Below are 144,179 nucleotides of genomic sequence, written 5' to 3'. Positions count from 1 at the left end.
TAGTTAGGAAAAATACAGGAGATCAATGGATTGATTCAGATTGTTCTTTGAAGCGACTTTAGGTAAAAAGGATGGATTAGTTCTCAAAGATACTCTGTCTTTGTGAAAAATCAAATAGGGGTCGAACCGAAGAGCATGAAGTTCAGACACCCTCCTGGCAGATGTAATAGCCACTAGGAATAAAGTTTTCCAAGAAAGATATTTCAGGGAACAAGAAACAGCTGGCTCGAAGGGGAAGAATCAAGGATGTCAGCACTAAATTTAGATCCCACTGAGGAGGAGGATTCCTGATTGGAGGCTTTAGTAGGAAAATTCCTTTCAAGAAGGCCCTGCAGAGCATATGGGACATAATATTATGATCTGCTATCCCGACATGAAAATTAGAAATAGCAGCCAATTGAACTCTGACTGTGGAAGAAGAGGAGCCTGCATGAAAAATCTCTGCTAAGAAGTCCAGAACTGCCTGAATAGGGGCAGTAAAAGGATCAATATTTTGGGCCTTAGCCCAATAAGAGAAACGTTTCCATTTGCTTGTGTAAATCCTCCTGGTAGAGGATTTTAGTGAAGCTACTATGATGTCTCTAACAGGGTTAGAGATCAAAGGACGCCTGGCTAAGGAAGGAAGTGGAGCAACCATGCTGTGAGGTTGAGAGAGGGGATTGACCGGTGCAGCTGACCGGATTGGTGAATCAGTAGATCTGGCACTGGGTCCAGATGCCACGGCTGCACCAAAAGGTGATGATGGAGGAACGGGAACCAAACTTGTCGAGGCCAGTAAGGGGCAATGAGAATCAATTTGGCTCTCAAAACGGTAGCTTTCTGGATCACCTGAGGGATCAGAGGAAATGGAGGGAAGGCATAAAGAAGTCCCTGGGGCCAATCCTGGGTCAGAGCGTCTCTGGGGGGATGGCCTGATAGAGGGAAGAGGCTGAAGAAGTCTGGACATTTGCTGTTTTGGGGAGTAGCAAAAAGATCGCAACATGGACGACCCCAATCCAGAAAAATCTCTTCCGCTATAGATTGCTTGAGAGACCACTCGTGAGGCATGAGGATAGCTCTGCTCAATCTGTCCGCTATAATAAGAAGTTATGTACCTACCATAACGTTCCATGTTAGTTGTCTTCTCTCGCCTTCTTTCTTGCTTGATGGGTTCGGAGCCGATCCCTCGGCTCCGACTCGGCACTTGCTTTAGCTCGAGAACTCCTTTTACCAGCTCGAGGCAGCCCCATATCCCATGATGCAAGGCAGGAAGTACCCAGATCTCGTTTGTTGACAAAAGGGCAATAACACCAAGCATAAAATACTTCCCAAAGGAAGAAGAAACTTACAGATGGAAAAAGGACCAGGTTTGAATGGTCTTTAGCATAATAGTTTCTTATACAAGGTCTGTCCAGGCCAGGGGAAGGAGGGAGGGTCGCAAGAAAGAAGGCGAGAAGACAACTAACATGGAACGCGTTATGGTAGGTACATAACTTCTTAATGTTAAGTTGTCAATCTCGCCTTCATTCTTGCTTGATGGGACCGCCCCTAGCACCTCTATCCTGGGTGGCTCAATGGAACAAACTCTTGAGGACTGTAGAGCCAAAACTGGCTCTGTCCCTGGAGGCCAAGTCCAATTTGTAATGGGAAACAAAAGTGTGAGGAGTGGCCCAAGTGGCGCTGCACAAATAGTGTCCAAAGGCAGTCTAGCTTGAAAAGCTGTAGAAGTAGCTAAACTCCTAGTTGAATGTGCTTTAGGTTTTGAGCACAGCTGTTTTCCCCTGAACGTATAAATTTCAGTGATGACCAAGAAAGCCATCTGGACAAAGTCACTTTAGAAACAGGTAGGCCTTTTTATTATCCGCATAGGAAACAAAAAGTTGATCAGATTTTCTAAATTTTTTGTTCTGTCCAAATAATATCTGAGCTGACGGTGGACGCCAAGATAATGTAGCTTTGTTCAGCTCTATCTGAATAGTTAGGAAAAATACGGGGAGATCAATGGATTGATTCAGATTGTTTTTTGAAGCGACCTTAGGTAAAAAGGATGGATTAGTTCTCAAGGATACTCTGTCTTTGTGAAAAATCAAATAGGGGGGTCGAACTGAAAGAGCATGAAGTTCAGACACCCTCCTGGCAGATGTAATAGCCACTAGGAATAAAGTTTTCCAAGAAAGATATTTCAGGGAACAAGAAACAGCTGGCTCGAAGGGGGGAAGAATCAAGGATGTCAGCACTAAATTTAGATCCCACTGAGGAGGAGGATTCCTGATTGGAGGCTTTAGTAGGAAAATTCCTTTCAAGAAGGCCCTGCAGAGCCTATGGGACATAATATTATGATCTGCTATCCCGACATGAAAATTAGAAATAGCAGCCAACTGAACTCTGACTGTTGAAGAAGAGGAGCCTGCATGAAAAATCTCTGCTAAGAAGTCCAGAACTGCCTGAACAGGGGCAGTAAAAGGATCAATATTTTGGGCCTTAGCCCAATAAGAGAAACGTTTCCATTTGCTTGTGTAAATCCTCCTGGTAGAGGATTTTAGTGAAGATACTATGATATCTCTAACTGGGTTAGAGATCAAAGGAAGCCTGGCTAAGGAAGGAAGTGGAGCAACCATGCTGTGAGGTTGAGAGAATGGATTGACCGGTGCAGCTGACCGGATTGGTGAATCAGTAGATCTGGCACTGGGTCCAGATGCCACGGCTGCACCAAAAGGTGATGATGGAGGAACGGAACCAAACTTGTCGAGGCCAGTAAGGGCCAATGAGAATCAATTTGGCTCTCAAACGGTAGCTTTCTGGATCACCTGAGGGATCAGAGCAAATGGAGGGAAGGCATAAAGAAGTCCCTGGGGCCAATCCTGGGTCAGGGCGTCTCTGGGGATGGCCTGATAGAGGGAAGAGGCTGAAGAAGTCTGGACATTTGCTGTTTTGGGGAGTAGCAAAAGATCGCAACATGGACGACCCCATTCCAGAAAAATCTCTTCCGCTATGGATTGCTTGAGAGACCACTCGTGAGGCATGAGAATAGCTCTGCTCAATCTGTCCGCTATAATGTTGGTTTTCCCAGGGATATGCGTTGCTACCAGAAACCGATGAGAGGAGATCGCCCATTGCCATAGTCTGAGCGCTTCTCGACACAAGGGGTAGGACTTGGTTCCGCCCTGTTTGTTGATATACCAAACTACAGACATGTTGTCTGTGAGGACTGCAATTGTCCCTACGGGAAGAAAATCGTTGAGGGCTTGCAACGTTAAAAGCACTGCTCTCATCTCCAGGACATTTATGTGCAGATGGTACTCGAACGGTTGCCACGTCCCATGAACCATCCTGCCCTGATAATGACCCCCCCACCCGATCAGGGAGGCATCCGTGGTGACAGTGGCTATCGGGGATGGAGGTACAAAGCACCTGCCTTGGTGAACCTGAGAGGATGTGATCCACCAAGCAAGATGTTCTTTGCATGTTTGTGTCACCAGAATCTGGTGACGCATTGGGAGTTGCTGGTATGACCACTGTGTGAACAGCATCCACTGAAGGAGGCGCATGTAGAATCGAGCCAGGGGAAGAAGAGTGATGGCCGCAGCCATGAGACCTAATACCTTTAGAACCATTCTGGCCTGTACCTTCTTGCTGGCCAGAATGATCCTGACATGAGTCTGAATGTCTGAAACTCTTTGTTCTGTAAGGGTAGCTGACATCCGAACAGTGTTTAAGTTTGCGCCTATGAAGGTAATAGACTGGCAGGGCGATAAGGATGACTTTTCGAAGTTGACTGAGATGCCCAAATGAGAACAAAGGTCTATTGTGTAATCCCTGGCTTGTATAAGCTGATGCCTGGTGGTGGCTGACAGGAGCCAGTCGTCGAGATACGGAAACACCTGGAATCCTTGACGTCTCAGGTGAGCCGTGACCACTGCCATGCATTTGGTGAACACTCTGGGGGCTGTAGTGAGACCAAAGGGCAGGGCTCTGAACTGGAAATGACTGGACCCCAGCCGAAAGCGGAGAAATTTCCTGGAGCATCTGTGAATTTTGATGTGATAGTACGCATCCTGAAGATCTATTGAGCACATCCAGTTGTCCTTCTGTAAGAAGGGCAGAATTGACTGAAGAGTGACCATTCGAATCTTGTCTTCCTGACAGACTTGTTGAGTCTGCTGAGTTACTATATTGTTCTCCAGTCTCCCGTCTTTTGGGGACCAAAAGAACCTTGAGTAGATTCCGGCTCTGAATGGTCTATTGTAACTGGCTGAATGGCTCTTTTTTGCAGTAGTTTTGCGATTTCTAACTCTGCAATGTCCCTTAGACCGGGTGGTACATCTGGAAGGGAACTTGAGGGGAAGGGACTTTCCTCGAAAGGAATTATGTAACCCTTGGATATGATCGACTGTACCCATCTGTCTTGAGTGAGGGAATGCCAGGCTTCTGGGTACAGTGATAATCTTCCCCCGACTGCCTCCAAGGAGGGACAGCCGGGCAACACCTCAGGGATGCTGAAAGGGCTTCTCAGGAAGAGACTCCCTGTTGCCCTGGTTCTTCGGACCCCCTCTGCCTCTAGAGCGGCATCTGTTGTTGTTACCCCCTCTGCCTCTAGGGGTAAACTGACCACGTGAATCCGGCGTGACTCCTTGGGATTTACGGAACCACATCTTCCCACCCTTCTGTCCTTTGGGATAAGGCCTAGAAGGGGTGGAAAAACGGACTCCAACAGCAGAAAGAGTCTTGCCGTCCTGCTCACACCTGGTCAAGGTCTCCTTCACCTGAGGGCCAAACAAAGCTGACCCATCAAAGGGAGAATTTGTGAAGGACGCCTTAAAGGGATCCGCAAAATCACATAGCCGCATCCAGGCTTGGCGCCTAAGAGCCACACCTGTGCCTGCGGCTCTACTCGCTCCATCCGCAGCATAAGATATCAGCCGCATGGAGGAGTTAGCAATGGAATTGAGGGTTCCTAGCTGTGAAGCAATCTTTTCTTGGGCCCCTGCAGCTGTAGGATCCTGAACTACTTCTCCCAGCTCCTTCAGGATATCTCTCTGGAGTCTGGTGAAGTGACAAAGATAATTCAGCGAACGCATAGCAAAGGTCGCTGAGGAAAACATCCGCTTGCGTACCTATCCATGGTCCTAGAGTCCTTATTAGGAGGATGGACGGGCACGGAAGGATCTGCAAGTTCCTTTTTGGTGGCCGCAGCCACCACCATGGCATCAGCGCGGACACCCTTGGTAAGGAATTGTTTGTCACTAGGGGCAGTGATAAATTTAGAAGGCCTCCTAGGGACTGGCTCTACAGAGTCAGGAGCTGTCCACGCCTTTTGTGCAATAACCTGCATAAGGGGGTCGAAAGGCGGAGACACCCAGGAGGTGGAGGGCCGAGATCCAAACACCTCTAGGTATACTGACTCATCCTCAGAGGGATTGTTGGTGGGCCAGTTTCCCCTCTGTTTCAGAAGTTCTAGGATGTCTGAGAAGGAGACATCCTCAGAGGGGGATCTAGGGGATCCCTCTGACTCATCAAAGTCAGTATCCGAAGTGACAGAATCAGGGGAGTCTACATGCTTCCTCTTACAAGTCCTCTTCCTAGGAGGATCTCCCGAAACATCAGGAGAATCCTCGGAAGAGGGGAAATTCCCAATGGGGAAACCTGAGGCGGAGGATCTCTGGGTCCTGTAGCAAGAGAAGTGGCAGAGATGTCAACAGGTACAATAGAGGGAGGAGCTACGGAAAGAGACTGCTGACTGATACCAGTGGCCAGTACACTCTTCATCACCTCGAATGCTCCCCTCCCAGGCAGGTCCGAGAGAACCCGCCCAAGAGCTAGGAACTCCAGGGGCCACCGAAGGGAAGCCTCCGAGGCAGATGTCGGAGCCGAGCTCACCAAGGCCGAGGCTCCAAGGGGAAGAGCGGGCTCGGACAAGGGTCCGATGCCACTCACCCCCTCGGAGGAGACCATGGAAGCCCGACCAGCGAATCCCTCTAAGGAAGAGGAGATAAGAGTAGGGGCTGAAGGGACAGAAGGAGGTATCCGTCCTCCAGCCGTAGCAGTAACCATGCCCGAAGACTCCAACTCCAAACTCTGGGGTAGAGTCGAAGGAGGAACTGTAACGGGGTGTGGACCAACAGTCGCCTGCTGAGACGGACTGTGTAGCATTTGGGCCAGTACCTGTGACTTGAGTAATCTACTGACCACTCTCTCTAGGTCATGATCTGACAACCTGGATGACCTTGAAGATCGGCTCCGATGGCTCCGTTGCGATAGAAGAGGCGGCCGAGCCAAGTATCGGCTCCAAGGAAGGAGACCTCGACCTCTTCCTAGAATGGGCCATCGGAGCCGATACTACTGATCCTGTCGGCACCGATTTCGGAGCCGGCAGAACGTCTCGATGTATCGGCTCCAGCCGGAGCCGATACAGCTACCAAGGTAACGGTGTCGGAGCCGATCGGAGCCGACACTGATGCCTGTGCCACATGGGTGTCGGAGCCGATCGGAGCCGACACCGATGCCCGTGCCACGTGGGTGTCGGAGCCGATCGGAGCCGACACCACAGTGGTCAAAGCAGATTCGGCACCGATAGCCATCGGCGCCGAAAGCTTTGTGGATCCAGAATCGGCTCCAGCCGGAGCCGATCTCGACTCTATACGAGTCGGAGCCGAGGCCGCAGGCTTAGAAACAGAAGCCTGGGCCTTGGCAGTTTTGGTTGATTTTTGTGGAGCCGACTTAGCCGGAGAGCCCTCCGGCTTAAGAAGACCCCTGAGAATCAACTTATTGTGTCTCTCCTGCAGGACTCTCTGGCTGAAGGAGTGACAAATAGCACAGGAGTCCTGCAGGTGAAGAGGGCCCAAACAGTACAGGCAAGAAGTGTGACCGTCTGTCAGAGACATCTTCTGACAGCACGAGTCACACTTCTTAAAACCTGAAACCCTCTCCTTAGACATGGTGCCTAAACACAACACACACACACACCAGTCAAAATAAATTAAACTAATACCAAGAGGTATTTAGTAAAAAACACCAACACACACACCCTAACAGGGGGGGGATGGGATAGGGAAAATTGACTGACTAAAAAAAATTAAAAGAGACAGGGATTTCTGTCAGAAAAAGGTTAAAATTAAAATTAAACTATCAAAAAATTAGTTTTAACTAAAAGAAGGGGCTTAAATATCACAAATGTGAACTACTTACCAGGAGCTGGTAAAGAGAAGACCTCCCAAGCGAAGCGGCAAACGAGATCTGGGTACTTCCTGCCTTGCATCATGGGATATGGGGCTGCCTCGAGCTGGTAAAAGGAGTTCTCGAGCTAAAGCAAGTGCCGAGTCGGAGCCGAGGGATCGGCTCCGAACCCATCAAGCAAGAATGAAGGCGAGATTGACAACTTAACATTGTTGGTTTTCCCAGGGATATGCGTTGCTACCAGAAACCGATGAGAGGAGATCGCCCATTGCCAAAGTCTGAGCGCTTCTCGACACAAGAGGTAGGACTTGGTTCCGCCCTGTTTGTTGATATACCAAACTACAGACATGTTGTTTGTGTGGACTGCAATTGTCCCTACGGGAAGAAAGTCGTTGAGGGCTTGCAACGTTAAAAGCACTGCTCTCATCTCCAGGACATTTATGTGCAGATGGTACTCGAACGGTTGCCACGTCCCATGAACCATCCTGCCCTGATAATGACCCCCCCACCCGATCAGGGAGGCATCCGTGGTGACAGTGGCTATCGGGGACGGAGGTACAAAGCACCTGCCTTGGTGAACCTGAGACGATGTGATCCACCAAGCAAGATGTTCTTTGCATGTTTGTGTCACCAGAATCTGGTGACGCATTGGAAGTTGCTGGTATGACCACTGTGTGAACAGCATCCACTGAAGAAGGCGCATGTAGAATCGAGCCAGGGGAAGAAGTGTAATGGACGCAGCCATGAGACCTAATACCTTCAGAACCATTCTGGCCTGTATTTTCTTGCTGGCCAGAATGATCCTGACATGAGTCTGAATGTCTGAAACTCTTTGTTCTGTAAGGGTAGCTGACATCCGAACAGTGTTTAAGTTTGCGCCTATGAAGGTAATAGACTGGCAGGGTGATAAGGATGACTTTTCGAAGTTGATTGAGATGCCCAAATGAGAACAAAGGCCTATTGTGTAATCCCTGGCTTGTATAAGCTGATGCCTGGTGGTGGCTGACAGGAGCCAGTCGTCGAGATACGGAAACACCTGGAATCCTTGACGTCTCAGGTGAGCCGTAACCACTGCCATGCATTTGGTGAACACTCTGGGGGCTGTAGTGAGACCAAAGGGCAGGGCTCTGAACTGGAAGTGACTGGACCCCAGCCGGAAGCGGAGAAATCTCCTGGAGCGTCTGTGAATTTTGATGTGATAGTACGTATCCTGAAGATCTATTGAGCACATCCAGTTGTCCTTCTGTAAGAAGGGCAGAATTGACTGAAGAGTGACCATTCGAATCTTGTCTTCTTGACAGACTTGTTGAGTCTGCTGAGATCCAATATTGGTCTCCAGTCTCCGTCTTTTGGGGACCAAAAGAACCTTGAGTAGATTCCGGGCTCTGAATGGCCTATTGTAACTGGCTGAATGGCTCTTTTTTGCAGTAGTTTTGCGATTTCTAACTCTGCAATGTCCCTTAGACCGGGTGGTACATCTGGAAGGGAATTTGAGGGGAAAGGACTTTCCTCGAAAGGAATTATGTAACCCCTGGATATGATCGACTGTACCCATCTGTCTTGAGTGAGGGAATGCCAGGCTTCTGGGTACAGTGATAATCTTCCCCCGACTGCCTCCAAGGAGGGACAGCCGGGCAACACCTCAGGGATGCTGAAAGGGCTTATCAGAGAGAGGCTCCCTGTTTCCCTGGTTCTTCGGACCCCCTCTGCCTCTAGAGCGGCGTCTGTTATTGTTACCCCCTCTGCCTCTAGGGGTAAACTGACCACGTGAATCGGCGTGACTCCTTGGGATTTACGGAACCACATCTTCCCGCCCTTCTGTCCTTTGGGATAAGGCCTAGAAGGGGTGGAAAAACGGACTCCAACAGCAGAAAGAGTCTTGCCGTCCTGCTCGCACCTGGTCAAGGTTTCCTTCACCTGAGGGCCAAACAAAGCTGACCCATCAAAGGGAGAATTTGTGAAGGACGCCTTAAAGGGATCCGCAAAATCACATAGCCGCATCCAGGCTTGGCGTCTAAGAGCCACACCTGTGCCTGCGGCTCTACTCGCTCCTTCCGCAGCATAAGATATTAGCCGCATGGAGGAGTTAACAATGGAATTGAGGGTTCCTAGCTGCGAAGCAATCTTATCTTGAGCTCCTGCAGCTGTAGGATCCTGAACTACTTCTCCCAGCTCCTTCAGGATATCCCTCTGGAGTCTGGTGAAGTGACATAGGTAATTCAGCGAACGCATAGCAAAGGTCGCTGAGGAAAACATCCGCTTACCGTACCTATCCATGGTCCTAGAGTCCTTATTAGGAGGATGGACGGGCACGGAAGGATCTGCAAGTTCCTTTTTGGTGGCCGCAGCCACCACCATGGCATCAGCGGGGACACCCTTGGTAAGGAATTGTTTGTCACTCGGGGCAGTGATAAATTTAGAAGGCCTCCTAGGGACTGGCTCTACAGAGTCAGGAGCTGCCCACGCCTTCGTGCAATAACCTGCATAAGGGGGTCGAAAGGCGGAGACACCCAGGAGGTGGAGGGCCGAGATCCAAACGCCTCTAGGTATACTGACTCATCCTCAGAGGGATTGTTGGTGGGCCAGTTTCACTCTGTTTCAGAAGTTCTAGGATGTCTGAGAAGGAGACATCCTCAGAGGGGGATCTAGGGGATCCCTCTGACTCATCAAAGTCAGTATCCGAAGTGACAGACTCGGGAGTCTACATGCTTCCTCTTACAAGTCCTCTTCCTAGGAGGATCTCCAAACATCAGGAGAATCCTCGGAAGAGGGGAAATTCCCAATGGGGAAACCTGAGGTGGAGGATCTCTGGGTCCTGTAGCAAGAGAAGTGGCAGAGATGTCAACAGGTACCATAGAGGGAGGAGCTACGGGGAACAGACTGCTGACTGATACCAGTGGCCAGTACACTCTTCATCACCTCGAATGCTCCTCCCAGGCAGGTCCGAGAGAACCCACTCAAGAGCTAGGAACTCCAGGGACCACTGAAAGGGAAGTCTCCGAGGCAGATGTCGGAGCCGAGCTCACCAAGGCCGAGGCTCCAAGGGGAAGAGCGGCTCGGACAAGGGTCCGATGCCACTCACCCCTCGGAGGAGACCATGGAAGCCCGACCACCGAATCCCTCTAAGGAAGGTCTCAAGAGGAGATAAGAGTAGAGGCTGAAGGAACAGAAGGGGGTATCCGTCCTCCAGCCGTAGCAGTAACCATGCCCGAAGACTCCAACTCCAAGCTCTGGGATAGAGTTGAAGGAGGAACTGTAACGGGGTGTGGACCAACAGTCGTCTGCTGAGACGGACTGTGTAACATTTGGGCCAGTACCTGTGACTTGAGTAATCTACTGACCACTCTCTCTAGGTCATGATCTGACAACCTGGATGACCTTGAAGATCGGCTCCGATGGCTCCGTTCCGATAGAAGAGGTGAAGCCGGAGCCGAAAGTATCGGCTCCAAGGAAGGAGACCTCGACCTCTTCCTGGAATGAGCCATCGGAGCCGATACTATAGATCTTGTCGGAGCCGATTTCTCGGAGCCGACAGGAAGCCTCGATGTATCGGCTCCAGCCGGAGCCGATACAGCCACCAAAGTAACGGTGTCGGAGCCGATCAGAGCCGACACCGATGCCTGTGCCACATGGGTGTCGGAACCGATCGGAGCCGACATCGAAGTGGACAATACAGATTCGGCACCGATAGCCATCGGTGCCGAAAGCTTTGTCAAGCCAGAATCGGCTCCAGCCGGAGCCGATCTCGACTCAGTACGAGTCGGAGCCGAGGCCGCAGGCTTAGATACAGAAGCCTGGGCCTTGGCAGGTTTTGTTGATTTTGGTGGAGCCGACTTAGCCGGAGAGCCCTCCGGCTTAAGAAGGCCCCTAAGAATCAACTTATTACATCTCTCCTGCAGGACTCTCTGGCTGAAGGAGTGACAAATAGCACAGGAGTCCTGCAGGTGAAGAGGGCCCAGACAATACAGGCAAGAAGTGTGACCGTCTGTCAGAGACATCTGCTGACAGCACGAGTCACACTTCTTAAAACCTGAGACCCTCTCCTTTGACATGGTGCCGAAAAACACAACACACACACACACCAGTCAAAATTAACTTAAACAAAATACCAAGAGGTATTCTATAAAAAACCAACACACACACCCTAACAGGGGGGGGATGGGATAGGGAAAAATTGACTAACAAAAAATTAAAGGAGACAGGGAATTTCTGTCAGAAAGGGTAGAAAAATAAACTTAAACTATCAATAAATGAGTTTTAGACTAAAAAGGGGCTTAAATATCACAAATGTGAACAACTTACCAGGAGCTGGTAAAAAGAAGACCTCCTAAGCGAAGCGGCAAACGAGATCTGGGTACTTACCGCCTTGCATCATGGGATATGGGGCTGCCTCGAGCTGGTAAAAGGAGTTCTCGAGCTAAAGCAGTGCCGGAGCCGAGGATCGGCTCCGAACCCATCAAGCAAGAATGAAGGCGAGATTGACAACTTAACATACAGTATTTTTATACCCCAGGCAGACTCCAAAGAACTTTTCCTTTCGTAGATTGCAAATGCTGGAGGTGTGATAGGGAAGAAAGAGGTAACTGGAACACACTTTTGGGAGTGTAATGAGTGGGCAGACTTTTAAAATTAACCAAATACAATGGGGTGAGGGCAATCCAAAAGAAACACACAAAAAAACAAAACAAAGAAATGATATGCCTTGGAGTTGCCACACACATAGTACATGAAACAAGTCCAAAGTTCGCAATCCAAGCCAATACCATGCACAAGGTGAGCCAATATACAAAACAATACGCCCTCAGATATTCAAGTATAAACAGTAAAAAACAGTAAAGTACAGTTACAGTTAACTGTAACTGTATTTTACTATTTTATCTTGATTAAAATCAAAAATAGATCCTTTGTGGTTTATTTTTATTGTTTTTTTTTTTTTTTTATGCTAGTGTGTTTATCCATCTGAGGATATATTTTTCTTTATATTGACTCACCTCATGCATGGTATTGGCTTGGATTGTGAACTTCGGACCTGTTTCATGCACTGTGTGTTTGACAACTCCTAGGCATACCAAGTCTTCATTTTTTTCTGAGACTTTTAAAATTCCCTGCAGACTATCTGTCACAAATACTGGGTGAGCAAATTCGTATAACTAAGGAAATGATTTTTTTAAGCCGTGGTACAGGATCTGAACTGCCTAGACATTGTAAGGCCTTGACATATTTAATTCTGGTAGCTGCCAAAAATCAGTTACTAGGAAATGGAAATCAAAATCTAAACCAACCACATTAGAAGTAGTTAATAAAGCAACACAAATAAAAAGAACTGGATGTAGGATCTTTAGAAAATGGTAGGAGCGAATTAGATAGAAAAAATGTGGACTGTGGGAACAATATATGCAGAATAATGTTTTGGAGAAGGAATGAGGTTTAAGGGAAGGCAGGAATTCAATAAGATGCGTAATATTCAATTGACAGTGACTGTATTATAGAAGATCATATGTGATGTATAATGTTTGCAAATGAAAATATGACAATATGGTTTGTTTTCATTTATATAAATGTATGACTGTCTATGTCATAAATGACATTTCAATAAAGATGTTTTTTTTTGTTTGTTTAAAAAATGTTTATAACACCATAAAATAGATGCAAACTGCAGAGATGATAGGAGAGACAGCAGAAATGAGTGGGGTCAACCATAAACTCTCTGAAAAGTAATGGAAAACTGGAACAACTTTTAGGTTGTATGATATAGTCAGAAGATAAACAACTACTGCACCTAATGAAAATCCCAAATTTTTTCACATAAAAATTGTTAAGTAGACAGAGTAGTCTGGAACCATTTTAGAAAAAGAGCTCATATTTTCAGCACTACAGTGCATATTTAGAGAGAGTACTAGTTCATACAGCATTGTGGGTAAGGGGGCAAGTATCCTAGGAAGGTTTTAGATGCTGAGCTTTCGTAAGTCTTGTCAGCCTTAGTCCTGTTGAGTAATGAAGATGGAACTCTGCATAATAGACTGAACGTTACATACTTACCGTAACAAAATATCTGGGTTAGGAGGTTCATCCTCAGTAACAATAAGATTAAAATCCCAAACTTTTTCACATAACTAATATTTTCAGCACTGCAATGCTGATTTAATGCCACCTAGTGTAAGGATCACCTGGCACCTGACATTTTCTCAGGACTATAAGTCCCTCCCTTATCCCGTAAGGCAACACAAAGGACCTTCTTCTACATATCTCAAGTATGCAATGCAAAGCAGACAAGAAAACTAGACATAAACCTCTAGATTAAGCCAGCAAAGAGATGGAGAAAGAGGGAAGGTACAATTCAGAGGAAGGACCTGCTCATTCAGACGTATCATCAGGGTAAGTGCATAATACTCATTTCTGGCATGAAGAGATCTAGCCTTCATAAAAGCAAGACAGACTTACAAGCTGATCATTTGATGGGAATATACCCAGACCATTGTGGTCCCAAAGGAAGACTTAGACCTGGATATTGTATCCTGCTTATACTGCTTATGAAGGCAAGCACTGATGATCAATTAATTGCTGCATAAATACAACCTAAAGACGCATTACAAAAGAAAGTTTCTTAAGCAGAAACTGCTTCAACACAATGTGTACTAGAAGTACAGGGTAAAGATTCATTGTGTTTATCATAAGAATATTTGATAAATCTGCCAACCATGTAAACACGTGAGAAATTTTTACAGCCAATTTTCTTATCAGAATGATAAATGAAGAGATGATGTATATAAAATCTAGAAAATGGATGAACTGGCTGATATGTCTTAGTAATGCTCTTAGTCATAACTCATGCACAGCAATACCCTGTTCTTATGAATAATTAGATACATTCACAAATCTTGGAACTCAGAAGGTATTTCAGCTGATGTGATGACTACAAGGAAAAAGAAGTTATGTACCTACCATAACGTTCCATGTTAGTTGTCTTCATCTCGACTTCCTTCTTGCTGGTTGAGATCAGAGCCGATCCTTGGCTCCAACTCGGCCATCTTCTATATCTTGAGAGCTGTTTACTGGCTTGAGGCTACCCCTTATCCCATGATGCCTAGCGCTAGCTACCCAGATCTCGTTTGCAATAGCTAACCCCAGACTTAGCCAGAGAACCAACCTGCCCAAGAAACAGGGTGAGCTTACCTATCATGCTCTCTAAATCAGTAGAGGAAACAAACCAGAGAACACTCAGCCAATGAAACCAAAACTCCTCTCGATCCAATAGGACAGGGGGACGGAGGGTGGGATGCAAGAAGGAAGGCGAGATGAAGACAACTAACATGGAACGTTATGGTAGGTACATAACTTCTTTATGTTAAGTTGTCTATCTCGCCTTCATTCTTGCTGGTTGGGACAGCATCCCTAGCACCTACAATCCTGGGTGGCTCATTGGAACAGACTCTTCAGAACAGTGGAACCAAAGTAAGCTCTGCTCCTGGAGACCATATCTAGCTTGTAATGAGAAATAAAAGTATGAGGATTTGCCCATGTGGCAGCTGCACAAATAGAATCCATGGGCAACCTAGATTGAAAGGCTACAGAGGTGGCCAAAGCCCCAGTAGAATGACCTTTCGGTTTGATAGGCAACTCTGTTTCTCAATTGATAAATGAAGGTAATAATGTGAGACAACCACCTGGATAAGGTCACTTTGGAAACTGGGAGTCCTTGTTTGCCTCGTGCATAGGAAAGGAATAGTTGGTCCGACTTCCTTGTATCCTTAGTCCTATGCAAGTAAAAATGCTATTGTCTGTGAACGTCCAATTGGTGTAATTTGTATTCTGCCTTGTTGGTGTGGTTAGGGAAAAACACAGGAAGGTCTATAGATTGGTTTAAATTATTTTCTGAGCAGACTTTCAGAAGGAAGGATGAATTAGTCCTCAGAGCAACCCTGTCCTTATGAAAAACCAAGTATGGAGGACGAACACATAGTGCCTGAAGTTCAGAGACGCGTCTGGCTGATGTAATAGCTACCAGAAAGAGTGTTTTCCAAGACAGAAATTTAATTGAGCAGGACACTGCCGGTTCAAAGGGGGGCATAATTAGGGAGGTTAGTACCAAATTAAGGTCCCAAGGAGGAGGGTGATTTCTCACTGGAGGTCTAAGGAAAGTAGTCCCTTTTAGAAAGGCTTTACAGAGCTTATGAGTCATAATGTTCGAATTAGACAACCCAACATGAAAGTTAGAAATGGCCGCCAAATGAACCCTGATTGTAGCAGAAGTGGACCCAGAATGAAAGAGTTGTGCTAGGAACTCCAAAATTTCGTGGATTGGGGCTGAAAAGGGATCTATGTTCCTAGCCTCTGCCCAACAAGAAAAATGTTTCCATTTACTAGCATAAGTTTTTCTAGTCGTGGACTTGTGAGAGGACACAATAATCTCATGCACGGCCGGGGAAATTATGGGAAGCCTGGCTAGGGTTGGAAGTGGAGCAACCAAGCTGTAAGCTGGAGTGTTTGGAGGGATTGATGCAACCCACCTGATTGATGAATCAGTAGGTCTGGAATTGGATCCAGAGTCCAGGGCTGCTCGAGAAGGTAATGATGCAGGAACGGAAACCATATCTGTCGAGGCCAGTAGGGGGCAATGAGGATCATTTTGCAACCCAATGATATAGCTTTCTGTATGAGCTTCGGTATCAGGGGAAATGGAGGGAAGGCATAAAGAAGTCCCTGAGGCCAATCATGGACTAGAGCTTCTCTGGCAGAGTGACTTGGAAGCAGAAGAAGGGAGAAGTAGTTGCTGCATTTGCTGTTGAAGGGGGTGGTAAAAAGATTGCAGCAAGGCTGTCCCCATTTGCAGAAGATCAGATCTGCAACTACCTGATTCAGAGACTACTCGTGAGGCATGAGAATCGCTCTGCTGAGCCTGTCCGCTATGACGCTGGACCTCCCAGGGATGTGTGTCTCAATCAGAAATCATTGGGAGGAAATTACCCACTGCCAGAGTCTGAGTCCTTCTCGCCATAGGGGATAGGACCTGGTTCCACCCTGCTTGTTGATGTACCATACCACTGACATGTTGTCCATTTGAATTGCAATGGTCCCAAAGGGAGAAAGTCCTGAAGAGCTTGCAACGCTAGGCACACGGCTCTCATTTCTAAGACGTTTATATGCAGATGGTACTCGTGAGGGTGCCAAGTGCCTTAGACTGCCCTGCCCTGATAATGCCCCCACCACCCTATCAGGGAGGCATCTGTGGTCACTCTGGCTACTGGAGGGGGCTGAATGAAGGGTCTGCCCTGAGTCACTAGTGGGGAGACCATCCACCAGGAAAGGTGGCTTTTGCATGCTTCTGTAATCATGATCGCGTGAGACATGGGCAGCTGTTGGAAAGACCACTGTGGGAACAGAAGCCACTGAAGGATTCTCATGTGAAAGCGGGCCAGAGGGATTAGAAAAATTGCCACTGCCATGGAACCCAGAGTTTGAAGAACAAACCTGACTTGGATCCTTTTGCTCTGCATTAGAATTTGTACTTGCTGTCAAACTGTAGACAACCTGTCTGTCGGTAGCCTTGCGGACATGTTCCTTGTGTCTAAGTCTGCTCCTATATAAGTGATAGATTGACAGGGCAACAAGGCAGATTTTTCAAAGTTTATTGTGATGCCTAACTGGGAGCAGATTGTGATTGTGTAGTCCCTGGCTTGCAGAAGTTGATGCCTGGTAGTAGCAGTGAGGAGACAGTCGTCTAGATATGGAAACACCTGGAATCCTCAACGTCTCAGGTGAGCTGTGACCACTACCATACATTTGGTGAACACCCTGGGGTCTGTGGTGAGACCAAAGGGCAGAGCTCTGAACTGGTAATGACTGGCTCTCAGCAGGAAGCGAAGGAATCTCCTGGAGTGCCTGTCCATTTTGATGTGATAGTACACATCCTGAAGATCTATAGAGCACATCCAATTGTCCTGACCCAGAAAGGGTAGAATGGACTGTAGCGTGACCATCTGAAACTTTGTTCTTTGAACAGACTTGTTTAGTCTGCTGAGATCCAGAATTGGTCTCTAGTCCCCTGTCTTTTTTGGTACCAAAAAGAACCTTGAGTAAGTTTCGAATCCGTGTTGGTCTGCCGGGAATTCCTGGATGACTCTTTTTTTCTAGCAGTTTTGAAACTTCTATGACTGCTTGATCCCTTAGATTGGGTGGAACATCTGGAAGGGATTTGCTTGAAGGTAAGGGGGGTTGAAAGAAGGGAATTTTGTAACCTCCGGATATAATTGACCATACCCATCTGTCTTGCGTTAATTTTTGCCAGGCTTTTGGGTACAGAGATAGTCTTCCCCTGACTGCCTCCAGAGGCGGGCAGCTGGGCAACCCTTCAGGGATGTTGAAAGGGCTTCTCAGAGAAAGATGCTCTGTTGCCCTGGTTCTGTGGACCCCCTCTGCGATGAGGGTGGCGTCTGTTCTTGTTGTTTCCCCCTCTGACCCTGGAGGAAAAATCACTACGTGTGTCAGGTGAGGCTCCCTGGGATTTTCGGAACCACATTTTACCACGGTTCTGTCCCTTGGGGTATGGTCTGGAAGGAGTGGAAAAATGGACTTGCCCAGCAGAGAGAGTCTTGTCTTCTTGCTCACACCTAGTCAAAGTGTCTTTCACCTGTGGTCCAAAAAGAAAGGAACCATCAAAGGGGGTGTTGGTGAATGACGCTCTAAAGGGTTCCGCAAAATTACACAGCCGCATCCAGGCGTGTCTCCTAAGGGCCACACCTGCACCTGCAGCTCTACTCACACCATCGGCTGCATAGGAAATGAGCCTCATGGAGGAGTTGACTAATGAATTAAGAGTCGCCAACTGGGAAGCCACTTTAGCTTGAGCCCCCTCAGCTGATGGATCTTGAAGGGTATCTCCGAGCTCTTTAAGGAGATCCCTCTGAAGCCGGATAAAATAGCATAAGTAGTTCAGTGACCTCATAGAAAAGGTCACTGAAGCAAACATTCGCTTCCCATATCTGTCCATAGTCCTAGACTCCTTGTTAGGAGAATGGACAGGCGAAGAAGTTTCCGATAACTCCTTTTTTGTGGCTGCTACTACCACCATGGCATCCACAGGAACACCTTTGGTAAGGAACTGCTTATCATGGGGTGCAGTGATAAACTTCCCGGGTCTCCTCGGGGTTGGTTCCACTGTATCCGGGGCTGACCATGCCTTTCGAGGCACCACTGACATAAGTGGATCGAAAGGCAGAGAAAGCCAGGAGCTGGAAGGTCGGGAACCGAATGCATCCAGGAATACAGACTCATCCTCGGTAGGGGCTAGGAGATTCCAGTTCCCCCTATGCTTAAGCATTTCAAGGATGTCCGAAAAGGAAACATCTTCAGAGGGGGATCTCAGGGACCCTTCTGAGTCATCTAAGTCTGTATCAGAAGTGACAGACTCAGGGGAGTCAGTGTGCTTCCTCTTGCACTTCTTCTTATGAGGGGGCTCCTCTGAATGATCAGGGGAGGCCTCGGAAGAAGAGGAAACACCCAATGGGGTACCCTGGAGTGCCGGTTCCACACGCTTGGCATCTGGAGGAGGAGCAGAGGTTGGCACAGGCACCACAGGGGATGGAGCCGATGGGGCCGATAATGGAGCTGACTCAGTGGCCAGCACACTCCTCATGACATTGAAAGCGTCCCTGCCATGATGCAGAGAAGGCTCCGGTTCCAAGGAAATTGGGAGACGGCTCCGAGGCCGATGTAGGAGCTGAGCTTACCTGCACCGAAGCTCCGAGAGGGAGAACGGGGTCGGGCAAGGGTCCGATGCCACTCGCCTCCTCAGAGCCGATGAGGGAGCCTCGGTGCCCAGATCCCTCGATGGATGGCACCATCGAGGGAATCAGAGCCGACGAGGGAACTGAAGGGGAAAGAATTATCGGTTCCACTACTCAAACCCCAATGAACTCTGGCTCTGAGCTCAATGGAGTCAGAGGAGGAACATCGATAGAAGTGGACGGAGCTGACACCTGTTGAGGAAGGCTGGACAACATCTTGGCAAGTGCCTGCGACTTAAGCAACCTACTGACCACTCTCTCCACATCGTGATCCGAGAGCCTAGAGGATCGAGAGGAGTGAGAAGATCTGTGACTGCACTCGCTCTGAAGCAGGGAAGACCGAGGCACCAAATGAATTGAGGGGGACCTCAGCCTCTTGTGGCTCCGTGATGGCTCCAAAGTTTCTGATGGAGCCGGCGGGGAGATAGTCTTATCGGTTCCGGCCGGAACCGAAGTGGCAGAAAGAGTTTGAACCAAAGATGGCTCTGAACTTGGAGCCGACAATTTGGTAACTTTAGGGGATTTCACAGGCTGAGTCTTGGCCGGTGAATCCTGGGGCTTTAAAAGACCCCTAAGAATAAGCTTATTCTTGCTCTCCTGTAGAACTCTTGGACTAAATGCATGGTAGATAGAACAAGAGTCCTGCAGGTGCACAGCGCCTAAACAATAGATGCAAGAAGTGTGCCCATCTGTCAGAGACATTTTCTGACAGCATGAGTCTCACTTCTTGAACCCAGACACCTTGGATTCTTTAGACATCCTGAAACCAAAAGAAAAACACAACAACAGCTAACAATAATATACAGTCTACAGGAAAAAACTCAGTATACTACAGACTAACTAATATTTTTTTTTTTTATATATATAAATAGGAAGCCTCTAACTCAAACAGCTGGCCTATAAAAAAGATAGAAGGAAAGCCTCTAACTTAAATGGCTAACCTGACAGAAAAGGATATGGAGGGGGGAGGGAGAGAACTCTCTAAATTAAACGAGTTCTAAAAAAAGGGGGGAAAGGAACTAGTATTACACACTTAGGTAATACTACAAGTATAAAACTAAAAATTAACAATAACCCCTATGAAAAATACTATTTTTTGCAGAAAAAAGTTCTCTAATAAACTTAATACAAGCCTGAGCCAGAAAAATGACACCTCACAGCTGAAGCGGCAAATGAGATCTAGGTAGCTAGCGCTAGGCATCATGGGATAAGGGGTAGCCTTGAGCCAGTAAACAGCTGTCGAGCTATAGAAGATGACTGAGTCGGAGCCGAGGATTGGCTCTGATCCCAACCAGCAAGAACGAAGGAGAGATAGACAACTTAACGTTAATGCTTTCCAAGGCATCTCCTTAACTCTGCTGATGTTGCTGCTTTAAAGGGGCAAACATCAGGTTCTCCAGCAAAAAAAAAAAAATCCCATGAGGGAAAGTGATCCTTAATACCTGATCTCCATAGCTCTCAACCTCTTAGCACAAAAAAATCTGGATAAAGGCAAAAATAATTGGGGGAAGGGCCAATTCCCCAAAATTAGGGACACGTTGCTAGAATAAAAGGTCTTGTGTTATCATGTATTTTCTGAAGGATATGAAGTCTGACACTCAAATGCCTGTCATTATTTAGTAAATTCAGTCCTTACTGATTTGCCACAAAAATACAAAACAAATCACAAATTTTATGAATAATGGACAAAAAAATGATTCAGAAGTCTGGACATTCTGCAAAAATCTGGACAGCTGAGAGGTATGATGGTCTCAAGAAAAACATACCATTCAAAAAGGCTTTGCAGATCAGTAAAAAAAAGTTAAGGATAATAAATTTGCTCCTTCATGAAAGCTGGAATAAGGAGTAACAAAGTCAAGAGTTAAAAGATTTGTGAAAGATGCTTCAATACAGAAGGTAGAAGACCTGTGAAAGTGTCAAGGCCCTTGGGTGCAGTCCATGCGGAAAAGCGTGATTATTTTCTTGTGTATGTATTACTAGTATTACACTTTTGTGAAAAAGTAATGCTTTGAATAACCCTGAATCGAAAGGAAGTTACTGGCCATCAACTGAAGTGAGAAAAAAGCAATTGAATTTATTTACTTATTCATGTGTATTTTACTGAAATAGGTTAATTAGGCAGTTGCCTCTTTTCAGTGGAGGTCTGGGATGATAAGCTCCACTAACAATACTTATTACAATTATTAGCACACATACATAAATATAGAAACATTAATATCAGCATCTACAAGAACACTGCATTTCACATATCCACAAAAAATAAATTTGGCATACGTATGCCACAAGATATAAACATCATCAGAAAAGATCTTTATGTATAGTGTAGATCAAGACAAAATATCAAGGATTTGACATGGATGCCAAGAAATTCACCTTGAGAGGGAAGCACCAACCCACTCATAATTCTTTGTAGTGCATGGAGATTTATCTTGTCCATGTACTACAAATTAATCAAAAGTAAGATTTAAACAAAAACATGCATGCATTGTTTCAGCTTTGAAAGTCGTTAAAGCACAAGGGAAGTGGGGCGGCTCGTGGCATCGGACTGCCGGACTGCAGCCCCCTCAGCTAAAAAGAAGAAGAAAATGTAAAAAAAAAAAACCTTTTCTTGTGTGTAGCAGATGTTTTTTTTTAACTTTAATACAAAATTCGAGTCCGCGACTCGGAAGTATGCGCATGCGCACTTTAACCGCCTCGGGCTGCGGCGGTTTTAAATAGATTTTTTTTTTTGTTTTAATTGCAGCCTGGTGGAGTAATGAAGGCATCATTGTGATGCCCAGAAGTCTATGCGGTTCCAAACCGCATAGAATTGGAAGGGGCTCGGACTGTGACGTCCACAGGCACGTTATGACATGCTTGCTGGGCTAAATGCTGCTGATTGGTTGTCACTCTCTTCCCGGGCTTTATGTGCTGGGAAAAGAGCGAGAATCAATCAGTCAGTTGTGGGCTTGACTTGTGGATTGATTCGTGACCGATTTAATTTATTTGGCATTGGATTTTAATTTTTTTTTATTTGGGTGGATTTTGTCAGCTGTGCAGCCTGTGCTAGCCTGAAGGAAGAACAGAAGAAGAAAGAAGAAGAAAGAAAAGAAGTTAGAAGAAGAACAGAGTGAAGGTGCAGAATTAAAGTAAGTATTGTAGCTCATGATTCACTTTTCCAGCTGCAACACAATTGTACATTTTTAATTTTTGATAATATTGGTGGGTGATTATGATTAATATTGTCCTAATTCGGAATTCCATGTATGGTGAGTGTTTCACGTTATACAGGAAAGACCTCCTGAGGCATAGTGAACTGTGAATCAGCACATAACTCTGGGTTCTAGAGAGATACAGCACCAGTATGAAAGGCAATAAACACATTCTGGAAGACTATGTGTATCAATGAGACCAGGGTGATTGAGGTATTACCTCTTTTCCTGAACCCTGACAGGTGAGAAGATGGCAGACCACTTAGAAAAAGCTTTACTTTTTAAGCAATAATGGTTTGAGATACCACCCATTAGTGCAGAATAATGATACTGAAATATGTGCTACAGGAGATAAACTGCCAGGCTAGTACAACTTAACAGTGCTGGGCCACATGTCTGGCTCCCCTTCAACTCACAGCCACATGCTGACATTTCCAGTGCATGTTAATAATTTTGCACAACTAATACAGAACCAGCACAGTGGCAATCACATTTCATCAGTTTACAGTATTATATTTTAATTCATTGTTCCTCAACCAGCCATAAATGTCAGTTTACTAAGACTGCTGGCATTCTCAGCGCTGAAAGACTATACAAGTTCAAGTTTATTTAAGTGCTTATCTACCAAGCACTATTATAAGCATTACTTAAAAACACTCAGACACGGATCACAGCAAATGATAAAATAAACCATAAAAATAAAAATGTTGAAGTTTACAACAGCATGGCAAACCACCTAATTAATTATTAATGAAGATTTTGTTTGGAGCGCTCTTTCTAAAAGTAGATTAAGGGGAGACACTCATCAAGAGTGCCCATCTTCTGAATCCTATTCAAAATCTACTCCTTTTATTTGGAAAGGGTGAAGAGCAGCTTGGTTTTAGCCATTTGTCTTCAATACCTAGCATGGAGTCGCAGCAACACATCAGTTATACAAACCAGTATTACTCAGCAGACATTCACTGTTTAGGAAAGCAATTCTGAGAGTGAAGTGACAGTAATGGTTAACTCAGACGTTATTGGAGATGTTGTCTCCATGGCAAGGAAGAATAAAATTCTGACTATGTTGTAGACTATTTAAGTTCAATTACCACCTCAGGTATCCGTGGGAGCTGGCTGAGTAAGACTGGCATGACTGTCCACTGCTGGTTTGCCTATCCTGGGGAGTAGGGAGGTAACTCAGGACTGCAACTTTGGTGACACCCAGCAGGAACATGAGGTGCCTCACCCATGGAGTATGAGCCTAAGCAGACTGTGAGGACATGAGGCACCTGCTAAATCTTCCTTTGGAAAGTCACATTTGTGGAGCTTGGCAAGTCACCAAGGAGGAATGGGGGGTCCTTTGCATAAGGAGAGGGTAGGTTGTCCTACAGGAACATCAGTGTGGGCCACTCCCTATTACCTGACTCTCAGAATCAGGGGAAAGGATGGCCCAAGCAGAAGGTTGTTGGTTCTACTCTCACAAGGGGTGAATGCTGCCGTACTGAAAAAGTTAAGATACTAAATATGAGCCTGTTATCAGTTTGCCATCCATTTCCTATTGCAATATTACTAGCTTATCATTTTTAATGTAATATAGGCAATTTATTCCTCAGGGGCATCAGACGCTTTATTTTTCGATGAAACCATGAAATATAAAGGTGTTTGCTAGCAGCAACCTCTTCATTAGTTACAGATTTATTTAATGTGTAATTAGTTAGATGACTTTTTTACTTCTTCAGAGATTGTGCATATTTACTGATAATGGTGGACTGTAGAATTGTGCATATTTACTGATAATGGTGGACTGTAGAATTGTGCATATTTACTGTTAATGGTGGACTGTAGAAGTTTGAGTAGAATTATGATGGAAATGTTCTGAACTGGGCAGTTTTGTCATTATTGGTGCATGCATTTTGTTTCATTGTTTACTGGAAAAATGTTCAAAACTATAGGAAGGTGTATCAAAGAGCACATGTATGTTTCATATGCAAGGGGCCTATGATTTGAAAACAGCCCAGAATGAATCTTTATCTGCCACTGGTAAAATGTATTTTCTTTGAATGTGGGTTTCAATGCTGTTTCAATGAATGTGAGTTTCAAGGGCAGAGAAGTTTTAATGCTAAGTTTGTTTAGCAGATGTCTTAGTGTTTGTGCTGTAAAATGCAAAATAAAACTTTCAAACGAAGTCCAAATCCTCATAGAAGTAAATCAGTATGCACTTTAGTGTTTATGGTAAATGAAGTGAAATAGCCAAGTAATGGATCATTGGAATGGCTGTAGGGGGAGGCTCCATGATTTTGTGAGGGGGAAGGGTGACAAACTTAGACAGCCCCAGCTGAACTATACCTCCCAACTGTCCAGATTTTCAAAGAATGAATAGATTTTTGCTTCTTATTTTTGGTTTGTTCCTCATAAAATTTGTGGTTTTCTTTTCTGGCAAAATTATTTAGGAATTATGTCACTAAATGACACACTGAGTTTCAGACTTCATAACCTTCAGATAAATGCATGCTAAAGTAAGACCTGTTGTTCTATCAACTGTCTCAGTTTATACAAGAGCAATTTTAGTATTGTTTATATGTTCCCCCAATATATTTGACCTTGTCCAGATTTACTGCATTAACAGGTTGAGAGGTACATGCAAATAAATTGCTTTATAGAATTAGGCATAGGCAAACCTCTCAACAGTTCCTGATTTTGGCTCAAAATGTTGCTCTTCCCCTAATAATCCCTCCGCAAAATAGCAATTTTGGAAGAAAACATGGAGGGTTTACAATTAAGAAATAACTGTAATAATCAGAGTTATAGATTACTTTTATTTCAGAAATGCATGTAGATTCTTTTATTTTGTCAGCTACTCAAGTTAACAGTACTAATATTAAAGTGTCCCTTCTTTGACAGGTTCCCAGCTGTATTGTGTAGCTATTTTATATTTTTACATCACATTTTTGGTTCATTTTTTTTTTTTGGCAAATTAGTGACAAATCATTAAAGACTAAAGTTAGAAAATAATGACAGACATTTGAGTTTCAGATTTCATACCCTTCAGAAAACTCATACTAATGCAAGACCTATTCTATTATCTTTCTAAGTTTATAAGAGCAATATTTTAAAAATTGTCCTTATTTTTGGGCCTTTGTCTCACTTCTTTGTATGGCTTTGTCCAGATTTCTTGCTCTGAGGTTGAGAGTTATGACAAATGCGTCAGGGCCATCACAGTCAGCCAGAGACATTTCAAATTATGACATACTTGTTGCACCCCACTCCCCCATGTAGTGACTCCGGATGTGTCAAAGCAAGGCAAGGAGTATTTATGCAGTGTAAATGTGCAGAGTATCCCCCCTCCCATCCAAGGTAGACACAAGTACTAGAGTGGCTTTTCATCTGTCCTTGATTTTTGCAGAGTGGTCTGGTTTCTGTCATATTTTTTGCACTGTTGATTTATGCTTATTACTCAAAGTGCCTGTTGCTCTGTGTTTAAGTAGCAATACTTTAATGACCATCATCAGATAAGCTTGGCTGAGATCATAAGATGCAAGTAAGCTTTAATAAGCATACTGTTAAAGAATTGCCAACATTGAAAGCCTTTCTGTTGTTGCCATGTAAAGAATACTTAACTAGATAATGTATAGGCCTCGGGTATTGAAATGCATATGATAGTATTTGTAATAAAGGATAGGATTACATTATTTTAAGAAGCTCATTACACTGGGAGACTTCCAGTCATCTCTGCAGGCTTTACCCGTAAACTAAACAGAATGCCAATTGTGTGGTCCATAACCTGTACAGTAATCCTTTTAAGCAATGTATCTTGAGCTTATTTCTTGTTTGCCTTTCATTTTTTACTTTGATCATGTTTTCCCCATGAAACAAGTAGATAGTTCTCAGGCAGCAGGTCTTTTTTTGGATAAGAAACATTTTTACAAGTGGGGCATCAGAGATTTCTTCTTTCAGCATGTTACTTGGTACTTTAATAAAGCTGAATATAAATTATAATTAGAACTGCAGTGCAAGAAGTGGTTTTAGTTGAGTGCTGCTTGTTTTTCTTATACTTGATTTTGACTGGCATTCCATTAATGTATTTAAAAAGTAATTTATTTTTTCATGCCTCACAACCTTTTTGTTTACATCTAGATATTAAGTAAGCTGTCATGCAGCCAATGCATTGAAATATTTTTATTCTTCTGCACTTCATTTTGTCTTGATTGGACTCTCATAATGACGGTTTGGCACCCAGGGTAGTGTATTTAGTTAGTTTTTGTGGTTTTGAGCATAGCTCCTCCCCTTTCTAGTTGGCCGCACCCCTTCCCGTTGACTCCACCCATTCAGCTGTCTCCTGCAGCCCCCCTTTGATGTGAAATCACCAGCCGCCACTGGCAAGTGGTTGATGTCCTTATGTATTCTCTGTCTAAGGGAAAAGCTGTAACAAAAGAACTGTGTGTCCTTTAGCAGACAGCAAGCAGAAACAGGAGATGAAACAAAGCCAATTCATGGCCTGCCTCTGCTACTCGCTAGTAAGTGCTATCTGCTTTTAGTGCAGACCCAACCTTAACAATGTATTGTTAGGCATACCTCTATACATTGTTAAGGTAAAGCCTCACACTATAGCTGCGCTGAACCAGGATGTAATTTAGCCATTTTTAAGCTTAATCATGGTTGTCCATGCACTATAAGGTATTTGTAAGAGGGAGTAATTGGTAGGGAGATTTAATTTGCATTTAGGTAAAAGTTTCAGTAGTATATTTCACAGACTGGTAGATAAAACAGATTCCCATTTCTCCAATAAGTTAAAAGGAAAACTAATGTTCTTAGTTGATAACAGTTTATAAAGACAGTTTTTGTTAAACTGGATTTTGTGTGGTATATTCAATGTGGTATAGTACAGAAGTATATCAATGGGTAGCAGGTATTCTTCTAGTTGTGCTTGCAATACTTTGAGGTTAGGTTCTAGTTCAAGTTCATTTCATAATGTGTTCTATTCATGATAGGAAAGCGAATATCCATGCTGATTATATGATTTCTAGATATATGTTAAGCTTTGATTTTAACATCTATGTTGCCTTGGAGGATTGTATTTTTGGTTGAATGTATTTGTGCTGGGACACATATCAGTTTTATTTAAAACTTTATGAGCTTAGCCACAATTAGTGAGTGTTGTAATTGAATTCACTCTCTTTCGTGCTATACAATGCTAGGACTCTGTTTTTGGATGTTAGCAGCATATGTAGCTATTTTACTGTAACTCTGTTGTAGTATACTGAGTGGATTGACTGGGTACTGCTAAGGACATATGGAGCGTAAAGGAAGCTTTAAATTAGGAAGGACTGCACAATACACAGGCAAGTTTCACCTTTTGAATATGATTTGGTTTTATGCAGTAGTTCAAGTTACTGATTAATGTTTGATTATATAAGTGATCATCATCTTCTTTTGGTTGTTCCTGTTAGGGGTCACCACAGCAGATCACCTGTTTCCATTTCTTCCTGTCCTCTGCATCTTGCTCTGTCACACAAACCACCTGCATGTCCTCTCTCACCACATCCATAAACCTTATCTTAGGCCTTCCACTTTTCCTGTTACTTGGTGGCTTCATCCTTAGCATCTTTTTCCCAATATACTCAGCATCCCTCCTCAGCACATGTCCAAACCAATGTAATCGTGCCTCTCTGGCTTTCTCTCCAAACCTTCCAACCTGGGCTGACCCTCTAATATACTTATTCCTAATCCTGTCCACCCTCGTCACACCCAGTGCAAATCTTAACATCTTTAATTTTGCCACATCCAGCTCAAATTCCTGCCTTTTTGTCAATGCCACTGTCTCCAACCCATATAACATAGCTGGTCTCACTATCCTCTTGTAGACCTTCCCTTTCACTCTTACAGGTACTCGTCTGTCACAAATCACTCCTGACACTCTTCTCCACCCACTCCATCCTGCCTGTACTCTCTTCTTCACCTCTCTTCCACACTCACAGTTACTCTGAACTATTGACCCCAAGTATTTAAACTCATCCACCTTCGCCACCTCTACTACTTGCATCCTCACCATTCCTCTATCCTCCCTCTCATTCACACACATATATTCTGTTTTAGTCCTGCTGACCTTCATTCCTCTTCTCTCTAGAGCATATCTCCATCTCTCCAGGGTCTCCCCCACATGTTCCCTACTCTCACTACAGATCACAATGTCATCTGCAAACATCATAGTCCACAGGGACTCCTGTCTGATCTCGTCTGTCAACCTGTCCATCACCATTGCAAATAAGAAATGGCTCAGAGCTGATCCTTGATGTAACCCCACCTCCACCTTAAATGCATCCGTCACTCCCACCGCAGACCTCACCGCTGTCACACTACCCTCGTACATATCCTGTATAAGTGATATGTTGGTTAAATTTTAGTTTATGGTCAATTATAATCCCTAGTTGTTTAGCCCAAGGTACCTGTTCATTGATTATATTGTTAAAGGAGGTAATCTTACATTTATTTGCACTGTCTTGTGTAGTGGCTGGAACAAAGATTTATTTTTTCCTTTTTAGCATTTAATATTACTTGTCGATCCAAAAGCTGGAACCTTTCTGTTGATACCACCATTTTCTCAAGATAGGTGATGTTTTTCTGTGCTAACTTTTAAAGCTGAGGTAGTGAGAGCCCAAGACAGTATGGTCATGTTGTCAGCATACTGGATAATGTTGCTTTTTCTTGGGAGGTATACATGTCATTTATAAATATGCTGAACATGAGTTAATCTAAGACTGATTATTGTGGAACTCCAACAGTTATAGGCAAGAAGAAAAAAATGCATATTTTGACATTTTTATACTTTGTTTATGGTGACTAGGGTCCCTGATGAATCACTGTAGCGATGATACACTAATGTTTAGCTTTACTAGTCTTATTAGCAGTACTGGGTGTCATACCATATCAAATGCTCCTGGTATTTTTTTGATGTACTATCTATAGGAAGGATAAAAATGGTGTTTTGGTGCTATGTCCTGATCAGAACCCATGTTGAGTATGGAGAAGAATGTTTTTTATTAGGAAAGGTATGTCATTATTTGCTTATGATGCATCTTTCTACTACTTTTGAGAGAGCCTACTTAGGTGAGTTGATTAGGTATTGCTAAGGTTGCTATAAGTCTAAAATGTGTGATATTGAGGGATATGCTGCCTTTATAGAGTGGAATACTATGTAGCTGCTTTTGTTGTGTTTGGGGGATACAATTTCTTGCTGGATCTATGTATTAATAAAAGCACTGAATATGCACTTGAGTCTGTTGTAGTTTGGATAAATTCAGCTGAGCTGGTAAGTCATCAAGTCCTAAGGCTGCAGTTATAGTTTAATAAGGAACTTTCTTTAGGATTGGTTTGTACAGTGTGAAAGGAAAAAGAGCTGCCTTGGAATTGAAACTGGGAGATACTACATTAGAATTATTATTTGTTTTTAGGGACATTGTAGCTGTTATCATGGAACTTACAAACAAAGACATTGGCAACCTTCAAACACTGGACCCCACCCAGTTTGGGTTCGTGAAGGGCCGATCTTGTCTCCTGAACCTGATTGACTTCTTCGAATCAGTCTCCAGAGCCATGGACAAGGGTAAGGTGGTCCACACAGCCTATCTAGATCTCGCCAAGGCCTTTGACCCCATCCCCCACTCTGGAATCATAGATAAACTTACTAAGTTGGGCATTAATCCCTACGTCACCCAATGGGATGCCGACTGGCTTACTGACAGAACCCACACTGTAAAAGTAGCCGACTCCAAATCCATCTCCAGACAAGTAACAAGTGGAGTACCTCAGGGTTCAGTCCTGGGATCGCTCTTGTTTGGCATCTACTTCTCTGACGTACAGGCCAACACTAAGGGACTCTGGCTAACAAAGTTCGCAGATGACTGCAAACTGAGAGCCATTATTGAATCCCCAAATGATGTGGATACTCTACAAAAGGGCCTTACAGAAACAGATGCTTGGTGCCAGAGCCATGGGCTGAAGCTCAATGCGAAGAAATGTATAGTTATCCCCTTTGGGAAAAAACATGTACCCGTGAATTACCACATAGGTGGCAGTATACTAAACACCGAAAGTGTGATAAGAGACTTAGGGACATAGGTGGACAGTGGTCTCACCTTCGATAACCACATCGCCACAACAGTCAGGAAATCCTTCTATGTGGCACACCTCATCACTAAGGGCTTTTCATCCAGAAAAAAGGAGGTCATTGTCCCACTGTACTCATCCCTCATTAGACCCATTATAGAATACAGTGCCCCATTTGGTATGTACCTCTCAAGACATCTGCAACAACTGGAAAGGCTGCAGAAATACCTCACTAAAAAAATCACAGGCCTAAAGCAGATGCCCTATGCTGACCATCTTAAAAAACTCCAGCTATACTCTGTCGCATATCGTCTACTCAGAGGCGATCTTTGCTTAACATACAAGGCCATGTCAAACCCAGAGCTGTTGGACATGCTACACTTAAAGAAATCCCAATCCTCAGAGCTACATGCTCCAGGAATCTAAACCTTGTCATCACAATAAACAAAACATGCTGGAGGGATAGGTTCCTGACCCACAGACTCCCCACACTCTGGAATAGACTGCCCATACATGTCAAGCAGAGTGCCTCTTTGGCCTTCTTCAAAAGGAATCTTGACGATTGGATGGGAGAAGGGAAATTCACCCCGGGGATCACGTCAGTCACCCTGCTAGACAGGGGTCCAGGGAAGTAAATAATGTGGGAAGAAATAGCCAGGGAATTGTTATGGCTAGGCTTGTATAGGCCCTAGGGCTGATAGCCTAGTACCAACCTATGAACCTATTACGAACAGTGAGTGAAAACTGAAAGCAATATTATATTCAAATTCATTTAGAAGTGGGTTTTGTTGTGGCGTTTTTATTAGGTTTGAGTAGGGCATCATCAGTGTTCCATAATTCTTTTGGATTTTTTTGTCTGAAAATTGTCATTAATAATTTAACCTAGTTTCTTAGATTTCTATATGTTTCTAGGATTTAGGGAGTTGTTGTAGTTTGCCAATTTTTCCATGCTTTGTCTCTCTGGATTATGGTTTATTTAGTTTCATGTATCATCCAAAGGCTTGATATGTACTTATTTTTTTCCTATGATAAGGTAAAGGAATTTAGGGTGTTTAGAAAGGTATCATTGAAGTATGTTAATACCTTGTCTCATGGTATGCATTGTAGCAGAGTGTAGGATTTCACTGAAACTATCTTTATTTAAAAAGTTTCCATCATGAACCTAAATGAGAAGTTATGTACCTACCATAACGTTCCATGTTAGTTGTCTTCTTCTCGCCTTCTTTCTTGCTGGATGGGTTCGGAGCCGATCCTCGGCTCCGACTCGGCTTATACCAAAGCTCGAGAGCTATTTTTACCGGCATGAGGTAACCCTGTATCCCACAATGCTAGGCGCTAACTACCCAGATCTCGTTTGATAGCTAACACTGTAGCAGTTCTGTCCCCAGAACAAAGGAAAGAGAGAGAGGCATACCCATATAGATAGCCATCCCAAGAAAAGGGATAACCACTGGAGACCACAGTGGGCAAAAAAGAAGGCCCTGAAGGATCCTATCGGTCTGTCCAGGCTAGGGGGTTGGAGGGTGGGACGCAAGAAAGAAGGCGAGAAGAAGACAACTAACATGGAACGTTATGGTAGGTACATAACTTCTCAATGTTAAGTTGTCAATCTCGCCTTCATTCTTGCTGGATGGGACCGCATCCCTAGCACCTCAAACCTGGGTGGCTCATCGGAACAGACTCTTGAGGACAGTGGAACCAACGTTAGCTCGGCTTCTGGAGGCCATGTCCAATTTGTAATGAGAAATAAAGGTATGGGGAGAGGCCCATGTGGCTGCCGCACAAATTGAATCTAAAGGCAACCTGTCCTGAAAGGCTATTGACGTAGCTAAGGCTCTAGTTGAATGGGCTCTAGGTCTTGAAGGAAGCTTTTGATGCCTCAGTTCATAGATGAAAGTAATGATAGAGGCCAACCATCTAGAAAGGGTTACTTTGGAAACTGGAAGGCCTTTCTTCCCTTCAGCATAACATAGGAAGAGCTGCTCAGATTTCCTAAATTGCTTGGTTCTATCCAGGTAGTAACGGAGTTGGCGATGAACATCCAAGAAATGCAACTTTTGTTCCGCTCTGTTGGAGTAATTAGGGAAGAAAACTGGGAGATCGATAGTCTGGTTTAGATTTGCCTCAGAAGATATCTTAGGTAAAAAGGAGGGGTTAGTTCTTAGGGACACTCTATCTTTATGGAAAACCAGATAAGGAGGACGAACGCAAAAGGCGTGAAGTTCTGAGACTCTCCTCGCAGAGGTTATGGCCACTAGAAACAAAGTCTTCCATGAAAGAAATTTCAAAGAACAGGAAGCCACAGGTTCAAAGGGAGGGAGAATCAAGGAGGTTAAAACTATATTCAAATCCCACTGCGGTGGGGGATGTCTGACCGAAGGTTTAAGTAAAAAGATATCTTTAAGGAAGGCTTTACACAGTTTATGAGACATAACAGAAGAGTCTGACAGGCCCACATGAAAATTTGAAATGGCCACTAACTGGACTCTGATAGTGGACGAAGAAGATCCTGACTGAAAAAGTTCGGACAAAAAATCCAGGACTGATTGGATAGGAGCCACGAATGGGTCTATGTTCCTAGATTTTGCCCAGAAGGAAAAACGCTTCCATTTGCTGGCATACATCCTCCTGGTAGAAGATTTGTGAGAAGCTAAAATGATGTCACGCACCGAATGGGAGATAAAGGGAAGCCTGGCTAAGGTTGGAAGTGGAGGAACCAAGCTGTGAGGTTGAGAGAGGGGAGGGATTGGTGCAGCTTGCCCGACTGATGGGTCAAGAGATCTGGAACAGGGTCCAGATGCCAGGGCTGCTCCAAGAGGTAACGATGCAGGAACAGAAACCAGATTTGTCGAGGCCAGTACGGAGCAATGAGGATCATTGTGGATCTCAAGGCGGTAGCTTTCTGAATCAACTGAGTGATTAATGGAAAGGGGGGAAAGGCGTACAGGAGACCCCGGGGCCAATCGTGGACTAGAGTGTCTCTGGGGGGGTGGCCGGGAAGAGGGAAGAGAGTGAAAAATTCGTGGCACTTGCTGTTCTGGGGTGTTGTGAAAAGATCGCAGCAAGGTTGACCCCATTTTCCAAAAATTTTCTCCACTACTGACTGCTTGAGAGACCACTCATGCGGCATGAGAATGGCTCTTCTCAGCCTGTCCGCTATGACGTTGGACTTCCAGGGGATATGCGTTGCTATCAGAAACCGCTGAGAGGAGATTGCCCACTGCCAAAGTCTGAGTGCTTCTAGACATAAGGGATAGGACTTGGTTCCGCCCTGCTTGTTGATGTACCACACTACGGACATAATGTCCGTCTGAACTGCAATCGTCCCGATGGGAAGAGAGTCCTGAAGGGCTTGCAACGCTAAAAGTACTGCTCTCATCTCTAGGACATTTATGTGCAGGTGGCACTCGAAAGGTTGCCAAGTGCCCTGGACCATCCTGCCCTGAAAATGCCCCCCCACACCCGATCAGGGAGGCATCCGTTGTCACTGTAGCAACCGGGGGGGGGACAAAGGGTCTGCCCTGAATCACTTGAAGGGAGACCATCCACCAAGACAGGTGTTTCTTGCATGACTGAGTTATTAAAATGTTGTGTGACATCGGGAGCTGCTGGAAGGACCACTGAGAGAAGAGCATCCACTGAAGTAGTCGCATGTGGAAGCGAGCTAAGGGAAGTAGCGTAATGGCAGCCGCCATGAGACCTAGAGTCTTCAGTACAAACCTGGCCTGAATTTTGTTGTTCTGAAGAAGGATATGAACATGTTCGCGAATATCTGAGACTCTTTGTGCCGTTAGTTTTGCAGATAGTTCGAATGTATCTAATATGGCGCCTATGAAGGTAATAGACTGACAAGGCGACAAAGCAGACTTTTCGAAATTTATGGAGATACCTAGCTCTTCGCAAATCTGAATGGTGTAATCTCTGGACTGAATAAGTTGACGCCTGGTGGTGGCGGTAAGGAGCCAGTCATCCAGATATGGAAACACCTGGAATCCTTGACGCCTCAGATGAGCCATAACCGCTGCCATACATTTGGTGAACACTCAGGGGGCTGTAGTGAGACCAAAGGGCAGGGCCCTGAATTGGTAGTGACTGGCTCCCAGCCAGAAGCGGAGAAACCTCCTGGAGCGCCTGTGCATTTTGATGTGGTAGTACGCATCCTGAAGGTCTATAGAGCACATCCAATGGTCCTGGCCCAAAAAGGGTAGAATGGACTGTAGCGTGACCATCTGGAACTTCGTTCTTTGAACAGATTTGTTCAGTCTGCTGAGATCCAAAATTGGTCTCCAGTCCCCTGTCTTTTTTGGTACCAAAAAGAACTTGGAGTAGATTCCGGATCCTTGCTAGTCTGCTGGGACTGGTTGGATGTCCCTTTTTCTTAGCAGTTTTGAGATTTCTAATACTGCTTGTTCCCTTAGACTGGGTGGAACATCTGGAAGGGGCTTTTTTGGCTGTTTTGGGGTGTGGTCAAAGGGAATTTTGTAACCCTCGGATATGATCGACCGTACCCATCTGTCTTTGGTAAGGGAAAGCCAGGCTTTTGGGTACAGTGATAATCTTTCCTCGACTGCCTCCGAAGGCGCACAGCCGGGCAGCTTCTCAGGGATGCTGGAAGGGTTGGCCAGAGACAGCTTCTCTGCTACCCTGATTCAGCGGACCCCCTCTGCCCCTGGGGCGGCGTCTGTTATTGCCCCCCCCTGCCTCTAGAGGGGAACTCACCTTGTGCATCTGGCGCGACTCCCTGTGGTTTGCAGAACCACATTTTTCCACCTTTCTGACCTTTAGGGTATGGTCTAGATGGGGTGGAAAAACGGACTCCCACGGCAGAGAGAGTCTTGCCTTCTTGTTCGCATCTGGTCAAAGTATCCTTCTCCTGAGGTCCAAACAACGCTGAACCATCAAAGGGAGAGTTGGTGAAGGATGCCTTAAAGGGGTCAGCAAAGTTACAAAGCCGCATCCAGGCATGACGTCTTAAGGCCACGCCTGTGCCTGCAGCCCTAATCGCCCCATTGGCCGCATAAGAAATAAGCCGCATGGAGGAGGTAACAGTCGAGTTTAGGATTGCCAGCTGGGAGTTGATTTTGTCCTGAGACCCCGCAGCTGTTGGATCCTGTAGGGTATCACCCATTTCTTTGAGCAAGTCTCTTTGAAGGCAGGTGAAATGACATAAGTAATTCAGCGACCGCATGGTAAAAGTCGCTGAAGAAGACATCTGCTTGCCGTACCTATCCATGGTCCTAGATTCCTTATTAGGAGGATGGATAGGTACTGAAGGATCGGCCAGTTCCTTCTTAGTGGCTGCTGCCACCACCATGAAAGCACCCCTAACAGGCAGGGAAGAAGGTCCACGCTCCGAAGAGATAAGGACCCCTCCCGGCACCGAGAGGGATGGCTCCGAGGCCGATGTTGGGGCCGAACTCACCTGCGCCGAGGCTCCGAGAGGGAGAACGGGGTCGGACAAGGGTCCGATGCCACTGGCCCCCTCGGAGCCGATGAGGGAGTCACGGCGCCCGGATCCCTCCAAGGATGGCACCATAGAAGAAATCGGAGCCGACGACGGAGCCGAAATGGGTGGTATCAGCTCCGACGTGTCGACGGTCACGGCTCCCACAAACTCCGGCTCCAAACTCAGAGGAAGAGTTGGAGGAGGAATCGACGATGGAACGGGGATAGCCACTATCTGTTGAGAAGGGCTATGGAGCATCTGGGCCAGTGCCTGCGACTTAAGGAGTCTGCTAACCACCCTCTCGAGGTCATGGTCCGGAAGCCTGGAAGACCGAGAGGAATGGGACCGATGGCTGCGCTCCAAAATCAAAGGAGATCTCGGAGCCGAATGGACCGACTCCAAAGAAGGGGACCTGGAGTGCTTACGACTTGAAGATGGCTCCAACGTAACTATCGGAGCCGACTGAGTTCTTGAAGCCTCGGCTCCAGCCAGAGCCGATGCAGAAGCAGAAGTAGCACCACTGTTAGAAGGCTCTGAACTCGGAGCCGACGATTTAGTGGGCTTCGAAGGTTTGCCCAACGAGGACTTGGCCGGGGAACCTTCGGGCTTCAACAAGCCTCTCAAAATCAACTTGTTTCTGCGTTCCTGCAGGACTCTTGGACTGAATGCATGGCAGACAGAACAAGAGTCCTGCAGGTGCAGAGGGCCTAGGCAATAAACACAAGAAGTGTGACCGTCTGTCAGAGACATTTTCTGATAGCACGAGTCACACTTCTTGAAGCCTGAGACCTTGGACTCCTTAGACATCTTGTGTAGAAAAACACACCCAAACACACACACACACACACACACACACACACACACACACCACACTAAAGAAAAAACATAGTCCAGTCACTTCACCACACCGAAGACTAAGATTAAAGTAATTAAACTGACAATTTTAACAGAAGATAAAACCAGTACAAACTTGGCCCGAAGGCCTGATAAAAAAGGGGACCGAGGGGATAGAAAAAACAGACCCAAAAGGGACTATATAAGGGCGGGTTACTCTGAAAGGGTAAGAATTAACGTACACTAACCCTGAAAATAAAATAGTTAGCGCCTAGCATTGTGGGATACAGGGTTACCTCGAGCCAGTAAAAATAGCTCTCGAGCTTTGGTATAAGCCGAGTCGGAGCCGAGGATCGGCTCCGAACCCATCCAGCAAGAATGAAGGCGAGATTGACAACTTAAGATTATATGTTTTTTGAGGGGGTGGATAGTTTGGTATGGCTCCATATGGTTCATAGTGGGTGATGGCTGCTTAATGAATCATGAAAACACAGTTATTTAAGTAAACTTACCATAAAAGTATATATTAGAAAGATCACTGTGCAGTAGCCTTAGCTATATCGGTTATATACTGCTAAGGATATAACAGACATTCAGCTTCCAAAGCTTCAAAGCACCTTCCACACACCCAAACTGTGAGGCACCTCAAGCTGAGCTGACTAAAAGACAATTTTGGATGCTGTGCCATTCAGAGCTTTCCTTCCAACAGAAAGAAGGAGGTTGAGCACTGAAAGAGCAATGCTAGGAAGAACAGAAAATAAATAAGCACATTCTGGCATAAACAACACACCAAAAAACAAGGGGGCTGGATGAAAAGAAGCAGCTACTGCACCAGTGTTCATGGGTTCATAGGTGTACTAGGCTAATGGCCCTGGAGACTTTACAAGCCTAGCCCATAGGATTAACCTGGCATTGTGCCACCCGACCTTAGTTCCCAGTGCCTCTGTCGAGTAGAGCCACTGGAGTGATCTCTGGGGTGAATTTTATACTTCCCATTCACTCATCAAGATTTCACTTGAAGAGGGCCAGTGAGGTGCTCTGTTTGACATGTATGGGAGGTCTATTCCAGAACATGGGCAGTCTTTGGGTTATGAACCTGTCCCTCCAGCACGTTCTGTTGATTGTGGTAATGAGGCTGAGATCTCTGGAGCGTGTGGTGTGGAGGGATTAGGATTTCTTTAGATGTAGCATTTCTAACAGAGCTGGGTCAGACTTGGCTTTGTAAGTCAAGCAGAGATCGCCTCTAAGTAGGCGATATGAGACAGAGAATAGTTGGAGTTTTTTGAGTCTGTCCATATAGGACAAGTGTTTAAGTCCTAGGATCCTCTTTGTGAGGTACTTTTGTGGCCTCTCCAGTTATTGCAGGTGTCTAGTGAGGTACATGCCAAACGGGGCGTTGTACTCCATGATTGGCCTGATGAGGGAAGAGTAGAGGAAGACAATGGCCTCTTTCTTCCTGGAAGCAAAACCCTTAGTAATGAGATGTGCCACATAGAAGAGCTTTCTGACTACAGTGGCAATGTGGTGGTCAAAAGAGAGGTTGCTGTCAACCTGTGTTCCCAGATTTCTTATAACACCTTCAGTGTTCAGTGGACTACCATTGATATGGTAATTCATGGGAACTGGGTTTTTCCAAAAGGAGATGACAACACATTTTTTGGCATTGAGCTTAAGGCCATGGTTTTGACACCAGTTGTTTGTCTCAGTGAGGCCTTTCTGTAGGATGTCAACATTACTTGGTGTACTAGTAAGCAGGACTAAAATTATTACACAAAATGTCAGCAAAAATAAAACCAGTGTATTTCTTTTGTCTTACTGAAGTAGAGAATTAGCCATTATCAAACCATTTCTTATCTTTAAAAATCCTGTTACTTTAGAAGCAGGCACATACACTTAGAGGTATGCCGATGCATGGATTTCTGATTTTCTCTATAAGGACTCTGACCTCAAAGATCATCTGCTCCTACAATTAGCTATTAAAATACACAGTGGAAAAAGAGTTTCAATATTCCTAGTTTAAAACAAAACAAAAATCTACCTAAAACTGCTATATAACAACAGGTGAGATTTTTTTCTACAATTACTGTTGTTGCACACATAATTTATACAGGGCACAGCTGTTTTATGAAAGCACAAACAACTATAATTAGTTTGCTGCAGGGAAGTCCATGGCTAGGTGAACATATGGTAGACGCAATAACAATGGCTGCAAAGAAAAGGAAGAACAGAGAAAACAGAAAAAAACACAGTAAGGTGTAAAAGTAGCAGTTGATTTAACAGCAAGCAGAATTTAACATTAATATTGCATTACTAATGCTCCACTGCATGTGCAAGACAATGTTGGACATTAAAAATTACAGATGAAACAACTACCACCTAATGACTCTGTGCAGAGCTTATACAACTTATACCCAATAACAGTTCTGTAAAAGTAGTTAATTTTTGTTATGGAGATTGTGTTCAAAATATGTTTATTCAGTTGATATCCTGTAATATTCATGTGCTTATAGCCCAGCTATATATGGACGGTATTTATTTGTACAGATATGACTACAGCATGTACATTACATTGAATCACATCTAAAAGCTGTGCTAACAGTAATATTGCCTCCAAGATAGCATGGAATCACACAGCAGTACCTAACTTCAAAATGAGAATCCTACACAGATAGTACACAAAAGAGGATCTTTATGCTGTAACTTCCCTTATGGGAACATGTGCAGGCTCTCATTCAGTATTGCAAGCTACATAAGCTCTGTAGAAAAAAGAAAAAATACACTGTATAAGTATACCGATAAAGCAGGGAGAGACAGCCTTGGAAGAAAGTATCCTTATGGAAATGTCTGGAAAGAGAGAAAGGAACAATAAAATCCAAATATCAAAGATGGCTTCTCTCTGGTGTTGCACCTTTCAATATGTTTTTTTCCAATAAATTATAATAATACTACTGTACTTTGAGGAAAATGGTACAGATTCAAGAGTTACTGCTATTTTTGCCTGCAGTTCTTCCAAATTATACCTGGGTGCTGAAAAATTATATGACGTCTTCTTGTTGGTTTCTTGCTGTTACTTGCATTTACATGTAAGAATACCAAAGTATATTTAACTACTTATTGTGATTAACTCTTATTACTGTATTGTACTAAGTACAATAAATGCACCGAGACACTGCTTTAGTTAATACGCATTTTTTACTATTACATTTTCCTTTTGGATCTACAAGCATGCAACACAGATGCTGTCAGCTCTCTATGGCAAATTCCCAAAGCTTGTTTACTGTTACACTCATATTTATACCAAAAAGTCTGATATTTTTTCTCAGAGTCTGATGTTTAACAGTTCTTTCTTTGTATAACAGTTTTTTTTGTTCCCTTGTCCTTGGTTCGTTGTAGTTTGATGATCCATGGGAACTCAGTCTTGCATTATCTGAAACGTCGTGTTCCAGCACTATCTGAAACTTGATGTTACATCTCTTTACTTCGTTGATGTCCTTCCAGCTGCCATCTGCACAGTTATTTTTACAGACTTTGTTTCTCAATAACATACTCCTTTACATGGATGCCAAAAAATCTAACTAAGCTATATATGCTTGTCAGCACACTTACTATTTTGTTTTGCATTTTATACTATTTCTAAATTAACCCTGTATATTTCATATAATTCTTGCAGCTTTTTATTCAAGCTAATCATGCTAGCAACCGTTTAAAAAGACAGTGTATACTAAAATTCTTTCAGGTGCTAATTGTCCCTTGTGTTATCTACCTATTCAGAATAACAATTAAATACAACCCTTCCTCACAAATCAGCTATGCTGTAGCCAATTAGTGTGGCCTGTGTACACCATCACATCCTGGACAGCACTGTGGTGAGACAGGTAATGCTACCTGAGTATTAAAATTATATGACAATGCCAGTGTCAGTTTAACAGATATAAGGAGGTGCACAGGAGTGAAATAGTAGTGTGGGATCAGTCAAGTGTACTGTCACTCTCTTTTACTAAGGAAAGAGTGACCCAGCTCACTGAAAACTACCTATGGAAAGTGTCAGTAACAATTAAGCCAGCATATTTTTGTTTTATTTTTAAAGGCACTGCATCAACAGCTATTAAAACAGTTTTTATCTTTAATGTTCTGTTACTATTGAGGCAGTACACTGATCACTGATACATAGATTTCTGAGCCTCTCTATGTTGACACTGACCCCGCAAAAAGATGCCTGCTCTTACAGTTACGCAGTGTGGAAAGAGTTTTAATAGTCCTACATAAGGAGAAAAAATGTCTACCTAAAAATGCTGTAACAGCAGCTGAGGTTTCTTCTAAGAACAGTTAGTTGCTGGCCATGTAATTTACACACAGCACAACCATCCTGTGGAACTGCAAACACTTGTAACTGGCATGGTGGAGGGAGGTCAGTAGTAAGGTGAGCATAGGGTACAGGCTCAACAGCAATGGCAAAACTGCTATAATAAAAGGCATAATTTCTCTTACAGGAATAGCTATTGCCCACGTTACTTGCAGAGAGCATAGCTGTCTTAAGGAAGCACAACCAGCCACAACTGGAATGGTATTGGGAGGTCCGTAACTGGGATAACACAGGGTGGGGGCTTCACAATAGCAGTGGTTAAAAATGCTATAACAGCGAGCAATATTTTTCTTGCAATGACAATTGATGGGCCCCATGATTTACACAGAACACAGCCATCTTGTAGAAACATAAACAGCTGTAAGTGCTATGCTGCAGGGAGGTCAACAGCTAACTGAACACATGGTAGAGGACTTTCAATAGCTAAAACTGTTACAACAACAGCAAGATTTCTCCTACAAGGACAACAGAAGGGAATGGAAGATAAATTGGGCTTGCCAGAAGGATGGGATAATACAGTTCTGTACAGATGTAGCTGGAGAGGCTTCTGAAAAAGATGAGACATGAGCTAGAGAACCCGACTTGTTGAGGTCAAAATGGAGTTAAAAGAATCTCTTGGTCTTGGTTTGTTTGGATTTTGTGATGAGTACTGCCATCAGATGAAGAGAGAGTGGCATAGAGGAGTCCTGTGGGTAATTTATTGATGACAGCATCTATTGGGTCTTCTCCCAGTGGAGGAATGAGGGAACTGCATTTGGTGCTGGTCTGGGAGGCAAATAGGTCACAACCGAGTTTGCCCTATTGACAGAACAGTTACTGTGTTTCCTTGGGATTTAGGGGCTACGCACATGGCATCAGCAGACAATGACTCTGCCCATTCCCAACCCCTCACTGCTTCTCTACACAATGGACTGGAGTGGCTCCCATTTTGCTTGTCAATATTTCACATCACTGTCAGGTTGGCAGAATGGATGGCTAGCATATGCTGAGGGATGGAGTCCAGAAAGACTTGCTTGGTAAAAAAGGACTGGCCTCATCTCTAGAGTATTGATGTGAAGAATAGCCTCAGTATGTATGGAGACAACTTGAACAGTCCGCCCTTGACATTGCCTTCTCCACCTAAGTCAAAAATGTTAGTGGCGATTGAGAACAGATGAGTGGGAATTTGAAATTGATTGCTTTATAGCAGCTTGGGTAGATGCATACAGAAGTGTCAGTGGTTATTGTGAACAGAGGACTGGGAATATAAAATGGATTGCTTTGTACCAGCTTGGGTAGATGCATACAGAAGTGTCAGTGGTTATTGTGAACAGAGGACTGGGAATATAAAATGGATTGCTTTGTACCAGCTTGGGTAGATGCATCCACCACTACAGATGTGATTTGGACCTTGGAAAATCTTTACTAGCTATAACACAGGGTATGATTTCTAAGACCACTGCATGCACAGTGTCTTCTGTAATATGCTCATCTGTCATATGGTAAAACACAATAGAAATTGTAATCATAAATGTACAGATTTTCACAGAATGTCCAGATGTTTGCCTCATATTTTTGGTCTGTTCCTCAGAAAATGTGTGGTTTTCTGGTAAATTATTGAATATTAAAGTCACTGAATAATATTAAATAAAGACAAACATTTCAGTTTCAGACTTTATATCCTTCAGAAAATATGTAATAATGCAAAACCTTTTATTCTAGCAACTTTCTAAGGTTATAGGAACAATATTTAAATTCTGTCCCTATTTTTGGGCCTTTGTCCCCCCATTCTTGCTGGCTTTGTCCAGATTTCTTGCATTAAGAGTTTCAGAGTTATGACTGTCATTACCATCAAGCTTAAGATCCTGAGACAAAGATGGGTAATTGTTTCTACAGCTGAATGAACTGTGAGACCAAGTGCAGGACAAGTTGAATCTTTTCTAAAGGTAGACAAGCTCCAGTGTGTTGTTATGTTCAGATTGCAGCCTATGCATACAATCAGCAGAGAGAGCTCCAATTGAAACATTGCAATTTTTTCTGTTAATAATATAGGAGTGTAACAGACTGATAAGATACTCCTGAGCAAAGGTTAGACCTTTCAGGGAGAAAGCAGCTAGAATGCAGACATACAAGTAGAGAAAAACTCTTTTTTCTTGCAGCCTCTGATTTGCCACAACTACAGATATGCAACTAGTCAATGGGCCCTGTGGTGAAACTGCATGGGAGAGTCTCAGCTGATAGTAACTGGCTCATACCCACAAATGAAAATATCTTCTGGGCTACTTGGTTATCCTGATGGGGAAGTAGATGTCTTGCAGGTCTAAATTGCATATCCACTCTCCTACAGACAAGCATGGAAGGATGGACTGCATTATGATCATCTGAAAGTTTTCCTTGGGAATAAATCTGTTTAGGCAGTTTAAGTTTAGAATGGATCAGATGTCCTTCCTATCCTTTGATACTTATAGGAACCTAGAGTAATACTTTAAGGCTTCTGGTTAGGTTGGATCTCTTGGATGTCGGTTTCTGCAAGCAGATTGTCACCTTTTTGCTGCAAATTTTTTTCATTCACTTTTTATCTCCCAATTCAGTCCAGTAGCTGACACAGCTATGTCCTCTTTGTCCATGTTCTCCATGTGAGATGAAGCTTCAGAGTCAAAAAAGGAGCGACTCTGGAAGGGTCAGTTCATAAATATTACCATGTCATCTTCCGCAAAGTCTAGGAGTCAGTGTCAGGCATACTGGCACACACCAATACCACATCATACAGCCTGGGCCAAACCATCAGTGGAGCTGTAGGCCACTCTTATCATAATGGCTAAAATGGATAACAGAGTTGTCAGGTGGGAATTTAGTTTCTATTTGAGTGGTCTCTTGGGCAGCCGATCCAAAGACTGGTGTGCCACACTGACCAGATATTGTTAATCTACCATGTACGCTAGATTGTTTATGCCCCTTAAACCAAACATTGGGAATGCATAAAACCATTTCCAAAGATAATACACTGTTTTAGACACCTTGTTGGGGGAGAAGGAGTGAATCATTGAGATCTGAGGGGTCAGATTCATTTTAAAGGCTGAACTGTACTTATAGTGTCAGGCTTAGAAGTCTCCAACCAAAAGTTCCAACAATTAGGTGGTCAGGGAATCTAGTCTGGTCTCATCTGAACCGAAGCAACATTGTCCCAGTTTTCCCAGAGTGAATTGGTTTCAACCTTTAACATGGGCGGCAAAGGGGGACTGCCCAGAAATATTGCTGACTGCACAGAAACCATACCTCTCAGCTGTCTAGATTTTCGCAGAATGTCCAGATTTTTGCCTCATCTTTTTGGTCTGTTTTTCCAAAAATTGTGGTTTTCTGGCAAATCAGTGGCACACCATTAAGGACTGAAGACAGAAAATAATGACAGAAATTTGAGCTTTAGACTTCATATCATTTATAAAAATTTAGGATAATGCAAAACCTGTTATTCTATCAACTTTCTAAGTTTGTAAGAGCAATATTTAAAAATTGTCCCTATTTTGGGGTCTTTGACTCACCATTATTTATGGCTTTGTCCAGATTTCTTGCTGTAAGAGGTCGAGCGGTATGACAGAAACACATGTTGCAATGTCACTATGTGGGGAATTTTACATCAGTAGGAAATCCCCATCTGTGGAATTATCTCTAATACTTCCCGAAACTTGAAGCAATCTGTAGCAGATAAAAAGAAATCTGTATCCTTCTCATCTTTGATGTTGGGCATGTGAGATTTGGGAAGGGAGTGTGTTTTTTTGCAGCCTTCAGAAGTGATAATTCTGAAGATGAAGAAATACACTGCTAGGTCAACGCCACTGTGGAATGTTGCAAAGGCTCTTGTGTCTCTCTGTCCTGTTGCATAACAAGTAGAACATCCACAGGCTCAAGAAGAAATTGGTCTGCTGGTCTTATTTGTGCTGATATGAGTGGGAGCAGATGCCATAGCTGCCCATTGCCTGCAACATGAGAGTCAGTGTCAGTAGTGGTAGCATACTCAGTGCCAAGGGCATCTACATCAACAAATGTCAGGCTATTCTCACTGGCACCTGCCATCACACTGACAGGCTTAGTGCCATGCAAGTTCCTGAAGCATTGACCTACAACACTAGCACCAGCAAACCCTGAGCTTTAGAAGAGTTCACACAGAAATCATTTGCAAATGTATAAGACAAATGGATAGCTGAGTTATTAATGTCAACAACCGCAGCCCATAGGCCATATCTGCAGTCAGTAGTGATAAACCTTTAGTTATCAATATCAGTGCCATCTGGGTCAATAGCAGCAACCTCAGAGATGTAGATGAGATTATAGATGCTGGTGAAGAGAATTTGAAAGACATGGGGGGGTGGGCACGATTCAGAGTGGAAACAGATTGAGATATTGCAACTAACAGTTTTCTTTGAGCCTGAAGTATAGCATTAACAAACTTGTCATAATTAACACTACGCATCAGCAATACAGAAGGCCTAGCAGATGATTTGCACAGTACTAAATGGACCTGTATTTAAAAACTGTATAAAACCTTTCACTTCCTATCACTGAAACTAACCAAGAAAACTGTTGGTATGTTCAAAATATAAACTCAAAAGGCTCGGTCACTTGAACTATACTAAGCCTAAGAGTGGCTAACACTGTGTTTCATTGCTATTACACTAAAATAAGTGTTTTCATGTATTGGCTCAAGTAAGTATTCAGAGTATATTTTCCCCTTGTATTGAACCAAGCCACTGCCATTATCTGTTTATTCCTTCTTGCTGAAAATGATTTTCTGGAAGCAAGAGGCACTCAGCTTAGTACAAAAATGAAGGCATTCCACAGAAAGTATTCTTAAATTATCTCTCCTATGCACACATACATGCAATGACTATCTCTCTTATATCTTATTTTTCTGCCTTATGCTCATCTTATGACTAAATTGTACTACTCTTTAATTGCACCCAATACTAGCTATACTGCTGAAAAATATATTTATTTCATAACAATCTGCTTTATTTAATCTCACTTTATATGCAATGCTGTTAATGTTAACTGAGCATTCTGTATATTGTATAGTACTACTGTAAATAGCTCTTATGGGGATTCATATGTAAAGCTGCTATATGTTATCTGAGTAGTCTGCATGTTATATATGTAATACTGTCATTTTTCTTGTGGAGATTTTCTCCCTGAGCCTCCACTAAAAAGGAGCTTGTTTGCCCAGTCAGACTTTCCAGGTAAGTAAATGGAAATAAATAGATAAATAATAAATAGCTCTGGTAAACACACGTAGGACTGCCTAAACAGGTGTGCCATATGCAAATAAAATGTGTCAGGGCTACTTGAAGGTGCACCTGGGTGTAGTTCAATATGCAGCCCACTCATTGCAAGTTAGATGCTCTGACCTGAACTGAAATGACCCTGAAGTATTTTTTTTTCTCTGGTACCAAAATGAAACTGGGTAGTACCTAACCCTTTCTGGTCTAGTGGGATTTACTGGATTGGGTCTTTGCATTGGAAGGTTTAAGACTTCTTTTCTTATTGCAGCTTTCCAATGGGGTGGGATATCAAGCAATTGCATGTCACTGCGAGGGTATGTGCAATACCAGAACCAGTGTCATCACTGATTCTGTACTAAGAACAAGGGCATTGATGATAAATCTGAAAAGCTACACAGACTCACAGCTGAGCTTGGCCTTAATGTATTTGTTGACTCCCACTGTCACTGTTGTTAGCCTCATTAGTCAGCAGACTCAATGCCAAAAGTATCAATACAATGAATTATTGATGTTGAAAGCAGATGCTCTAAAATTAATTAGGATTGTGGCTGATAATGACAGGTCTACAGATGTCAACATCAACATCATGTGGGTCAGTCTCAGTAACCTCAGTACTGTAACTAAGATTTTGGGTGCTGATAGGGGAAAATTAAGACTATATACAGTAACAGTTCAGAGATTATCAAAAACTGGGATCTATTTGCCATGGAAGCAGATGGCAATGTGACTACAGACAACTTCTGAACTCAAAAATGGTGTTCATGAGCTTGTAATGGTCATATTCCAGTGAGGTAAAGGTGGTCTTGCAGGTGTTGTTCTAGAATTTCATATCTGACAAAACTCTGTTAGCATGTAATGTTAAAATCTGAGATTTGGTTCAATTATGGGGAAGCATGTCGCCGCATCTTGTGAAATCATTTCTGAAACCACTTCTTCCATTCTCCTTTCATGTTGAGGACCTGTACAGGAAGGCCTTTGTTTATCAGGATTGTGTGGCTTATGTATCTAAGGCATGGGAGAATCAGTCAACTCTTAAGAAAATATCAATTCCAAGATAATGTCAGTTTTCAGTTCTGAAAACAAACTTTTTGCTCCAAAGAAGGGTTGCTTGGTTGGATTGAAAGGGATTTCTCATGCACTGAGTAAATTCTTGACAAACATTGTACTTATGTGTGTCATACTGTTTCCCCAAACAAATTAAGCATTGTTCTTACTTATCCCATGATGGGACCTTGTTTGCAGACATACACATTCTAAATGATGATTAATCCTTGATGGCAGAGAAGGGGAGACACCCCCAAAACATAAACAAGACAATGTTAAAGTCAGGCAGAAAAACAATACACTTTTTTAATCAACAGGAAACACAATGGCCAGAACTGCTAATATTAAAAGTAGCAGTATCAATAACAAAGATACTTTTAACAGAAAATTGCAAAAAAGGGAAGGAATGACTGAAGTGGAGAAAAAAGTATCCACAAAGAGGAGAATAAACTGAATAAAACATTTAAAAAGTATTAGAAGCTCTCAGCAAGGAAAAGAAAATACTGTACTCACAGAATTTTTGATAGTTGCCCACGAATATAAACTAGTAATGCTGGCTGGCATTATGTCTTCTGTTAATGATGCTGGACCTCCTGATATGAGCTCCTATAATTCATTCCTGTCATCATCATCATCATCATCAGCCCCCTTTTTTCCCATTTTTCTACGTGGGGTTGGGGTATTGTGTTAACTGTCACCAGCTCTCTCGATTCAGTGCACACTCAGGCCTTCTTCAGCCCTCATGCCTGACTGTTGCAGATCTTCTTTCATACAATCCACCAACCTCTTTGCTGAACGTCCTCACTTCCTCTTACCTTCTCCTCACCAGATTGTCTTCTACTTTTCTACACATATGCCCAAACCACAGTAATCTGTTCTCTTTGATCTTTTCTGCAATTGGAGCCACTTTGGCTTCTGCTCTTATGTCCTCCTTTCTTCGCCTATCCCATAGTGTGCACCCTACAACCTTTCTCAGGCACTTCATTTCCATCACCTCTAGCTTCTTCAGCTGTTCTGCCTTTACTGCCCAGGTTTCTGTACCATACAGTAGTACTAGTCACACCACTGGCTTGTACACCTTAATTTTTAGCTTCTTTGGCATTCTTCTGTCATAGACTACACCTGATATTCTATGCCAGTTGGTTGCAGCCCCTCTGATTCTAGCTTTGACCTCTTTATTCATGCTACCCTTCTCCTCAACTACCCCTCCCAGATACTTGAAGCTGTTTACCTGTTCCACTATCTTCCCTTCTACCTCTGTTCTCAGCTTCTTCTGATTTCCCCATTTTGCTGCCATTACCACCACCTTATCTGTGTTTAGTTTCATCCCATGTGCCTTCAGATTTGCATTCCATTCTCCTATCCTTTGCTGACGTTCTAGCTCAGCGTCTGCCTGTACTTCCACATAGGTTCATAGGTATGTACTAGGCTATTAGTCCTAGGGCCTATATAAGCCTAGTCAAATGAGGTTCCCTGGCTTTCGCCACCCAAGAAAAAAAGAAGTTATGTCCTTACCATAACGTTCCATGTGAGTTGTTCATCTCGCCTTTTGTTCTTACACGTGGGTCAGAGCCGATCCCTCGGCTCCGAATCGGCCGCTTTTCAAGCTCAGACTCTCAGAGAAGCTCAAGACCTAGTGTATATCCCATGATGCTCTACTGTACATCTCCAGATCTAGTGTATGCAACCAAGACAGCCTACCGACAGAATAAGACTATGGAGTCTACCTGCTTTGATAATTATAACAGTAAAAGGAAACAAGAAGAGTAGAAATGTATTAACAGACTGACAACTGAACCAATCCTCCAAGGCAACCATCTCCTCAACTGGAGGGGGAAGGTGGGCGGGAATGTAAGAACAAAAGGCGAGATGAACAACTCTCGTGGAACGTTATGGTAAGGACATAACTTCTTTATGTGAAGTTGTTCTATCTCGCCATTTTGTTCTTACACGTGAGTAGCGTCCCAAGCACCCTAACCCTGGGTGGCTCACGGGAGAACATTCCTGAGCACAGTGGAACCAAACGTAGCCCTGTCCCTGGAGGTCCTATCCACTTTGTAATGAGTAATAAACTTGTGAGGTTTTGACCGTGTGGCAGCTGCACAGATGGTATCTAAAGGCAAGCGGGCTGCATGAGCCAATGACGTAGAAACAGCTCGTGTGGAATGGGCTTTGATGTTGGTTTCTAATGGTTGATTCGTGGAAGCATAAATTAATCTGATGCAGACAGAGAGCCACTTGGATAGTGTGCTTTTTGACACTGTGAAACCTTTCTTATTGTCTGCATAAGAAACGAAGAGTTGATCCAATTGTCTGAAATCCTTCGTTCTATCTAGATAGAACCTCAGTTGTCTATGTACATCAAGCTTGTGTAACATATATTCCAGTTTGTTGGTATGGTGTTTGAAGAAGGTTGGGAGCTCAATGGACTGATTTAAGTTATTTTCTGAAGCGATCTCGGGAAGAAAGGTAGGATTAGTCCTGAGGGATACCCTATCAGGGTGAAAAATCAAGTATGGGGATTTGGAAGACAAGGCCTGAAGTTCGGAGACCCTACGTGCAGATGTAATGGCTACCAGGAATAAAGTTTTCTAAGACAAAAACTTTAGATGGCAAGATGAAGCAGGTTCAAAGGGGGCAAGTATCAGTTGGGATAAAACCAGATTCAAATTCCAGGGGTAGACAGGATGCCTAATAGGTTGCCTGAGGTGGTGGGTTCCTTTTAAGAATGCTTTACATAGTCTGTGTGACATAATGTTGGAGCCGTTAAAGCCTACATGGAAGTTTGAGATAGCAGCCAATTGAACTCTAATGGTGGAACAAGGAAGACAAGAACTCTAAGATGGTATGGACAGGTGCTACATAAGGGTCAGTGTCTTGTTGAGAAGCCCAGTGAACAAACCGTTTCCATTTGCTATTATATAGTTTCCTGGTGGATAGTTTATGAGAGGAAACTATAATGTGTTGGACCACAGCAGACAAATCCTGTGACCTGGCTAATGTGGGAATTGGAGCAGCCAAGCTGTCAGTTTTAGGGAAGTGAGGGAGGGATGGAGAACTCCCGATGAATGAGTCAGAAGATCCGGCACTAGGTCCAGAATCCATGGTTCTTCCAGTTGATACTTCCGCAGGAAGAGAAACCAAATCTGTCGAGGCCAAGACGGGGCTATCAAGATCACAGTCCTTCCCAGACTTTTGGCTTTCTGCATGAATTTGGGAATTAGGGGTATCGGCGGAAAAGCATATAGGAGGCCCGGGGGCCAATCGTGTATGAGCACATCCCTGGGTTCGTTCCCCGGTGGGGGATAAAGGGCAAAGTAGCTGCTGCATTTGGCATTCATCGGAGCTGCAAACAGGTCGCAGCAAGGCTGGCCCCATCTGCGGAAAATGTTGTCCGCTACCTGTTGTTTGAGAGACCACTCATGGGGCAAAAGCATGGCTCTGCTTAGTTTGTCCGCTATCACGTTGGATGACCCCAGGATGTGCATTGCTATTAGAAAGCGTCTGGTGGATACAGCCCATTGCCAAATCCTTAAGGCCTTCCGGCATAAAGGGTATGATCTGGTTCCCCCTTGTTTGTTGATGTACCAGACAACCGACATGTTGTCCGTCTGGATAGAAATTGTACCTGGAGGAAGAGAGTCGTGAAAGTGTTGCAACGCTAGGAACACCACTCTCAGCTCTAGGACATTTATATGCAAGTGTGTTTCTATGATTGACCAAGTGCCTTGGACAGTCTTTCCCTGAAATAGCCCCCCCACCCTGTCAGGGAAGCATCTGTGGTCACTGTGGCTGTGGTTTGGGGAAGAATGAAGGGACGACCCATTAACACTTGGTCGCTGTTCAACCACCAGCTGAGATCCTTCTTGCAAAGATTGGTTAACCTGATCCCATGAGACATGGGTAATTGTTGGTAAGACCATTGTGCGAAGAGTAACCACTGGAGTATTCGCATGTGCATGCGGCCTAACGGGACTGCTATCAATGTGGCTACCATGGTTCCTAAGTGTTGTAGTATCTGGGACGCTGGTGCTTTGTTGTGGGCTAAGAGACTGGATACTTGATTTTTTAGAGTTACGATTCTTGATTGGGGCAACCTGATCCTTGCGTTGATGGTGTCCAGGTCTGCCCCTATAAATGTAATATGCTGTGAGGGCGATAACGTAAATTTTTCGAAGTTTAGGGTTATGCCCAACTGGGAACAAAGGTCTATGGTGTAGTCTCTTGTTTGGATTAGTTGATGCCTGGAGGTGGCGGTGAGGAGCCAGTCATCCAGATATGGAAACACTCGGAATCCCAACCGTCTCAGGTGAGCCATGACCACTGCCATACATTTGGTGAACACCCTGGGGGCTGTGGTGAGGCCAAAGGGCAGGGCTCTGAATTGGTAATGACTGGCTCCCAGCCAGAAATGCAAGTGATCTCTGGATGATCTGTCCATTCTGATGTGGTAGTAAGCATCCTTGAGATCTATAGAGCACATCCAATCACCCATTGATAAGAGCGGGAGAATCGACTGCAGCGTGACCATCCAGAACTTTTCCTTCTTGATGAAGGTGTTGAGTTTGCTGAGGTCTAGTATGGGCCTCTAATCCCCTGTTTTCTTTGGAACTAAAAAGAACCTTGAGTAAGTTCCAGATCCTATTTGGTCCGCCGGGACTGGCTGGATGACTCTTTTGTCTAGCAGCTTTTCGATTTCTACGGCTGCTAATTTTCTCAGACTGGGTGGTACGTCTGGGATCCTTGTACATATAGGTGGGGTTTTTATAAAGGGGATGGAATAACCTCTGGTAATAACGCTTTTTACCCAAGCGTCCGTTGTAATGTTTAGCTAGGTATCTGGATATAAAGCCAAGCGACCCCCGACTGCCTCCAGAGTAGGACAGCCGGGCTTCCTTTCAGGAACGCTGATAGGGCTTACCAGAGAACTGGTCCCTGTTGCCCTGGTTCTGCGGACCGCCTCTGCCGTTTGGATGGCGTCTTCCATTTCTGCCCCCTCCTCTGCCTCTAGAGGGGGTACTGGTAGGTGTGTTTTGGAAAGCTCCTTGAGGTTTTCGGAACCACATTTTTCCACTTCATTGCCCTTTGGGGTACGGTCTGGTTGGAGTGGAAAAACGGATCCCTACAGCAGACAGAGTCTTCCCTTCCTGTTCACACTTAGTAAGTGTCTCCTTAGCTTTGGGTCCGAACAAGGCGGACCCGTCGAATGGGGTATTGACAAATGAAGATTTAAGGGCTTCCACAAAGGAGCAAAGGTGCATCCAGGATTGCCTCCGAAGAGCTATCGCTGAGCCTACTGCCCTACTCGATCCATCGGCCGCATAGGAAATGAGGCGCATGGATGAGTTTACTATTGAATTGAGGGTATTGAGTTGTGCAGTCACCTTTTCCAAGACTGCATCAGCTGTATTACCCTGAAGAGCATCTCCCAGCTCTTTTAGGAGATCTCGCTGAAGGCGGGTAAAATGTGTCAGGTAGTTGAGCGACCTCATGGAAAATGCTGCAGAACTAAATATGAGTTTCCCATATCTGTCCATCGTCCTAGAATCTCTATTAGGAGGATGGACAGCTGAAGAGGTTTCCAACATCTCTTTCTTGGTGGCCGCCGCCACCACCATGGCATCAACTGGGACTCCTTTTGTAAGAAAGGCCTTGTCGGTGGGTGAAGTAATAAATTTATTGGGCCTCCATGGGACCGGTTCCACTGAGTCAGGGGATTCCCACGACCTTCGAGTAACCAGTTCCATCAGCTCATCGAAGGGTGGCGTAACCCAGGAGGTGGATGGTTGAGATCCGAAGGCCTTCAGGAGAACCGATTCATCCTCAGAAGGGGCAAGGGACTGCCAATCACCCCTCTGCCTTAAGATTTCCAATATGTCTGCAAAGGAGACATCTTCTGAGGGGGACCGTGGGGACCCTTCTGATTCCTCCAAGTCGGTATCTGATGTTAGAGATTCCTGTGGGAAATCCAAGTGCCTCCTCTTGCACAATCTCTTCCTAGGGACTTCATCGGTGGGGGCGTGTGGTGAAGTTCCCAGAGAGGAGAAGTCACCCAATGGGGATACCTGAGGCCCTGGATCTTGACGCTTTGTGGGGATCTGCGGGGAAGAGGTAGAATGAGGCCCCTTTGGGGAAGGTGAAGACAGATCCGAGGAGGTAGTGGTCTTGGCAGCCATGACCTTCCTCATGGCATCGAAGGCACCAGAATCCCAGTCCGAGAAGTCAGTCGGCTCCGAAGAGACCAGCAGCTCTCCCCGGACCGAGACCCTCCGTTCCAATCCAGAGGATGGAGCCGAGGCCACCTGCACTGAACCCCAAGTGGAAGAGTCGGAACTGAAGTATCGGTTCGACTCTCCACCCCGGAGCCGGCGAGGGACTGTCGGCCCCGAGATTCCTCGGTCGGAACCGAGGAGATGAAGGTCGATGGAGCCAAGGGAGGAGGATCAAACCTCGGCTCCAAGGGTTCTACCAATATCGGTTCCGTCTGACCCGGCTCCGAACGCTCGACTGGCTTCAGAGGTCGAGAAGCCAAGGGGGGCATTTCAGGCTTCGAAGCCGAGTGGCTCGAAGCAGATAGCATTTTGGCCAGGGCTGGGTTCTCTAAGAGCCTCTTAACCACTCGGTCCAGATCCACATTGGAAAGCCTGGAAGAATGAGTCGAGGGATGGGTCGAAGGGGCCGAAGATGGAACCGATTGAAGAATTGGAGATTGAGGGGTCTCCAATATTGGTTCCACAACTGGACCCCGAGGCAAGGACTCATTACACGGCTCCAAGGACTGTGGAGCCGATGCACGGACCATGCTTGAGGAACTCGGAGCCGATGACTTGGGCTCCGAGGATCCTTTGGAAGACTTCGACCCCTTCGAAGCCTTGGAAGAGGTGTCAGCCTTATCTAAAGAAACCTGAGGACCCTGGCGCTAAAGGAATGGCAGATAGAGCACACCTCTTGTAGGTGTACCGAGCCAAACCAGTAGACGCAGGTGGAGTGATTGTCTGTAACAGACATTTTCTGACCACACTCACACCTTTTAAACCCTGATTTTTGCTTTTCAGACATGGTTTAACAATAACAACACACACTATGATATAGTTAAAGATATGTATAAATGTATATATCTTAACAGTCTACTAAATCACGCTAAGTATAGAGTTTTAAAAGTCTAACAAACAACTACTATTAGCTAAGGTATATATAACAACTACCACTCTAACTGTATATATATATATATATATATATATATATATATATATATATATATATATATATACATATATATATATATCAAACAACACACACAAAACGGCTGACAGAGCCCTGTCAAGCCCAAAGAAAGGCCAAAGACCTGAAGAAAAGGAAGTATTTAACGTTCTAAGAATCTAACTAACCAGAATCCTAACACTATACTATTAAACACTCTCTATATATATAATATTTAGACACAAAGAACAATTTTTGAAGAAAAAAGAAGTTATAACTAGAAATTTAAATTCACTGGCCCGAGCTAACTCCGATGAGCTGTTGATCTGTTGCAGTGGCAAACTAGATCTGGGGATGTACAGTAGAGCATCATGGGATATACACTAGGTCTCAAGCTTCTCTGAGAGTCTGAGCTTGAAAAGCGGCCGATTCGGAGCCGAGGGATCGGCTCCGACCCACGAGTAAGAGCCAAACGGCGAGATAGAACAACTTCACATTTATTTTCCTGTGCCTCTGTTGAGCAGCACCACAGCACTGATCCCTGGGGAGAATTTCCTGTTTCCCATCTAGTTGTCAAGATTTCTCTTAAAGAGGGCTAATGAGAAGCTCTGCTTGACATGAATGGGTAGCCTGTTCCAGATCATGGGAAGTCTCTGGGACAGGAATCTATCCCTCCAGCATGTTCTGTTTATTGTGGTGACAAGGTTTAGTTCCTTGGAGCATGTGGATTGGAGAGATTAGGATTTCTTTAAGTGTAGCATGTCCATCAGATCTAGGTTATACATGGCTTTGTATGTTAGGCAGAGGTCGCCTCTGAGTAGGCGATATGCAACGGAGTAGAGCTGGAGTTTTTTCAGATGGTCTGCGTATGGCATCTGTTTGAGGCCAGTAATCCTCCTAGTGAGGTATTCCTGTGACCTTTCTAGCTGTTGCAGATATCTTGCGAAGTACATGCCAAACGGGGTGTTGTACTCTATAATGGGTCTGATGAGGGATGAGTAGAGAGGAACGATGACCTCTCTTTTTCTGGAGGAGAACCCCTTTGTGATGAGGTGTGCCACGTAGAAGGATTTCCTGACTACTGTGGCAATGTGATTATCAAAGGAGAGACTACTGTCCACTTGGGTCCCAAGGTCTCTTATCACACTTTCAGTGTTTAGTAGGCTACAGCCTATGTGGTAGTTCATGGGTATTGTGTTTTTCCCAAAGGGGATGACAATGCACTATTTGGCATTGAGCTTTAGGCTGTGACTTTAACACCAAGCATCAGTTTCAGTGAGGCCTCTTTGTAGAATGTCCACATCCTTAGATGAATCTATTATGGCTCAGTAAGAATGGAAGCCTCAGTGTGGTATTTGCTTTCCACAGGCGAGACAATTGTTAACTTTTTCTGACATCAGTTAGAGCAAGCAAAAAAGATCTTCAATGGGGTACATAGCTTTAGAAGACTTCAACTTCAATTCGGAAATGAAATTCAGGTAGCGGCTGACCGGCACTCATGTGAACTGCTTCTGCTTTGGGCTCCTCAGCAAGAAAGACTGATGTAATGGTGTTGGCTGCCTGATTTTATACCACTGATGACCTAACATTAGTCCTGGAGTGACAGCAACCGAGGCAGAAATATTAAGGCTCTGGTATTCGGGCCGACTGAGGGCTACCCCTGGCAGGATAACCCAAGTGTGATGACTGCAGCAGTGAAACACGAAGAACATGGTCTTTATAAGCCGAGCAGCGCAATCCAACCAAGTTTTGTCCCTGAGTTCCTTGGATGCCTATATGGTGGGGTATGTTAGTAAGGGTTAGCTAAAGGTTATGTGGAAAGAGATGCACTGAAGCTTCCCTGACTAGGATTCAGACATGGGCCACAGTGGTGATAGCACCAAAACCTAAGCACTAGACCATGAGGGACTCTTCCCTTCCCCTTAGACTATGAGGGATTCCCCTATTTTTATGTATCTAAAACTACTTTTCCACAGCTCCTGTCCCAAGAAATGTCTCTCTTCAACAGCTTTCTGAGCAAAAGCTCTCTTGCATAGTTTACATGGCCAGTCTGCTTCATTGATCACCCTCCTTGCTGTCTAAAATCACCATTGTGCAATTTAGACAGCAAGGTTTGGACTACCTATACATGTAGTACTCTATAGAAGGGGTGAGAGGGTCTTAATAAATGACCTTCCTGGCATGCTGCCCTGTTACAGAACTTCCATAGTTTGGGATTCATAGACAGCTGTAATGTACATATGCTGGGCATGATAGAGATCCATATCGACTAAGAGCTGACCTCATTCTTGTGGCACACAGCTATACATTTCAATGGTGGTAATTTGTGCAGACTGAACTGGTGTTGAATGTGAAGTGGAATGCTTGCTTGTGCATGCTGGTGTATCAGTCAGTGTGTGTGTGTCTGTGTGTGTGTGTGTATAAGCACAGGGATGAGTGTGTGACTGGGTCTATAAAATGTCTATGGAATGACTGTTTGCATGTATGTGTGTGTTTGTGTCACAGTGTGTGTGTGCATGCGTGTGTGTGTGTGTGTGTGTGTGTGTGTGTGTGTGTGTGTGTGTGTGTGTGTGTGTGTGTGTGTGTACAAGTACTGAGAAAGTGTGCTAGTGGGTGTGAGTGGGTCTCAGAATATCGGCATGTCAGTGGCTACTGTGAGTGCTGGTGTGTGTGTGTGTGTGTGTGTGTGTGTGTGTGTGTGTGTGTGTGTGTGTGTGTGTGTGTGTGTGTGTGTGTGTGTGCGTGTGTGTGTGTGCGTGTGTGTGTGTGTGTGTGAGTGTGTGAGCATTGGAACAGTGTGTGAGTGGGTCTGTGAAAATCCCTGTGGGTGAATAACTTGTGAATGCTGGTGTGTGTGTGTGTGTGTGTGTGTGTGTGTGTGTGTGTGTGTGTGTGTGTGTGTGTGTGTGTGTGTGTGTGAGCACTGGGACAGTCAGTGAGTGGGTCTTTGAATGTCTCTATGTCAAGGACTATGGTGAGTGTTGGTGTGTGAACTGGGATGCAGAAATCAGTGCGTGTCTGTGTTTTTATTGATAACTGCCCTAGGAGTGCTGGTGGTAGGTACTTCACTGCATAACAGACACAAATGCACAGTGCAGTGATTCATAATCATGAAAATTCCAGGGTGCTGACATGCTGCTCTTTAAGGAATTCAGATGACATAGCATTGCAGTGTAAATCACCTCATCTGTGCAGGAAGATTTGTGATACAGTGCTCCTGACAATGAATACCAGCCTACGCTGCTATTATAGCAATAGCCCACGCCTGGGTGTGGGTAATGCTAAATTTACCCACGGTTGGCATGGTTTGGTCCCGGGCGGCCCGGACCAAACAAAGCCAACCGTGGGTAAATTTAGCATTACCCACACCCAGGCGTATTGCTATTATATATGACATTATTTAAGAAAAGAAACTATTACTTTTCTTAAATAATGGCATAGTATAATGCCTGTTTACTGCCCTTCCGCAGATGTCTGGCATCCGGCAGTTCTGATGTACTGCTGGCGCCTGCGCAGTACATCAGAGTTGAGCAAACGGAGAAAGCAAGATCTCCGTTGCTTTTTGTGTTCGCTATGTTAAATGAGTTTAACATAGCGAGACAGTTTAAAATAAGCAACGAACATCTCCGTTGCTTATTTTAAAACTGTCTCGCTATGTTAAACTCATTTAACATAGCTACTAAAAGCAACGGAGATCTTGCTTTCTCCGTTAACAAACACTGTCTCGCTATGTTAAATGGGTTTAACATGGCGAGACAGCTTTAAAATAAGCAACGGAGATCTCCGTTGCTTATTTTAAAGCTGTCTCGCTATGTTAAACCCATTTAACATAGCGAGACAGTGTTTTAAAAAATCGAGTTATACTAATGGAAAAAAGTCCGGGCGACCGGACCTTTTTCCATTAGTATAACTCGATTTACAACGGGCACGCTGGCCAATCAGCGTGCACGTTTTGGGGGGATCATGGTATAATAACATTCTGATGCTTTCATGAAACTCTGTGCATTTGTGTCACCTTTCAATAAACACAAAAACAGGGAATTTCCATCAGTATTAATTTTAGAAACTAAAAAAAAGCACAGATACTGACTGATTCAAGCTCAAATTGAGGAAAAAAAAAACTGCATATTATGAGGTGGACGTGTTAAGCTTAAACCTGTAATTCAAAAAAGGTATTTTTGTTAAAAAACTCACAACCTTTAAGCTTCTTGCATTTCAATTAAATGTATTATGAAATGACACTGTCCTTCACACAACCTAATGGCAAAAATTGCATCTGTAGTTACTAGACACTAAATGGCTAAATAATTACAGGCAATCTCACTTTGTGCTGGTCTGACTAATTCAAAACCTATTCAATTGTGAGGAATTGTTCATATATCATATGAATTACACCATTTCAGTTGCCTGGTGTTTTGACGTCAATATATTTCTAGTGACCAAGTTCAGCCACTAGCATGCACTTAGAAGAAAATTAAAACTTTCATCTTTTTAATGTAAAGCTGTCTACAAAATAATTCCCCACTAGACAACACTCTTCATGATACAAAACAGGAGGGGTTAATAAGGAAAATTAACACACTGTGATCTCTGGATATTTTCATTGTGTTTAGTAGTAAACTGGTCCATTTATTATGAAACTGAGTTGCATTTCCAAATACACATGACATCTTGATCAGTAGCTTATTTGTGTTTCTGAGTCATTTATGTAAAAATACAAAACTAATTTAAAAAGAAACAAAGGGAAATGATGGCTCTTGAACTACTGCAGGTATACTGTCAACTAACAATACTTGTCTTTTTATGACTTATACTTTATATTGCTTTTCTCATGAAGCCTAAACAGAAAGCACTTGAACGATTAACAGTAAGAATACAGGTCTCAATGCAAGGACAACTCAGAAACTTCAAATTTTATAAGATTCTTTATCAGAATATCTTGGTTTACTATCATTTGTCTGATTGCACCTTGTGTGAGTTATTGTTTGAGTGAACCAAATGAGTGAAAAAACAAAAACGAATGACACAGATGTCAAACGCAGAAGTGGAGAATGTCGAATTCCACATATTTCGAACATTCTCCACACATCTACAAGTTGTACTACGCTACTGCACATCAGAATGATGTAGTCCTGCTCTGTGAGGATGAACACTCTACATAAAGTGTAAAAATAAGTGATTCTGCCTCGTGTTTCCACCTTTTCTGCTTCTAAGTTTGTTTGTTCTTTTGTGTTATTCTGGTTATCAACATTGAACAGACATGCATTGAGTCTCCGGCAGTTAGCACAGTGGATTAACAACTGCAATGTAAGTAAAGTCTAGTGTTCTGTGCTGCAGGTGTGTGCATGTGGTACTTGGTAAATGTGTTGATGAGCTGCTTCCTGTAACCAAAGGGTGCAGGATTTGATTCCTTCACCTCTTTCCCTACTGTTTGACACTGAGCAAGTCACTTAACCAGACAGTGGATGCTAGTCACCCCTGAAAAGGAACAGTTGTCCACTGGACGTACCTGGTTAAAAAATGTACAGATAAATGAGTGCCAATACCAACAAGATAACATACAAAAAGAATAAACTAAAGTAATATGCAGTTCATGGATTAAGTTTGATTACAGCCCATTAGTACCTAATTGACTGACTCTTTACTAGAAGCGGTGAGCTTAGAGCAATATAATAACATTACAGAAAACAAGCTAAAGTTTAACTGCCAAGTCAACTATGCAGTAGATAAAACCAACAAGAAAACCTGGACCATTATATAAAATTAAGCCCATAACTCACTCCTCAAGCAAAATTAAAATCAGCTGAAACTCTAGTACTTCCAAATTTAGTATATGCATCTTCCATTTTCAATGACATCCAAAAAACAGTCCTCAACAAACCTGAAAAGTGCAATAATAAAACTGCTAAATTTACAAACACTCTAAATAAAACATATCACTTTATAGCCCTGTAGTAGTTACAATGTTTATAACTCCAACATACCTTAACATTGGGACAACTCAGAACTGCTCATAACATATTAAATACACCAAATGTCCATCAGTTTCTAACATATCGCAAAAAATAAACTCCCTATGCAATTTAGATCACAGCAAAATCAAAACCAAATATGTATCCTTATATCAAACAACCAACATGGTGATCCCCTTCACTCAGTATGTTGTGTCTTTTGGCTTTTCCCGGTTAGGGGTCGCCACAGCGGAACTCCAGTCCGCTAATGATTGGCAGTAAATTTTTACGTGCCGAGTTGCCAGCTCTGATGCACAACCTTCAACGAAGGTACGCCCATTCACGCATGTCTCCACACAGAAGATGCTCTAGCTGAGAATCGAACAGGACAACGTCTTACTGTGAGACGACAACGCTACCGCAGCACCACCACCGCACTATCCCCTTCACTCAGTATATGTAACCAAAATCAGGAACTTATTTCCTCTTGAATTTAGTACAGAAACAAACATAAAAATACTTCACTATTTTAACAAAAAGAGAAAAGCTATTAAACTAATATAAAAACCTGCTTCTGCAACATCTGAAATGATACACAAACTTGCACCATAATCCACTCTTTATGAGCCTTATGCATTTATACCTGTTTGCCATTTCATATTATACTTTGGCCACGCATGTATTTATACTTGTCTATTACTTCTCATACTCTACTTTATTCTTTTCCTTTATGCATATTAATCCTAACCTAAAAAATTACCTTCTCCATTACTTATAGGTCCACAGGTACTTACTAGGCTAATGATTTGTGAGGATCTTCAGAAGCCTAGCCATGCATTCCCAATAAGTTTCTAACCCTAGTATTTTAAGTATGATTAATCCAGAGCCTTTTGTATTATAAATATGTATAACCCAGGGCCAGGCAGACATTTACATGTTATCCCTATCCATAAAGGACAAGGATGCCAATCCACAGGTGAACTTGCAGTTTCCCATACACTTATCCAGATTACACTTGAATAGAGTAAGAAACATACTTTGCTTTAAACGGAGAGTAAGACTATTCCAGAGAAGTGATATTTTCTGGAAGGCATACCTTTTCCACAAGCATGCTCTGTTCAAGTTGTAGAAGTGGTTGAGATGAGTGTGCCACTATTGGACTTGTGGATATGAAGTAGATCTAAAAAGGTGGGATCAGTAGAGGGTCTGTAAACAAGTCAAAGATCACCTCTCAGTACAAAATACAGAAAAGATGGACAGGGCTTTGAGGAGATCAGTGTAGCTTTTATGATTTAAGCCCATAGTTTATTTGTGAGAAAGCATTGTGATCACTTGAGTTGTGTCAGATGTTATGACAGGTACATACTGAAGGGGGCATTATACTCAGTAAACAGCCTAATGAGCGCAAAATACAATAAAATTATCACCTTCTTGGACCTGGATGCCATGCACTTGCTAATAAACTGTGCAATGAAAAGGGACTTCCTTACAAGAACGGATATCTGGAGATTAAATGACAGCTCATTATCTACAGGGGTTCCCAGGTCCCTCACCCATAGGTCAATTTTCAGGGGTATGTTGTTGATGTGATAATTGCAGGGGACATCATGCTTGCTGAAGGATCAATTTATATGTTTTTTGCATTTAGTTTTAGGCCATGACTTTGACAAGCAGCTATGTGTTTGGGAAAGGCCTTCCTGAAGGATCTTGGTATCTTCTGGAGAGTTTATGATGATGTCAAGTTTACAGTTATCTGTAAACTTGGTCAGCCTTATGCCCTTAACCTTTGCTTTGACCTCCGAGAAGTAGATGGCAAAGAGTAGTGACCGATGGACTGAATCCTGAGGTCTACCACTAGTGACAGTTTTTTTTTTCTTTTTGAAGGAGGAGGTACATCCACCCACCCTAATTTCCTGGGTTCTGTTTGTGAGCGAGTTTGCTATCAAATGAGTTACACAGGCATTTACATTTAGCTGAATGAGTTTATCAATTATGCCAGAGTAGTGGATGGTGTCAACCGCCTTTTTGAGGTCTATATATGCATTGTGTAATTCTTTTTCCTCATCCATTGCTTCAGAAACTTTCTCAAAGAAGTCGACCAGATTAAGTAGGCAGGACCTGCCCTGACAATACCTAACATCAACGGTTTGTAATTTATCAATATCCTTCTTTATTAATTTCATAATGGTCCTTTCCACAGCCTTACAGATGAGACTTGTCAAGCTTATTGGTCTACAGTTTCTTAGGTCATTTGATGCCCTGTCCTTGTGCAGGGAGGATGAATGTTGCTGTCCTCCATTCATCCAGCACTATGTTTTGCTCTGACTTTATGCAAAACGCTTGAAGAGTTAAGGAGTGCTGTAGAGCTAACTCCCAGGTTGTCACTGCCGCCTATTTGTTTATGTACTGCAACACCGTGGTGTTGTCTGTAATAAATTTTGGGTACCAGAAATGATGCAGGGACTTTATGGCATGAACCACAGCTAACATTTCTTTGATACTGATGTGCTTTTATCTATCTAAACTGTCCCATAGTCCTTTCCCTTTTACCCCCAATGAAACTGCTCCCCAAGCAAAATCTAAAGAATCAGTCAATACACATTGTGTCGGGGTTAGTGGGGAAAATGGGAAACCTGGACTGCAGGCCATTCAATCCCTTCACCAATGCAGTTCTGACTTAATTAAGCCCAAGATTTGAATCTAAAACACCAGTGGATGAGAATGTTGGGTCCACATATTTTTGAGATACCATTGAATCTTTCACACATTTAGCCTGGCAAAGGGAATCATGAGAACCGTAGAAGCCATGAGATCTAGTATCCTGAAAAATTCTTTGACAGTAGCGTGAGACTAGTTAGAAAAGTTTTAGGAAGACTTTAAGATACAAATCTACCTTCTTATGCTGAGGCTGGGGTGCGAGACCTGGATTTTGTCTGTGCCTGACCCTTCTTTGCAAAAACTCTTTTCTTTTGGGGATTGTCAGTAGTGCCCTCCCGCCATCTCTTCTTAGGTGTCTGAAAGTCTGTCAGCAAGAAACATCACTTGTTTGTTTTGTCTTTTAAAGGGAGTGAATGATTCTGTCACAGTCATTCTGAGGAGGGTGCCTAACCCTTGTTTGGAAAACTCTTCTTTTTGGGATTTGCATTAGTTCCCTCCTGATATCTCTTCTTATATGGCTGTCTGTTAGCAGGAGTCATCACTTGTTTCTTTTGTCTTTTAAAGGAAGTGGAGGAATTAGAAGGAAAGAAACCAATGACTTGAAAAATCCCAGAAATTCCCTGCATTAATTTACCTCTCTCATCCCACTGTTGAGGACCTGCATAACAGAAAGCCCAAAATAAAACCTCCCTATCCAGATGGGAATCCACATTTTCTGACTTTAAATCTAAAAATTTTGATTACATATATAGTCAAATCTTCTCAAGCCTGTAGCTGAAGAAGAAGTCCTGGAAACAGTATCAGCACAATTATATACACTTTTAAGGCATGTTTAGAAACTTGAGACAAGCTAGCAATAATCATATTCAAGTGAGATCTACTTTCAGGCTGGGCAGATTAAAATTCTCTCAAACTATTGTCAAATTTCAGCATAAACCTTCACATATTGCCCTGATAGTTAATAATTCTATACACTGAATCAGAGGAAGAAAATAATCTCTTACCCAGTCTGCCCAGCAGTTTACCCTTTTTATCCAGAGGAATTGGGTTAGGGGTGGTAAGGAATCTGTTCACATGAGAAACAGTAGGTAAGAAGGCTGCTTGATCGCCTCTAAGATCTTCTCTAAGATGAGAAAACAGATACTTATTAGTTTGAGAGACTATACAGTTTGCCTGCCTTTTTGGTACTGATTTCTGTTACTCAAGAGTACTGCAGGAAACATTATAAGCATCCTCCAAGGCTAGTAAAATGGAAAGAATGAGTGCAATATGTGGAGCTTCGTGTCCCAGTAAACAATAATATCTGCCCAATTCAGGGGATCATCAACCTGTTCCCAAGCAAATACATCCTTTAGTCTAGCGACAGTCTTAGAATGTTAGGCTATAAAATCCTCAGATGACATAATCCTGTGTCTGTCAACATATGAAAAAAAATCCACATCATTTGGAGTGAAGGAATAAAAAATTGGAGGAGGCACGTGACATCCACTATTGACAGTTTGCAACAAACTTCTGGCTATGGTAAGAACATCATTTTTACACACATAAACTGTCTCTGTTATTAGAATGATTAACATTCTGTTTCTTTTTTTCTAGATGCATCCTTGGAGAAAGACCATGAAGTGGAAGACATATTATCCTCAGCAAGAGGTCTCTTTCCCTACCTACCCCATGATGACCATCCCAGGTTGTCTCCAGCACCTAAAATGAATGGTTCTCCAATGCTCCCATCGAACACTGGAGCAGCCAAAGAGGACATGTCTGGCCCTTGGTCTATAGTAGCCAGCAAGACTACATCAGAGAGACTGGAGGAAATTAAGCAGTCTGAAGAACCAGCAATGGCCACTGCAGACTCATCTACCATCAGCTAAGCCATTGACTGAGCCCACACTGAAGGCAAAGACTCATAATTTACCTGTTTTTTTTTTTGTTTGTTTCTATGTACATTGGGTGAAGGAATAGTACAACTAGGGTAAGTATCCATGCTGTAGCAGGGGAAGAAGCCTGATCACCAGTAAGCTAACTAGAAGGGGTTGCTTAGAAGGTAGTTTGCCACTTTGTTCACCTAATCAGCACACAACCTTTTCCAAAAACTTCCATTCCCCAAAACAAATTTACACAAGCAGCATACAACCTAACAGCCAGTGAAAAAGAAGCAGGTAGGTTTCACAAAGTGTACATAAGCATTTGTCTAGCACACAGTTTCTGCCCAAGAAATACACTTTACAATTAACAAAAAATTCATTTTATCTGAAAAAACAGAGTAAAATAAGCCCTTATTTCTTAAACAAGAACCTGATGACTAGAAAGCAATTCCTAGAAAATAATAGCAGTATTAGAGAAACATCTGTTGAAATTCTTGAAAAGCTAGTATTCTTAAAGTGATACACCACAATTCAGGTAGAAAATGGCCGCTAAACAATACAAAATGAACTTACAGTAACCAAAAAAAAAATATTAGTGTGGAAGGGCTCCCAAAGGGGTCTTATCTGTCTGACAGGAAGTTTTAGACTGACTGTTGATGCTGAAGAGCTTTAGAGATGCATCTGCATGAGGCAGCAATAAATACCTGGATATCTGTAGTCACTGTGGCTGTTTATACGGCTCCCTCTGAAAATGGTTCAGCCTATAAGCAGTCATTAAGTTACAGTGTAGGAGGAGATGAAAGCTTTTGGAAGTTGTCCGGTTGCTGTATCCTTGACAGGATATAACCCCTAGACAACTGCAGCAGTGAGAATGACGAACAACAATTTAAGTCTTCACATGAGAAGCCTTTTCTAGCAAGTGTGGAACTATCAGATTGTACAAGAACTGTATTTGCTTATAATGACTAATTTGCTTCTTCTAATTCCACTACACTGCAATTTATTACTATGTACTTTCCAAATTCTCTCATATTTTGTAATTTTCTAATTTGTAATCTTGTTGACTGCTACCATTGTATTTGTATTTTGTATTTGTATTTTTTGTATTATTCTGTAGCTTTTCTCCCCAGGTCTCCATTGAAAACAGGCTGCTTGTGGCCCAATGACCATCCTGGTAAACAAACTGCAAATAAATAAATAAGTGTTGAGTGAGAGAGTGCTTCAGCTCATAGTTTAGGTACTTATTTGAGATATACTAATAAGTGTGGATAGATAACATTTGGTTGAGCACCAAACCAGGTAGGTGGCAAAATAAGTTGTCTAAACTGCCTATGAAATCCCCTTTGACATGCAAAAATGTTTGGCGGCTTCACTCTGTGGTTTGTAAAGCTATAACAAGGAAGAGGATTTAACCAAGGTTTCTAAGACAGAATTCAAAAGTAAAAATGTCTGTGTCTGTCAAATACAGAGTTGTGCAGTACTGTACAGAGCTCCACCACTCACTGTTTAAAGCTGAATGAGTTTGTTCAGATCTATCACGAGGATGAATAACCCAATCATTGAGACACAAGGATGGGACAATACAGGATGTGATGATATTCAAAATTGTTTTTGTTTTTATTGATTGTTGTCAATACTTTTTGTATCTATGTGGAGCTTTTCTCCCGAGCCTCTGCTGAAAACAGGTAATACATGCCCATTCGGACTTTCCTGGTAAATAAATGTAAAATAAATAATAAATAAACAAATACATTTTGCACTAGTTCTTTGCCTGATGTTTTGAATTTTATAATATTTTGAATGCTTTGATATTTATTTTATGATATTTTGTGTTCCAACATAGTGAGGCTCAATATTCCATTATGAATATGAAAGTGTAGTACTTACCATTATTATACATTTGTGTTGTCTGCCTTTATCCCTCCTCAATGGATGGATCTTTGGCTCCATCCTCAGATCTGACTTCAGCCATTCTGTACTTTAAAACCAAAACTCAAACTCTTCCCCTTATTCATAATCCCCTCCTGTCTCCAACATTTCCTCAGACTGAGTTTGCCTCTAAAACCATAATGGACAAAATCCTGTCCATAAAGACTAGATTCCTTAAATACAATACTCTGCTTATGTTCTGCTCTGGAGCTCAGAGAGCATGTGAATTTACCCAAGAGACAGACCATACTGTCATACTAGAAACCAGTAAAGGTTAACTTCCAAATGATGGAAGGGAGAAGTAGGGTGGAAAGTTGAAGAAGGATGGAAGTAGACACACAGGTCTGTCATTATGGTAAGTACATAACTTTCATATTTGATGTTATCTCTTCCATCTGTTTTTAATGAATGGGACAGAGTCGTCAGCTAATGAACTCTTGGGGTGGTCTCATGGAAGGTTATTCCAGAGGACCGCTGAACAAAAGGCAGCCCTATTTCTGGAGAACAACTCCAATTTATAATGAGAAATGAATGTATGAACTCTGGATCAAGAGGCAGCAGTGCAAATATCATCAACAGAGGCCCATGTGAAAAAAGCAATAGAAGCAGACTCAGATCTAGTTGAATGAGCCTTAATGGGTTTGGGCAAGGTCAGGCCCTTCTTCGTATATGTGTATGAGATGCAGTCAGATAACCATTTATGTAAAGTAATTTAGAGACTCCTTGCCCCAGTTTGGCTTTTGAAAATGACACAACCAGCTGATCAGCCTTTATAATGCTCTTGGTATGATGGAGATAAAAATAAAGCTGATGATGCAAATCCAGCATGTACTCCCCTTTACTGGCAAAATTTGGGAAGAAATCTATCAGATTCATGTATTTGTTTAGTGATGTCTCAGTAGCTACTTTAGGAATGCAAGATGTGTTTGTCGACAAAGGTACCCTATCCTTATCAAAAATAAGGTAAGGAGGTTTGCAAGACAGGGCCTGTTGTTTGATACTCTCCAAGCTGATGTATTTGCCATCAGAAAAAATGTATTCTAGGCAAGAAATCTGATGTCCACTTTGGCTGCAGGTTGAAATGGATGTTTAGTAATAGCTTGTAGAATAATAATAGGAGGAGTAGGATCCTTAAGGGGGGCCTAAGAAGGAAAGTGCCCCTTAAGAAGGCCTTGGATAATCTAATAGAGACAATGGATAACTGATTTTTCTCAATATGAAAACTTGAAATGGTAGCTAGCTGAACATTTGTAGTACAGTCACTGACCCAATTGTGAAAAAGAGAAGCCAGAAAAATATAAAAAAACTGAAAGAGGAACTGAAAAGGGGTTCTGTTGAAAGGCCCAAATAAAAAAACATGTTTCGTTTGTTTTAGTAATTCTTCCTGGTAGATGGTCTTTGGGATGACGCAAGAATGTGGATTACAGGGGAAGAAAGCCTGGACTCTCTGGCCATCATTGGAAGTAGAGAAACCAAGCAGTTAACATGAGAGCTTGAATGTCCAGGGTGAGGAATTCTGTACAGGTGAGAGGCATTTATATCATGCTATCGAAAGATGAAAATAGCAAACGCTATTTCATCGAACCTAAAATATCTAAACCACATAATATCTAACATTCAGAACAGCAAATTTTTTCCTTGGGAAAAAATTCACTATTCCGAAACACATACACACAACACAAGCACACCTAAAAAACATCAATCCACACACATACACTTATAATCCTACAACTAGCCCTACACTAAACTGTACATACACTATCTATCCAGTTACCTTAACCCAAACTCTAACCCTAATTCACCTAACCCGCGCCCTAACCCTAACTCACCTAACCCGTGCCCTAATCCTAACAACCACACAATCACGCACTTACCTGAACCCGTCCCGTAAATTTCCACCACAGCACTGAAAATAGTGAAACCACAGAACCGGCCAACCAAATTCTTTCCCTAGGAAAGAATTTGGGGTTCTGTAGCTTCACTATTTTTAGCGTTCACTCAAAACGGGTCGATATTAGAACATTCAAAGTTTTACAGGGGTGTAACCAAATGAAGCCAGAGGAAGGGAAACTACACCTGTCAAGGCCAGAAAGGGGATATGAGGATGATTGTGATTTTCTTCTCTGATGCTTTCTGCAAAAATGCTGACATGAGAGGAGTATGAGAAGAAACGCTTACAGGAGTCCAGAGGCCCAAATGTGGGTCAGAGCATCCCTCAGTGGCTAACCCTCATGAGGGATTATGGCAAAGCACCTGCAGCATTTCATGTTGTGAGAGAAGCAAACAGATCACTGAATGGTTTAACCCATCAACAGAAAATCTGTTCTACCACTATCAGACTGAGGGGCCACTCATGAGATAGAAGGGTAGACCTGCTCAAACTGTTCACCAGAACATTGAATTTCCCTGGGATGTGCATTGCTATCAGAAAGCAATTAGAAGATATCTCCCATTGCTACATTCTCATTGCTTCCTGACATAACGTATACAACTGTGTCCCCCCCCACTGGCTGATGTACCAGACTATCAACATGCTGTATGTCTGAATGGATATCACTCATAGAGCTAGGCTGTCCTGAAAATCATGCAACACTAGGAGGGCTGCCCCTATCTCCACAACACTGATGTAAAGACTGGCCTCAGAGGGGGAGCATGTGCCTCGGACAGTCATTCCAATGTACTGTCCCCTACTCTATCTGGGAAGTGTTTCTGGTCACCATGGCCTTTTGAGAAAGAGGGACAAATGGGCAGCAGTGGGAGACTTTTGTGGACTTGAGCCACTATTGTATGTATGTCTTGCAAATGTCTGTTAGTCGTATTTGAAAACTCATGTGTTGATGTCTGATAGACCATTGTAATGTAATTGTTCACTGGAGAGCCCTCATATGGTATCTGGCTAGGGTAACCAAGGTAATCAGGGCATTCATAAATCCTAGTAGCTGAAGAATCAGTTTCACGTGTGGTTTGTAACAGGAAATGACCTGTAAAGCTTGATTGTGTATGGTGGTCAACCTCTTCTCCAGAAGTTTCACATTTTGATATGTATCCAGGTTAGCACCTATAAACTCTACTGTCTGGACCAGCAGACGCTTGGACTTGTAAGGTCACTGTGATACCCAGATTAGAGAAGAGGTAGAGTAAGGAGCCCATGGCACTGATGAAGAGATTTTTGGTAGGAGCAGAAATAAGCCAGTTGTCTAGATACTGGAACACTTGGAACTCTTGTAGTCTTAGATGAGCTGTGACCACCATCATATACTTGGTGAACACCCAGGGGGCTGTGGTAAGACCAAAGGGAAGGGTCCTGAATTAAAAATGACTGGCTCTCAGGCAGAAGTAGAGAAACCTTCTGGATCACCTGTCATCATGTGGTAGTAAGCACCCTAAAGGTTTATGAAGCACATCCAATTATCCTTCCTCAACAAGGGCAGGATAATTGTACATTGAACATCTGGAACTTCATTTGTCTGACATACCTTGAGATGACTAAGGTCTAACATTGTCCTGAGATCCCCAGTCTGTTTGGCACCAAAAAGAATGCTGAGTAAATTCCAGATACATGTTGGTCTGGAAGGAACTCCTGAATGATTTGCTTGTCCAGCAGATTTTTTAGTTCTCGAACTGATGCTTTTGTTTGGAGAGTGGAACACTGGGAGGCTTTTTGATGGGGGAGGAAGAAAGAGAAAAGAGATAGAATAGCCTCTGGTTATAATCTTCTGCACCCACATATCTTTGGTGGTGAATGTGCAGGCCTTGGAGTGCAGAGACAAGCACTTCCTGACTGCCTTCAGAGTGCGGCAGCAGGCAACCATTCAGGGGTTCTGATAAGGCCTCTCATAGAATGAGCCCTGGAAGCCTTGATTTTGTGGATCTTCTCTGTCACAGGGGTGATGTCTATTGTTTGAGTTCCCCTTTCTACCACAGTTGGCTTTATCTCCAGAAGTGTCCACAGACAACCCTTGGGACTTCTGGAACCACAGTTTCTTACCTCCCTTCTGGTTCTTAGAGAAGGAATACTATGGGGTAGAAAAACATATTCCTATGGTAGAAAGGGTTTTCCCATCTTGCTCACTCCTGAAGAATATGTCCATGAATATTGGTCCAAAAATAATCAAACCATCAAAAGAGGCTTTCACAATGGATGTCTTGATGTGCTTCACAAATTCACACAAGTGCATCCAAGCATGTCTACTAAATACCTGTAACTTATGAAGTGCCTTCAGTCACATTGGAGATCAAATTCATCAAGGTGTTGGAAAGGGACTGTAAGGTTAAGGTGGCCAGCTGTGGGTCCACTGTTTTCTTGTCCTCTTCAAATATGGACCCTGAGAGAGATTTGGGAAGCTAATTTGTCAAACCTCTCTGAAATCTTGCCTTGTGTGCCAAGTAGTTCAGAGAGCTCAGTGTGAAGGTAGCTGAAGGGTAAACCCACTTCCCAAATCTGTCCAATGCTCTAGACGACCTGTTAGGGGGATGAACAGAGGAGCTCTTCTTGGGACAGGTCCTTTATCATGGCTGCCCCCATTATCATAGAATCAACTGCCAGACCCATGCTCCAATATGGGTGACCTTTAGGTGAGACTAAACATTTGTCTGGCTTGCACAGGATGGGTACAGCCATGTCCAGTTCCTTCCATGACACTTTAAAATCAAGTTGACCATCTTTTCCATGGGAGGGACCATCCAAGAAGTAGCTGGGCTGAACCTGAAGGCCTCATGAAACACTGACTCCTCCTGGGAGTGTATTTTAAAGGACCATCTTCCTTTCTTTCTCAATAGTTTAAGAATGTTTCCGAATGAGCATCCGCAAGTGGTGATCTGGGAGACCTATCCCCTTGATCAAAGTCAATGTTTTCAGTTAATGACTCCCTTGGGAAGTCCATGTGTCTCCTCTTGCACTTATGCTTCCAATGTGCCTCTGTGGTGAGATGATCCTATATGTACTCAGAATATGAATGGGAGTCCTGGATATGGACCATTTAGAAGCTCAACAGGACTGGATGCCCTGATGGAATACGAAGAGCAGGCTCAGGATCCAAGTACTTCGAACAGGAGATGGATAGAGATGAGTGCATAAGAGAAGTCCACTCACTGGGAAGGGAGACTGCTCTCTTAATAACCTAAAAAGCTGAAGCCAGGATGTAACCCAGAACCATCCTAGCAGGAGCAGAAGCATACAATCCAGATTGATCCTAGCAGCTGATCTGGCTACATTCTGAAGTCTGTGCCAGAGCTGAGCTATCTAGCGCCAAAGCTCAGAGATGAAGTGATGGCTCTGAAAACTTCGGAGTTGATCCTCTACCCCCAGATCCTTCTCAGAGATGTCACCAAACTGGAAGAAGACCAAGTCTTCAGATCCAGTGAGGACAATCCCTAGGTGAAAATCGGATTCACCAGTCCCAGGTACATAACTTCTTTATCTGATGTTGTCAATTTTCATTCATTTCTCAACCATTGGAACAGAGTCCCCATCCACCTGATATCCCAAGTGGACTCTAAGGAAGGATACTCCTGAGCATGGTTGAACCAAAGGCTGCTTTTCCCCTCGAGACCAGATCCAATTGGTAATGAGTAATAAAAGTATGAGGATTAGCCCATGTAGCAACTGTACATACATCATCCATGGAATGACTGGATAAAAATACTGATGAGCTTGCCATAGATCTATTAGAGTGAGCTCTTAAAGGTTTTGGTAATGAAATGCTCAATTTGTTATAGACAAATGCTATGCAGTCTGTAATCCATCTTGCCAATGTCACTTTTGTTACAGACTTGCCCAATTTGTTATCTGCAAAGGATATAAATAATTGATCAGATTTTCTAATGTCTTTTGTTCTGTGTAATTAGAAATGCAACTGTCTACAAACATCCACCAAATGTAATAAGAAGTTATGTACCTACCATAACGTTCCATGTTAGTTGTCTTCATCTCGCCTTCTTTCTTACTGGATGGGTTCAGAGTCGATCCTTGGCTCTGACTCGGCCTTTTACTAAATCCCGAGAGCTATTTACTGGCTCGGGGCCCCCCCTTATCCCACAATGCTAGGCGTCAGATATCCAGATTTCGTTTGGTAGAGCTAACACCATGGAAAAAACACCTGGTCCCACCACAAGGTTTACCTACAGTGGTACAAACAGAGGAGGACGTAACCTAAAAAAAGAGTCAACCATAGGAAGAAGGCCTCAAAAGGGATTCTTCTCAGTCCTAACCAGGCTAGGGGGATGGAGGGTGGGACACAAGAAAGAAGGCGAGATGAAGACAACTAACATGGAACATTATGGTAGGTACATAACTTCTTAATGTTAAGTTGTCTATCTCGCCTTCATTCTTGCTGGATGGGACAGCGTCCCTAGCACCTTAGCCCTGGGTGGCTCATTGAAACAGACTCTTGAGCACAGTGGAACCAAAATCAGCACGACTCCTGGAGGCCATATCCAACTTGTAATGCAAAATGAAGGTATGAGGAGTGGCCCATGTGGCTGCAGCACAAATAGACTCCATTGGAAGTCTAGCCTGAAAAGCTACCGGCATAGCCAATGCTCTGGTGGAATGAGCTTTTGGTTTTGTAGGGAGTTCTTTATGTCTCAGTTGGTAGATCAAGGTAATAATAGAGGCCAGCCACCTGGACAAGGTTACCTAAGAAACTGGCAGGCCCTGCTTGCCCTCAGCATAGGACAGGAAGAGTTGATCTGATTTTCTTGTCTGTTTGGTCATATCCAAATAAAAACGTAGTTGCCTGTGAACGTCCAAATAGTGTAACTTTTGTTCAGCTCTGTTTGAATAATTAGGAAAAAAGACAGGAAGATCAATAGCCGGATTGAGATTTGTCTCTGAGGGTATTTTGGGTAAAAAGGAAGGATTAGTCCTGAGTGAAACTCTATCTTTGTGAAAAATAAGATAAGGAGGACGAATACAAAGGGCTTGAAGTTCCGATACTCTTCTGGCTGAGCTGATGGCTACTAAGAAGACAGTCTTTCAGGAGAGTAACTTTAAGGAACAAGAAGCCGCAGGTTCAAAGGGAGGGAGAATCAAAGAAGTTAATATCAAGTTCAAATCCCACGGGGGGGGGGGGTGATCTTTAACTGGGGGTCTAAGTAAAATAGTCCCCTTAAGAAAGGCCTTACAAAGTTTGTGGGACATGATACTGGACTCTGATAGGCCAACGTGAAAATTTGCGATAGCAGCCAATTGGACCCTAATGGTGGCAGACGAGGAACCTGCTCGAAAAAGTTCCGCCAAAAAATCTAAAACATTATGGACAGGGGCTGTAAAAGGGTCTATCTTTCTAGCCTCTGCCCAGAAAGAAAAACGTTTCCACTTACTAGCATAAGTCTTCCTAGTAGAAGATTTGTGCGAAGAAAGTATGATTTCACACACTGGCTGAGAAATATGTGGAAGCCTGGCTAAGGTTGGAAGTGGAGCAACCAAGCTGTGAGGTTGAGAGAGTTAAGGGATTGGTGCAGCCTGCCCGACTGATGGATCAAGAGGTCTGGCACTAGGTCCAGATTCCAGGGCTGCTCCAGCAGGTGATGATGCAGGAATGGGAACCAAATTTGTCGAGGCCAGTAAGGAGCAATGAGGATCATCCTGGATCCCAAAGCAGTCGCTTTCTGAATTAATTTTGGAATTAAGGGAAAAGGAGGGAATGCATAGAGAAGACCCCGGGGCCAATCATGAACTAGACCATCTCTGGGGGAATGGCCTGGGAGGGGGAAGAGAGTGAAGAAGTCACTGCACTTGCTGTTGAGAGGGGTTGCAAAAAGGTCGCAGCAAGGTTGACCCCATCTGCAGAAAATTTTGTCCTCTACTAACTGATTGAGAGACCACTCGTGAGGCATAAGTATTGCTCTGCTTAGCCTGTCCGCTATGATGTTGGACTTCCCGGGGATGTGCATTGCTATCAGAAACCATTGAGAGGAGATTGCCCACTGCCAGAGTCTGAGTGCTTCTCGACATAAGGGATAGGACCTGGTTCCGCCCTGCTTGTTGATGTACCACACTACCGACATATTGTCCATCTGAACTGCAATAGTCCCGGTAGGTAGAGAGTCCTGAAGAGCTTGCAACTCTAAAAGTACCGCTCTCATCTCCAAGATGTTTATGTGCAGATGGTACTCTAGGGGTTGCCAAGTGCCCTGGACAGTCCTGCCCTGAAAATGCCCCCTCCCACCCGATCAGGGAGGCATCCGTTGTCACCGTGGCAACCGGAGGAGGAAGGACAAATGGTCTGCCCTGAAAAACTTGAGGGGAGACCATCCACCAAGAAAGATGGTCTTTGCATGATTGGGTGATTATTATGTTGTGAGACATCGGAAGCTGTTGAAAGGACCATTGGGTAAAAAGCATCCACTGAAGAATCTGCATGTGAAAACAAGCCAGGGGAAGTAATGTGATTGCTGCTGCCATGAGACCCAAGGTTTTCAGTACAAATATGGCCTGAATTCTCTTGCACTGTAGTAACATTTGATCATGTCGGCGAATGTCTAATACTCTTTCTAATGGAAGTTTTGCTGACAGTTCTTTTGTATTTAATATGGCGCCTATAAAGGTTATAGATTGACAAGGTGACAATGCAGACTTTTCAAAGTTTATAGAGATACCTAGCTCGGAGCAAGTTTGGATGGTATAATCCCTGGCTCGAATTAGCTGATGCCTGGTGGAAGCAGTTAGGAGCCAGTCGTCTAGATATGGAAACACCTGGAATCCTCACCGTCTCAGGTGAGCCGTAACCACTGCCATGCATTTGGTGAACACCCTGGGGGCTGTGGTGAGACCAAAGGGCAGGGCTCTGAATTGATAGTGACTGGCTCCCAGCCGGAAGCGGAGAAACCTCCTGGAGCATCTGTTCATTCTGATATGGTAGTACGCATCCTGAAGGTCTATGGAGCACATCCAGTTGTCCGGACCCAAAAAGGGTAGAATGGACTGAAGCGTGACCATCCAGAACTTCGTTCTTTGAACAGACTTGTTTAACCTGCTGAGATCCAAAATGGGTCTCCAGTCCCCTGTTTTTTTTGGTACCAAAAAGAACTTGGAGTAAATCCCGGATCCTTACTGGTCTGCTGGGACTGGCTGGATGGCTCTTTTTTCTAGCAGTTTTGAAATTTCTAGTACTGCTTGTTCCGTTAGACCGGGTGGAACATCTGGAAGGGATCTGTTTGTTTGCACGGGGGTGTGGACAAAAGGGATTTTGTAACCCTCGGATATGATAGACTGTACCCATTTGTCTTGTGTGAGGAGTCGCCAGGCTTCTGGGTACAGTGACAATCTTCCCCCGACTGCCTCCGAGGGCGGACAGTCGGGCAGCCCCTCAGGGGTGCGGAAAGGGGTTGTCAGAGAAAGCTTCCCTGCTACCCTGATTTTGCGGATCCCCTCTGCCCCTCGGGCAGTGTCTATTGTTGTTCCCTCCTCTGCCCCTGGAGGGAAACTCGCCACGTGTGTCAGGCACAACTCCCTGGGGTTTGCAAAACCACATTTTTCCACCCTTCTGACCTTTAGGGTATGGTCTAGAGGGAGTAGAAAAAGGGACTCCCATGGCAGAGAGAGTCTTGCCTTTCTGCTCACACCTGGTAAGGGTATCCTTCACCTGTGGTCCAAACAAAGCCGAACCATTGAAGGGGGTATTGGTGAAGGATGCCTTAAAGGGGTCAGCAAAGTTACATAACCGCATCCAGGCATGTCTTCTCAAAGCCACACCTGTGCCTGCAGCCCTACTCGCCCCATCGGCTGCATAAGAAATAAGCCGCATGGAGGAGTTGACTATAGAGTTAAGGGTCGCCAGCTGGGAGTTAATCTTTTCCTGAGACCCCGCAGCAGATGGATCCTGAAGGGTATCACCCAGTTCCTTAAAGAGATCCCTTTGAAGGCAGGTGAAATGGCACAGATAGTTCAGCGACCGCATGGAAAAGGTCGCTGAAGAAAACATCTGCTTCTCGTACCTGTCCATTGTCCTATATTCTTTATTAGGTGGATGGACAGGTACAGAAGGGTCAGCCAACTCCTTCTTAGTGGCTGCTGCAACCACCATGGCATCAACAGGGACACCCTTTGTAAGAAACTGTTTGTCGGACGGGGCTGTAATGAATTTTGTGGGCCTGCGGGGAGTTGGTTCCACTGTGTCCGGGGCTGTCCACGCCTTCCGAGCCACCACTTCCATGAGCGGGTCGAAAGGCGGAGACACCCTGGAGGTGGAAGGCCGAGAACCAAATGCATCCAGGTACACTGACTCATCCTCAGAAGGGTTAAGGGCAGTCCAGTTCCCTCTCTGCCTAAGGATCCCAAGGATGTCTGCGAAGGAGACATCCTCAGAGGGGGACCTTGGGGACCCTTCCGAATCCTCCAAGTCGGTGTCTGAGGTGACTGACTCGGGGGAGTCAACATGTTTCCTCTTACATTTTCTCTTCCAAGGAGGCTCCTCTGAATGATCAGGGGAGGCCTCGGAAGAGGAAGATACACCCAATGGGGCTACCTGGAGTGCCTGTTCTCCACGCTTGGGGTCAGGAGGGTGGACAGAGACTGATGCAGGTGCCATAGGGGGAGGAGCCGAAGGGGTCAATTGCGGAGCTGACACCGGAGTCAGCACGCTCCTCATGACCTCAAAGGTGCCCCTATCAGGCAGAGAAGAGGGTCCCCGCTCCGAAGAGATGTGAACCCCTCCCGGCACCAAGAGGGACGGCTCCGAGGCCAATGTCGGGGCCGAGCTCACCTGCGCCGAGGCCCCGAGAGGGAGAACAGGGTCAGCCGGCGAGGGAGTCTCGGCGCCCGGATCCCTCCAAGGATGGAACCATTGAAGATATCGGAGCTGACGAGGGAGCCGAAAGGTGTGGTATCAGCTCCGACGTTCCGACGATTCAAGCCCCAACAAGCTCCGGCTCCGAATACAGTGGTAGAGTCGGAGGAGGAACTGTTGAAGACACAGGGATAGCCACAGTCTGTTGAGAAGGGCTAGTCAACATTTTGGCCAGTGCCTGCGACTTAAGGAGCCTACTGACCACCCTCTCCAAGTCATGATCAGATAGCCTGGAGGACTGAGAGGAATGGGATCTGTGGCTCCGCTCCGATTGGAGTAATGGAGACCTGGGAGCCGAACGAACGGACTCCAGTGAGGGAGACCTCGAAAGCTTTCGGCTCAGAGAAGGCTCCGATAGCAATGTCGGAGCCGACTGAGGTCTTGAAGTGTCGGTTCCAGCCGGAACCGACGAGGAGGCAGAAGCTCCACTCAGTGTCAGCTCCGAACAAGGAGCTGACGGTTTGGCGGGCTTTAAGGATTTCCCCGAGGAAGGCTTGGCCGGGGATCCTTCTGGCTTTAACAAGCCCCTCAAAATGAGCTTATTTCTACGCTCCTGCAGGACTCTCGGACTGAAGGCATGACAGACTGAACAGGAGTCCTGCAGGTGTAGGGGGCCCAAGCAATAAACACAAGAAGTGTGACCGTCTGTCAGAGACATCTTCTGACAGCACGAGTCACACTTCTTGAAACCTGAGACCTTGGTATCTTTAGACATATTACAGAAGAGATACCAAGGAAAGTTAACTAGTGCTTAAAACAATACACACACACATGCACTAGGTAAAACTAACAGTAACAATACCACTAAACCACAACAGTTATCACTAGCAACAAAAAAAATCTATATATATATTATAAAAGATGACTATAAGACTAGAAAAAGGCAGCTAACTAGGCCTAACACTACCCTAAAGGGTGAGGGGGGGGTGGTTGAAGAAAACTCTGTAACAACTGAAAAAAGAGTTTCTAAGTGGGATCTAAAGGGGTACACAATCTAATTAAACTAATAGGGAAGAATAACTAAAAATTACACAATACTGGTAGCAAAAAATACAATAAAGAATTATACTTCCTGGAGCCGGTAAAAAACGCAACCTCGTAGCTGAAGCGGCAAATGAGATCTGGGTATCTGACGCCTAGCATTGTGGGATAAGGGGAGGCCTCAAGGCGATAAATAGCTCTCGAGCTTTAGTAAAAGGCCGAGTCAGAGCTGAGGATCGGCTCCGAACCCATCCAGCAATAATGAAGGCGAGATAGACAACTTAACCATATATTCACCTATGTTTTCAAATTTTGGAAACAAACAGGCAAGTTAATACACTGATTAATACTGAATTCCAGCACCACCTTAGGAAGGAAGAAAGGATTGGTTCTTAACGATGATCTATCCTTATGGAAAATCAAATAAGGTTTACAGGGTAATGCTTGAAGTTCTGAAGTTCTACTAGCAGATGTGATGGTCATTAAAAATACTGTCTTCCAAGTCAGAAATTTACGATCACATTTTTTTGCTGGTTTGAAGGGGGAATGGATTAAGGCCTGCAATAGAAGATTCAAGTCCCATGGAGGAGTAGGATCTTTATAAGGTGGTCTAAGTAAAATAGTACCTTTTTGGAAAGCCTTGCATAGCTTAGTAGAGGCTAAAGAAGAATTGTCATCTCCTTCATGAAAGTTAGAGACTGCTGCCAACTGAACTTTAATGGTAGAGGAGCTAGCTCCCTCATTAAAAATTTTTGCCAAAAACTGTAGGACACTGTGTAGGGGCTGAAAATGGATCAGTATGTTTTTGATGCGACCAACAAACAAAACTCTTCCACCTACTCTTCCACATTTTCCTAGCTGAAGCTTTATGGGAAGACAAAAGCTGACCACATTTATAAGTGAAAAGTGGCAAACGAGATCTCAGGTATGTTAGGAATTGGTGCATTACGGGTAGGGAGCAACTCGAGAGTTTCAGTTGGCCATGAGCTATAGTAGCAGCCGAGTCGGATCCAAGGTTCAAGTCCGAACCCAATGGATGAAGGATGAATGAAAATTGACAACATCAGATTGTAACATTCTCTTTCGCTGAAGCTTTGCTTATTGATGGAGACAGAGACTACCAGAGAAATGTCTACTATTCAATTTCATATAAATTAGACTCTACAGAAACTACCACTGTTAAGAAATTTATGACTGTGGCACTTGAATCCACAGCTATAGAACAGAGTAGATCAAAAACAAATCATTATTGCCAGTTATTGTTCCTAGCAGCACTGCACACCAAGCAGTGGAATCAGAAAAAAATAAACATAGCAGAGAGGTGAACTCTCAGCAGTCCAATAACTGATTTCCACCCAAGATCTATGGTATCTTGTTAAAAACCTATACAGTCAGATTACTAGATCTGATTAATATAGATAATACTAATACTAGTACTAAAGGTAATACCAATACTAATCCTAATACTAGTACTAATACTAATACTAATACTAATAGGTTCATAGGTACTTACTAGGCTATTGATCTATTGATCCATGAGGATCTTTAGAAGCTTAGCCACGGAGTCCCATTAAGTTTTTATCCCTTATTTTTTTAAGTATGAATAATCCAGATAATAGTACTGCTACTACTACTACCACTACTGATAGCAACAATAATGAATGTTGTTCGAAACCTTAATAGTAATAGTAATAGTGAAAAAGAAGAAACTGTCCTCTAAACCATTTTAACATAGCAAAGTGGTACAAAGAAACAGTATTTTTTTTACACATTCTGGGTTGTGATTAGCATGTAAAACAGCTAGCTACAGCAATTTTAAATCTGCTGGAAATTTCACAAGGTGGCACAGGTAAACAGTCTGTTTGCTGCAGACATCTGAGTCATATATTGTGCAATGTAATCTTCTAACTGTATAAAATATAACAAGCAACTGCATCAGTTTACCAAAAAATTGTGCTTTAAGTAGTTAGAAATCACAAATTACAGTACAGGGAAAGTTGAAAATTTCCATTGTAAACTGGTGAAATCTAACTGGTAGCTGCACCAAAGACATAGTTCTCACACGGGTCCCATAGAACAGGCTGGGTAGTATTACCAGCATAGACTGAAAATGTAAACTGCACTTTATGTTTGGTGTCTAGTGCGGTTAAGCCCTGACCAGTTTCTTGTGAAGTACTGCTTCTCTCACCCTGATTTTATGATAAGAGTCCGAGGAAAGGGACAAATGAAAGTTGAATCCAGAAGGCAGTAAAGTAATAAGATATGTAATTAGGTGGAAATTATGAATCCACTATTAAATACTGTTGTGTTAATGAGCCTTCACTTCTTACTTGTTGACAGACTTGTAGCAGTTGCATTTTGCTAAATGTGTTAGTCCATGTGGTTGAATCCCTTTTTTCAACAATCAGCAGGACAGAAAAGTTCTAAGTCTACATACAGAAACATGACACTATATAGTTACACAAGACTAAAAGCTCACCACACAGAAAGATTCACCTATGATCTATGATTTGAATGCTGTGTACAACTATACAGCTTGCACTTCTTTGTACACAATTGGTGTACAGAAAAAAATGTAGTATTGTCACATTTGATAAGCAACTCTCTCCAAGGTATACCATATAGCCAATACTCCACTTCAAAATTATAATGCAATCAAGAATCTTGGAATCTAGGTTGATAATTCCCACTCCTTTGACTGCCATGTAGCAATGGTAGTCAGAAAATCCTTCTGCTTAGCACAACTAATATCTAAAGGCATGTATGATCCAGGTCAAATGAAGTTATCATCTCTCTCTCTTTATGCAGCCTTATTTAGTCCAATTATTGGGTGAAATGCCTCCTTTAGGATGTAGCTTTCTTTTCATATTAAGCATGTAGAAAGGCCTCAGAGGTTTCTAACCAAGTAGATAGTCAGCCTAAAGTCCCTGTGATACCAGGAATGGCTTGAAGCAGTATCACTTTACTCAGTTTCTTATAAGATCTTGTGTGGTTCTAAGCTGTGCATTCTCCATCATTATGGACCTCATCTTGCTTGCTCTCCTGTTTTTGTTTCAAGGCAAATAGCTTCACTAATGCCAGAACTAAGGACTTAAATCTGCACCAGACCATAAATAAAACATGCTAAAGAGGCACACATCACCCAACATCTACCCCACCTATGGAACAAACTGCAAGTTAAACAGAGTGGCACCCTTGCATCCTTCATATTAAAGCTGGATGACTAGATGGGTAATCCTACGTTTATTCTGGGCTTTCCTCTTCTTTAAAAGTGGAGTATAGCAAAAGGGTGGGTACTGGCAAAGTGCGATTGATCTTGTGGCTTACCTGCCTTATACTTCCTATGATTCATAGGAACCTCTTCCCCAGAATGGGTGAGCAGACCACAACCACTCACTTCTTTTCCCAAGCATCTCTTCTTCCAAGAAGCACTACCTGAATATGGATCACAAGGTCACAACAGAACTGGTAACTATCATATTGTTTGGAAATAGCATGTTTAAATAAATCAGACTGCATAGTTTAATGCAGTAAAGACCATAAAGGAAAAATTAGGGTAAACTAAAAACAACTGTTTCAAAGTTATGGCTATGACAAATTTAATATATCCAAGTATACTGCCCAAGGAAAACTTTGAAAGCTTAAATTAGAAGATAAAGAAACCTGATAGTCTGGAACCTTAATCTGAACAAGAGATGATCATGACAGCTTGAGTGAAGGGGAATACTGATAACCACATCCTGAACAATATAATTACAGACTCTGTCTCTGCATACAAGTTCACACTGCTTGTCACAGACAGAGAAAAAAGAAACCTCTGGCTTTGCACTATAACAGCACTATAAACCAGGTTGAGTACTGCCAAGAATGCTTGTACTTTACCAGGGAAAAAGAGTCACCTACCTGAAGCTCCCCTTACCTGAGAATCACACAATTATTTCTGAACAACTGCTTAGAAATGTGCCAGAGAGGGTGAAGTAGAGATAACAGAAGCATATTGGATGGCGCAGTGGTGCAGTGGTTAATGTTGTTGCCTCACAGCAATAGGTTCTCTGGTTTAATTCTCGGTTGGGGCGCCTTCTGTGTGGAGTTGGCATGTCCTCCCTGCATTCACGTGGGTTTCCTCCCAAACTCAAAAGACATGCATCTGGAGTATTTCTCCCATGGCCTCCGCTAAAAATAGGCTCTTCTGAGCCTGACTTTTCCAGTCAACAAATGTTAAGTAAAAATAAATTAAAAAAATATTCCAGAGACAGTGGGTAGGGGGGATGATAATGCACACAATTAAACAGATGCAAAGTGATGGTGAAAACCTAGAAAGGAAAGACTGTCAAAGGGTTTTAACTGGTGAAATGCACAGAATCTTTCCCAGTACACAAGGAATGCAGTGTCTGTAAAACATTTGCCCCAACAAAGTTTTTCTTTCAGTGCAAGGTTTATTTTTGTCAGTTTCCTGAATGTTGCGTAGACGTTATCCTGTACATGCGGACAAGTTCCATACTGGATCAATGACGTTTAGTGTAGCAGAGCAATGTTTGCATCATAGAGTACAGGACTATGCAATCAGATGTCCTCTCAGCAGGAACTCTACATGTGAAATACTAATCCAGTCATCATAATATGGATATAACCCAGTATGTCTGCGTATATAACCATACCTCTCAACCGTTCAGATTTTCTCAGAATGTCCAGGTTTTTTCCTCACAATTTCAGTCTGTTCCTCAGAAAATTTGTGGTTTTCTGGCAAATCATTGGTATGAACTGAGGAGTTAAATCACCAAATAATGACATGCATTTGAGTTTCAGACGTCATATCCTTTAGAAAATGCATTTAATACAAACCCTGTTATTCTAGCTATTTTTTTAACTTTGTAAGAGCAATATTTAAAATGTGTCCCTATTTTTGGGCCTTTCACCCCTCATTATGTCAGGCTTTGTCCAGATTTCTTGGGCTAATAGGTTGAGCGGTGTATACATAACACCATTTAAATATGACACTATATCTACAGTTCACAGAAGAAACTAATCTTGCCCATTTTTAATTTTTTTCTCACCTGGGGTGAATGGAATGTTGACTTCAAGCTAAACCTGTATTTCTTTGTACTACTTCTCCTCCTTTTTACACATCTTTTAAACAAATGCACTGAAATTTTTTTTGATGAACTCATAAAGTAACCTTACACTCCATTGTGATATATAATGCATTCTTAATTGTGCTCAGACCCATATCCTAAAAGAAATCTACATCAATCAACACTTGACAAGGCCAGTGTTAGTACTTCTGACTCACCTTACCTTTGACATTAATTATTTAAGTTGTGTCAAAGTGCACTTTCTGCAGTGAAGTACTGAAGGAAAAGCAACACACTGCAAGGGAAAAAACAGCTGTGATCCTGAACTCATTAATATATATTATGATGCTTCTGCTGGCTTAAAAGGTATATTTAATAATTTAATTAATGGATAATAATGCTGCACATTCTGAAACATGCACTCTGTATTAGCTCTCAATTATTGTTGGTCTGTGATACATCAAAACTGCATGTAATGCATAAAACTGTTTCTGTAGGCATAGCATGTTTCAGGGAAGAGCAAACTGAACAGTTCCTGGATGCATCCGCCTCAAAGTGGTCCCTAACCACAGCATGATCTGACCTCAAAGCAGTGACAAGTGGAGTACCACAGGGTTCCGTCCTGGGACCTCTCCTGTTTGGTATCTACTTCTCTGAAGTACAGGCTAACACAGAAGGCCTCTGGCTAATGAAGTTCTCAGATGACTGCAAACTAGGAGCCATAGTCAAGTCCCCAAATGATGTGGACATCCTACAGAAGGGCCTCACTGAGACAGATGCCTGGTGTCAGAGCCATGGCCTCAAGCTCAATGCCAAAAAGTGCAGTGTCATCCCCTTTGGTAAAAACTCTGTACCCATGAACTACCACATAGGCAGCAATCTACTTAACACCGAATGCGTGATAAAGAGTCCTTGGGACTCAGGAGGACAGTAGTCTCTCCTTTGATAGTCACATCGCCACAGTAGTCAGGAAGTCCTTCTACGTGGCACACCTCATCATAAAAGGGTTCTCATCCAGGAAAAAAGAGGTCATTGTTTCCCTCTACTCATCACTCATTAGACCCATTGTAGAGTACAACACCCCTTTTGGAATGTACCTCACAAGACATCTGCAGCAGAAAGGCCACAGAAGTACCTCACAAAGAGGATTACTGGCCTCAAACAAATGCCCTACACTGACCGCCTCAAAAAACTCCAGCTTTACTCCATAGCATATCGCCTACCATATAAAGCTATGTCAAACCCAGAGCTGTGGGACATGCTACACCTAAAGAAATCCCAATCCCTCCGAGCTACACGCTCTAGGGACCTAAACCTTATTACCACAATAAACAGGACATGCTGGAGGGATAGATTCCTATCCTAGAGACTTTCTATACTCTGGAACAAGCTACCCATCTATGTCAAGCAAAGTTCTTAGAAAAATCTTGATGAGTGGATGGGACATAGGAAATACACCCCGGGGATCACTTCTGTGTCTCTGCTGGACAGTGGCACAGGAAAATAACTTTCTTGGGTGGCGTAAGCTATGGAACCTTGCCGGCTAGGCTTACATAGGCCCTTGGGCCGATAGTCCCTACCTATGAACCTATGATAGCTAATATTATTTGTTAACATGTTTATCAAAATAAATACATATGCTCTAATCTTTGTAATAAGTAGATTAGATGGCAGATGGTGACTTTAATAGGATGAATACTTGTACTACTTCTGTCCCTCTAAATGTACTAAAAAAAAAATAATAATATATATACACACACACACACACACACACACACACACACACACACACACACACACACACACACACACACACGTACAAGAACATTAGTAAATACCAACAATCTATATTGTTGTCATTTACAATACTGAATCTGTTTCATTAACAAATCATTCAGGAAAAGACCGAGATGTGCTCTACCCTGGTTTCTGCAGAGGGATAAGTAGCTGTCCTGCAGCATTCTTGTCGACAACAGAACATGAATTGATCAAATTATGTCAACCAATCCCAAGTTCACCAAAAGAACGTTCAGTATTGTAAACTGTAACCACATAAAGAGTATGTCTAAAAAAATACTTGAGAAGCATAACAACAAGAGTTGAAATTCACTCTTTTTCATTGGTGTCATAGTTTATTTTCCACATAAATAAGGCCTGTAGTTTCACGTCTTGCATATGATAAGGATGATGTATCTAGGGGTCATAATACTGTAAAAGCTACTATGGATCCATGTACTTCATTAATTTGCAGGAGATTCTTACTTCTGTTAACCTGATGAGCCCCCTGCTACTTTTTGTTTTGTAAGGCATTTCTGACATCTTTGTTCCTACTTTGGATTTTCTGAATCACTTTTGCTAAGACCCATCTCTTTGCTAATCTGGATGGAGCTGTTATGATTAATGCTACTAAGGGTCTTACTTTCTTCCTGTGGCATTTGACCTTGTTTATTTTTCCTCCTGTGGCATCTAACCTTGTTTATTTACCATAATGCTACATCCATCTTGTTCCTTCTCTGTCAATGTCAACTGCTTGGGTCATCCAACTCACTGCAAATCCAAGCTGGAAACTTTCAGAGCTTCTCCATAGCTGTCTCATAATGCTATGCACTAAGATACTCTTCAGACTGAGTTTATCCCTAAAACTGACAGAATGCCCCATAGAAGCAAAGGAAATGAGGACAGGAGCAAGGCTTCGGGCACATGTCTATCACATTCCTCCAGGAAGAAGTAAGGAGTTGTGATATTTTGGAAGGGGGATGGTGAGAGCATTTTTGAGATGGAAAGAGAGGGGCAGCAAGGATTTAGCATGTAGGGCAGCCACCCCAGGTGTTAGTGGGCATGATCGTGAGATGACACCCGTTTTTTGTTTTTGTTTGTTTGTTGGTTTTTGCTCCTGGCATCAGTGAGAGGATGCTACAGAGGTGGGAGGCATGCCACATTGAAGAAAAAACCTTATTATTTTCCTCCTCAACTTAATGTTGAGGGGTGCCTTATCCAGAGTGGTACCAGGCACCTGATGAGCCAACTATGGCTCTGATGGCATGTACATAACTTTCGTATCATATGTTGGCCTCTTCATTCATCTTGACTTCTTGGGACAGATTTCCCAGCTAATGTAACTCATAGGTGGCATCATGGCAAAATACCCATGAGTAGGGCAGAAATCAAAGACTGCACTGGATCTTTAAATGAGACCCACTTTATAATCTTTGATAAAAGTGTGCATTGTAGCCCTTGTTCCTACAACACAGATATTATCATTGGTGGAGTGTTTGAAAAAGCAGTAGATGTAGATATTGATCTAGTGGAATGTGCTCTTGGTTTGGTAAGAAGAGAGAAGTCTTTTGAGGTATAAACAAACGTTATGCAATCTGACAACCATCTAGACAAGGTGAAACTTTCAATCCCAATTTGACCTTAGAAAAATATACAGATGGTTGAACATCCTTATGTATAGGTTTTGTGTGATGCAAATAAACTCACAAATTATGTGTCAGCCTCAGAGTAGGAGATAGACCACCACCCCCCCATTTGAAAAGTCTAGTTCTAGAAACAGTACTATGTGGACAGAAGAGGGTATCTAAATTTAGCTTACACTTTTCAATCTCCTGCACATGGTCTTGTTCCCTTCCCAGCACTGAAATGACATTCCATGCCCCAGGAACATGCTTCCATTGTTAGGGTCTAGGGTACTCCTTTATTTTGTCTTGCTGTTAATTGTCACCTAATTAGCATAGTATCTGACCTCATCTCTTCACACAATCGTTCTGCAGGGTTTCTCAAGGTGAGCCTAAACATTCTCTGTGCACTACCCAATCACCAGATGCTCATAGGCAAACCCTACCCTAGACATGGCGTCAGGATGGGTCCTTATATTTCTTTTCTGGATATGCCTATTCAGTTTCTTAAATGGACAATTACAAGAAACATATTTTGGATTGTTGTCTGCCTGGCCTCTCCTCATGGACTAGTTTTCCAAGAGTGACCCTGTCAAAGTATAATGCTCATATAACACAGATCTAAGGATCACCAAGACATGCAAATCCCTCCACCATGATAAAGAGAAAATCCTAGACAGGAATGAATAAATACATAAATGTTCAGTCAAGGCAGCCAACTTGCTTCTTAAATAAATAAATAAATGTTCAGTCTTAATGCAGCCTTCTCAATTTGCATACCTAAGAAAGTAAAAGAAAATATTCAAGAAGGTGGACATGTCTGAACTAGACTGTTAGAGATTGCATATTAACAAGTTTGTTGACATTTTTTAACATCAACATGAGCAGACAAACATGCACTTTAGCATGTGTAACCTTAATTTTAAGTTAGTTAATGCATGTGGGTGCAGCTGTCAGTTTGGGGCAACTGTTCCTATCTGGAGAGTTAAGCTTCATGTTTTGAAGATGTACCTACTTTTATATGTTTATTCTAAGTTAACTGGGGATGGGGTACTTTGAAAATGTATTTAGTTTTTTGGTTGAAGGTTTTCATTAAAACAATCAAACTTGAAAAATGTGAGATAGATTCAAATGGAGATGAGAAGAAAGAACTGTATAAAAGACCAGCCTGCCAAACATTAGTGTGTGCATGTAACACAAAAGCTGGAAATACACCGTCAAAAAACTGACAGGTATAATAAGTGGGAACAATGGCTTTTTATCATAATAGCTATGCTATATGTATTATCTTGGAGTGTAAATCAATATACTAGTTAGGTCTGACCATACAGCAGTCTCCTTAGAAGTAAAATTGAAACCAGAGATCCCTTCCCCCAAGGTACCTTTAGAAATTTCTTTAAGACAATCTACTTACTAAGTGATACATTGCCAAGTTTCAAATCCCCACCAAAACCAGTTAACTCCAATGAATGCACAGAAATGTACATCACCACACAATACCAGCATGTAAACAGCTGCAAAGATGAAGTTGTTCCTGTAGGAACAAGTGCAGGGCAAACACCAGAAACCAACCCACATGTTGGAACCATAATATCAACAAGCTGTATAACAAAAGGAAAATAATTTTGACCAAAAGTATGAAGAGTAATTCCAGAATGTTAGAACCCTTATCACTGAAATAAACAAACAACTCAAGAGCTTAATAAAATCCACCAAAGCCAAGTTTGTGACTAAAATTGTTACCTAAGCCAGAGAAAATCACAACACATTTTTTTAGCTGTGTTCATAATCTCAAAAGCACAACACAGCAATGTGTTGAGTTGATTGTGAATGATGTTACCTACACTGAAGCTGAAGATATAGCATACCTACTTGCCAATAAATTTAGCTCTTACTTTTCCCCCCTTTCCCCTCTGTCTCTCCCTCAAGATATACTTGAAACTGACTTGCCTCCAGCTGTCACACAAGACCAGGTCTTAAAAATGCTATCAAAAGTTAAAAATACTACATCAGTAGGTGCTAACAATATCAATGGATCCATCTTAAATATCATGAAGCACGATTTAGCTACATCCCTAACAAGTCTCAGCTTCCATACAGGTTTTGTACAAAGCGAATGAAGAGCAACTACAGTCATTCCCCTGTATAAGGGAGGACCTTCCCCAGACCCAGGCAATTACAGACCCATATGTCTAATCAGCCTCATATGCAAATTCGTGGAAAGACTTATCATGGACTTAATCAGTCCGGACATACAGAATCTCCAAACACTGGACCTGTCTCAGTTTGGATTCATCTAGGGCAGGTCACGCTTACTCAACCTGGTGGATTTTCTTTTGAAAAGGTCACCAAAGCATACTTTGACCTGGCCAGATCTTTTGACAAAATTCCTCACTCAGGCACAATAGAAAAGCTAAATAAACTGGAAATAAACTCTTATGTCACCCCACTGAATTGTCAATTGGCTCACAGATAGGATACAGATAATGAAAACAGAGGAAGTTACCTCAACAAAGAGACCAGTCACCAGTGGAGTTCCCCAGGGTCTGTGCTGGGACCTCTCCTATTTGAAATCTACTTTTCTGAAGTAAAAACCAATGCCAAGGGACTATGGCTGACTAAGACTGCAGATGACTGCAAGCTAGGAGCAGTCATTAAATCCCCAAATGACTTAGCCATTCAGGAGGAAGGTTCATCCCAAATAAATAATTGGTGTCAAAATCATGGACTGAAACTAAAAGCCAAAAAAATGCATTATTGTATTCTATGGGTAGTAATCTACCCCAGGGAACTATCGCATTGATAATATGCTCCTAAAAGTTGACCCATTTCTTTGGCATTTGGGAACTTATGTAGACAGTGACCTAACTTTTGACCAACATGTGTCTATTGTTATAAGAAAGTCTCTGTATATTGTACAGCTTATAAACAAAGGGACTGTGTCTAGATCTAGGGATGTCACTGTCCCCATTTATTCAGCCCTCATTAGGTCAGTCATTTAATATAATGCACCCTTTGGCAAGTATCTTTTCAGACACACACAACAAGTGGAACCCCCCAAAAAGATACCTTACTGAAAGGGCAGAATCCCTAAGCAACATGTCCTACACAGACCAACTCAGAACCCTGTCACTATATTTTGTATCCTACAGACTACTAAGAGGTGACCTGTGTCTGGCATACAAGTATCCTCTGACCAGTTACTGATGGATTTCACCTAGAGATGAAAACCTCTTCTGCAATATCAACAGAATGGCTTGTAGGCACAGGTATATCTTGCAGAGGATACCGCTGCTGTGAAATAGAATTCCCATTCACATAAAACAAAGTTCATCCCTGTCCATATTCAATCACCACTTAGAGCTATAGATGGGAAACATAAAATTTACCCCAGCACTCCCCTCTGTACTACTAATGAACAGAAGCATCTGCTAAAAGCTTTATCCCATGCATGGGTCCTCTCCAATAATCTGTGGTATGATCCAAGTTATTCTTATTATGGGTAATTTATAATAATAGACCATGGAATAGGTAAGGTTAATCTGTAACCAAATGGGATAAGTTATTTTGAGCACAAAAGAAATTGGTTAGGCATAAATTGGCCCACAGGGGCGTTGCTAGCCTAGCATTTACCTATGAACCTATACATGACTTTACAGCTATAGACAAAAGGAGGCACATTTGGAAAGAAATGAGCATCTGAATTTGACAAAGAAAGGATTTCAGGCTGGATATTCAGCAAAGTATCAGGGACAAAGGGAAAGGGGAGTAATTATACTAAATGCTAGATGGGTTCCAATAGTCATTGAAGAGGGGAAAACAAGGCAACAAGAGTATTTTTGAGGTAGTAAGGGGCTACTGGCAAGGGAGGAAGATTATGCTGGTGTGTATTTATATTCCACCAAAAACTGGCATTATGATGCTGAGAAAATATTCAATAAAGTAAGCTGGGATTTTAAGAGTTGAGCAATGGAAGCATTTGCATTCCTTGATACAATAATAAGATTAATTAGGAATGGAGGCATGAATTAAAGTGGGATTGTTCCTCTTTAATAATGTTTATTTTAATAGAGGAACCAGGCAGGGGTGTCCTCTTTGTTATTTGCTTTATATTTAGAGCCATTGGCAAAGAAAATAAGGGACTCAGAAATGCAAGGATATAATTAGTTTGGTAATCAAGAAATGTTGAATTTATTTGCAGATGATATTATTTTGTATCTAATAAATCCAGAAAAGGACATGTCAGTGTTTTGGAACATTTTGAGACAGTTTCAAGTCTTTTCAGGGTATAACATTAATGAAGATAAAACAAAGGCTATAGCTGTAAATTATGTACCCACACATGAATTAGTTCAGCAATACCTATATTTATGGGAACATGATAAGATGAACTATTTAGCAGTATGGATTAAAAAGGTTTCTATTATGGCAGCTAAGAATATGTGGTAAGGGACTAAACAAACGATAATACAAAAATTGAGAAACCGGAAGCTCTTTTTACAGATATGTATGCTAAGATATAAGCAGGGAAAATGTTTTTAGTCCCTTCAGTTTTATATAAGAGTCAGGCATATTTTTATCAACCAGAGGAGAAATCATGGGCAATAATTAATAAAGAACATAAGAGTGGAGTGGGATAAGCTGATCATTCCAAAAGAACAAGGTGGTTTAGGATTACCTGATCTGAATGGACATTTTAGAGACATATAGTTAATGCTCCTATATATAAAGTAAGCAGAAAATTATATTTCAAAACGGAGAGGGATGATGATGAAGCAGGGAGGATGGAGTTCAAGAAATAAGGACAGAGTAGAATTTTGGATGCAGATCTTTAAAGAAAATATTAACAACCATACAGAATATTACATTCATAAAGTAGCAGAAAGTATTTTAAAAACTAAGCCAATATGAGAATTGAGAGAGGAGATTTTGCTAAGAGGGAAGACTGCAAGTAGGGATACAGAAAATAGGTGATGGGGAGCTGGAATTTACTGGGGAAAACTGGCAAAAGAACTAATGTTTTGGGAGCAAATAACTATAGAGAGGAAAATGTTAGAGAGTGGCATGAAGCAAAGAAGATATTTGGATTGCAGTCTAGATACTACCTTCCCTACCAAGGATTGATATCAGGGTACAGGCAAACAGAAGGGGATAGAGGAATCCTAAGTGAAATAAGTTTTTAGTTGAATCTAGAAGATAAATAAAAGTTATACAACTCTGCATCTGTGTTGTCCATTTTCATTCTTCATCAACTAATAAGTTCAGATCTGATCCTCGGATCTGGCTTGCCCACTTTCTTTAGATTCTAGGATTCGACTCTCAAGCTCCTCCCTTGCCCATAATGTTCCTGACTATATGTAGTACCTCAGGTCAAGTTTGCTGCTATTATACAATATCAAGAAAAGGTATTTCAACATAGCTATGACAGAATAATGATAGCTGAAAGAGGAGCAGCTCAAACAGGAACCATGGTTCCTAATAACAATTGCATTATGTGTCTCCCAAAAACATGGCTAGGATGAAGGTGGGAGGGAAGTTGAGGAAGAAAGAAAAAGGACAACACAGATGCATAGTCATGGTGTCTACATAACTTGTATATCTGACGTTGTCATTTTCATTTATTCCTCAATGAATGGGACAGAGTCCCCAACTACATTCACTTTGAGTGTCACTCATAGAAGGGTATTTCAGAGAACCACAGAACCAAATGCTGCTCTGTTTCTGGAGATGATATCCAATTTGTGATGAGAAATAAAAGTGTGAGCATTAGATTATGTGGCAGCTGCACAAATGTCATCAATGGAGGCTCTAGACCAAAAAGCAGTTGATGTAGCCATTGATCGTGTTGACTGCGCATTTGGTTGTCTTGGAAGGATTAAACCTTGTAAAGAATAAATATAGGAAATGCAGTCCATTATCCATTTGGCTAGACTAACTTTTGAGACTGGCCTCCCCGTCTTAGTGTTAGAAAAGCAGACAAACAATTTTTCTAAATTCCTTAATCCAGTGAAGGTAAAAGTGAGTTTGCCTATGTATATTTAAAAGATGAAGGGTATATTCTTCTTTATTGTCAAATTTGGGAAAGAAAACTGGTAAATTGATCACTTGATCGGTATTTGTTTCAGAGGCAACGTTTGGTAGAAAAGAAGGATTAGTGCATAAGGTCACTCTATCTTTGTGATAAATCAAGAATGGTGGTTTCAAAGAGAATGCTTGTAGTTCAGATACTGATCTTGCTGATGTTACAGCCACCAGAAAGGTTGTTGTCCAAGACAGAAACTTAAAGTCTACTTTAGCTGAAGCTTCAAAGGTTCAAAGGGTGGCTATACCAATGTCTGCAATACCAAATTCAGATCCCAAAGTGAAGTAGTGTCTCTGATTTGAGGTCTCAGTAAAAAAAAGGTACCTTTAAGAAAGGCCTTACATAATTTAGATGAAGCCAAAGGGGAAGCACTGTCTCTGATGTGGTAGTTGGAGATATCTGATAACTGACCTTTGATAGTGGAGAAACTTGTCCCGCTTTGAAAGATGAAGGCAAGGAAATCTAAAACATCTGGGAGTTGGGCAGTGAAAGGCGACAACTCTCTCTGTTGAGCCCAAAATGAAAACCTCTTCCATTTACTGTTATAAATCTTCCTGGTTGAAGGTTTGTGGGAAGAAAAAGAATTTGAACTGGGGAGGAAGCCTGGAATGTCTAGCCATCAGTGGAACTGGAGAAACCATGTGGTCAATTTGAGGCCTGCAATGTTCAGATGAATCATCCCTGATGGTGTGACAGGAGGTCTGGACTGGGATCCAGTGTCCATGGAGGACATTCTAAGTGAGACCATAGGAAGGGAAACCACACTTGCTGAGGCCAGAAGGGGGCAATCATGATTATCTTGCTCCTCAACCAGAGAACTTTCTGAAGAAACTTGGGGATTAGAGGCAGGGGTGGATAAAGGAGCCTGCTTGGCCAAATGTGGACTAGAGCATCTCTTGGTGACTGTCCCTGAGGGGGGAATTAGGGAAAAGCCCTGCTGCATTTATTGTTGAGGGGGAGGCAAATAGATCACAGTATGGTTGACTCCATTTGTGGAAGATCATATTTGCCACTGACTGGTTGAGAAACCACTCCTTAGGCTTCAGGATGATCCTAGTGAGCTTGTCTGCTAAGATGCTGGATTTCTGTGGTATATGCATTGCTACAAGAAAGTGGTTGGCAGAAGATTGCGCACTGCCAAACCCTCATTGCTTCTTGGCACAGGGGAAAGGATTTGGTTCTCCCATGTTTATTGATGTACCAAACTACTGACATGTTGTCCATCTGAATATTTCCTAGTGGAAGCATCACTCTCATCTCCAGGACATTTATTTGCAAATTTGCAACTTCTGGGAACCACATGCCTTGAGCAGTCCTTTCCAAGTAATACCTCCCCCACCATAACTAGGAGGCATCCATGATCAATGTGGCATTAGGGGAAGAAAATAAATGGGATGCCCCTGACAAATCTCTTCAGAGTGTATCTACTACAGTAGGGATTTCCTGCAAACCTGAGATAATTTTCTCGGATGTCGTAAGGGGTGTTGATGAAAAAAACATTGCACTGCTACAGTCCATTGAAGAATTCTAATATGAAAATGAGCAGTGAGTATTAAGATTATTTCAGCAGCCATTGACCCTAGGGCTTTGTGTACAGTTTTTGCTGGGGGAGACAGATGATAAAAAAATCTGTCTGACATGCAATTTCAAAGGAAGAACTCTGTTTTGGGACAGAAGAGCTAAACCTTGACTGTATCTAGACAAGCCCTATATAACACCAAGACTTGAACTGGTTGTAGTTGTGACTTGGCCAGCTTTATCATAATTCCTGGAGAGTGGGATAATCACAGTAAGTAATCCCTGGCTGTTTCCAGAAGATATCTGGTTGGTGCAATAAGGAGCCAGTTGTCTAAGTAAGGAAACACTCTGAATCCGAACAGGCTTAGATGAGCTGCTACCACTGCCATGCATTTGGCGAACACCCTGGGGGCTGTGGTGAGGCCAAAGGGCAGGGCTCTGAACTGATAATGACTAGCTTCCAGACAGAAGCGTAGGTATCTTTGAGAGCACCTGCTCATTTAGATGAGATAGTAAGTGTCTTGAAGATGGATAGAGCACATCCAGTTGTCCTTCCGCAAGAGGGGCAGAATGGACTGAAACTGTGACCATATGAAATTTGGAATTCTTTACAAACTAGTTTAGATAACTGAGATGCAAAACAGGTTTCAGGTCCCCTGTTTTCTTGGGCACTAAAAGAACCTTAAGTAGATTCCAGATCCTGTTTGGTCTGGTGGGACCTCTTGGACAACTCTTTTGTCCAGCAGCTTTTGAATCTATAGAGGTGCTAACTCCCTTTAATTGGGTGGAACATCAGGGATACATTTTCTTTGTCTTTGGGGAATTTGTAAAAACGGAATGAAATATCCTCAGGATATGATCCTTTGCACCCATGAATCTTTTGTGACGGCTATCCAGGCTTTTAGGTGCAAAGACAAGCACCACCCAACTGTCTCCAGAGAGGGACAGTGAGCAACATTTCAGGAGTTCTGAAAGGATCTGTCCGAGAAAGAATCTCGAGACCCTTGATTCTGAAGGGCCCCCCTCAGCCACATGGGTGTCTGCATTGTCTTCCATTGTAGTTATTCCCCTTGCCTCTGTGAGAAAAGTCAATGTGTGACTCTTGAAAATGTCCTTCAGATTTTTAAAACCATAACTTTTTACCACCGAGTTGGTTCCTGGAAAAGGGTCTCTGCGGGGTAGAAAAATGGATTACCACAGCAGATAAGGTCATTCTATCCTTCTCACAACGGGACAGTGTCTCTTTCACTGGTGGCCCAAACAAGGAAGATCCATCAAAAAGAGCACTGATGATGTCTTGGAGGACTCTGCAAAATCGCACAACTACATCCAGGCATGTCTCCTAACGGCTATGTCTGAACCGGCCACCCTTGAGCAACCTTCAGCTGTGTGTGAGATTATCCTCATGGATGCATTAGTAATGGACTGCAGGGTGACCAGTTGTGAGGAAAAAGATTTATGTTCCTCTGCTAACATGGACCCTGGGGTAGAGTTAGAGAGTTCCTTAACTATATCCCTCTGTAACACAGTGAAATTTGCTAGGTAATTCAGAAATTGTAAGGCAAAGATCACTGATGCATACACTCACTTCCCAAACCTGTCCAATGTCCTAGACTCCCTATTAGGGGGGATGGACAGCAGAGCTCTGTTCAGCCAGCTACTTTTTAGTGGCTGCTGCAACCACCATAGCATCTACAGGAATTCCCTTAGTCCAGTGTTGTCTTTCAGAGAGAGTGCTCACAATCTTGTCCAGGCATTTGGGGATCAGTTCCACAGAGTCTGGTTCCTTCCATATCCTGCAGGAGATAAGGTCTATATGCTCATTCACAGGCAGGGTGACCCAAGACATAGATGGTCCATTCCTGAAGACTTAAAAGAACACTGACTCCTCCTGGAAGAGGTTTGGGAAGACTGACCACCTTTCTGGTGAAGGATCTCTAAGATGTCTCCAAATAAGACATCCTCAGGTGGAGATCTAGGGGACCCTTCCACTTCATCAAAATCAGTGTATTCTATGAGGGATTCCTGTGGGGAACCCAAGTGCCTCCTCTTGCATGACCTATTCTGAGGAACCTATTCATTGGAATGCTCTGGAGAGGTGTCAGAAGAGGCAGGGAGTTCCCTGGGGGGAACTGGTTTGAAGCGGGCTGTCCCTGAGGTGTGGGAGAAGAAGACTCACACAGGATTCAATGAGGGAACAGGGATAGGAAACTGCTCTGGGGTGAGAGAAAACCCTCTCCCCCACCTCAAAGTTAGAACAACCAGGAGAAGCTGAGGACAATCCCACCAGAGCTGAGACTCTCACCACAGATGATCCCAGGCTCTCTCCAACCCTCCACTCTGAGGAAGGAGTGGGCACTGAGCTGTCCAACGCAGAAGATCCAAGGGGAAGCAATGGTTCCAAAAACATTGGAGTTGAATCAACCCCTCAGATCCACTGTCTACACTTGTGCTCTGAAGACCATCATGATTTAAGGGGGTAGAAGACAATCAGATCAGGGAGGCCACCAGAGTAGAAGAAAAAAGGATCTTCGGATCCAACAATTCGACTCTCAGTGATCTCGGATCCAAAAGCTCTGAAATGGCAGGTCAGGTTGGAGAAGGAGCAGCAACAGGCTGGAAGGAAGATTTAAGGCTCACAAATCCAAAGGGAGATGAAGCCGACAAGACCCCCATCTGGATCTGTGTTCTGAGAAATTTCCTCATCATCCTATCCTCCTCCAACTCAGAAAGACTTCAGGAGGACCTAACTGAGGAAGAAGTGGATGGTGGCCCGGAAGGCTTTTTAGGCATCTTCTGCAGAAAAGGAGACCTTAACCTCAAGATACTGGCTCTGGGGAAAATCTTGGAGTATGGAGCCAAGGAGACTTTGCAACAGTAGACGTTGGATCTGAAGACATCAGATTTGAGTTCTTTGAAACCTTCTTAGGAGGTTCAGAAGAAGGTGCTGAATGAGGAGACCACATAAGGGAGCATTTTTGGTGCTTCCTGGGCTCATTTGATTTTTGAGAGGGGGCTTGAGCTCCTGAGGAAGAAGTACCAGTGGAAAGAGCAGAAGCTGGAATGAGGCCTTTTAAAATAAGTTAATTTCTCCTGTTGCTAATGGCCCTGGCATTAAATGCCACATATATGAAGCAAGAAGTGTAGAAATGTGCAAGGCCAAGACAATAAACACATTCCCTGTGGGCATCAGAGTTGGGAATCTTATGCCCACAGGAAGTGCACTTTTTGAACCTAGTAGGCTTATCAGTTATACTGAGCAGTCACAAAAAGGAAGAGTTCAAAGAAAAAAAGAAAAAAAAAGGATTTTTTTTTACAGCTATAATAATAATAGTAGGAAGGCAGGAAGTTTTAAAACCAACTATGATAATAAAAGAGGCTACCTCAGAATGAGGAAATAAAGGGGGAAGTTACCAGCAATGGTAATAAGATTACCAAGAAGCAACAAGAAACATATAACTAGCTATAAGAAGAAGAAAATTTAAGTAGAAGAAAAACAGTTAAATTCACTCACAAAACCTACTACAAGCTCGAGAAATCACAATCCCGACCAATCTTGAAGGATGACAATATCTGAGGTAATACAGATAGGGGCATTATGAGTAAGACAGAAGCTCGAGAGTCAAATCCTAGAATCTAAAGAAAGTAGCCAAGAAGGATTGGATCTGAACCCATTCATTGAGGAACAAATGAAAACGACATTGGATGCTGCTGTTAAAAGGATAATTAGTAGGGCATATAAAATATTGCATAATAACAGTAAGAATCATCACAGGAGGTTAGAAAAGATTGAGAAGAGAGACTGGAAAAGTAATCTGCAAGAGAACAATGGGCAGACATATGTATGGCTCCCAAGTATGCAAGAAAATCCAGAAAGTTTAGGATCTGTGCGTGGAGGTGTTTGCACATGTATTTTTATACCCCAAGCAGACTTCAAAGAATTTTTCCTCACATAGATAGCACATGTTGGAGGTGTGATGGGGAAGAAAGAGGTAACTGGGAACACATGTTTTGGGAGTATAATGAATTGGTAGATTTTAAATACAGTAAACTCTCAGTTAACCAGCACCCATGAGGACTGGTAGATGCCGGATAACTGTAGTTTCTGGTTGCTTGAGAGTTACTAATAAAAATAAGTCTGACTAATACTGCACCCTACACTATTTGTTTGGTTTGACTTGTTCTCAGGTTGGGGAGAGAGGGAATTTATTTCTATCTTCCTTTTTAAAACTCTAAAACTCTAAAAACATAAGGTAAGTTTCTGTGTGGGGGGGGGGGGGGTGGCACAGAAAGTGCAACACATGAAAATTGTACTGTATTTATTCAATGTTTTTTCAATATTTTTTTGCCGGTTGTTTGGGTTCTTGTTAACTAGGAGTTTACAGTATTCCATACAGAATACTCAGTCAGAAATATTGAGTGAGCTAATGGCTCTAATTAAGGAAATAATTCTTTTGAGCTGGGATACAGGATCTGAATTGCCTAGACGTAGTACGGCCTTATTATGTTTAACTCTGTTGACAGACAAAAAAACAATCAGTAGAAAATGGAAATCAAAGTCTAAACCAACTGTATTTGAAGTATTGGATATTATAAAAGAGATAAAAGAACTGAAAGGGGGATCTTTAGAAAAAGGAAGGAGTGAATTACAAAGATATAAATGGGAATTATGAGCCCTGCAGAGTTCTACAGCAGCAGAGAGACAAAAGAGAGACTTTGGAGTGATTAAGTATCATTTTTCTGATTTTCTTGCTGCCTTTAGCTAATTCCGCCTAAAACACCAATTTTCTAGAGTTTCTGTGATTTAAAAAGCTTGTTTCGGCTACATATTGTACTTATTTTACTGCCTGCACTTTAACAAAAGTCGTTTTTGTGTTTAAATTACCTCTTTAACTGTTGTAGGCTACACACTCAAGTGTGACAGCCATTTCAGTGCATTTAAAGTGTTTTTCTGATTGTATCTGCTTTATTTTCTGAAAAAAACAAACAAAAAAATACACTTGTTTTCCCACATTTCTAAGCTAGTACAGTCCAGTTTTCAGGTTAGTGCTGAATTCAGGGCTGTGTTACAAGTTTCTGTGTTTGCCCATACCTTACTTGGAAATAAGGAAGTTTCTCTGTTCACTGTGAGAGAGGGAGCTTTGAGCAGCCTATCTGTCCCTGGAGGACTGGTTTCAGTCCAGAAATGAGTAGTTTATTGGCCATTTTGGGCTAATTTCTATATCTTTCATTTCCCTGCTATAAAACCCGCATTTGCGCGGTTTTGTGCACCAGGCAGTGCCGGTTAGCTAGGGTATAACTATTCCCAGCTCCACAAAGTCTACTCTTCAATTTTTCCCTTAGAACTAGACAAATTTTCAACTTAAGCACTCAGACCATTCACTTCTCATCCCGGCACTTGCTCAAAACTCATAGCAAGCACTAATAAACCTTAGCACTAGACCTCACTAAACTGTAGAGAAGGACAGGGCTCTCTATTCGACCTTATCAGCCAATCAGTAAAACAATTCACTGTACCTATCCAGGCATGCACAAAGGGCAGTTTCAGGTGTACTCTCCGGTCCAACTGGTGAATCTGGGCATTTTGAGGCAATGTTACAATTGCCTCATTTACACAGACAACCCTCTCCTCCTTCCACCAAACACTAATACATGCGAGAGATGCAATTATACAGCCAAACTGGAGGCTAAGCTCTGTCAACCCAAGACTGGACCAGGCAGTCAAGAGGAGAAGGAAATTACTTGCATCACACCACCAGTCTCACACAGACCTATGAAACCAGCACCGGCAAAAAACACACATAAATACACGAAAACATACTCGGAGGCTCTAAATAAAAATCTGCAAAAGCAACAGAGACCTCCAAAGCAGACATCCAAGCAACCTCCACCCCCCAACACAAACCATGAAACACATACCTGACAAAACCAGTGTGCCATACAATCACAGCCCTTAAGGCAAACTAACATACCCGACACACTAGTAATAGGTGAGTCTATAGTCAGGCACACTGACGTCCCACTCACTAGGCTGAACAAGGAGAAAGTTGCTGTTAGCTGCCTGTCGAGTGCCAGGATCCGCCACATAGCACAAGCATTCAGGTCACTCCAGAACAAGTACAAATATGACTCTGTCATTGTCCATGTTGGTGTGAATGACCTGTGCCGTACCTCCCTGGACTACATGAAAAGAGCCATGGAGAAGCTCTCTGATCACGTAGCCCAGGCCAGTATGACCCTGATCCTGAGTAGCATCCTGCCCTCACCAAGAATTATACCACGGTATAGAGAAAAAAATTATCAATTTCAACAATTGGCTAAGCTTCTGGTGTCATTCAAAGGGGATCCAGTGTCTGTCAGCCTGGGATGACATGCTCGACAAGCCACGCTACTTCGCTAGAGATGGCGTGCACCTGTCACCCTTAGGCTTTCGAATACTGGCCAAGGCTCTTGCCACCCCCATAGTGATCACAGCCCTTAAGGCAAACTAACATACCGACACACTAGTAATAGGTGAGTCTATAGTCAGGCACACTGACGTCCCACTCACTAGGCTGAACAAGGAGAAAGTTGCTGTTAGCTGCCTGTCGAGTGCCAGGATCCGCCACATAGCACAAGCATTCAGGTCACTCCAGAACAAGTACAAATATGACTCTGTCATTGTCCATGTTGGTGTGAATGACCTGAGCCGTACCTCCCTGGACTACATGAAAAGAGCCATGGAGAAGCTCTCTGATCACGTAGCCCAGGCCAGTATGACCCTGATCCTGAGTAGCATCCTGCCCTCACCAAGAATTATACCACGGTATAGAGAAAAAAATTATCAATTTCAACAATTGGCTAAGCTTCTGGTGTCATTCAAAGGGGATCCAGTGTCTGTCAGCCTGGGATGACATGCTCGACAAGCCACGCTACTTCGCTAGAGATGGCGTGCACCTGTCACCCTTAGGCTTTCGAATACTGGCCAAGGCTCTTGCCACCCCCATAGTGCATTTTTTAGGCAAGGCTCAAAAGCCAAACCCACCACCGTAAATAGCACAAGTAACAAAAAAACTGAGGGTAATACTACTCAATGCCAGAAGTCTAAACCTCAAAATGCACACACTCGAGGCACTCCTCAGTATGGAGAAAATCGATATATGTGCAGTAACAGAAACCTGGTTTAAGGATCCAGAGAGCACCCCAGCACTACCAGGCTACAACTCATACCATACATTTTGGCCACAAAACCCGGACCAAAATACAAAAGGCGGGGAGTATCCATATTCAACAAGGATACCCACACCTCCAGGTTCATGGCACAGCAAGGTGCTTCAGAGATCATCCACATGAAACTAACAACGGGCAAAACTGCTATTCAAATTATAGCTTGCTACAGATCACCCACCATGTCCCAGGACCCCCACTCCGCATTCCTGGAAACACTGGGAAACATAAAGGTCCTACCAAACACCCTGATATTGGGTGATTTCAATTACCCAAACATTAACTGGGAGAACTACTCAAGTACAAACTCCCTTGCCCAATATTTCCTAGAATTTATAAACTCAAATGCCCTGGATCAACTGGTCAACACCCCCACCACAGGTGACAACATGTTACACCTGGTCATCACCAACATGAGCGACCGGTGTTCCACAACCCCTCGTTGTTTAGATCTGACCATAAATTAATCACTCTGGATATCCACATTCCACCACCACCCCCGGTCAAAGAAACCACCGTGAAAAACTTTTCAAAAGCAAACCACGTTACTTAAGACCGAGGTGGGAAGTTTCAAAGCCCCCATGCTAAAGGATAATGCTGTCCAAGCTGCAAAATCCTTTTCTAATGGACTCTACGGGTACCTACAAGAATGCATGGATCATGCTATCCCAAACAAAACCAAGACTCACTCCTCCAAGAAAAGGAAACCAGTCTGGTGGACCCCTGCCATAAACAAGCTATACAATAGAAGGAGGAAACTAGTACAGAAAAGAGTAAAATCCCAAAAAGGGAAGACATCCCTGATCAGTATCAGCAAGAAACTACGTCCCCTCATAAAATCATCCAAGGCTAGCTTCGAAAGAAAAATTGCCAAGGACTCCAAAGACAACCACAAGGCATTCTTTAGTTATGTCAAGAATCTAAGTGGCAATTCTCAGATTTGCTCGGAGTTAGTGCATAATGGCACAAAATACACTGACCTGATTGATATAGCCAACATCCTGGCAGACAGGTTCAGTGCAAACTTCACCCCCCTCTCACCCCCAAAAGGGGCCATAACTATATCAGAACAATATAGTGCCCCTGAAATCACAGACACTCAGGTTAAAACAGCCCTCTCCAAAGCCAAAAACACAGCATCAATGGGACCGGACGGTGTCCCAGGATACGTCCTACACGAGTTCAAAGATGAACTAACCCCTCACCTAAACACACTGTCTAAACTCAGCCTCTCCCACAGGCTATGTGCCCACAGAGTGGTGCACAGCAACGGTTATTCCACTCCACAAAGGTGGAGCCACAACAGACCCCAGGAACTATCGCCCTATAAGCCTGACTAGCTTGGTCTGCAAAGCTATGGAGTGCATCATCATGCATCTCATTAACAGAGACATTGGGAACCTCCAAACACTGGACCCTACCCAGTTTGGCTTTGTTAGGGGAAGATCATGCCTCCTAAACCTGGTGAACTTCTTTGAGACAGTTACCAAGGCTATAGATGAGGGAAATGTGGTCCACACAGCCTACCTATACCTTGCAAAGGCCTTCGACACCATTCCCCACTCAGGTATTATAGATAAGCTCACCAGCCTGAACATAAACCCCAACGTCACGAGATGGGTTGCCAACTGGCTCACGGACAGAACCCACATGGTACGAGTGGGAGCTAGGTCTGATTCTAAACTGGTTACAAGTGGCAGTCCCCAGGGCTCAGTCCTGGGACCCCTCCTGTTCGGCATATACTTCTCAGAGGTACAGGCAAGCACAGGAGGACTATAGCTGACCAAGTTCGCAGACGACTGCTATAATTGACTCTCTGGCTGACACAGACATCCTCCAAAAGGGTCTCACTGAGACATTTACCTGGTGTCAGAACCATGGCTTCAGGCTAAATGCCAAAAAGTGCATAGTCATCTCATTTGGAAAAAAAAGTACCCACAAACTATCACATAGGTGGTAGCCCCCTAAATACGGAAGATGTAATAAGGGATCTGTGGACTCAAGTAGACAGTAACCTCTCCTTTGATAATCACATTACCAAAGTGGTTAGAAAATCCTTCTATGTGGCCCACCTAATCAGAAAAGGTTTGCATCCAGATCGAAAGAGGTCATTGGGCCCCTCTCTGCATCACTCATCAGACCCATCATAGAGTACAATGCCCCAGTTGGGATGTACCTTACAAGACACCTGCAACAACTGGAAAGACCACAGAAGTACCTCACCAAGAGGATCACTGGCCTCAAGCAGATGCCCTATGCAGCTCGACTGAAGAAACTCCAGCTGTACATACAAGGCCATGTCCAGCCCAGAATTGATGGACATGCTCCACCTAAATAAAACCATATCCCCTCGAGCCACACGCTCCAGGGATCTAAACCTCACCACAACAATAAATAGGACGTACTGGAGGGATAGATTCCTGTCCCAGAGACTTCCCATGCTCTGGAACAAGATTCCAATCTACATTAGGCAGAGCTCCTCGCTAACCCTCTTCAAGAGAAACCTTGACGAGTGGATGGGAAACAGAAAGTTTACCCCAGGGATCACTTCAGTGGCTCTGCTGGACAGAGGTACAGGGAACTAATCTAAAGGGGCAGCGAAAGCCAACACATTCCGGCTAGGCTTATAAATGCCTTTAGGCAGATAGCCTAGTACCTGCCTATGAACCTATGAGAACAGTACATGCAGAATAATGTTCAGAAGAAGGATTGAGGTTTAAGGGAAGGCAGGAATTGGGCAATTTAATAATGTTGGACTGATGATAATTACAAGAATGGAAAACATACATTTAGTATAATGTATGTAAATGGAGAAAAATGTTAATATGGTTTGTATTCTTTTTTCTTAATATATGTTTGTCTGTGGCTTAAGTAATAATTTAATAAAGGTGTTACAAAACATGAGTAGACAGAAGTCACCGAAGGATAATGTTTCATTCAAAAGACATCACATCAGGAATTCAACAGCCATTTACCAGTAAAATGTAGTACCAGCTAAGTTTTCAAACTCTTGCCTCCAGAATCAGGGACAAATGCAGAAATAATTAGGGTCAGTCAAGGACATTTTTTAAAATACATTTACTACCATCTTGAGAAGTTAATAAAATAAGAGAGTACGAATAAACATGCATTTTCTGAAATAAAAGATGTATACAACTCTAATTTATTGTTATTAAAGTTTAAGCCACAGCCTTATCTCCCCAAATTGTCTGTTTTAAGAGGGTTTAGGAGGGGCAGACCAAAATATTGAGCTAAAAATTAGCAATATCTCTGAAACGCAGTGCCAGTCAAGATGTATATATACCAGTACTGCAGTTTTGTATTTACAGAACCTATAACATTTTGGGCTTCCTAGCGTCAGATATACATATGCAACAGTAGGTTTGATAATGGTTTATAAACTAGCCACACTGTATGTACAGTTGACATTCCCAGCTTCACTTAGCCAGATCAAAGTTCTGAGGTCACCAGTGAAAATGTCATTCGTGTTCTGCAACTATTATGAAAGGAAGGAAATATGGAAGATAACTAACCAACTTGATAAAGTAACCAACAAATTATATGTCACAAAATGCTACAGTAAAGTACAAAACAATGTAAATACCACTGAAGTACTGCTGCCTGGAGCTTTTTGTGGTATAGTGAAATAGTGCCATTTGCATTTTGCTTGAAGGGATGGCTGAATCTTTCATTCCCTTTACTGGCTTGGCCCTGTATTATGACATTTCTGTATTTGAGGGATGGGAAAGATCAGATATGGCACTGTTTGTTTTAGTTAAGCATCAGTTTCAAATGTCTTTCATTGCTTGTAAGTTCTGAAGGATATGATATTAAAGACTGCTGCAGAACCTACTCTGTCTTGTTTTCAAATACTAATATTGCCCAACATATTTATGTAGGTCTTTGTCTGGGAGAAACATTCCCTAGTATCCTTGACAACAACTAATGTAACAACTGTATGAGTGTATAATTTTTTGTTAAGATTGCTTAATACTGTTTACTTTCTGTCTGGCTTCTTTACTTTGCTACAACCAGGTCAATACTAAAAAAGGCCTCAGGTCAAGCTCAACAAACAAATAAATAAAATATCCTTACTTTGCAGTATATGCTTGCTTTATTGCATGGATGTAGGTATACTAAAAATGAAAGTTCTGAACTTACCCTAATGATAGATTCATGTTGTCTTATTTGCGTCTGGTTCAACATTTGGGTAGTTAGATCTAATTGGATTCAACTTCTGTGCCTTCTACCTGAGTTTAGGATCCAGGATTCTGACTCCTCCCCTATTCACAATTCCCTCCTTCTGTTTGATTTACCTCAGCTCAAGTTTGCTCGTTATTCCAACCATATAGTAAAAGCTATCTTGTTACTACAAGAAAACTTTCAAGGAATGAAATAAAAACTTGTTAAGCATGCTGCTTTTGGCACGGTCACCTTAAACAGACAAGGTCTTAGTCAAGGTCTGTCCAATCACCAAAAGATTGTAAATGGCAATTTGGAAAGGGGAAGGAAGGAGGAATTTTTACCAAACAAAAATGATGTAACACAGATCTATTGTTATGGTAAGTATATAACCTTCATATTTGATGTTGTCTATTTTCATCCGATTCTGCATTTGGGATAGATTACCAAGCTGCATAAAAAGACTTGGGTGGTTCAAGGAACGCCATTCCTGAGAATGGCAGAGCCAAAAGATGAGCGAGCTCTTGACTGCACATCCAGCTTTTAATGAAATATAAAGGTGTGAACTACTGCCAAGTTGTCGCTGCACAGATGTCACTAATATGAGCTCTTTTCATAAATGCTGTAGATGTAGAAACTACCCTAGTGGAATGAGCCTCAAGATGGAGAGGGTGGATATTTTTTGAGGAGGAACACAGGTGAAGGCTGAAAGAGTGAAGTTTCCAAAACTGGGGCCATAGGATACATCTCCGATGAAAGTGCCAAAGATCCAGCATCGATTTGATGGCTCTGAGACAACCTTGACTCCAAGCAAATCATAGTGGGTGTGTTGAATCAGGCCCTTTGAATGCAGATCTAAGTACTGTGGTCGGCACAGAAGGAACAGACCTTGGGTCAGCTATGGTGCCATAATTCACAGAGGGGAAGGAGCTACTAAAAGCGACTCTGGACCAGCCCTATCCAACTTCAGAATCAAAGGGAATGAGAGGACTCCCTTCTCAATCTTTGTCTTGAGATAGGGCCTTATTATGTGATACAGATCAGCCTTGGACATGCTCTTTTAGGTTGTGAAGGATCAAAGTGATTATGTGGATGGCAAGTGAGATGGGATCCTGGATAACTCCCTTTCAGAAGAAGTCTTGATAAAAATATTTTTGGGTGACCTATCTGATATAAATATTTGTTCCAACAGCCACAGCACTGATGGAGGACAGTGCATCATTGTCAACAAAGAGGTAAACCCAACTCTAGGGGTCTTCAGAGCCAAAAATGGTTCCAAGCCTTCTGGACATCTTTTCCTTGACTCCACATCTATAGTTCAAGGAGGATGCCTGTTGTAAGATTTCTTAGAATTTTCAGCGTCTGAGTATGGAGACAGCAAGTCCTTAGTAATAAGTTTGCTTTTGTGGTCCAAAAATGCTCTGGGTCCTAAGGGCTTATATATTTGGAGGTCCTCTGATAAATTTCCTACACGCCCAAGCACGCCACACATAAATCATGAGTGTCTTGGGGTGCAACTGTATGTCCACATTTTTGACAATTTGTCAAGCTCTTCTCTCTCTCTCTCTCTCTCTCTCTCCTTTTCTTTGTCCATGTCCATGGACAGTAACAAGAGCAAACAACAAGAACGCATCAACCAGTATAGGAAAAACACTAGTGAGCTACACTATCTAGTGAAATACAAAATAAATCTTAGCTATTAGACTGTAAGGAATATATATGGGTTCCATTTAGAAGATAAACTGTTCAGAAAGTTGAACTTCATATGGTTGAGGCGATATAATCAAATTTCCAAAAAGTTGAAGCATTTGTATGGAGATCATAGTACAGTGGAGATCAGGAATTTACTCTTTTCCCCACTGCAGTGTGATCCTGGAGTTGGTGTATGTATATATATATATATATATGTATATATATCTATATATATATATATATATATATATATATATATATATATATATATATATATATGTATGCATACATATATATATATATATATATATATATATATATATATATATATATACATATAAAACTTACAAGGGCTGAGGGTGGGGTACAGATTTTTTGTTTTGTTTTGTTTTATTTGACTTTTCAGAAAGTCGATCATATGGTCTTGACCATATGAAGTTTGACTTTCCGACACAGATGCGTATATACACTCACAGAAACACACACACACATACAGATAGTCCAGTGTAACGATGGTGAAAGGATGGCATTAAGAAGAGAAAAATAAGCTCAGAAAAGAGGGCTAAAATGAAAGGAAATTTTAAGGTAGTTCAATAACAAACTGTAGGTTTAGAATTATAAAGATAAAAAGTAATAAAGTTTAGCAAAAAAAAAAAAAAATCAAGGATGAGCACTTAGCTTTAGCCTAGGTGGAATCCACATCTGTTTGCTCATCATCATCATCATCAACCCCCTTTTTCCCATTTTCTACATGGGGCTGGCGTGTTGTGTCAACTGTTTCCATCTCTCTTGTTTCAATGTCACTCTCCTACCTTTTTCTACACTCATGCCTGACTGTCACAGGTCTTCTCTCACAATTCATTCACCTCTTTTCTGGAAACCCTCATTCACCATATTGTCTTCTACTTTTCTGCACACATTCCCAAACCACTGTAATCTGTTCTCTTTGACCTTTTCTACAATTGGAGCTACTCGGGCTTCTGTTCTTATGTCCTCATTTCTTTGTCTGTTTCACAGTGTGTATCCAACCACTATCTTAGGTACTTCATCTCCATCACCTCTAGCTTTCTCAACTGCTCTGCCTTTACTGCTCAGGCTTCTGTACCATACAGTAGTACTGGTCACACCACTGTTTTGTACACCTTACTTTTCAGCTTCTTTGTCATCCTTCTGTCATATACTACACCTGACACTCTGTGTCAATTGGCTGCAGCCCCTCTGATTCTAGCTTTGACCTCCTCATTCAGACTTACCTTCTCCTCAATGACCCATCCCAGATACTTGAAGCTGTTAACCTGTTCCACTATTTCCCCTTCTATCTCAATTCTTATCTCGATTTTCCCTTATTTGCTGCTATGTGAACTGTTATCTGTACTCAGTTCCATTCCTATGCGTCTTCAGTTTTGTATTCCATTCACTTATCCTTTGCTGAGGTCTTTGCTCAGAGACTGCCTGTAATACCACATCATCTGCATACAGCAACTTTATTGATCTCTTCCCTCTGACATGTTTGCTAATGTAGTTCATCACCAGTATGAACAGCAGCGGGCTCAGAGATGAAGCCTGATACATACCCACTGCGAGGAACCCCTTGTACTTGAGTCATTAGGTCCTTGTAGATAGCTTGCACTAATACTACCAATGTTTCTCGGACTTCAAACCACTGCAGAACTGCCCAAATCATCTTTCTTGGGACCTTATCATATGCTTTCTCAAAGTCTAGGAATGCTCAGTTGGACTCTTTCCTTATTTATAGCTTCGTTTCACGTATCTGTCATACTCCAAGCCTTGGGTCATTTGTGCTGCATTTTGATCTTAATCCAAAAAGTTCCTCTCTTATCTTGCTTTCCACCTTTGCATATTTGATATCAATCACCCTCTCCAGAACTTTCATGTATTGTGACAGGTGACTGATACCTATGAATGTGAGTCATTCATAATCTCGAAATACTGAAATGTCAAATTTCAGTATCTCGAGACTATAAACCCGAGTGTTTAAAATAGCGAAAGTTCATAATCGCAAATTCGAATATCTCAAATTCGTGGTTATGGCCTTACGTTACATGATGTCTGGGATTGTGTATTTATGGTGTGCGATGCCGTGTGTGGATCTAGGTGTTTTGTTAGGTAAGTGAGTGTTTTGTAAGGGATTTGAGTTGGGGTTAGAATGAGTTTGAGTGTGCTGATATGTTTGATGTGTGTGAGGGACTGGAGAATGTGTGTGTGTAAGTTTGCTTTTCTTTCCTGTTTGTGCGATCTCAGAGTTAGTATATATAAGTAGGGGTGTGGGGGCGCAGCCCCCCACATGGAGGGTGCATGGGGGCTTGCCCCCCCTACTTATGTGTGTATGAGTTGTGTATGTGTGTAGTTTTTGTTTGTTTATGTTGTGATGTGGGTGTTGTGGTGTATGTATGGTGTAGTGTATGCCGTTTGTTCGGTGTTTGAATTTCACAGTTTTGGGCTCGGGGTTTTGTAGTTTCGGTGTTTTGTGGTTTCCGTTTCATAGTCTCGAGATACTGAAATTATAAATCATATACCCCCCAAGACCCCATCATCTTACAGGAAGGTCTAACACAGAGAAATGACTGGTGCCAAAGCCATGGCTTAAAATTCAGCACCAAAAAATGCATAACAGTACCGTTTAAGAAGTTGTCCACCCAGGGAAACTACTTAATTGATAAAAAAGCCATAAAAGTAGACACAATAGTCTGGGGTCAAATAGTAACATGGCTTTTGACCAACATATGTCTAAATCATTCTGTGTCACTCAATTTATAACTAACAGCATGGCATCTAGGTCCAAGGAAGTCATCATGCTACCATTAGACCCACTATTGAGTATTATGCCCCCTTAGGTATCTACCTGATCAAACACATGCAACAACAAGAACATCCACAGAGAATCCTCATAAAAGAATACAGGGCATAAACACAATGTCCTATACACATTGCCTCAAAGCAATATCTCTATACTCTGTTTCCTATGGACTGCTGAGAGGTGATTTATGCCTGGCATACAAGGTATCTATGGATCTCCTGCTCTGATGGGCCTTTTGCATACCCACAAAATGAACAGCACCAGAACTACTAGATCTAAGGATTTAAACTTTGCTTGTGACTTAAATAGGACATGTTGGAGGGACAGGTATGTATCTCAGAGAATCCCCATTCCCTGGAATAGGCTTCCCATCCATGTGAAGCAGAGCCGTTCCCTAACCCTATTCAAGTGCAACCTGGACCAGTGAAAGGGTAATTGGAAATTCACACCTGGTTTGACACCTATGTCTCTGATGGACAGAGGCATTAGTTAAATCATGCCCTGATTAACATAGAGGCAGCCCTTAAATCATGCCCTAACTAACATACACCCCTTTAAAACAACCTCTAAGGCACAATAACTTGTGGGATACATTTGAGTTGCATGGCTAGGCTTATAAAAGCCCCAGTGGTCATTAACGTAATATACATCTATATAATGTACCCCTCTTATTCTCAGTATGGGACAAGCCCCCTAATATGTCGACAGCCTCCACCACAGCTTTCACAAGGGATTTAATTCAGCCTTCCCCTGCTGTGCCACAGATGCCTGATCTGTTAATCAAATGCAGGTCACCTGGGCTGTAGTTAGGGCTTTATCACCCTCCATGACCCAGAACCACCACTCCACCTTTCTGGAGACACTGGAAAACATGAAGTTCCTACTGAACACCCTGATATTGGGCGATTTCAATTATCCTACTATTAACTGGGAAAACTACTCAAGTACAAACTCCCAGGTCCAATGCTTCCTGGAATTTATCAACTCAAATGCCCTGGATCAGCTGGTAAACTCCCCTACCAGAGGTGAAAACATATTGGACCTGGTCATCACCAACATGGGCGACAGGTGTTCCACACCGGAGGTCAACCCGTCACTGGTTAGATCAGACCATAAATAATCACTCTGCATGTCTACACCGCACCACCACCTCCAGCCAAGGAAACCACAGTGAAAAACTTTTCTAAAGCAAACTTCACCTTACTTAAGACAGAGGTGGTAAGTTTCACAGCCCCCACGCTAAAGGAGAACAGTGCCCAAGATGCAGGAACCTTTACAAATGCACTCTATGAGCACCTACAAGGATGCATGGATCATGCCATCCCTAGTAAAACCAAGACTCACTCCCCTAAGAGAAGGAAACCAGTCTGGTGGACCCCTGTCATAAACAGGCTATACAATAGAAGGAGGAAACTAGTTCAGAAAAAAAGCAAATCCCAAGAAGGAAAGACATACTGATCAGTATCAGTAAGAAACTAAGGTCCCTCATAAAATCATCCAAGGCTAACTTTGAAAGAAAAATAACCAAGGATTCGAAAGATAACCACAAAGCCTTCTTTAGCTATGTCAAGAATCTAAGTGGCAACTCGCAGATATGCTTTGAGCTAGTGCAAAATAGCACAAAATATACTGAACCCACTGATATTGCCAACATCCTAGCAGATAGATTCAGTGCAAACTTCACCTCCCTCTCACCCCCAAAAGGGCCCACAACAATACCGGAAAAGTGTAGTGTCCTGGAAATCACAGACGCACAGGTAAAAACAGCCCTATCAAAAGCCAAAAGCACAGCGTCAGTGGGGCCAGATGGTGTCCCAGGCTGCGTCTTGCACGAATTACAGAATGAACTAACCCCCCACCTAAACACGCTGTTCAGCCTCAGCCTCTGCACAGGCTACATGCCCATAGAATGGCGCACAACTTTTAGTTATGTACTCACCATAACTTCAGATGTTTGGGATCCATCTCGCCTACATTCTGACTGATGGGTTCGGAGCCGATCCCTCGGCTCCGACTCGGCACGCTTATGCCAAAGAGCGAAGTCTCTTATTGGCTGAGCTTACTATATCCCAGGATGCACCACTACCAGTCCCCCAGATCTAGTTTGTCCGCATACATGCACACATGCACGCTCTGATTATATAACATCGTCAGATGAAACAAGATAAAAACAGTAGAACTCGAACCGCTCAATCTCTTCTGATCTCCAAGGCAGGGGAAGGAGGGTGGGTATTAGGAATGTGAGAGATGGATCCCAAACATCTGAAGTTATGGTGAGTACATAACTAAAAGATGTTATGTGATCCTATCTCGCCTACATTCTGACTGATGGGACAGCGTCCTAGCACCTGAATCCTGGGTGGCTCACTGGAAAACACTCCTGAGTACCGTGGAACCAAATGATGCTCGCCCTTTAGATGCCACATCCAATTTATAGTGGGAAATGAAAGTGTGCGGATTGGACCAAGTAGCCGCAGCACAAATCTCGATATAGCGAGCTTGGAATGAAAAGCTATAGAAGTCGCCATAGCTCTGGTAGAGTGAGCTTTGATAGATGTTGTAAGTTGCTTATTCAAGAAGAATAAGCCTGAGTTATGCAATCTCTAATCCATTTGGAGATAGTAGCTTTTGTGATGGTTTTACCCAATTTATTGTCTGAGAAGGACACAAACAACTGGTCTGACTTACGAAATTGCTGAGTCCTGTCTAAATAGAAGCAATTGCCTGTGAACATCCAATTTATGGAGAGTGTATTCTGCTTCATTGGAGAATTTTGGGAAGAAAACTGGTAGCTCTAGAGACTGTTGGAGACAGAGATTAGAACAGACCTTTGGGACAAAGGATGGATTAGGCCTAAGTGATACTCTATCCTTGTGGAAAATCAAGTACGGTGGTTTAATAGACAGGGCTTGAAGCTCTGAAACTCTTCTTGCAGAAGTAATTGCAACTAAGAAGGCAGTTTTCCAAGACAGATATTTTAACTCACATGTAGCAGCCGGTTCGAAAGGGGAAGATGTTAATGCACGAAGCACCAAATCAAGATCCCACGGAGGCTACTGGGGGTCTTAACAGGCCCGCACCTTTAATGAAAGTTTTGCATATTCTGCTGCTCATCAATGGAGGATCCATGGATTCGTGGAATTTAGAGATAGCCGCCAGTTGGACTTTAATAGTAGAGACAGAAGATCCTTGATTAAACAGGGATGTTAAGAATTTCAAAACTTCCGGGATTGGAGCAGTGATAGGGTCTAAGCCCCTGAGTTGAGATCAGATAGCAAACCTCTTCCACTTACTGAGGTACAATTTCTTAGTGGTGGGTTTGTGGGCTGAAGATAAAATGTGAATAACTTCCGGGTCTAATGTGTGACTTCTGACTAAAGTCGGAAGTGGAGGAGCCAAGCTGTCAACTTCAAGGAGTGTAGGGACTGATGCTGTTGTCCCGACTGATGAATTAGCAGATCCGGAGTTAGATCTAAAGTCCAAGGATCGTCCACCGCATGTTTCTTCAGGTAGGGAAACCATACCTGACGAGGCCAGTATGGAGCAATCAGTATCATTGTGGACCCCAATTGAGAAGCTTTTTGAATGACTTTGGAGAGAAGTGGAATCGGAGGAAAGGCATAAAGTAGCCCTGTTGGCCAAGGTTGTGCTAGTGCATCCATAGCTGCTTCCCCTTGATGTGGAGTCAAGGAGAAGAACCTTTTGCACTTCGTGTTTAGTGGTGTTGCAAATAGGTCGCAGCACGGCGTCCCCCATCTCCTGAAAACCTGAGCTGCTACTGTTTCGTTTAGGGACCACTCGTGAGGAGAGAGAATTGTTCTGCTCAATCTGTCTGCCAATATATTTGATTTCCCCGGAATGTGGGTCGCTACCAAGAAACGGCTGGTAGCTACAGCCCATTGCCACACTCTCATGGCCTCTCTGCAAAGGGGGTAAGATCTGGTCCCTCCTTGTTTGTTTAGATACCAGACCACCGACATGTTGTCTGTGTGGATGGCGATTATGCCCTGAGGGAGAAACTTGTGTAAGGCCTGTAGGGACAGAAGTACAGCCCTCATCTCCAATACATTGATGTGGAGAAGAGTTTCGTCTGGAAGCCAGGAGCCCTGAACTAACCTGCCCAGACAATGCCCCCCCCACCCTATCTGGGAGGCATCTGTCGTCAGGGTGACCACTGGAGAGGGAATAACAAGGGGGCTTCCTTGATTTAGATTGGATGTCTGAAGCCACCAGCGAAGGTCCCGTTTGCATGTTTCTGTAATCATAATGGGATGATTGAGGGGAAGGTCCTGAAAGGACCATTGAGTTGACAATAGCCACTGAAGAATCCTCATGTGCAATCTTGCCAGAGGAACTAGAAGAACCGTGGCAGACATCGAACCTAAAACTTGTAGGACCATCCTGGCTGGGGCTTTGGATCTTGAAATCAGGGCTTGAACTTGGCCTTGTAAAGTTTGGATCCTTTCGGTAGGAAGAAAAACGCGCATCAATTTTGAGTCTATCTCTGCTCCTATGAACCTTATGCGCTGAGAGGGCAGCAAGACAGACTTTGACCAATTGAATGTAATTCCCAGGGTAGCACCCAGGTAGATGGTGGCTTTGAGGTTGTCCATTAGTAGATGCCTGGTGGTGGCAGTCAGGAGCCAGTCGTCCAGATATAGAAACACTTGGAATCCAAGACTCCTCAGGTGAGCAGTCACTACTGCCAAACACTTGGTGAACACCCTAGGGGCTGTGGTGAGACCAAAGGGCAGTGCACAAAATTGGAAATAACTGTCTCCCAGGCTGAAGCGCAGATACCTCCTGGACGCCTGATGAATCGGTATGTGATAATAGGCGTCCTTGAGGTCTATGGAGCACATCCAAACATCCTTCTCCAACAATGGGAGAATGGATTGTAACGTGACCATTCGGAATTTGGATTTCGTGACAGATTGGTTTAGTCTGCTGAGATCCAATATTGGTCTCAGGTCCCCTGTCTTTTTTGGCACTAAAAAGAACCTCGAGTAATTTCCGGATCCGATCTGGTCTGTGGGGACCGGTTGGATGACTCCTTTTTCTAGCAGCTTTAAAGCTTCTGTGGCTGCAATTTCCCTTTGACTGGGTGGTGGGTCCGGGATTTTTTTGGACGGTGGGGGTGAGCATGTGAATGGGATGGTGTAACCTCCGGCAATGATCCGAAGCACCCATCTGTCCTGAGTGATTGATTCCCAGGCTTTTAGGTGCTTGGCAAAATGGCACCCGACTGGCTCCGGAGCAGCACAGCCGGGCAATCCCTCATGAGGTGTGGGAGGCTGAAGAGCCACGAAAGGACTCGCGGTCTCCAGAATTGCGGGCCCTCTGCCGCCTCTGGGACGGCGTCTCCCAGAAAAATTTCCCCGTCCTCTGCCTCTGGAAGGGGAATCTTCCTGCTGTTGAGGAAAAAACTTACGTGATTTACGGAACCACATCTTCCCCCCTCCTTTAGCCTTGGGATAAGGCCGAAAGGGAGTGGAATAACGGGCACCTACGGCAGATAAAGTTTTTCCCTCTTGCTCACAGCGGGTAAGGGTGTCTTTAACCTTAGGTCCAAACAAAGAGGACCCATCGAAGGGAGCGTCGGCGAAGGAAGACTTGAAGGCCTCCGCAAACTGACACAAACGGAGCCAGGCTTGTCTCCGTAGAGCCACGCCTGTGCCTGCCGCTCTACCCGCCCCTTCGGCCGCATATGAAATGAGCCTCATGGACAAGTTAGAAATTGACGTAAGGATAGCCAACTGAGAGCTAACCGACTGGGCTAGCTGCTCAGGTAGGTTACCCGAGAGGGAATCTGACAGCTCCTTGACCAGATCCCTCTGAAGTCTGGTAAAATGTGCCAAATAATTCAGGGACCTTAAAGTAAAGGCCGCTGAAGTCAGGGTGCGCTTCCGCACGTCCATGCTCCTAGACTCCTTATTAGGAGGATGGACGGACGTTGAAGCCTCTGCCACGTCCTGTTGTGTAGCAGATGCCACCACCATGGCATCTACAGCCACGCCTTTAGTGAGGAACTCCTTCTCGGGTGGGGCAGACAAAAATTTGTTAGGACGAGAAGGGACTGGTTCCACGGTATCTGGATGTTCCCACGCCTCCGACAAACCAAATCCAGGAGCTCGAAGGGCGGAGACACCCAGGAGGCGGAGGGCTGAGCCCCAAAGGCCTTGAGGAGCACTGACTCATCAGCAGAGGGGGGTTTGGATATCCAGCCGCCTCGTTGTTTGAGGATCTCTAAGATGTCTGCAAATGAGACATCATCCGAGGACGACTTCGGGACCCTCCGCATCATCAAGATCAGTGTCAGATGTAATAGACTCGGGGGAGTCCATGTGCTTCCTCTTGCACGATCTCTTCCTTGGGGGTTCCTCTGAAGACAACTCCGAAGAACCCTCAGGAGGAGGGGAACCCCCAATGGGGGTAACCTCAGGCCCAGGGGCTCCGCTGCCTACGGACAGGGGAACTGCCAAAGACCCAGTCTCCACGCCCAGGAAGGTGCTGGTAAAGCCGGGAGATGGTCAAGAAGACTTGGCCAAGGCACTCCTCATAGCTCTGAAAGCCGGACCCCAGAATCCTGGGAGTGTCCGGTCCCGAGCCATGATAGCAGACGGAAGTCCCGCAGAAGCACCGAGAGGGAGGCTCGGAACCGATAGCATAGGTCCCAAACATCACCCCAGGTCCAGCCGAAGAAGTCCGTGTACCAAACTCGGACCAAGGCCGGGTTGGAGTAAGGGTCGGAGCCGACCCTAAGATCTCCACCGGCTCCAACAGCACCTGCTCGGACGGAGCCAAGCGGTCGGAGGAGGAATAGCAATGACATGGGCATGGGCCATCGGCTCCGAAGCCAACTGGGTCGGAGCCGAAACAAATTTTGAAAGACTGGGGACTGGAATAGTCTTTGGAGCACCCTGTCTATATCCGAATCCGACATCCTCGATGACCGAGAGGATACTGAACGGGTTGAGATGGCCTCTCCAACGGCCCCAAAGGGCTAGGGGACCGGCTCGGCGACCCGATGACTATCGGCGCAAGGAATACCCACACTAGTTTCCATCGGTGCCGAGGAGGACTTGGCGCCGAGGAGGAAGTGTCTGAGCGGGCAACCTTGTCGGCTCCGAGACCAGTGGAGCCGAAGGTGACCGCCTCTCGATGCCCCAGCCATCGGCTCGAAGCCAGAGGAGTCGAGACTGGTGGCATCGAGGCAGACTGTTCCGCCCTCGGCTCCGAAGTCCTTGGAGCCGAAGGAGAAGCCTGCCTATGTCTTTTGGCGGTCGGATCCGACGGACTGGTCGGAGCCGACGCCTTTCTTTTAGCTGGAGAAGGAGAGGATGCTAAAGCTTCTTCAAAGGAGGGTTTTATTAAGCCTTTAAGAATGAGTTTATTTTTCCTCTCCTGGAGGACCCTCGAGGAAAAAGCGTGACACACACTGCATGACTCTTGTAAATGTTTTGCACCCAAACAATAAACACAGAGAGAGTGATCATCTGTGATTGACATCTTAAAATTACATTTGGTGCATTTTTTAAAGCCCGAAGGCCTAGGATTCTGAGACATTATAACAATAATGCAGTAATTCCCTGACAGAAAAAACAACACTATCCACTTGACTTTCTGATTTAACTGATACTACCAAAAATCAGTTTACAGCTGCCGATTAGGTAAACAATCCGGTAACAATTAACTCAAGGGTATTTTAAAAACCCCTAAGGTTTGAGAGGGGTTGACTGACCGGGAAGGCCCTAAGATGAAGGAGGCCTGAAATCAGAACCAACGCCCAATCACACTACAAAGTTTCTCACAAAAAACTCCAATCACACACAAAAGGAAAGAGTAGCAGTTAAAACAGCTTTTTATGACAAGAACAGCAAATTTTTGACAGAAAAAAGTTAGTAAAATACTACTCAGCTCAGCCAGCTCGAGACCACGTCTTCGCAAGTTAGCGGCAAACGAGATCTGGGGGACTGGTAGTGGTGCATCCTGGGATATAGTAAGCTCAGCCAATAAGAGACTTCGCTCTTTGGCATAAGCGTGCCGAGTCGGAGCCGAGGGATCGGCTCCGAACCCATCAGTCAGAATGTAGGCGAGATAGGATCACATAACATCAATGGTTATTCCACACCACAAAGGAGGGGCCACAACTGTCCCTGGTAACTATTGCCCCATCAGCCTGACTAGCCTGATCTGCAAGGCTATGGAGCGCATCATCATGGAACTCATTAACAAAGACATCGGGAACCTCCAAACACTTGACCTGACCCAGTTTGGCTTTCTTAAAGGCAGATCATGCCTACTAAACCTGGTTGACTTCTTCGAGACAGTCACCAAGGCCATAGATGAGGAGAAGGTAGTTCACACAGCCTACCTTGACCTCGCCAAGGCTTTTGACACCATTCCCCACTTGGGAATTATAGAAAAACTCACCAGCCTGAACATAAACCCCTACGTCACAAGATGGGTTGCCAACTGGCTTACAGACAGAACTCACATGGTAAGAATAGCAGGCTCCAGGTCAGACTCTAAACCAGTTACAAGTGGTGTCCCACAAGGCTCGGTCCTGGGACCCCTACTGTTCAGCATATACTTCTCAGAAGTACAGGCAAACATAGGAGGACTATGGCTAACCAAGTTCGCCGATGACTGCAAACTGGGAGCCATAACTGACTCTCCGGCTGACACGGACATTCTCCAAAAGGGCCTTACTGAGATGGACACCTGGTGTCAAAGTCATGGTCTCAAGCTAAATGCCAAAAAATGCATAGTCATCCCATTTGGGAAAAACAAAACACCCATGAATTACCACATAGGTGGCAGCCCCCTTAATACAGAAGAGGTAATAAGAGATCTGGGGACCCAGGTAGATAGTAATATCTCCTTTGACAATCATATTGCCAAAGTAGTTCAGAAATCCTTCTATGTAGCCCATCTAATTACTAAAGGGTTCACATCTAGAAATAAAGAGGTTATAGTGCCCCTCTACTCGTCACTCATCAGACCCATCATAGAGTACAATGCCCCATTTGGGATGTACCTCACAAGACACTTCCAACAGCTGGAAAGATCACAAAAGTACCTCACCAAGATGATTACTGGCCTCAAACATATGTCTTATGCAGCCCAACTGGAAAAACTCCAGTTGTACTCAGTCACATATCGCTTACTCAGAGGTGATCTCTTCCTGACTTACAAAGCCATGTCCAACTCAGAATTGATGGACATGCTCCACCTAAAGAAATCCAAGTCACTGCGAGCCACTCACTCTAGTGAGCTAAACCTTACCACAACAATAAATAGAACATGCTGGAGGGATAGATTCCTGTCACAGAGACTCCCCATGCTTTGGAACAAAATTCCTAACTACATTAGGCAGAGCCCCTCACTAACACTCTTCAAGAGGAACCTTGACGAGTGGATGGGTAACAGAAAATACACCCCTGGGATCATTTCATTGGCTCTTCTTAACAGAGGCTCAGTTAATTAATCAATGGGGCAGCGAAAGCTGACACACTCTGGCTAGGCTTATAAATGCCCTCGGGCAGATAGCCTAGTACCTACCTATGAACGTAAAGAATGGCGCAACTACTTTTTGTAGAGTTTTGCAACTTTGTCAAGGTGCTGATTTTGTGTACAGCTGTACATTAGTCCCAGAATGCCTCACAATGAAGGTGAATGCAGATTTTTTTTTTTGGGAGGGGGTTTAAGTGCCAGTAATACAGCTCAGCAGAAAAAGAATGAGCAATAGCCTGAAGCAAAGCATTCAGGAAGCTAACATTGCATATTCACGAAACTCAGGTAAACTACTGTCTGTTGTATATTTTATGGGTGATTTTTCCTTTAGATTATTATTAAACACAAGGGGCTGCTTTTGTAACAGATGCAGCCTTTGAATGGATTACATAATTGATTTCATATCTGAAGACATGCATGCTGTTGAGTATAGAACAAAGGACATTAGAAGAAATTTTTGTTATTTAATCTTTGTTTCCAGATCCTGTCAAAAATGATTAATTTATATAAATTTATTGATTGCCTGTGTCATAAGTGGTAATTTAATAAAGATTTTTCTTGTTTAAAATGGTTAATTACCATCTCTGAGTTGCTGGTTTAATAACACACATCTTTTTTTTATACTTTACTGTTGCACTTTGTGAGCTCAAAGAAAGCTGACCAATGTTATGCCCTTCTATTTTTGGTTAAATGTAAGTTATGTGCAATAACGTATGTGAAAAGCTACTTAACATTGCAAGGGTCACGGTTTGACTCATAACAGATAGTGTGGAATTTTATAATGTTTTGATGCTAAAGCCACTGATACAACGTTTAATTGGTCTCAGCCTGTTTTTAATTTTAGAGCTCTTTTCCAGTCACTCCTTACAATAAAAAAACTGTATAAAAAGAAATAAAGCAAACTGGCAAAGCGGAGAATTAAATCTTTAATGAATGCTAAAACAACACTAAATAACACAATGCAAAAAAAGAAGAAAAGAGATAAGCGCTTTTGCACCTGCTCAAGGTGCTTCATCAGATCTAATTAAACATTTATATATTAAAGGTACCACCTCAAACCATACGATCTCAAAGACGGTTTTAAAGAGATATATTCATTTAAACCTCTACCCCTTGTGGCTTGTAACAACATAAATCCACTTAGTCTCAAGACTCTCTGTACGAGTTCTTACATCACCAACCCTATTAGTTATATGGCACAACTCCAAAACAAGAAATGTTAACACATGCATACCGTCTACATTTACGGCATGTTTACCCAGAACATTCTAAATGTCTCCCTTACTAATACTATATAAATGTTCCCTCATACGATCTCTGAGGCAACGATTTATCTTGCCTACATAATTACATTGACAATCCTCACAGATCGCCCAATAAAAAACATCCCTGGTGCCACAATCTGCATAAAAAAGAAGTTATGTTCTTACCATAACGTTCCATGTGAGTTGTTCATCTCGCCTTTGTTCTTACACACGGGTTCGGAGCCGATCCCTCGGCTCCGAGTCGGCCACATTCCAATCTCTGCGTCTAAGAAAAGCTTGAGGCACAGTCCCTATCCCATGATCCTCTCCTGCTAACCCTCAGATCTAGTTTGCTATGAAAACCAGACAACAGAAGACATACCCGCCTGCACATGCATACGTATCAATACCCATATACAGGTCTATACACAGAAGGTAAGGACAGATACACGCATTTATATATATTATATATGTCTGAATATGAACGCATACACAGAGGCAGGCAGTCCGAAGGGACCATGAGAAAGGATGACCAGCCACCAGTCATACCTGTTCTTCCAGAACACGGAAGGGGAAGGAGGGCAGGAATGTAAGAACAAAGGCGAGATGAACAACTCACATGGAACGTTATGGTAAGAACATAACTTCTTTATGTGAAGTTGTTCGATCTCGCCGCTTGTTCTTACACACGGGTAGCGTCCCTAGCACCCTAAACCCCGGGTGGCTCATGGGAGAACATTCCTGAGCACAGTGTAACTAAAGGAAGCCCTGTCCCTGGAGGCTCTGTCCACTTTGTAATGAGCAATAAATGTATGAGGTTTGGCCCAGGTAGCCGCTGCACAAATGGTATCTATCGGTAAGCGAGCAGCATGGGCTAAGGAAGTAGAAACAGCTCTAGTAGAATGAGCTTTAGCTTTGAGCGGAGTAGACTGATTGGAAGATGAATAAACAAAGTTTATGCAGTCCGAAAGCCATTTGGATAACGTGATCTTTGTTTCTGGAAGTCCTTTCTTGTTATCTGCATGAGAAACAAAAAGTTGATCCGATTTCCTGAATTCTTTTGTTCTGACCAGATAAAATCTCAGCTGTCTGTGCACGTCCAATTTGTGTAACATGTACTCTAATTTATTGGTATGGTGCCTGAAAAAAGTGGGAAGTTCTATGGACTGATTAAGATTAGATTCTGAGCAGACCTTTGGTAGAAAGGACGGATTAGTACGTAAGGTGACCCTGTCCGGGTGAAAGATCAGATACGGGGGTCTAATTGATAGTGCCTGCAGCTCTGAGACTCTGCGAGCTGAAGTGATTGCAACAAGAAACAGGGTTTTCCAGGAAAGATATTTAAGTGGGCATAATGAAGCTGGTTCAAAGGGTGATAACATGAGTTGGGATAGCATCAGATTTAAATTCCAAGGAAAAAACGGACTTCGAATGGGTGGTCGGAGATGCTAAGTTCCCTTCATGAAAGCTCTACAAAGTCTGTGAGACATGATTGTAGCTCCCCTTTCACCCACATGAAAATAAGATATGGCAGCCAGTTGTACCCTTATGGTGGATGTTGAAGCCCCCCTGATGAAAAAGAGTAGATAGAAAATCTAGAATCTTATGAATAGGAGCAACCAAGGGATCTATACCTTGTTTGGAAGCCCAGCACATGAAGCGTTTCCACTTGCTCTTGTACAACTTTCTAGTAGAGGTTTTGTGGGAAGAAATCAAAATATGTTGTACTGCTGGAGACAAAAGATCTGACCTGGCTAAGCTGGGAAGTGGAGCAGCCATGCTGTCAATTTGAGGGACAAAAGAGAGGGGTGAAGAACTCCTGACGAGTGGGTCAGAAGGTCTGGCACTGGGTCCAGAGTCCAAGGTTCTTCTATTTGGTGAGCTTGTAGGAAGGGGAACCAGATTTGTCGAGGCCAGAATGGTGCTATCCAGATGATCGTCCTTTCCAGACCTTTGGCTTTCTGCAGAAATTTCAAGATTAGTGGAACTGGAGGGAAGGCATATAGGAGACCCGGGGGCCAATCGTGCACAAGTGCATCCCTGGGGCGCCCCCCGGAGGGGGAAGTAGGGTGAAATAGCTTCTGCATTTTGCATTCAAGGGGGATGCAAAAAGGTCGCAGCAAGGCTGGCCCCATCTGTGGAATATCCTTTCCGCTACTTGACTTTTGAGGGACCACTCATGAGGCAACAGGATGGCTCTGCTCAGTCTGTCCGCTATTACGCTGGATGTCCCCGGGATGTGCGTTGCTATGAGAAAGTGTCCAGTGGACACAGCCCATTGCCAGATTCTCATGGCCTCTCTGCATAAGGGGTAAGACCTGGTTCCTCCTTGCTTGTTTATGTACCAGACCACTGACATGTCTGTCTGAATTGCAACTGTCCCTGGAGGTAAGTAGTCGTGAAAGTGTTGCAACGCCAGGAACACTGCTCTCAACTCCAGGACATTGATGTACAGACTGTACTCCATTTTTGACCACTCGCCTTGAACTGTTCTTCCCTGAAAAAGTCCCCCCCACCCTATCAGGGAAGCGTCCGTGGTCACTGTGGCTATGAGGGGGGGGGGAACGAACGGGCGGCCTATCGTAAGCTCGTGGCTGTTCATCCACCATCGAAGATCCCGCTTACAAGACTCCGTGAGCAGGATATTGTGTGACAACGGTAGCCGTTGGTAAGACCACTGTGCGAAGAGTAGCCACTGGAGGATCCTCATGTGCATTCTCCCTATGGGGACCGCGATAAGGGTAGCTGCCATCATGCCTAAAACTTTCAAGACTTGTGAAGTGGGGACTCTTCTGTTTTGTAGAAGAGTAGAAATCTGTTCTGTCAAGGCTGAAACTCTTGTTTGGGGAAGCCTGATCAGAGTTAAGGTAGTGTCCAGTTCCGCTCCTATGAATGATATATGCTGTGAGGGTGACAAGGCAGATTTTTCGAAGTTCAGCGTTATGCCTAAACGGGAACAGAGATTGATTGTATAGTCCCTGGCTTGCAATAGGTGATGCCTGGTGGTGGCAGTAAGGAGCCAGTCGTCTAAGTATGGAAACACCCGGAATCCTAGTCGCCTCAGGTGGGACGCCACTACTGCCATGCACTTGGTGAACACCCTGGGGGCTGAGGTGAGGCCAAAGGGCAGAGCTCGAAACTGAAAATGACTGGCTCCCAGCCGGAAGCGCAGGTGATCTCTGGATGGCCTGGCCATTTTTATGTGGTAGTAAGCATCCTTGAGATCTATAGAGCACATCCAATCGTTCATTTGAAGAAACGGAAGGATCGATTTTAGCGTGACCATCCGGAATTTGTCCTTCTTTACGAAGGTATTGAGTTTGCTGAGGTCCAGTATCGGCCTCCCGTCCCCTGTTTTCTTTGGAACTAAAAAGAACCTTGAGTAAGTTCCGGATCCTATTTGGTCCGCCAGGACTGGCTGGATGACTCTTTTTTCTAACAGCCTTTGTATTTCTATGGCTGCCTGATCCTGCAAAGTGGGTGGAACATCTGGGAATCATTTTTGGGTGGGAGGATTGTTTAAGAGAGGGATGTTGTATTCTCTGGTTATTATGCTTTTTACCCAGGAATCTGAAGTGAGATTTAGCCAGGCCTCTGGGTATAAAGCCAAGCTACCCCTGACTGCCTCCAGAGTAGGACAGCCGGACCTCCCCTCAGGAGTGCTGGAAGGGCTTCCCAGGGACGCTATCCCTGTCGCCCTGGTTCTGTGGACCCCCTCTGCCACCTAGGTGGCATCTTCTATTCCTTCCCCCTCCTCTGCCTCTGGAGGGGGTTTCACTAGGTGTGGATTGGAAAGCTCCCTGAGTCTTCTGGAACCACATTTTTCCACCTCTTTGCCCTTTGGGGTATGGTCTAGAAGGGGCGGAAAAATGGACCCCTACGGCAGACAGGGTCTTTCCTTCTTGCTCACACCTAGTGAGCATCTCCTTCACTTTGGGCCCAAACAAGGAGGAGCCATCAAAGGGGGCATTAATAAAGGAAGACTTGAAGGCTTCTGCAAAGGAGCATAGGCGCATCCAGGATTGTCTCCTCAGAGCGATCGCTGAAGCTGCAGCCCTACTCGATCCTTCGGCTGCATACGAAATGAGCCGCATGGATGAGTTAACGATAGAGTTTAGGGTATTGAGCTGTGCTGTCACCTTGTCTGAGACAGCAGCATCTGTGTTATCCTGTAGAGTATCTCCCAATTCCTTGAGGAAATCTCTCTGTAGACAGGTAAAATGAGTGAGATAGTTCAGCGATCGCATGGAAAAAGTCACTGAACTAAAAATGCGCTTCCCGTACCTGTCCATCATCCTAGAGTCTTTGTTAGGAGGATGAACAGAGGAAGATGCTTCAGACATTTCTTTCTTGGTGGCCGCCGCCACCACCATAGCATCAACTGGGACTCCCTTGGTGTGATACGCTTTATCCTGGGGAGCAGTGAAGTACTTATTGGACCTCCGAGGGATTGGTTCCAAAGTGTCAGGGGACTCCCAAGCCGTTCGAGCTATTAAATCCATTAACTCGTCGAAGGGCGGAGTTACCCAGGAGGTGGAAGGTTGAGCCCCAAAAGCCTTCAGCAACACCGACTCATCCTCAGTGGGGGCAAGTGACTGCCAGTCACCCCTCTGTTTGAGAATTTCCAGGATGTTGGCAAACGAGACATCCTCGGAGGAGGACCGTGGGGACCCCTCTGACTCATCCAAGTCGGTGTCCGATGTCAATGATTCCTGTGGGGAATCAAGGTGCCTCCACTTGCACAACCTCTTCCTTGGGACTTCATCAGAGGGGGCATCTGGTGAAGCTTCCAAGGAGCAGGGTTCACCCTCTGGGGCTGACTGAGGCTTTGGGTCTCTACGCTTGGTGGGAACCGGTGGTGCAGAGACAGAACTCGGACCTTTCGGGGAGGGAGAAGAGGAATCTGAAGATGTGAACGTCTTACCAGACAAAACCTTCCTCATGGCCTCGAAGGCACCGGAACCCCAGGCCGAGGACTCCACCAGTTCCGAAGAAGACGGTAGCCTCCCCGGGCCCAGAACCACAGGCTCCGATCCAGAGAACGGAGCCGAACTAATCTGCGCCGAGGCACCGAGGGGAAGAGTCAGAACCGGAACCGAGGAGAGACTGTCAGCTCCGAGACCCCTTGATGGGTATCGAGGTCAGTGGAGCCGAAAGCACTAAAGAAGGCTTTGGCTCCGGGGGATCAACAATCATCAGATCCTCGACTCCTAGCTCCGATGACTCGATGGGTCTCGAAGGAGGATATATGGATGGAACAGGAAGGGCTTCAAGCTTCTAAACCAGTTGGGATGAAACTGCAATTAGTTTGGATAAGGCCGTGTTCTCCATCAGTTTCTGCACCACTCCATCCACATCGGTGTCTGACAGTGCTCTGGAGGAATGGGTCGAAGGGGTCGAAGAGGTCACCGAGCGAAGGATCGATGAAGGGAGCACCTCTGACACCGGCTCCAAGACCTGGATCTCACCCCAAGGCAGCAGCTCGGTGCTCGGCTCCAAGGTCTCTGGAGCCGGCGACCGAATCTTAACAGAGGTACTCGGAGCCGATGACCTGGGCTCCGATACCTTCGAAGACTTCGACCCCTTCGAAGACTTAGATGACTGGTCTGCCCTCTCTAATGTCTCCTGAAACTCCGGCTTCAGGAAACCCCTCTCAATAAGTTTCCTGCGTCTTTCCATCATAACTCTGCCACTAAATGAGTGGCAGATGGAGCAGTCCTCCTGAAGATGGAGAGGGCCTAGGCAGTAGACGCAGAAAACGTGGTTGTCTGTTATGGACATTTTCTGTCCACACTGGCAACGTTTGAAACCAGACTTGGCTTTCTCCGATATATTGAATAACAAAAAATACAGTTGTAATACTAATATGTAAATATATACACAATAACTAACCTGAATAACACACAGGTAAAATTTTTTTAACAAGAGTTTAACTTCACACAGAAAATTCTGACAGAGCCCTGACAGAAAGATATTGGCTTAAGGCCTAGGAGCAGCCGCTCCCAAAAATTCTTAAACACTACTTTTACACTATTTTTAAACAACACACGCACAACTACTACTAACTAATAATAATAATAACTCTAAATATTTTAAACTTTTGAAAAATAGAGAACTTTTTATATATATATATATATATATATATATATATATATATATATATAAAAAGAATACTGGCCCGAGCTCTCACTCAACGATGAGACGTGTTGCAGCGGCAAACTAGATCTGAGGGTTAGCAGGAGAGGATCATGGGATAGGGACTGTGCCTCGAGCTTCTCTTAGACGCAGAGCTTGGAATGTGGCCGACTCAGAGCCGTGGGATCGGCTCCGAACCCATGTGTAAGAACAAACGGCGAGATGGAACAACTTCACATTATTAAACTAAAAAACACGTCCTGTATTTAGGTGTGTAAAACAACTCCCTTCTTTAATGTACGTACATACATTACACCCTCTGCATGGATAGCTACCTTTCTTACCTGGATTTTCTACTGAAGATCTTTTGATGGAAGGAAGGAACTATGGATAAGGGTTTATTTGATTATTTTTTGATTGAGCAACCACTAATACCAATGATGTATGGGCTTCCCAAGGTGCATAAATCCTTGGATAATCCACCCATGCAGCTGATAGCTTCTGGTAGGGCTGGGACACAGAGCCCCTATAAACCTGTGTTGAAAAGCAGTTATGACCGGTTATTGATGGGGTTGATATGATTTTGAAGGATATGAAGCATTTTCTCTGCAGGTTGTCTGAATGGTCTGAGAATAATGTGATTGAAGATTACTTGTTAGTTACTATGGATGTTGTTTCATTATTCACTTGCATACCTAAAGATGTAGGTATTAATTTAGTTAGATTGTTTTTAACTAGGCATTCTGATAATGCTGACAGAAAGGTTTATTTATTATGTTTCTTGCTTGATATTATTTTAACCTCTAATGTTTTTTCTTTCGCAGACAGGTATTACATTCAGAAAGTAGGTGTTGCTATGGGCACCGTGTATGTAAATAGTTATGCAAACATGGTGCTCGCATACTGGGAATCTGGATACATGTTTAATGACAGGAATATATTTTGGGGTTCCATTTTGCATCATAGCCATTTTGTAGATGATCTTTTCTTTATTTGGGCTGGCTCTCAAAACTCTTTGTGTAAATTTATAGAATATTTAGAAGGTACAACTAGTTTCTTAAAATTTAGTTTTAAGTGCTCAGTTTCTAGAATTGACTTTTTAGATCAATGAGTTATTAGGACCCCTGATGGTATTAACACACTTATGCATAGGAATCTTGCAAGAAGAATAACATGCTTCATGCTCGAAGTATGCATCCTAGATACCTTAAGTGTAATGTTATGAAAAGTCAATTCCTTAGGTGTACCAGGCTTCACACAAGGAACAGTGACATATATGCTTCCTTTGATGCTTTATCTAATGAGGTTCATCAAAGGGGTTATTCAGATTTTGATACATCTCAAGTGCAGGATGAAGTTTTATCTGATAGAGCAAGTAGAGGTAAATCTTATTTTTCAAGTGAGATGAATCACACCTATGTGAATAAGGATGTCGAGGCTAGACATATATGAGGATGTGTTTAACATATTCTAACAATGTTCACTCGGTTTGTGATATTATTAAGAGTAACTGGAGATCGCTTATGTCGGATGATAAATTTAAGGCTGCCCTTGGAGAGCAGCCCCCTTTTTCTTTTAAAAATGGTACCTCAATCAAGAGGATGCTATGCTAAAAAACTTTAAATGTTGAGATGAGGAATCTGGAAAATCCAGGTAAGAAAGGTTCTTATCCATGCAGATGGCGTAATGTATGTAGGTACATTAAAAAAGGGAGTTTTTTACACACCCAGATACAGGATGTATTTTTGAGTTTAATTTTTATGCAAATTGTGGAACCAGGGATGTTGTTTATTTGGCAATCTGTGATGACTGTCAATGTTATTATGTGGGCAAGACAAATCGTTGCCTCAGAGATTGTATGAGGGAACATTTATATAGTATTAGCAAGGGAGACAATAAGAATGCTCTGGGTAAGCATGTTGTAAATGTAGACTCTATGCATGTGTTTAAATTTCTTGTTCTGGAGTTTTACCATATAGCTAATAGGGATGGTAATGTATGAACTTGTACAGAGAGACTTAAGACTAAGTGGATTATGTTGTTACAAGCCACAAGGGGTAGAGGTTTAAATGAATATATCCCTTTAAAACCAGCTTTGAGAGCACGAGGTTAGAGATGGTAGCTTTAATATAAAAATGTGTTGTTGTTTGTATTTTAATTAGATCTGATGAAGCACCTTAAGCAAGTGCGAAAGCGGTTATCCCTTTTCTTCCTTTTATTGCACTGTGTTATTTAGTGTTGTTTTAACATTCATTAAAGTTTAAATTCTCTGATTTGCCAGTTTGTTTTATTTCTTTTTATAGAGTATTTATTTCCTATTTACTGGCTTTTGCTTGCTGTTGGATTTGAGTTTTGACAACAAAAAAAAATCATCATTTCAGAAACAGAACTGCTATCATCCTAGGCAGTTTCCAAACTGTAACTTTACTTTCATAAGGCATATTTCAAAATCATATAACTGTCAATACAGTCATTTCAGCAGAATTATACAGGCTTAGGAAATTATCAGAGTTACAGAAGCTACAGACCCACTGTCCTATTTAAATTCATATGGAAAAAATCTTATCCAAGGAGGCTGCAGTGAACACGACAGGCTTGTCAAGAAATTATAGGTGTCCTGCCTAACCTCTGCATGATGTTCCTGGCAAATACCCTGCTTTAAAGTCAATGAGTCAGGAAAAAAGCAAACAATTTTGAGATAATACAAGCCTTCACGAAACCCTGAATTAGTCTACAGCATCAGTTGTCTTACACACACACTCATCACTAAATTACAGTATGCCTGTAGGAGAAGATTCTTAAGTGCCGAAAGAAAGAAAGACAGAAATGGCCTTGTTCACAATGCTGTGCAAAAAAAAAAAAAAAACAGGTAGTCATATGCACTTAATTAATGACAACATTTTGTGAATTACTTGAAAGGGTGTCTGCCATACTTAAAACTAAGCAGGCACAAATACGATAAGGTATGGAGTTAAGGTTCTGCTTTATTTTATAACAAAAAAAAAAAGAAAAAAAGTCTAAGGCATGTAATCTGTAGCTGGAAAGAAAACTGAAAGAACCACCAAATAAATGAGTATAATGTCTTCAGGTAGAATTCTCACAAACATTTCTCTTGCAAAGATTCATATCATTCTTCAAAAAATGCTTATAAATACAGGATAACAAAAAAAGTAATGTTAAAAAGTTTTGATTCCTGAAATTAAAATAAATAAATAAAAACTGTCTCTACAAAACACCATTTTGCTTCAAGAAATTTCTAACATATTGCATCTCCCTTATTATTCAGCATTGCCTCTGACTCTGTTGCTCCATGCAGGCAGGTGGTTTGAAAAGCATACTGGATTCACCTTCACATGGAGGTCACTGCAGATGAACAGATACTGTGCCCCAAAGCCTGATTAGATGCTTTCATTGTATCTTCTTGATGAGCAACACTGCATTGTAAAAAGCCATACTAGTAACCCCCTAACTGCGTCAATGCAAAGATATAGGGGATGGTAGGCTAGCATTAACATTCTCCTTCACTATTAAAGAGTCAAATTATATTTAGTCATACGAGTTTGGTTGTGGGTCACTGTTTATAATGACAGACTCTGTTTCTGAATTAACTGCATGTGATAGTTAATCTTCTGTTCTGACACAGTGCAGTTCTCAGCTGACAGCCAGAATCAACCTTTACCAAAAACAAATTACATGGAATTACTGTCTGCCAGCTGTTGCAAGCAACCCTACACACAAAGGGTATTCTACAGTAATGTAATAATTTTTTATACCATTAAACATTTAGAAAATCCAAAATTTTGCAGAACAAAGGGTTGTTACGTGTTTAGCATGAATAATTACTAGTTTACTATGTTATCTTCAGTGCTGTGAACTGTTTTTCAAATATGCTTTTTCTATCGTGCATCAGGCAGGATTTTCAAAAGTAATATCTACACTGTCCAGTATTTGTGCTGGATGTACTCTGCAATCAACTGCGTCATGAATGCATTTACATTTTATCCACCAGTACACATGAGGACCTCCTTGCGCTTCCTGATTTATTTGGAATAAAATCTAATAATAATAAGCAGACATATAGCCAGAATTTCTAGTTTCTTCATTCAACTATGCTAAGCACATTAAAACTCTACATATTTACATTTAACCTCCTTTTTGGAATCACCCATTCATCTTGCTTGCTACATCATGTGGTCAAAACTCTCAAGTACCAAAAAGAAGGAGACATGACCATTCCAGGAATATTTCCATTCTAGCAGCCTTACCTGACTGTAGGCCATGGTCAATTTTGTTACGACTGAATTTTCAAGAGCCTGCAGTCACTACATCTGACCCCGATATTGCAGGAGCTCTGTCATAAAGCCCTACACCTACAAGTTTATTGACAGTTTTGTCATTGTTCCATAGCCTGCATTCACGACATCTGATCCCCGTATTGCAGGAGCTCTGTCACAAAGCCTTACACCTACAAGTTTACTAAGACTTTTGTCATTGTTTTATAGTCCGCAGTCACTCCATCTGACCCCGATATTGCAGGAGCTTTGTCACAAAGCTCTACACCTACAAGTTTACTGAGATTGTTGTCATTTTTCCATAACTTGCGGTCACTACAGCTGATCCTGATATTGCATGAACTCTGTTACAACGGCCTACACCTACATGTTTACTAAAACTTTTGCCACTGTTTCATAGCCTGTGGTCACTACATCTGACACCAGTATTGGTGGAGCTGTGTCACAAAGCCCTACACCTACAAGTTTACTGACACTTTTGTAATTGTTTCATAGCCTGTTGTCACTACATCTGACACCGATATTGCAGGAGCTCTGTCACAAAACGTACACCTACAGGTTTACTGAGACTTTTGTCATTGTTTCATGTACGCATATTTATCATGAAAAACCATGCTGTGTATTAACTTTAATCAGTTAAATACTTGCCTGCTCTGTGAATTAGTCGGACCCCTTACTAAGTTGACCACTGTCTCCTTTTGCTTGACCAGTAAGCAATATTGCATATGGCAGGTATTTATTCTCAGGAAATTATAGAAAACCTGTTTTACTTGCATCTCTTTGTTAACTGCTTTGTTCTGGCTATAAAGTAATTGCTCTCATTTATAGTCACATTTCCAACTATCTTTCTCCCTCACATACTGCTTTGCACTATATCCATTTATAATCACACCCTCCCTAATAGTACCTGTCTATTCCACATTGTATCCTATTCTTTTCCAGAATAAACTTTCATTTTTCTTATTTTCACTACATTATAATCTAGCCTTTAATACTCCTCTATTCCTTACATCACAGAGAAGATTCTAGGACAACCTACCACTCTTCTTTTATAAACTTATACTTCCTTTAGCTCCACCTCCTGTAAACTCCCTCCAATTCCAACTACTCTCCAATCAGTCTACTACACAACACCCCCCCCCACACCTCACTCATATTACTCTAACCACACCACACTACAGTGCTACCCACAGTAGTGTTACTTATATTGTACTCCTTATCACTTATATTGTACCCCCTATCACGGCTTCACTTCCAACAGACCTAATTCCCCCTCTATTTCCATTTAAGCTATCTTGCTCTACACCAGTCATGCTTTTTTAATCATGCGTCTCACTTCTCTTCCTTCTTCTCCTTTCTACCCTAACAACTCCTCCAGCAACACCACTACAAAAGCATACCTCAACTATTACCTCATCACCACTCAATCCCTCCACCACAAGCTTCTTCCAAATAACCCCGACACTGATCTCTATACTAATCTTTCTCTATTCTCACCCTAAAGTGGTCTATACTAGCCACTACAACTTAAACCAATACAAATGCCTAAATTACTTAAAACTCCTAAAACAACTAGATGTTATTTCACAGCCTTAAACTTGTGCCGGGACATTCACCCAAAAAAAAAAATTGCAACCAAACCAGCACATTCTGAAAAAACTAAAAGGAGCAGCAACTATGCAGGTGCAATTACAAAGGATTAAGTGCTTTTGTCTGGCTTATAACAAAGACTTCTTCAGAATCTGAAGAAGTCTTTATTATACGCCAGATGAAAGGGCTTAATCCTTTGACAAATAAATTAGTTGTAATTGTACCTGCACAGTCGTGACATTCACCCCAACCCAGGTCCCATTCCTACTACACAGACAAAAAAACTAAAACTTATCACTGTTAACATCAGGAGCATGTGCAATAAACTGACACTCTTTCATGCCTAGTTAACATACTGTAAACCAGACATCCTTGTTATTATATAAACTTGGCTAAAACCAGAAATAAAAGATACTGAAACTCTTCACCCTGGTTATAGTATTAGGAGAGTAGACCAAGCACCTAGAAAAGATGGTGGAATAGCTCTAATTTTCCTAACATCTTGATTGTTTCCCCATACTCAAATACTATAACAAAATTATGTACAGCCAAAACATTTTTAAAACTTAACTCACCTAAGAAAATCTGCATAGTTGTTTTATACATCCCTCCTGGGCAAAACATTCACATTCTAGAAAATATTTTAGCTTGGATATCTGAAGCAATACAGAACAAAACCATTATCCTTAAGGATGTTAACAATGACTGGCAGACACTAACCTCACACCACCCAACAAACAGTATAAACCTCTTGTGGCTTTATTCAACTTATAATATTCCTACCATATATAGCAAAAATAACATCCAAAACTCCTCCCTGGACTGGATACTAGTCTTGAACCCTTCTAACTTTACATCTTCAGGCACACTCCCTGACTCCTTAAGTGACCACCTACCAGCCTATACACACAGGACTATCATTCAACTCACAAAGCAACACAAGTTCAAAACTCTATGCAACCAACAAAAATTCAACAAAGAGGTATTTAATGAATCTCTAAAAGCTATAGACTGGTCCATCCTAAAAAGACTTCCCTTTAATGATGCAGTTGAACATTTCAACAAAACCTTCCTAAGCATTCTTAACTTCCTAGCCCCCTCAGTGTACAAAAAGAATAAAAAATAACCATGCCTCATGGCTCACCAAATCACGTAAACTTCTAATGGAAGAAAGGGACAAAACATGAACTGCCTAGCTAAAGAATAAAAATGACATAAATATTCAGTTATACAGACAACTCCGCAATCAAACAAAAAGAAAAATATTGCATAACAAAAAAAAAAAACATAATATTCCTGCATTCAAGATAACCACAAAAACAACCCTAAGAAATTCTGGTCCTCTGTAACATCAATTCTGAACCCAGGAAAAAAAAAATAATCCCAATCCATACCCCTCTTCAAACAGCCACCAAATTCAACACATACTTTATAGAGTCCATATCCACCGTAAAAGTAAACCCAAGTCATCCACCCCAACTCACTACTTCTACTAATACCCCCAATACTAACCTCTACACACCCCACACATTCCACATACACAACCAACCCCTCACCCATAACCAAAAACAAACTATCCCCAGCTTACTTTCAGCCTATCCCTTTATCTTAAATAAAAAAAACTACTGTACAAACTGTTAGTAAAACATGGGAAGTGCTACAAACTGCATCTGTTGTAGTGCTGGCAGAAAAGCTCACAACCTAGAATATTTATATCTTCCCTTTTAAAATACTGGCCATCCTTTTTTTTCTATTACTGGCATCTTGTAAACTATATAAAGAAATGTTTATGCATTTACTATAACAGTACATCTTGATGAGGACCTCCTTCTTCTTCTTCTACAGATGGACTACTACTGACAACTGCCTTTAGGCATTAGGCAGATCAGTACTTGAAACTTCCCTGGCTATTAGCTTCTCCACTCTTAACCATGATGCTCTGCAAATAAAAACATTTTCCCTTCCAGATTTTTAGTCATGCTGTGCTAAGGCAGTACAAAAAAAATCAGAATAATAAAAGTAAAGTCACTCACACCATCTCTTCTATATCTGCTATGTTAAGTACATAACTTTCTATACGGTATAAGAAAGTCCATCTTCAATAAAAGTAGAACAGAGTGCCAAGTTCTCCCTTCTGGGTTAGTTGGTCACCTTCTAAGGAACATACTTTTGATAACCATGGCCCTAAAGGAAGACCTGGATCAAAAATTCACATCCAATTTATAGTGTCTTACTAAAATATTCTGTGAAGCCCATGTTAGCTGCTGCACAAATCCACTCTAAAAATGATTTAAAAAATGAGATGTAGCATTACTTTGAATAAGCTGTAGGCACTGAAGACAAAACTTCACTGTATTTTTCATAACAGAATTTTGTATAATCAATTAACCATCTGGCTAAAGTAATTTTAGCAACTTTACAATTAAATTTCTTGTTATAAAAGGACACAATTTACAATTAAATTTCTTGTTATAAAAGGACACAAACAATTGTCTTTCCTTAAAGATTTCTTTCGGGCCATATAAAATTTGACCTTTCTGTTGACAGCCGTACAAGGCAGAAAATATTCCCCCTGTATTAAAGTATACAGTCTGACTGATCAAATGACTGACGTTTTCAACTCACATGCTCTTTAGCTGAAGCCATAGCTGACTTGAATAAATACAGCATCATGGGGAGGGAGTCCTGAAAGACCTGAATTATGAGGATGAATGTCCTCATTTCCAGAAAACTGATGTGCAAACTGGTCTATCTGTCTGTCATTTTGGGCAGTCTTCTCTCCTATCCTAGGGCAGAGTCAACCATAGTGATAGCCACTACAGGTGTTGGGCCTTAAGCTGGAATGGACTGTCCCGAGTTAGGTTTGGAGGAATGAGCCACCACCTGAGATGTAATTTGCAAGGCCTGGAAATCTTAACATACTGTCTTATAGGAACTGTTAATTGGAGTCAAAGAAATGTCATTGTTCACTGTAGAACTCTCTTGTGTAGCCAGGTGTAGGGAACTGCCCTTAGATCCAACACTGTTACACATAGCAGAGCTATGATTGTCTGGGACTGAATAATTTGAGAGGACTTATTTTGTAAAACAGCGATCTTGACTGAGGGAAGATAGACTTGGAAGGATAGTGTACCCAGGGGATATCCTATAAAGGTCAGCTTTCAGAGGACTCCAACTGTGACTTTGCAGAGTTCACTGTAATTTCCACACAGTGGAAAGTGTCCTGGGGAGAAATCAATCTGTTCCATCTTTGAGCTACTAGCAGCCAGTGATGCAGGTAAGGAAACACCATCTTCCCTTGCTGCCTTTGGTTCATTACAGCTATGGACATACATTTAGTGAGCATCCTGTAGAGCGAGGAGAGACCAAATGGAAGAGATCATAATACATAATGGCTGGCTTCTGCATGGAAAAGTATTGTTGTAAAGGGGATCAGAGTGTGAAAATATCAGGCGCGTATGTGCAGACACGATCGAAAAGGAATCAAAAGAAGGCTGGTTCCTCGTTAGCCACTGCTTCGACTGCTCTGTCTCAAAAAAACTACAAGTAAGTCCTATTGGTGTCATCGCAAGATGGCATTGCAATCAAATTGTTCGTGTAGTAAATACGAAGACTGTGATTGAGTGCAATACGGACAGTAATGATGTTAATGACATTGACTGGGACTTAGAACATTTGGGACATACTGTGAGACATGATAGCAGTTCAAAAGAAACTGTTGGCAATAATTTTTGTGAAGGTTTGTCTGTACTAAATCTTTCAACGACTGATATCAGCAGGAAGATGAATGAAGTTTTAATTAAGGGCACTAAGTTTGTACCTACGAGAATTCCCTGCCTGGCTGATATTATTTGTGATGTTAAAAGATTTATTCGCAAGTTGTACCTGAGGGTACACGTTTCTAATCGTAAATCTCTTTCAGATGTGATTACATCTAAACATGTTTTGGAAGATGATCTGCTAAACATGAGTATTTATGACTATGATGAAAGTTCTTTTCTTCATGATGCTGTTTATGATGAAAATTATGCACATGCTATCAGTGTAGATGATAACAGTATGTTTAATGTCAATAGTTCAGCCTATTCTTATGGGGAAGGATATGGGCATTTAGATTTACCTAACCTTCCTAGTAATAGTACTTTCTCTCCTCCTAAGTGTTCTATGATTATTGCTTCTTTTGAACAAGTTTTGATTTCCTGTATTGAAAAGTCATATAAAATATTTTGCAAAGAAAAGAAAATGTTTAATCTTAATAAAATGAATGGCAGGCGTTACAGGATTTTAGAACAAGGTTAGATAAGATAACTGTGAAACAAGCGGACAAGGGTGGAAATTGGGTGGTAATGGACACTGTGAAGTATGAAGGGATTGTTGATGCTATTTTAGCAGAAGAATCTTATGTTAAATTAGATGGAAATCCTTTACAACCTTATAAAGATGAATTGAATGATTTATTGGAAAGAGGTGAAAGGCTGGGATTTTTTAATAGTAATGATGTTAGGAAGTTAACAAACATAGATTCATGACATCCGTACATTTATATTATGCCAAAAATCCACAAAAGTGTAACTAATCCACCAGGAAGGCCGATTATATCAAGCATAGGATCTTTTGTTGAAAAAGTAAATAAATTTTTGGATTTTCATTTAAAAAAAATATTTACCCAAGGTGGTTTCACATGTGAAAAATACTGAAGAAATATGTAAGGCTTTATGCCAAATGGAATGGAAAGAGGATTATTATTTGGTCACGGCAGACATTTGTTCACTGTATACCAATATTGATAAAAGATGGGGCTTATTGGCTATGCAAAAGATGATGGGTGAAGGGCCTAGAACAGGTTATCTGCTTTCATTGTTAGAATATAGTTTGACTCATAATTATTTCACATGGAAGAAAGATTTTTACCTTCAGGTAAAGGGAACAGCAATGGGAGCAGCCATTGCTCCCTCTTATGCTATAATTTATATGGGTGAATTTGAGAAGGAATTTATGTTTCAAACTACTTTTTTTGTTAATAATGTGTTTTTTTATAAACGTTATATTGATGATTTGATTTTTGTTTGTAAGGGTGAAACTTCCTTATTTAAAATTTTTATGGATACATTGGAGGAAAATTGGCATGGTTTAAAATTTAGTTTTGAAATTTCAGAGAGTAAAATGCCATTTTTGGATGTTGAATTTTACGTTGGAAGAGATAGCATGATTCAGTACAAGCCCTTCAAAAAACCCACAGCCGTTAATAACTTTTTGCATGCAAGTAGCATGCATCCGCCTCATCTCATTAAGGCCTTGCCTGAAAGTGAATTTAAGAGAATTTGTAGGAACACATCTGACCATACTTTGTGGAAAGAAGTGTTAGGTGAAGTATTTGATAGATTGTTGTCTAGAGGTTATTCTGAAGATTCCCTTCATAAGATTTATGACAATTTAATAAAGAAAAAGAAAAATGCAGGGGCTTGTAGGACAGCATATTCAGGCAAGGCTAGTGATGATGAAGAACAAATGTTCTTCATTTCTAAGTATTCAGAATTTTCAAAAATTATAGAGAAAATTTTCAAACAGCTATGGCATGTGATTAGTGATGATGTTTCCATTGGATATTTATTTCCTAAGAGGGTTATTTTTTCATACAGTAGATATAAAAATTTAAAGGAACTACTTAATAAGAAATTGTTATGTTCTTCTGATGGGAATGTTGGAATGTTTAGATGTGGACATTGTTCCATCTGTGAGAAGGTTAATAATATGCATGGGAAGAAAATAAATGGTAGAAAATACGTAGCTTTTGAAAAATTTGATTGTACATCTTCTGGGGTAGTGTACATCTTGGGTTGTAATTGTATAGAACCTATGTGGTATATAGGACAAACAACTAGAAAAGTAAAGGTTCACATTCTAGAACATTTGGGGGATATTAGGAGAAAAAATATGGATAGCCCAGTGGCTTTTCATTTTGCCACTACACATAACTGTGAAATTGATGGATTCAACTTTAGTGTTTTGGCTAGACCACACTCATTAAGAGGGAATTTTAAAAATGAATTGAATAGGTTGGAACATAAGATGATTTTTAACTATCACACTATACATCCTAGAGGGATGAATTTGGATGCTGGAATAGGCTGATAGTTTATCATTAATTGTTTTTCTTTTTATATTTATTCAACAATATCGTAGGCCATAATAATATAATATTGTATTATATTATATTTATAATATTTATAATGCTGCTAGTAACTGTTGTTGTGCTTTATATATATTTAATATTGTATATTTAATGAATAAATGATAAATTAATATATTGGTAGTATAGAGCATAATATTGAAATTAGAGTATATGTATAAATAATGTGTTTTCAGCATGGTTTATTTGTGAGTTTTAGTTGCACTAAAGTTGTTTAATGTATTAGTTAAAAATTTGAAGCATTTATTGATATTTGTGTATTTGAGCTTTAAGAAAATATACTTGATGGTTAATTGATTAATTGGAAGATGATGCTATATATGATGGATGTGATGTAATTGAAATTGTTCCACTGAAGGCGAACTGCCGAGGTACCAGAACGTCTGGATTAATAAATGTGATTTATACATCCTGAAAGCTGATTTTTTTCCTTCCCAATTTTCGTGGATGGTTTTTGGATATCCTGTAAAGGTCAGCTTTCAGAGGACTCCAACTGTGACTTTGCAGAGTTCACTGTAATTTCCACAGAGTGGAAAGTGTCCTGGGGAGAAATCAATCTGTTCCATCTTTGAGCTACTAGTAGCCAGTGATGCAGGTAAGGAAACACCATCTTCCCTTGCTGCCTTTGGTTCATTACAGCTATGGACATACATTTAGTGAGCATCCTGTAGAGCGAGGAGAGACCAAATGGAAGAGATCATAATACATAATGGCTGGCTTCTGCATGGAAAAGTAGAAGTCTCTTGGACTCCTTGGTAATTTGTGTATGTAGTTAGGCATCTTGGAGTATCTCAGAACACATTCAGTTTCCTTGTTTGGCATTTTGGAGTATCTAGGAGCACATTCAGTCTCCTTCTGATTGACAAAAAATGGCAGACTGCACTATGATCACTGAAAAGGTTTCTCTAAGGCCAAATTGATTTAGGCCACTCAAAGTTAGTGTTGGCCTGAGGTTCTTTCCCTTTCTGGGTACTAAAAATAACTTGTAGTAATAACCCAATCCATCCGGGTTTAGTGTGACCTCCTGGCTGACTCTTTTCATTATGAAGTTTGACACCTCTTTCCCTACAGCACTTGTTTAATAAGGAAGGATATCTTGCAAGTGAAGAGAGTGAGAGGAGAGAGAGAGGTGTGGGAGGGAGTTAAACAGCCTCTGGATATCACTTTCCTTATTATCATGTCCTTCATGATGGCCCACCACTCTTGGAAGTGGAAGGAAAGGTGACTCTTGAATGACTCCAAAGTGTGACATTTGGGCAAGGTCTCAGGGAGGAGGCCATGCTCCATCCCTGAAGGAGGGCCATGATACTTCTGCTGTTGCTCGACTGCTCCTGTCTTTGGGTTGACAGCTATTTTGAAAGTTACCTCAGCCACATTGGTTTCTTCCAGATCATTGATTGTTTTTTCTTCTACTTTTTTTCACTGCTGGTTATACTGAAACTAGAGCTGACATGGACCACTGTGTTTTAGAAGTAGTGGGAGGTTGGTGTAATGGTCAAGGTGTTTACATTAGGGACACAAATTGCATGGTTTGATTCTCACATAAGGTGAATGGCTAGGCTTAAAATGGCCCAAAAGGCCAGTTAGCTTAGTACTAATGACTGAACCTAAAAAAAAAGTAAGTTTTCAAATATAGAACTTAACACCAAAATCGGAAAGGACTTTATATTTATTTTCCATGTTCTCCAGGTCACTTTAAAAGTACTGACTGAAAGGAGTAGCCCCTTCAAAAGAGACAATGGTAAAGGTCACCTTGTTGTCATTGGTGAGGTGAGTCAGACACAACTACATGTCATGGAAGACAACAATACTGCTTTCTACTGTCCATGATGCAGCATCGGCTACAATATGTGCAACTCTTATTGTGAAAATGGCAATAAACAACATAGTTGCCATCTCTGTTTATAGTGTAACTTTCAGTGGTGCATCTACCAGCTTATCCAGCAGATGGCTCATTTTATCAGCCAGTTGTTTATGGAACCTTAACACATGACAGGTATGGTTTCCCATCCTCAGGGGAAAACATCAGATGTATGTAAATCTGTTTCTCAAATCTGTCCATGGCTCTTGAGTCCTCATCCAGGGGATAGACTGTAGGACTCTGCAATGGAAGAACCTTTTAAAGGTATGGATGAGTCAAAATCAGGCTTCGGAGTCTCAGTCTGGTAGATCCATTGCTCAGGAGGCCATTGGAGCCTACCTGGTCTCCTCAAAACAACTGCCACAAAATCAAGATTTTCCCATGCAGACTCGAGGGGTAGAAAGTCTCGTCTAGGCACCTTTGTAAATAGGTTACAGGGTATGCAAGCCATCCTCCTTTCTGTTTCATCATCTCAAGAATTTTCCCCAATCTAAGGTCATCCAATTAGATGGGGGAATCCATACCCTATTTGTCCTCAAAACCTGTGGTGGGAGACTCTGAAAGAGATTCAACATGCTTTCTCCTTCACACATACTTTTTACAAAGTGGTAGGACAGAGGATGATGTAGAAGCTTAAGCTGGTCCAGATATCTAGGAATAATCCTGAGAGAGGTTCCTGTCCTCTCTAGCCTGCTAACTGAAAAGACTGATGGCAAATGGTCCAGGCAAAGATATATTCCCTGCTGAGGTGAATGTTGTTAGAGTGGAGCAGAAGCATAGAGTAGCATTGGTATTGCAATCTCATCAGTGGTGTTGACATAAATGTCGGTGCTAGGCTAATGGCCCTGGAGCCTTTACAAGCCTAGCCCACAGAAGTGCCCTGGCATCGTGCCGTCTGACGTTGTTCCCAATGCCTCTATCAAATAGAGCCACTGCAGTGATCCCGGGGGTGAACTTCCCATTTCCCATCCACTCATCAAGATTTCTCTTGAAAAGGGCCAGTGAGGTGCTCTGCTTGACATGTATGGGAAGTCTATTCCAGAGCATAGGCAGTCTCTGGGTTATGAACCTGTCCCTCCAGCATGTTCTGTTGATTGTAGTAATGAGGTTGAGGTCTCTGGAGCATGTGGTGTGGAGGGATTTGGATTTCTTTAGATGTAGCATTTCTAACAGAGATGGATCAGACATGGCTTTGTAAGTCAAGCAGAGATCACCTCTTAGTAGACGATATGAGACAGAGAATAGCTGGAGTTTTTTGAGTCTGTCCATTTGGGACATGTGTTTAAGGCCCAGGATCCTCTTCATGACATACTTTTGTGGCCTTTCCAGCTGTTGCATCTGTCTAGTGAGGTACATGCCAAATGGGGCATTATACTCGATGACTGGACTAATGTGGGAAGAGTAAAGACAGATGATGACTTCTTTCTTCCTAAATGCAAAACCCTTGGTAATGAGATGTGCCACATAAAAGGACTTTCTGACCACAGTGGCAATGTGGTGGTTGAAGGAGAGGTTGCTGTCAACCTGAATCCCCAGATCTCTTATAAGGCCTTCAGTGTTCAGTGGGCTGCCACCGATATGGTAGTGGGAAGGGAGTTTTTCCTAAAGGGGATGATGACACATTTTGTAGGATTAAGCTTAAGGCCATGGTTTCAACACCTGTCATTGGTCTCAGTGAGGCCTTTCTATAGGATGTCTACATTACTTGGGGAGTTAATAATGGCTCCAGCTTGCAGTCGTCTGCAAATTTGGTCAGCCAGAATCCCTCCGTGTTGGCCTGCACTTCTGAGAAGTAGACACCAAATAGGAGAGGACCCAGGACCGATTCCTGTGGGACTCCACTTGTGAATGGTCAGCAATCTGACTTAGAGTCCGCTACTTTCACACTGTGGGTTCTATCTGTGAGCCAGTTTTGCAACCCACCTAGTGATATAGGGGTTGATGCCTAGTATGGTGAGTTTATCACTAATTCCTTAGTGGGAATGGTATCAAAGGCCTTGGCCAGATACAGGTAGGCTGTATGAACTGCCTTGCCCTCATCCACAGCTCTGGTGACTGACTCAAAGAAGTCAATTAGTTTGAGCAGGCATGATCTACCTTTCAAAAAACCAAATTGCGTTCGATCTAGAGTTTGGAGATTCCCTATATCCTTGTTAGTTAGGTCCGTGATGATGCGCTCCATAGCCTTACATATCAGAGTCGTTAGGCTAATGGGGTGATAATTCCCAGGGTCTGTAGTCGCTCCCCCTTTATGGAAAGGGATGACTGTAGCAGTGTGCCATTCAGAAGGGACAACAAAACCTGAGGTGAGGCTGGGATTGAACAGGGCACACAGATGTGGTGCCAGTTCACTTTGTAGTTCATGTAGAACACATCCAGGGATACTGTCAGTACCCATGGAAGCTGTATTTTTGGCCTTGGACAATGCAGCTTTAACCTGTGCTGAAGTAATGCTGAGTGCTTGGCATTCCTACGATATTGTGATTGGTCCTTTGGGGGGAGAGACGGCTCAGTACTCAGGAGGTACCATTGTGCAGTAACTCAGGGCAAACCTGGGTATTGCCTCAATTCTTGATATAACTATAGAAGGCTTTGTGGTTGTTTTTAGTGTCTGCCGCAATTCTGCATTCATAGTTGGCTTTAAAGGTTTTGATGAGGGGGGTTCTCAACTTTTTGTTGAGGCTAATAAGGGAGTTTTTCCAGTCTTGGGACTTCATGTTTTTCTGCAACAGTTTCTTCCTTCTGTTGTAGAGTTTATTAATGGCAGGGGACCACCAGATTGGCTTCCTTTTTTTGGAGGTGAGCATCTTGGTTCTGTTGGGTATGGCTAGTTCCATGCATTTATGTACGTGTTCATAC

The sequence above is a fragment of the Protopterus annectens genome, chromosome 14.part0, assembly GCF_019279795.1.
Source record: "Protopterus annectens isolate FY-2018-M chromosome 14.part0, PAN1.0, whole genome shotgun sequence".
Classification (NCBI taxonomy): domain Eukaryota; kingdom Metazoa; phylum Chordata; order Ceratodontiformes; family Protopteridae; genus Protopterus; species Protopterus annectens.
This window is presented reverse-complemented; position numbering follows the sequence as displayed.